At 43.6% G+C, this 134,051-nt stretch overlaps 1 protein-coding gene across 7 annotated transcripts; it reads right to left on the minus strand.

The window, feature by feature from the left end:
- Positions 1-24,581: 24,581 nt before the first annotated feature.
- LOC119218201 (axin-2-like) lies at positions 24,582-90,135 on the minus strand. Of its 7 annotated transcripts, XR_005120358.2 has the most exons (17): positions 90,001-90,132; positions 78,181-78,392; positions 67,434-67,616; positions 67,194-67,252; positions 61,051-61,131; positions 41,038-41,180; positions 38,551-39,518; positions 36,131-36,271; positions 33,332-33,434; positions 31,408-31,548; positions 30,401-30,822; positions 30,140-30,289; positions 29,826-30,059; positions 29,587-29,691; positions 28,950-29,075; positions 27,734-27,847; positions 26,306-26,429 (listed from the first exon to the last, which is right to left on the minus strand). XR_005120358.2 is itself a non-coding variant. In XM_062564447.1 (15 exons), exons 6-15 carry the CDS (start codon positions 39,405-39,407, stop codon positions 26,303-26,305), a joined length of 2,406 nt encoding a protein of 801 aa, XP_062420431.1. In that variant the 5' UTR covers positions 39,408-39,518; positions 41,038-41,180; positions 67,194-67,252; positions 67,434-67,616; positions 78,181-78,392; positions 90,001-90,131; the 3' UTR covers positions 24,582-26,302. The 7 variants fall into 7 exon arrangements, 6 of the variants coding, with proteins under 6 accessions (XP_062420431.1, XP_062420430.1, XP_037328328.2 ...); XM_062564447.1 differs by lacking the exons at positions 27,734-27,847; positions 61,051-61,131 and having other exon boundaries at positions 24,582-26,429; positions 90,001-90,131; XM_037472432.2 differs by lacking the exons at positions 26,306-26,429; positions 27,734-27,847 and having other exon boundaries at positions 28,944-29,075; positions 29,587-29,680; positions 90,001-90,135.
- Positions 90,136-134,051: the final 43,916 nt, after the last annotated feature.

Below are 134,051 nucleotides of genomic sequence, written 5' to 3' on the forward strand. Positions count from 1 at the left end.
TCCTACGTTAATCTCTCCCTCCCCTCCTTCCCTCTATCTCACCGTTACCCCCCCCCCCCCCCTCCCACTCCCCCTCTCTACCCCCATTCAGGTTTCATGAAGTCTGCTCTTGTGTAATCTTCCTGCGATCAGGCCCTCTCACCTCCCCTCTCTCACTCAGGTGTGCACTCCAACAGAGGGCCATTGTTCTCCGGATCCTCCGCTGAAGCCTGCCTGGCACAAGCACACACCTGCAACCAACAAAGATGCCTCTGTTCACCTCTCACACACACACACACACGCACCTGAACTCTCATGCGACACGCAGAGGATCGATCTCGCCGAGCAGCATCTGAATACACAGCGATCTAAATCACCTGTCGTTGTCTCTGGTGCCAGAATGAAATAAAAGAGAAGGTAGCCGGTCGAGGGAGGAAGGGGAGGGAGGGAGGGAGCGGAGGAAAATGGCACGGGTAACGCGGCCAAGTTGTTTGCACAAGCCGGTTTCCTATTCGATTGCGTCGGACAGAGGATGGGCCGGGTGGCTGCACAGAGGAGGAGGGGGAGGGGCAGCGGTGAACTCTGCCACAACGAGCTCTTGCACCACTGGCGTCTGGCGGTGAATGTTTAGTATACGTATCCGTGACCCAGACACAACTTGCGTTCTCTTGTTCATAGTTTGACTTTACACCGTCTCGGGCGATGCGTCTCGAAAAATCAAAGGTGACCTCAACGCCATGAAAGAAAGACGGGGGGGGGGGGGATTTCCGATGCACCTGCTGCAGTTTATGTTTAGGGAAATAGTGAAACTGAATCCTCTTTTTCCTGTGTCTACCACTGAAACCTGAAGTCAATGTGCACCTTAGGGCATAAGAGGGGGAAAGGGACGATGACAGCAGAGGGGACAGAATGGAAAGGTGGAGGGGGGGGGGGTTAGGGGAGGGGAGGGCACAAGACAGAGGAGCTGCGACAGCATCGAGGTAAAGTAAAGATTAATAGAAGGAGAGCAAAGGAAGGAGCCGCGTCTCTCGTTGCCGAGTTGTCACATCGACATCCCCTGTTTCCAGGTGAAGGCCTGCAGGCAGACTTTTCAAGGTCTCAGATAGCAGCCCATGTGTGCGCGCATGTGCTGGAGAAACATGGAGTCAGCTCTCATTCCGATAGAGCTTCACCTCCCCGTGTACAGTAAACACACCGGCATGCCGGAGGATGACATGCAAGACCTCGGGTTGGATGGTGAGCGTGGGAGGTGTGTTTTTCATCTTGTAACTGCACTGATGTTCACGTGTTCTCATTAATGGACCCAAAGGCAGGGAGGACGTTATTCGAGACGGGTCCCACAGCACAGGATGTGTTGGGCAGTGTGTGGCACAGTGTAGCTACAGTACACGGGAGGGTTATCACTTGTTGTGGGTTAAATTAGGAGACCCACTTTTTTTGCATCGCACCAAAGGAAGTTCACAACCTCCAGCTTTCCAGCCTCCACTTCAATTTGCGGTGGGAACACTGTATGTTGTGAAGTATTTCGAGAATAATCTAAGTGGGTTATATGCCTCTCTGACGTTGGAACCTGGGGAAAAGGGGAGGGATATGAGTGAACAGGAGGGGTACGGGTGTGGGGAGCGGAAGGGGGGGGGGGTATAGGAGGCCTTTTGTAATTTTACATGTGACAGGAGCGAAGCGAGGGATGGAAATAGAACAATGGAAGAAATGCTGAGCTTCTGAGGAGGCCCTCAAAGACATCCAACTCAGCGGCTGATAAAAGCGCTTCTACTTCATATCCCAGCACCCCTTCTTCTGTCTCTGAGACGCACACACACACACACACACACACACACGCAGCTCTCTAAAGAGAATACCTTCAAGCTTTGTGCGCGTGCAGCTGAGCGACAGATCGCCAGGGTGTGACAACGATGACGGTTTCAAGCTGAGAAGACGGCTTGAAAGAGAGTCACGGCAGTGTCACATCCTGATCGTGGCGGCATGAAAGGAGAGTAAACATGGTAAACATGCCAGGAAATTTTGGTCAAAACTCTGAAAGTAAGCAATAGAACAGGCGGATGCGAGTCTCTGGAAAGTGAAAACGTCTCTTGCTTGACGGTAGACTAAATGTAAACTGTCTCGAAGATTCGGCCATTGGTAAAATGATTCCTTTAGATTGTTACAAGGTTAAACAAAAAAAACATCTATAATTACTTGCAAAACAAAATGAACTACTACTACTTATATACACTGACACGTTATGAAAAGTAAACTTTTAGAGAAAGTAAGCTGCATTTTAAAGATTGTGTGCACAGTGGTCATTTGTCCCATCTCCAACGCAATGCATTGTAAATTTTCCCCATTACAATTACCTTAAACTATATTAATAATACTTTATCACTCTACTAATTTACCAAATTAAGAAAGTATTACTTAAAATACAACAAAGAATTAATGATTGAGCTGGGCAGTGAGTCAAAGAAACTAAAAAAATAACTTTAAATCTATAAGTCAAATATACCTGATACCTATAATAATCATATTCAGATAGGTATTAGTAGCTGTTGTGCTAACATACTCTGCTCATGTCAGCTTCACAGGTTTTGTGCAGAACAGTAACGTTTTAGACCGAGACGAACTGCAACTCAACAAATGGAGCATGAGTACGGATGAAATGAAAGGATTGTATCAGACTTTAAGGAGCAGAGACGGATAGTCTTTGGACCTCGGTTGGAGCTGTTGCTAATCTTCGATTAGAACGTTTGAAGTCGCGAGGCGGGACATAATGAAGGGTGAATTGCTTTTGTAGGCAGAGGCCAGATCTGGGGGAGAAAGACAAAGACCCAACCCTAATATAATATAACGTGTTATGTGTTATCATGTGAGTGTGTGCCTGGTGCCTGTGTCTGGATTCGCTGCCTGCACTTTGTGCTGTTTCTGAAGAAGTTTCTCGCTTCATATCTTTCTTGGTGTCGTTCTTCTGAACCATGTTGAGGAAGAGCTAATTAGAGTTGCGCGGCTTTGTAAGCCGAGGAGTAGGGGGGATAGCTGGCTGGCGGACTCATGGCGGCTCCCTGTGACATGATTGATTTGGACTGTCACAGCGCTCAGCTGGGTGTCATTGCAAGGCAACAAATAAAGGATTAAATCGTCTCGCAGTAACTCCCCCCCCCCCACTCCCCCCCCGGCCAACGCCGCCACCATTGTTCGTCCCGCATCAAAGCACAAAGAAGGGACATTAGCATTTTTAATCAAAGGGCGAGGCTGGGCGCTGTGCAGGGAGCCAGCGTTGGATTGTTACTTTAATCTCTGGGCGCCCCCACTTCTCCCCTTAAAATGATCTCACCCAAAACACTGGGTGCACACACACAGAGACCATCACTACACACTCACTTAGACAAACCCACATCCACTAAGTATAAAGGGCCGTGCCGCGGGTTACAGTGTGTACCGGTGGTAGAAAATTAACGAGACCCATCTTCAGTCAGACTTCAATTAGCACTTGAGAGTTTGCCCTTGTTTCGCTGGACAAAAGTCTGGGCCCCTTTTTCTAAATCTTTTTAGATTTCTTTTTTCCAGCTCAGCAAATGAGGGCCAGCAGAAGGGCCAGAATGCAATTGTCCTCCCCTGCCTTGTGTATGGCCTCCTTTGGAACATGCAGATGGATAATTAGGGCTATACTCCTGGTGAGAGGACAAAGATGATGCTAATTCCATTCATAAAGGGGTCTTCCGCTAATTACACACAGAGTTGCTCTCTCTACTGAGTGAACAATTGCACAGCTGAGTGGTTAAGGTTAAAGGGAGCGGCGTTCATGTTTGGAATCAAACGAGATTAGCTCTGATTGGTGTGTCTCCTTAACCCTCTCAGGAATAATTTACCTAATAAAGTACCTGAACTACCTTTTTTCAGAGTCAGTCTGATGAAAAACTGAGTAGAAGTTGACAATTTTCATGTTCAGGCACAATATATTTTTAAAGCAAATTAGCTCAAATTGAAGGATTTTTTTCTTTATTTGGTGCAAACAAAATGTCTCTTTCTTCATTGGCCGGGCCTGATTGATGTGTGACTCATTATGTTGAAAGAAACAAAAACAGAGCCTGTGTTCATTAACACTCGCTCTAATTTAATGCCAACCTTTTTCCAGTACATATCCTAACTTTGTATACTGATTTCCTCAAACATAGGGACATTAACCCAATAATGTAACTGTGTGAAAATACAATGCAAAGGCAGCTTGCTTGAGATATGTAATACATCACAAACTTTTGCTGTGTGATAACGTGACCATAAACTTCAAAATTGGTGATGCATTCAAGGACACTCGAATAATTACTAGTCTGCTAGTTCAATCACTGCATTCATGAGTGATGTCAGAAAATGAAAGCCAAACATTATGCAAAGAGGGAAAATATCCAAAGCATAAAAATAATAATTTCATCGTTTATTCTAATATAAAGGAGGCTGTATGGCTGCCGACTTTCAAATCTTCTGCTTGAAGGTTCTGATAAGGAAAATGTTCAGAAAAGACCATTGCGCAGTAAAGCTAAAATTTAATGAATTCGTGATGCATGAAAAATTAATTACATTAATTTATTTTTCAACCAGGTGGTCTTTTTAGAAGTTTTAAATGAGAGGTGGCCATATGGGCAACATCAAACAGTAACACATAGTCACACCGACATTATCACTTTTAAAAATCAAATTTAGCCGAAAAGGACATATCCATGTCGATTTGAGACAATTCCTCATGAGATATTTTTTTAGTGCATTTGAATGCATGACACAAAGGCAGCATTTAACATTGAACTTCATCTTGTTGATTATTCCCAGGGTGAACAATATAAAAAGGAAGTTTTTCTTCTAAACATTCTAAACAGACTCTGAGGACGTACATAATTATCCATCTCGATCATCTGGTGTGTAAACGGTCATTGATGACCCATCTCAAGCAAGTTTGGAAAGCCAAAGTGTCGGTTGATTTTATCTTAGAGAGAGGAAAAAGTAACCAATGGCATCCCGGAAGGAAGGGAATCTTTCTTCGAAAAATAATGATAACATTTCAAATATAATTGGTTTGCAGAGCATTAATAGAAACATTTAAAATTGTATTTAAGATAAATAATTAACAAGCGATGGTGGCAAGGTTGGTGGTTTGAATCCCAGCTCCCTAAGTGTCCCTGAGCAAGACACCCAACCTTTAATTACTCCCCAGGCAAAATGTAACACAAGGGTTAAAATGCAATGTAAAAAATGTATGTCAGCTAAATGACATGTAACAAGCAAGCTAATGTTGCTAATTGCAAAGTCATGTGTGACTGCTGAACTCTTCCAATTCACAAATTGGACTTCACAAATCATATGCAGTTTTAGATATTGATGAATTAATTAACGTATTACTACTTAATGACGAAGAGGGTCAACCTTCCATTGGAAATATATACTTATCGACGAATAACCAGATCTGGCTCATACTACACTCATAAGAAAGGTAAAAGCAAATAAAATTCCAAAAGCAAAGAAGTTCAGTGGGGCGCCTGTAAAAAAAAAAAAAGGCCTAATCTGCATGATCATCACTGTGGCAAACGCTAGTGATCAAATACGGAGGGGGCTAAATAATAGATCACAATGGTGCTGTCACTGCCTTTTGTTTTGATGTGTGCACTGTGATGAGGCAGAGAATGTGCCTTGCAGTTTAACTTACAGACTGCTGCTCATCTGCAGCAGCGTGGCACATTTGCCCCGTCACCCGCAGCACATTTGGGAAGAGAAGGGAGCGGGATAAGAGAGAGCTGTCACACCGAGAGACGACGCGATCGCTACTAAAATTAGATGGTGTTAACATTTTCTGGGGAGACTGAATGAAAGTGAACAAACCGAGTCAAAGGTTGCCCAACCCCACCGCAACTGGTGAGACGACTTTGAAACATTTCGAAAACGGCGGCTGTGATGTACGCGGAAATGAAAGAGACTAAAATACAGGAGGGAGCACAGGAGGTGCTGGTAAAATGTTGAGGAAGAAAGAGAGGAGAGGGGGAGGGGAGAAAGCAAACTCGAGTCATCACCGCTAATCGTGTTATCGCGCTTTGATGTGTCAACGGCATACACAATGTATTTCTATCATTTATGACTTTAAGTGAACGCGTGATGGCAGAGGATTACGTTCGTCGGTGGGGTGGGGCCTTTAAAAGAGATATGTTAATTTAGCCAGGGAGCAAAAGAACAACATCAAATATGTACCAGTGACTAGCCAAGTGACTTTCAAGTCTTAACATCCTTCAGAAGTGCTTTATCTTCCCCGCCACAACCTGCGTTTACAGCACAAACAGGAAAAGAGCCAGTTGTGGCTTCAAAGCGCCGCTGGTCCATGAGTTTAATTCCAGATCAGGCTCAATAAAAGGTTATCAGCTGGACCGCTGATGAAACTAAGGCGAGTGCACATAGGCAAGCGTTGCTAGCGTGTTTCGTGCCGCCCCCCTTGTTCTCTTCTTCTTTTCCTCTCTTTCATGGAAGACTTTTGTTTTCTTCTTTTTAGCCAGCATTTTGAGTTCTGCATCAAAGTGACTGGAAACAATAGCGACCCGCCTGACTCTTCTCTCTCCCCCGCAGTCAGCGTTTGGAATCGTAGCAGGGTGGTGCTTGTTCGGTGGCTTGATAGTCATTTGTTTTGATCTGCGACTCCTTTGTCTCTGTTTGGGTCTCAAACATTAAAAGATTAGAACCCTAGACCGAGGGTGCAAGCGCAAGAAAGAACAAATGCGTTGTTTGTTGTTTCGCTTATTTCTTTTTTTGCAATCTTTTTTTTTTTACCTTTTGAGTAACTTGCGGCGCTCTTAAAGCCCCCCAAAATGCTCTCTCACAGGGTTCTTATGAGCGGGAGGAATACGAATTTTAAAACTGTGGCAACTTTTTTGGCACACACGGTCACAACAGGCAAAACAGGTTCCCGGGGTTCAGTGATGGCATCCCAATTATGAAACCACGAACGCAGGCAGAGGGGACGCATGATGTGAGCCTCACACCGAGGAGAGCCGTAATCGAATAGGGACCATATTAAAAGATCTTTTTCTCCGTCTTCGCCATCAAACATCAAGGCATGAGACAAAGAAGAACAAGAAGAGAGAGAGAGAGAAAGTGCAGTCTACCAGTAGAGACCTTGACTGAAGATGAAAGCTTTCTAGGAATCAAAGAAGCCCCATCACTCATTATACCTTGGTGGGATGCCTCAGTCCCCATTCGCCACAGTCACTGTTGCACACTAGAGGTGTACAGAGGATTCAAAGTGAAGGTCAAAAGTTATCTAAATCCTTTTTTGGAATGATAGTGGTCAAATCCAAAGCCTGATCATCTCAGACATTTTTTTTTCTTCAGTTTAATACCAGGAATACCAGCCTCCACGGGACAAAAGTAGTCAAAACCGTCCTTCCAATCTACTGACAATGCAGCTGAGACTGGTCGCTGCAGTAGGGCCGAAGCGGCTCCTTCCCCCATACATGAAAGAATTTAGACATTGATATCTCTGTCTCTTTACTCAGAAAAGCCCAAAGATAAGACTGTACGGAAAGAAAGGGAGCCACAGTGTAGAGCGCTATGGCAGGGTTGGCAGGGAGGTCAGCGGTTTTAATAAGCAGGACACACAATCTGATAAGGATGTGACTCCACCTTGACACACTTTGTTTCTGCGGCAATGTGAGGCTCATCCCGGACAGTCACCTACCCTCTGCCTCATTTCCTCCCATCGTGCCTTCTTCTCCCCCCTCTGCACCTCCCCTCCCATCCCTCTGTTGTTTCGTTTTATCTCTGTGAAAAATAATGAAAGCAAGCACTTGCAACCACGTCTCCATTGATGTTCAAATACACAACCAGCAGATTCAAAAAAACATTCAGGGATCAAAGTAAAAAGGGGAGGGAAGAGGGGGGCGGGGGTCTTCTTCTTTCCAATGAAATTATGAGCACAGGAGTCTGGGGTGCAGAGCTCATTTGCTAAGACTGTGAGGCAAATAGTCTTTAAAGAATGGCCTATAAGTAGGCATTAAATGGAAATGCCTGCGATTCTTGTGGATTAGCATAAGAACCTTTTCTTGCCAGGCCAGCTAATAATATTCATTTAAAATAAATACATGGGAAACGAATCTGCTTGAAAAGTGGGCCGATTGCACATATTTACTGAACGGGGCCGTCGAAATGAAAGAATGGAGATTCACAAACTGCTCGGAGGGATGTGGACTCGCGAATCGTCAGTTCTTTGAAGTTCCATAGACTGGAAAATTAAAGTCTTTACAAAAAATTAGAGGAGGAGAAAGGTTTTTTGATTTAGTTGGCTTGTGAAGGAACACAAGTGGCTGAAGATGTCAAGTGCTTATGGCAATAATACATCAACTTATCTTCTCTACCATAACCTTGTTACAGAAGTTAACCTTTGATCTTTCACCAATACGGCTTCCAAAGTAAGAAAAACTGAACTGCCAATTGTTTTTGTCACTGACGCTAACAAGAGATGTGAAAGTTTTCTTGTGTGAGCCAAGTCTTAAATGTGTGACATGAAAAATTGAGTTCTCAGTAGTCCAAACACATCCGGCCTCTGTTGCTTGTAAGTTCGGAGGCCAAGCCAATTAAAATGCCCCCCTCCCCCTCCCCCCTAAAAACAAACACACCAGCGCATAGCCACTTCCACGAGGTCTTGTTTATATACCCTGTGTCAGCAAATGTGTCAACGTGTGTCCCGTGTGCGCTGGCTTCTAATGATGCTGGCCCCTCACGATGGCCCGGCCAGACACTGACAGCCAGGCGCTAAAGTGGAAGAACTCCAGCCGTTTCTATAGCGACTGTGGAGTTCAAAGGCGGCCATCTTTTTCTGAGCGTAACAAGAGAAGAAAGAGGCCATCACAGCGCAGGAGACCAAAGACGACCTCCAGGGTTACACGTCAGGCCTGGCCCCCCCTCGACCCTGTGGACCCTGGCAGCCCCCCCCTTACCCCATGGTGAGAAGGAGGGGTACGTGGATCTGTGGCTGGACCGTCAGAAGCCTCAGACGAGGTCAACAGAGCCAGGTGAAGATTCTCCGATCAGTTTTATATTAGCCCACTTTCTCAAAGTCAAAGCTTTTAAGTGACACCAAAGTGTGTTGCAAGTATCTCTCATCTTATGTCCTTTTTTTTTTCTAAAACACTGCAGTGTCGACATTTCAAGCTTCTTTCGGCGTTTAATGTTGAGCCTTTGATTTTTTTTTTTTAAGACACTAATTTTAACATCTTCAAGGGAGAACTGAAGTCTCTGCATTTGGGTTCTTTTGTCTGCTGTCTTCTGCCCTTTCTCTCTCTCTTTATGATGTGAAAAGATCTTAAAAGGAGAACTTGCTCAAAGGCGACTCTCCATCAAAAGTAATGCAGAATGCGCTTTTTGGTGACATTTTGCTACTTGGCCATTTTAACATGATGCCTGTCATCCTAAGGCTACTTCTTCTTAAGAGATTTTACAAAGCACATAGACAAAGACTGCATTTCAAGAGGCAAACAAACTCGGAAAGCTTTGATATTGTATCACAACACAGAAACCAGCTCAGGCTAAGGCACAGAAATGTGTTGTGAACTTTGGGATATTCAGCAAAACAATGTAAAAGCATTCGCCACACATCTGTTGGAGAAATCTTGAAATTAACTCAAGAGATGGATTTCCATAGTGAGGTTTCCATCACTTTATCCAATTACCATTTGAAGACTCGATACCTAAAATATAGGTTTAAGTTTTAGCAATAGCAAAATAAGTCAGTAAATTGAAGATTTCAACGGATGCAAATTGTGCGGTAACTCAAGGTAAAAAAATGCTTTTGATCTACAAATGAGGGACAAACAGTCTTCAAAAGTTCTAAGAAAAACGAATATAATGCATCCTTCTCAATCACTTGAGCAGTCCTGTGACGAAGGAGCAGCGTGAACCCAAAGGAAGGACTCTGACAAGAGGCAGTTTGAGTACAAGGATAATTCATCGAACCGAAGGGGATGGCGATTAAGCGCAAACCAGGAGCGATGAGGGGCCAACTACCATCAGGGCAGCAGGTGACAGTGACGTGACACTGGACGCGTGTGGAACCAGGGGTTGAAATGCGGCAGCGAGGATGTGTTGATGAATTGCAGGTGTGACGCACCTGCTCAGTGCAGCTGGGAGAGTGAACAGTGAAGCCACGCCTACAAACACAGAAAGGGGAAAAATGTTTGTATGAAAAGTACTTTACAAATCGAATGTGACGCACACACATAATTGAGTGACCTTTATAATATAAACACTCATTTCTATTTATTTGACCAACTATTGCTGAAAGTAAAATGTATATGCAGTGTATATGTGTATATGTGTAGCCTGATAATTCTAGGTCAGAAGCTTACACTTATGTCGCAATTATAGTAGTTGAATTGGATGACACCTGTAGAAAAACAAGAGTACAATCATGGGGAAGTGTCAATGAGGATTGCTGAACAGTGCCTTACGATGCACCACAGGAACGTTCAACTTAGGAAATGTTTATGGTGAATTGGATCACCTTGGATATCCCTGCCATGTTGGTGTGGCCAATCCAATACCTGCTTCTGTTTACTTCACAATGAAATGCCTTCCTAACAAATTTTACCAGATGTGTAAAATTGTGCTAAACTGCTGTGCTGTGCTTTAGCATTAATCTTATTGTCTTACCAACAGCTTAACATCAGACCTCCGCCAAAACAGACCTCTGCATTTTTTACATTGGCTATTTGTGGCATGAATGAATTCTTGGCCTGACATGCCAGCTTTCTTTTACAGTTCAAAAATCTCTCTTTTTGTTTTTTTTTTAGTTTCCTGTCTTCCTGTTTTCTTTCTCAGGGATACTTCCGGATAGTCAGATGTAGGTTTACTGCATTAAGCTACATGAGAAAGGATAACGGGACTTGTCTTGATTTGAGTCTGGGTAAAGAAGCTGTGTATATATATATATATATATATATATATATATATATATATATATGTATATATACATATATATGTTTAAGGCTGTATATTTTCTCCTGATTCTCATTGTGTCGTCAAAGTAGAAAATATTTGCAATAATTGCATTACAGAAAGAAGGACCAATCACCCCTAGCATAACAAACTCTCCGAGCTTTACCTCCACACTAACTGGTGAGATGCAGCTATGTTAACCTTTCTTTCCCCTCCCTCTCCCTTTATCACTCTTTTCCGGCCGAGGGTACCAGCTTGTATCAATGCATGGAATCATCAAACAAAAGTGGGCTTCACATCACATCAGGTAAAGAAGGCCTGCCTGGGCACTTCTGACAGTCTCCCAAAGATCCCTGTTTCAAGTCCTCCCAAGAAGGCTGCCTATCATTGAAGTTCAAATGGATAGCTCTTGGGCACAAGCTTTTCAGAGGGGAGGGAGGGAAGCTTGCTCACCTCTGTAACAAACTCACACATCCACGTGAGGGAGAAAAAACACTAAAAGTGCTGCTCATGGGCAAAGCAACTTATTCCTTCTTTTCTCCATCTCTCAAGGAGTCCCCCCCCCTCCCATTCCCTTTTATCAACCACCCACCAACCCCTTGAGCCGCTATTGCAATGTCAACAGAATTGGGGCTGAGAATGTGGCCGTCTCAATGGCTTCCTCACATGAAAAGAGCAGTGCCTCAGCACAGATTTCCGTATCTATCATTATGCGCTTCATCTATAGTGAAAAGGAACTAATCATCTAGTTATTGGTGCCTTGCTATCCACTCTATGCCCCAGCTGAATGGGCTTGTGCCATTAGAACCTGCCTTTGAATGAAGACAATTAAACTACAAAAGGCTTGATTATAACTCCAGCACTTTGATGAGGAAACAATAATTCCACCAATAGCGATCCCTATGAGTTTCTCGGGGTTTCAACATTTTAGGGAAAACAGTGTTAAGCTGAATCAAATTAAGTCAGAAGGGGGACGTTCATTTAATAGCCTGGAACTCCCCATATTAGACGAAATATCTTTTCCCATGAGCCTTTGCCTCCTGCGCCCCTCCTCCTCCCCTACAGTGAAGCCTAATTTTCCTGTTTTTTCTGAGAAGATTTCACGGTTCACAAGATCAAAAGCTTGCATATGTTTGTTCACACATGACTACATCCGGGAAAATAAAGTAATGTTGACTATCTTTCTCTTTTCTGGTTTACACATGTCCGCCATAACGCACGGCCTCTCCATGCCCATTTTCACCCTATTCTCTCCTATTAAAATTGTATTAACAGAATAATTCCTCTCCGAAGCATGGTCCATATTCATGAGACTTTACAACTCAAGGTGTCGCTAAACTTGGATCCTCTCAAAAAGCCGTCTGAATTGGTGAGTCTCCTCTGTCTCCACATGGTGAGATTTGACACAGCCCAAATGAGGTCCTTTGACATTTGAAATGCAAGTGTGACGACAGGGACAAAAACAACCACCAAATAAACACATTAATAAATAATCTGTTTGCCTTTTCAGTGTCCCATTTTGAATAACTACAGGCCATCCTTCCAACTAATTTGGTTTTGAACTGTTATGAAGGTTTTTTTGGAGTTTTGCTGAGCCCTGACATGTCATGTACTTCTATTCTTTCATAATATTCCACCGATCGGAGTCCCTCAAACAATACAATTAAACATCTTGAACAAACTTCTTGAATATAACACATTGCTTTTCAATTGTTTACATCTGTGCCTTTCTGCACATTATCGCCCTCTGCAGTGGCAAGAAGTCAACAGAAATGTGGTGGAGATGTTGTTCAAGGATGTGCGCATGCAGGCACACATACCCAGTTTGACTTTTATCATCCAAAATTAAGTAATGCCTTTTAATGCAATCAAATTGAAATTTAAAAAATATTTAGGCCATCTCAATGCCAAAAACGTATTGGTCCTGTTTAGACCTGTTTTCAACATGCGTTGATCCAACCACATGTGGATTGGTACAGATGTGAATGCCCTCTCGGCACATTGCGATCTGATCTGACCACATACAGAGTTGGTCCGGGCTGCAAATGGTTTCATTCTTTTATCAGAAGTGTGTAAATGTGTCGTAGAATGGGTGCTAGTAGGGCGTGCATGTGTTCAGATTCAGTAGGCACAATTAAAAGCTGAGGACAGCTACATCTTCCTGTTCTTGTTTTCGAAAGCTCCAGTCAGAAACCGGTGGGAGAAACTCGTTATCAAGGTCACTTGTTAAACCAAAACACCGGGTGGACACCTTATCATAGTGCTTGTTGTCCGACAGGGCTCAGATTGAAGGGACCAGACCTTCCCATGTAAATAAGTGAATGTAAATGTCCCGCTCCCAAGGAACAAACATCGTTTTTACATATTGAATTTAACAAATCTAAATTTTATTGGCTTTCCGCATTTCATTTGTCAAAGATTTAAAATTCACGTAACTTACAACAGAAATTCTTTTTTAACATTCATTTAATAACATTGAATCCAAACAAAGGACATAAAGGATCTGGGAGCATTGTTAAGGTCAAATACTGTCAGTGGGAAGCCCAAGATTCGCATTTATTCCACTGCTGGTATTACATCTGTTCCACATTCATCTGTCATCCTTCACTGGGTTTCTTTGTCCTCACTAGCATCGCTCATGCCCCACTTACCAAATGCCCAGAACCAAATTTTCATACAAAAACACTTGTCAGTCAGGGGAACGTTTTACAAATGATTTGCTAGCATTGCTGAAACATGGACGCATGTTGGGAGAGCATCGGATTTCCTGTTTGCTCCCCAGGCTGGTTTCAAATCGTCTCCAGACTCACACACAAACGGGACATAAAACTGTATTATGTCAAAACTATTGCAAAATTGAAGTTTTTGGAACTATTGGTTGTAAATTGTGAAAAAGTGTTAAATCTGTAAGCCCACACTGTAATCATGGTGTATTAGTTGATCTGACTAAAGCTTTGAAAGTTAAAATACGACTTTTATGATATTTTTAAAACCTCAGAAAGACAAGGTGTGACGGAAAACACTGACATATGCAATGTGCACCCATGCTTAGAATCACAAAGGGTTGGGGCAAACATTAAAAAAACATGAGATATTGTTCTTGAGACCGTGAGCATGTTAATGAATCTGTATCATTCTAAATAGTCCTTGTCCCGCTATTCACAATCAGCACATTACCACGCCCCCATTACTTTACATTTAAGGAAATACTACCAAGAAAGTAATCACAGAGAAAGTGATGTAGAGGCTCGGCCTCCAAATTAAATAACTACTGAAAGAATTGGGACATTTTAAAACACTTACCGCAGTTATTGGACAAATATCCATAAGTGGAATACATCCAACAAATTAGGATCAAGGTGATAACATCCAGGAAGGACATTCACCTAGAAATAATGTAGGTTAATATGCGATTTCTCACACAGCTTCTGTTCCCACATATCTAAACATTCTATAATTCTGCATAAGGTATTATACTACAAGAAGAATTTGATTTCAGTCGCAACTTGTGTGATCCAAACATTTACAATAACTAATTTAACGAAAGACAAATTTTGTATAGTAATTTCCATCCACAACCTAACAATCTAAAGTATTCTGCTTCAACCAATATTGGTCAAAAACAAGACAATGCTATGTTATCTGAGTAAAATTAAATCACTTTTTATATAAAATAAACAATATCAGATCATGATCTTTTTTTTTTCACGGTCAGGATGGTGTCATAAAATATGAGAATAAACATTCAAAGGTTTCCTTCTAAAACCTGAATAGAAATCTATTTCAAATTCCGGTCATAAAATATGGATGAATCACGTATTTCTGTGTAAAAGAAATTGAGGCATGTTGCGTTTTTCTCCACCACATCAATTGATGTATTTATGATTTATTGAGTTGTTTTTCACAAGCCCAATGACTCAATATATTATAAACTGAAAACTTTTCAGACATAAAAAAAGGTAATTTGTTCTCAATCCTTCCGGAAAAAGAAATTGTTATTTTTTTCTTGAGCTTTGTCATTTGTGCTTTGATGATTAACGTTCACACAGGGAGAAACCAGAGGACAGAGAAAAATATGTTTTTAACTAAGATGTTTGGATTGATTTACGTTTCTTGAAAGTGAAATCATTAACCAAACTTCTGCAGATGAAATTACAGTTCGAACTGCTGCTGCATCACAAAGTAACACCTGGAATTACTGATTGATAATATTTTACGGTGTATCTAAGGGCGGAGATCCTCTTAGGGCAACAGGTTCAGTGAAATCACACAAAACCTCCCACAAACTGTTGAAAATAGGAGGATTTCAGGCGACACTTCCCACAGTGCATGTGAAGTCTGGTGTTGAGCAGATTACAAGCCAAAGATGTGCCAAGGCGAATGGAATGCCCCCCCCCCCCCCCCCTCACCCGCACTGCACTGCCAGCCCTGCAAGAATTGGACAACCACCGGCTCGTGTGGGAAGGGGCTGGCACACCTCAGAGACAGAAGAGGAAGTGAAGGTGGGGGCGAAGTACCTGGTTCTGGTTCTCTCGAAGGCTCTTTAATGGCGAGGCCAGTGCTTGCAGTAGAGCTGCCCGAGGCGTGCAGGAGGGTAGGAGTCACCGCACTGAGCCTCGGCCACAACACATGCAGGAGGAAAAGTTTGAATTGCTTTTTAAAGTCAAACAGGTTTACTCTACACAATCTTGTGAATGTCCTTCTGAAGAGCAAAATCAAACCATTTCCATGTTGTTGTTGCTGCTGTTATGTACAGGTTAACAACAACAACAACAACAACCAGTTTTTTTCGGTTGCTGTCTTTCTTTCTATATGTGTTTAATGTATTTACATTTTCTAAAATCTTAGGTAGGTCCAACCACTTTTCGAGGAGTCCAATTTGAAGATAATTCCGAGAACGTATTTCCCTGCGCTCATTGCAGGAAACAAACAGGCCAACTCTGAATTAAACTCGACAAACAAGAACCATATGGCTGTCTTTTCTTTCCCGTCATCCCCTTCCATCACCCTGTTTTCCATGAGAAACATGTAAATACAAAGACCCAGAAACACATGTGGTTAGTCATAAAGCTGCAAATGTAACCCCCCTCCCTCAGTTTTTTTTCTTCTTTTCTTGTGTTACGCCCCCAGCCTCGACCTCCTCACCCAAGAAACAAACCCGCAAGAAGTAGGGAGGGCGGGAGAAGAAAAAAAAAATGGGACAGAAGACAACAAAAAACAAGAACAAAGTATGGTGGAGCAGATCACAGAATTGGGAAACTGACTTAATTGCCTGTGTGTGAAAATAAAAAGAAGAAGAGGGACAAGCTGGCGACAGGGAGGCAGTCGAACAACAACAAAAAGCTGCTGTGGGCTCCTGAAGACTGTGAAGCCATTTCCTCACAATGGTGGCCTCTTGTTGTGCCAGGGGGGCCGTGTTGGCCCATCAACACATGGCATTGGAGATGAAGAAAACCAACAAGGGAAGACAATGCTACTACAGTCCACAGACGGATGAATTGTGTGGCTGTTTGTTACGTTGTTTTGAGACTTTTGTGGGGCTGCATCTATCTACCTTCTCATCCAACTTAGTCCATTCCCATTATCAAGGTCGATTAGCCTAATGTTTGTGCTTCAGGGGTAGTTATCTTCTTGGGTGTTGGGAGAAAATAGCTTACAGCTGGGTTGTGTAGAGCTCAATCTCTAACAGGTGCTGGGCTCTGTGGGTAAGGAGTAAACAATGGTGGCTAAGCCCTGAGCTTTGCCAGGCAGAATGTCTTCGATGGGAAACAGACTTGAGGACTCACACACCCACAACCCAGGTGGTTTTATGATGTTCTTTTAGGCATGTGTAAACTCTTGGTGTGGTTTCACTTGTTTTGGGTGTTGAAAATCTGTGAGGAAAAAAAAATGAAAGAGAAGATTTAGACTGCTTTAGATACCAAGTGACGATGGTTTCCAAGCTAGATGCAAAACAAAAGACACAAGATAGAAGATGGTCCTGTTATGGGGTCACATTGTGAAGTACTGTAATGGAACCTGGATTTACTGATACATCATTATATGGACCTTTTTGATGTAAACGTTGTCCTCTGTCTTTCCTCTTCATAGAACTCCAGTTCCGCGAGAGTCAGATGACCGCGTCATATGACGGAGGCCAGTATTTATCCCTGTGGTGCCTGGGAGGCTCCCAAACCCACAGTGGCATCACCACATTTCCCACAGGCGTCTGGGGAACGGACTGCGGACCAGAAGGTATGTGTGAGGCACAACACTGAAGCATTATGGCTGTCTTAGGATAAAAGCGAAAAGAAATTCCCCAGTTTCTAAAAGAGAGCTCAGTTCAATACTGTCTGTGGCAGCCACACCCAAGCGAGACACCACGTAGGGATGACAATGTCTGGACGATGCTGCAGGTTCTTTGTGGTTCATGTTGGGTTTCTGGAAAATAAACTGCTTTTTTAGTCAGCTTGAGCTGTAATTTGCGATATATCATGTACGCTGTGGGATATGCACAAGTTATCGAGACATGCTGGTCATCGTAACCTCCAAAGCAGAATATGGTCACTTGCATCATCAGAACGTGTACTAGTGTGAAGTAGTAAAGATTAAGTAAGTAAGTGATAATATAACGACAATAAAACTAAATACGCCAGCTCAATGTTCATCCACACCCAACAATAAAAGACAGACCCGCTACTTGATGCCTGAATTAAAATGTTTTTCCGTGTTCATTCAAATTAAATATTTAAATAGCTTTTGCATTACTGAAAGCAACATATTACACTTAAAAGGAACTGCTTGGCTACACAAAAAGGAAACCAATATTACAGAAGCAGCCTTTATTTGAAGTGAATTTTAGTTTTCCCACTTGCCCATGCTTCCAACTCATGACTGGACTTCAAGGGCTTCAGTGTGGAGCTGGTTTATTGGTCTCATCTGCCCCAGATATAACTTTATGACTGGTGTATGTTTAGCTTCAAAGCCTTTTCTGACCCCAAACTCCAGACCAGTTTTCTGTTTGCATACCAAGCTGCCCGCAATATAATGTGGGCCAAGGTGTTAACAGGACTCAAAGTTGCCATATCTTTACACATGAACGTACTTGTGCATGTACAATGGCCCTGAAGGGAGTTTGGTCGCAGCATTCATGTTAAAAAACAAAACGCATTAATCATTGTATTTTTAGAAATGCCGCTCACAATAATGGATTGCATAAAAAAAAAAGACAAGAATCTGATAGATTCAAAATACACCAAAATGAGGCCACAGGCGAAGATTTTTAAGGGACTGCATTCTTTTGGGTCACTAAAGAATTTGGACCAAGTCGCTTGCCACACCAAACTTGTATTATTGGATAATTTTGCCGTCTTGTACTTCTAAACAATGGCGGTCAAAGCGGTGGTCGGCGTAGACCAACTTTGGGACGCATGGCATAACTCTATCTCTATTCCTCCTCTTGAGATCTGAGGAAGATACCGACCTGCGGTGTTCACTGACGAAAGAACACTGCTAAATGGAGCTGTGGTTCACCGATCTGTAAATATGGTCCTTGCCAGCCAAATTGTTCTCCTTGTTGACAGTGGTTTGGGCCCAAATCACTATCTTGCCCAAAGAACACAGACTTGCCTTGGGGGAGGTGGGGAGAGGTGGGGGGGGGGGGTTGGTTGAGACCCGACAGGGGGGTAGTTAGACAAAAAATATAATTCCTATCCATTGCTGACACTGAGTTGGCAGAGGTAGACAGAAGGGGAAGAAGATGGATGCTTCCCAAAATAAATGAACAATAGTGGTTAAAAAACTGTCTTCTCAAATACAAACAGAGAGAGACAGAGAGCTACGATGCATTTTTTTGTGTCTGACTTTTTGTGAACAGCAATGAAATAATAATAATGTTGCCCACAATTTCTGAAGTTTTGGTCATAAATGAATTCATTTTTTATTGTGCAATAATCAACATAAACAATTGTAACTATTCAGAGAAAGCTTTTGATGGAGGAAGTTCCATTCCTATGCCTCATAATGACACCTCGGACACCTCCATCTGCAAGAATGCCAGATGCATTAAAAGCTCAAAAACCATTTGAAAAGTATGGCCTCTCATACACTTTCATCATGTTTTGTTTTAGTTGCCTTGGGCCAGGATTCCATCTCACATCTGAAGGTGACTATTTCCTAAACAGTATTTTTTCATCAAAATATTTAGTTATTACCACAGACCAACAGTTTAAAGCAGATGGAACAGTTTAATAATCCTTCCTTATTACCTTGGAAATTAGTTTTCCCGGAGAAGCAGACGGTTACTCGATATCCAGTCATTTGGCTATAGATGGGCAATGTTTGCATCCGAAAAAAATCACCAGCAGATGAAAAAGAACCATTTAAATCTCTATTTATAATTCATATCTTGTGTACCTACACTCACAAAGACACGTTGTTTGGGGGGCAATGTCAGTGAGAGGAGCCGAGTTATGTACTTTCTCAAAAAGCACACACGCTCATCAAGGTTATGTTGGTTCTAGATATTCCCTCCAGATAACAGATACCCCCACAACACCCCTTCAACACCCACATGCACAACACCCTCACAACAGAATGACAGAGAAACACGATAGTTCAGGGAAGCTGGAAAGATAAGTAAAAATGAAACACAAGAGCAGGGGAGAGTGGGTGAGTGAGACTTCAGGAGAGAGAGAGAGAGAGAGAGAGAGAGAGAGAACTCCAGCAGTGCCAGACGAAAAGAGGATCAAGGTGATTTTGGATGAGTTTCAGAGGTAAGCTGCAGTTAAAGCCCCCAGCTTGGACTGTTCACACGCAAACGCCAAGCCCCACCGCACACACCCTGAAACAGGAGACGACGCTCAGGTGTTTGGTGACAGGAGAGAGGACAGCATCCACCGTTTAGGGTTTGTTTCAAGAACGCAAATGTCGTGTCACACGCTGGATCCTTCAGTCCTGTGGAGGAAATTCTCATAATAGCTTTTTAGTCTTTTCCAAGTAAATACTGCACACTTACTGCTGTGCATACCAACACGTTATTTCCATTGCATACATGAAGAAGTTTCCTGTGGTGACAAAACGTACCAAATGTATGTGACAAGCGTAATGTGTATGTATCAAGAGGTTGGTTGTAACTGGGAAGGCTTGAGTCCAAATTGTATTAATATCTTCAAGTACATCTGTATGTGCAATGGATGATTAAAATGGTAATAAAATAACTATGAAACAACAAATTAAACCTTGACTCTTTCGCTCTCCCTAATACACTGATACTCCATTATAGTTAAAGGCTTATTGCAGATTTTAAAGGATTAGCTTCCCATTAGCTTTTAATTTGAGACAACGGGAAGAATATATCTGAGCAACACACATTGTCGGCCATATTTTCATATGGGCAACTACTATTATGGGCAACTAATATGGGCAACTACTTGCTAACACTCCAACTGGCCAAACAAATTGACCTATTCAAGTTTGATATAGTCTAGTATATACTATGTCTTATCAGCCGTTTCTTATTCCCAATACAGAGGCTTTGTAGCTGAACAACAGCAAACCAGAAAAGAGACAAAAGTCATATAATGTTAATTTTACCCAGCGTATATGTGATCATTATTTGATCGTGTTTGAGGTGCTATGCCCATACAAACATTGAAAGGGGAGTTCTGTCCTCCTGCGGCTGCGGCTTATTTTTCCGTTATCAGGACATTTTTACGTGGATGCTTCTTTTTTTTGTTCGGTTAAGGATACAACTTGAAATTTGAAGAAGTACGCTTACAACGCATGGAGATACTACTAAAATCACAGATCTGAAAAATACCAAATAATATAGCATAATGAGTCCAATTGAGGCTGGACTGTGCTCATGTTTTAAATCGTTGATTGCATTTAAGATGCCATAGAACCTCAACAAGCCTTTAAGAGATACTCAGTGCCTGGTAATAGTTTTAATATTGAGAATGTAATACAACCGGACGCGTTGCTCTTTGATGTCCTTGTGTCTTCAGATGACTTACCAGACATTGATTGGAATCATCTGGTCTTTAAACCTAAATAGTGGCGATAGCCTGGTAATCACTGCCAGCCTCGACCCGGGCCTTTTGACCCGTCCTCTGTCTTTTACTCACCCTTCAGTCATTACAGGAAATGAAAGTGAACAATCCAACTAGCTTCTCTTGCTCTCACTTTCTTTCTCTCCGTTCAATCCCTCTATCTGGCACTGAGTTCCAATGTTTATGCATTTACTGAGATGGCTGGCGGGATTGTCAGAGAAAAAGGAGGGTTTATTATTTTTTTTTCTCTCCCTCTCTTTCTTTTTTTTCTGTGCAATCTCTTGCCTTCAGAAACCATTAATGCCCATTCAACATCAACATCAAGGCACAGCTTTGATGTCTATTCTGGCAACAGACCTCTTTCTTTCTCTGCTGCCTGCTGCTCTCTCTCTCTCTCTCTCTCTCTCTCGCGCTGTTTCCCTTCTTCTCTCAATCCCCCTTTATCCCTTCCTCTTCCTTGCGCTCACCCTTTACGGTTACTGTACAATCAAATAATTAAACGGATTGCCGACAAAATGATTTTACCTGGCAATTAAATATGCAAAGCGAGTCGGCAAGCGGTGTATGAGGAGGCGATTAAAAAGGGGGCCCACTGCAAATCTACAAAGGCTTCTCCGGCACAATAGGCAGCAGCCCCTGCCTGCCTTGCACAGTAGCTTAGCCTGGGGAGTGACTGGTGTCTCTTTTATACCAGTCTCACACAGCCGTGTTTACAATGGCCCAAACCATGCTTTGCCAATTAACACAATGCACAGGGAAAAATGCGAAGCAGAGAGATGGATGAAGGTGGCGGCATTGGGGACATAAGGGGTGGACGACGGAAGAAAAGTGTATTCTGCCAAGGAACTCAAAGTTACACCAAAGAAAAGTTCCCCCCGTTGGTGAGAAGACACAGTGAACGAACTGTGTGCTTTATATATTCCAAAATAAGTTCGAGGAGTCATGTTTCTGTGAAGGCCTGAACTTCAGAACCTGTATGTAACCTGCATTGCACTTCAACAAAGCGCCTATTACGACTGCAATGCCACAGAAAGGCTCAAAGGAGACTGTTTGAGGGGGACGAGCCCGAGCCCCTGGTGTGCATGAGAGGGGAATGCGACAGTCAATGTCCATCTATCAACGCTACGGTGGGGAAAAATGCAAGCAATTTTCCTGGATAGGTTTCCCCTTCAAGGCCGGAGTCCCAAGAGACTGTAAAAATAGAGTTGGGGGGAGGCGGGGTGGGTGGGGGAGGAACGGGTGGAGGGTTACACCTGCCCCACAGTTCAACAGAAAGTAGCTGGTTCAGCCTGATTAAACCCTCCTCATTGTCAAGTTAAAAGCATGGAGGAATTGATTTGAAGCTTTTGGGGAGAATGTAATGCATTCATCATGTGTTGGAAGTTTCACCACACTGAGCCTTTGATGAAAAGAATCCGGGAAATTAACCTGCTATTTGTGATGTTAAAAATACAAACCGTTGAGGGAGGATGCAGTACAATTTATTTTTTAGGTGGAAAGGGATATGTGTCATGCTTAAACAAAGAAAAAAATCGACGGTATCTCAGAGATGTGACCAGTATTGGCGGCTTGTCTTTTTTTATCCTCCTCTTTTTTTCCTTATTGCTAGAAACAGCAACCAGGGGAGAAAGAAACGAGAAAATCATTTTGTGGGAAGTGAAAGCTTGTCAGTAATGACTGCTGTTATCTTTGTTACGTTGCTACCTCTGCTTTTTGCCAATTGCAATTCTCTTTTCATGTCACCAATTTGAAGTGAGCGGTACGAGCGAGCGAGTCTGCACGCAGCGGACCGTGTGCCCACTGAAATAATCCCCCCCCACTGCTGAAATGAAGTCGGATAATTGAGGCAAACATGGCTCGGCTGTCTATTAGGGGATGCAGGGGGCTTCGTTAATGTTTGTGTTGACTGTCAGCGAGTACGCGCTGGTCTTCATTGCTCTTTAATAGGACCAATTAGCCGATGCCCCCATTTCCATGCTAAATGTCTCCCATTTAAGAGGCGTACACTGTGCAGAACGCACACATTTAACCACCGAGGGACTGTAACACATCAAACGGTTACAGTCTTTAAGTGATTACCCTTTACGCAACGAAGTAACAGCGTACATTCCCAAATTGAAAGTAGGTTAAGGTTGTGAAACGGACGACTGTGTGATGCAACCACAGGATTTATTCTCACAAATCGTTCAAATTGAAGATTGACCTCTCCAGCCTCATTCTGCATTGTGGTATGATCACAGCACTGTGCCACTGTACTGCTTCAATGTGATGACGGTGTCATTTTATGCTCTTCATTACTGAGAAAGACGTGAAGGTTGTACCAAAAGCCGCCATCTGTCAAGAAGAGATCTCGTAATTATTTAACAACAGGTTACTTACTGTCCTACTTAGCAAATTCAGTCATTTTTATAAGATGGGCTATTATTTCATTGAAGCATGGTGTGGAGTGTGTTGTTTTAATACGTCTTAGAATATAGCGGAATTACTGCATTTACAATTGAACAGCTGATAAATATATATATATATATATACTGTATATACTGTATATATTGGGCTACTTTTAACAATGTTTCATGGTGTTTACAGTATTCCTCGAAAGTGGAATTATACCAAGAACTAACGCTGATACTTATTAGTATTGTTGGCCAGCAGGAGAAGATATAACAAGCGACAAATTTGTCATAGAATCACACCATGAATGTTCCAATTCTATGGGCGTTGTCTAAGGCCTCATTCAGCCCGCCTGCCCAAATATTTTTTGGGTAATATCCAGATTGTATTCAGACTGCTTTAGTCTGCATTCAATCAAGTAAGTCTGGACAGTGAAGAAAATACACAACATGTGATTTATGAAAACTGGATCCAAACTCTGTTTGACTGGTTTGAAATGTGATTTCAATAGGATATTTTACGGATGCGTCTCAGACCAGCTCAAATCGGATTTTTAAGCATGGATGTGCCGTGCAGAATCCCTGCTGCTACTAGCGAAGCGCTACGGAGGATGACGAAGGAGAACAAGTCGGTGGACGGATGCCGAAATAAGTGCAAGGAATAAATGGAATGTATGGCGCCCACTTGAATAGTCTGTGTGCACCCGTCCCGCTCAAAATGTTTTTGTGTGCAATGAATGAACTTCTTTATGGTATTTCATGCAAAGTACTTTCAATAATTGCAGAATTTTGATTGTCAGTGATGAAGCAACCCACTGTAACACCCTCCCTGCAGAAAAATCCGCGACACAAATCAATTATCCTCATGTCTATGATTGTGCGCCCACTGCCTTTCGCCCCGAGACTGTGTCTACCATAAGGATTTGACACGCGACATATCGTCTTTTATGACTCCATGACTTTGTTTTGACGGTTGGCGAGGGTAAGCTAAGGTCACTTGCCAAACTAAAGAAGGATTGACGCCATATAAGTTGATTTCCATTGGCGTTGCTATCAAGAATGATCGTCTGGGGGTTTGCTAATACCATCCCATTAGGTCCGATGTTATGGAAACGCTGGTCAGTACTCTAGTAAATAGAAATCCATACTAGAAATCGTATATATCACAATGCATTAGAAGTGCTTTGAAAGGTGATTGTCGATGACAACATGAACAAATCCTGGCACAACAGCTTTCATTTGAAAAATATAAAACTTTAATAAAGGCTACATCTCTCAATAATTACAATAATTATAGGTCCATGTAAATCTTTAAATGAAACTCTTTATATAATGTATAATTTACAGTTTAGATATAATGGAAAAAAAAGGCTGTGGTGTAAAAACTAAAAAAAAAGAACATGATTACAGGATATTATTAAAAGCATAAAAATATCTTTTCAACATAAAACCCTTCTGAAAACCAAGGGATATATATTAGAACCCTGAAACAGGGTAGCACATGGTATGGCATCCATGTAGGCACAGGTGCTGTACTCGTTAAACACCAGAGATAATGTGTGTACTGTTTGTGTACAGTATGTGTGCATCACAACGTCAGTATCCATACTTCAGAATGCATAATTACAAGGTATACAGGAGCTCTGCTATATACGATGTCAATGTAACAACATTCATAGGATATTGGAGCCATAATTCTTCAATGATCAGGTTTTTTTCTTCTGTTTTTGTTTGTGTTTTTCGACACACTAGCTGACTTCCTTCGAGAAGTCCTTCTCAGTGACCCAAACTTGCTCTTGTTAGCACAATCTCCTTGTGTGCTGGCTGTAAACACTGCCGTTATTAAATGGTAAAGCTTGTGCTCCAGGTCTCTCCTCTGTGTGTGTCTGCAACTGCTTTTAACCCCCTACCCTCGTGCAATGCCTGGTTTACAAACAAAGGCACAACACAAAAGATTGAGCTCTGTCGCCTGACTGAGAGAAAAACACAGGGGGGGGGGGGGGGGGGGGATGAGTGTGACAAAAGTTAGAAATTATCAGCAGCATATAAGACTGGAATTGACCATTAGAATAAAAGAGGGAGTGCGCCTCAGACAAGACAACTGCTAAGGTTGTTAGTTTGGATCAGACAGGGCTACAAGGCTATGGGAGGTGCTAGGCTAGTGTCACATCCTTTGTGTAAAGTCAAAACAGACAGAAACAAACATCACCACAGTATTCTCCCAACATTCAAAGCAGCTTGCCCATTGGCTGGAATAGGGAGGGGAGGGGGGGGGGGGGTCACACAGGTTTTTAAAAACAGGGAGAAGAGTGGGTTTTTTTTTCAATAAATACTTAAAACAATTTCATCTCAAGACAAAAAAGCTTCTATATATATAATACATGTATATATACATATATGCATGTATGTATATGCACACGTACAGACATTTTTTGTAACAATGTTGGAGTGTAACTTTAAGAGCAGGTTGGTGGCAACGTGTCTTCAGCGCCTGCTAGTCCGTTGCACTTGAACACACCATCAGTCTTTCATCACAACAAAACGGTCACCTATATCTTCAGTGGTTATATTCAAGAAGAGGGGGGGGGGGGGGTCTCCCCCCACTGGCCTCTAATCATCTCCATCTTCATCATCCTTGTATTGGTCATGTGTAAGTCTTTTGTGTCATTCCCTTGTGTTTCTAAGGCTGATTGGTTGATAAAGTCAGGGAGGGGCGGCGCCTCCTGTGGGTTCGACATACTTCATTGGCTCGTCTTCCTTCAAACACTCCTCTTGTGCTGGATATATTAACTCTGTTTAGCTTAATATTAAGAAATAGAAAGAAAAAAATAATAATAACAGGAGTCCAGAGTATGTTTTGTTAATTACAAAGAGTCTCTAGCTCATTTTTTAGGGACAGTTTAGCTTTTGGTTGGGCGGGGAACGTGTTGGTTGGCAACAAAGTGGCTGTTAGTCCATTCTCTCCACTTTGCCCAGAACCTTGCCCTCGTACATGGGCAACACAGTGGCGTCCTCCCACACCTCCTCGAACACGGCACCACACTCAAACTCATCACTTGCTTTCTTGAAGTAGTACCTGAAGAGGAAAAACAAAGAGAGAGAGAGGCCTGTGATTAGTAAACGTTGAGTGTAGGTGCATGTGGAAAAAAAAACATTTGAACTCAAATGAAAACTGACAGCGTGGCAGCAGGAGTGCATCTGATGCATTTCCTCCTGTTTTCAACCGCTTTGAGGCACCTACACAACTATTTCCATTTACATGCTCGCGCCCAACTCCCTTCAGTCCAAATCAAACACAAACAAACACACTCTCATAGCCAGAAATGGATCCAGCGCAAAACAACTTAGTCATAGCCTTCAATGCCATCCCTGCACACTTCAAAGGCAGAGGCTGACTCCACATCACACCGCTGCACAAACAGAGCTGAACCCTCCGTTTAAACACTCCCTATGATAATTTCAGCTGCTAGAAAAAGCCTGCTTGTGTGTGTTCATCCAACTGATGGCCATTCTATAGATGCCTCTCTGTCCTGCAAGGTCTTATTTAAGCTGAAGGGTTAATTAGAGGCTGTCTTAAGGCTGCTGCGCCCCCCCCCCCCCCCTCTCTCACTCTCCTCTGTCTCTTCAGCAATGACCCCCATCCCATTCGGTGTCTGCATGGCTTCTAATTGGGTTGGCTGTCAAATGAAGGCCCTTTCTGTCACATGGGATGGCATTTCAGGTGCCTGAGAGTCTGCCTGTGACTGAAAGAACACACTCCGCTGCTTGCACAGAAACACGCCCTGTGTTTCTCTCTTATCCACACACGGCATCAAACACACACACAGACTTTGGGCAGTTTTCCGATCACCAGCAGAGAAGAGAGGGAAAAAAGGGGGGAGCGGCAAGCGAAGAAAGCAGGGGGAAGTGGTGCGCCGGCCTGTCTTTGGCTCGGCGAGTGGGTGTGATAGGTTCAATGTGGGCCGAGCCTGAGAGGCTTTACCCTGAGAGGGGGAGGGGGGGGACCGCTCAGACAGTCTCGTGGAGGTCACAGGTCACCTAGCTAGCCTACTCTTCTTCCTCTCTCAAGCATAGATAACTCCCAGGGTTAGCTTGGTCCCAGTGACTGTGAAGTCTCCTGGAGCTCCTAATGATTTCTCCTCTCTACTTTCAACCCAGCAAAGGATCAGCAGGAGGGGATTTAATGATAAGCTTTGTAATGGAAAAATGCCTCATTTTGCCCATGTGTGTCTGTGTTAGGAATACATAAAGAAAAAAAGGGAGAATAAAAAAAGCTGTTTTATGAGCGATCGCTCAGCTAAGTCATTCAACCAACACATTTAAGGAGGGGCGTAGAAAAAGTGCATAGTTTTATTTGCCATGTTGATTGTAATTACATACCAACAAAGGAGGAGGTTGCGTTACCACAGCTGCAAGAGTTTCTACTCAAGTGTGCGGCAATGTGACGAAGGGGGGGATGGCTTTGTTTAATGATACGGCATTTCAGCAAAGCTTCTACAACAGAGAAAAGTTTGGGATTTAGCCTTTTCATTTTCATTAGTAGAAACCCAATTAATGCGTTGTCCTTCAAAATTGAATTGTTTCAGGGTGCTTTATTTTCACTCAAAAATGGTTCAAAGTCATCACTTTGTTTTTAGAGAATGAGACACAGTGACAGGAAGAGTCTACTATTGGAACATGTTTTATGTGGCAGGATTTTTCTCTCTCTCTGCAACATCTGGCACTAATATTGTCTGGCAGAGCTGCAGCGTACTGTTCTCCACTGTACCGCTGCCATGTCCAAATTAACCAACTCCACACATTCTGCTGCTATTGAAGCCAGACGCTTCATCTCCACCTCCTTCTCATTCTTGCTGAAGAGTTATGGGATAGCAGCGGTGCAATGACTTGTTTGCAGGCCTTCTCTCTTGCCTAACAAGCAGATGTGGCTGTAACGTAATGCTGATGTCATGGGCATGCGGACTTTGTGTCTTTTCAGTGACATACAACCTATGCAGCACTAAAACAGTTAGTGAATAAATCCTGGAAGTTCTCATTCAAATGTTATGTAATGTTTTAAAGTGCTCAATAAGTCCTTACTTTGTTTAGAAATTTTCCCCCCATCTTCTGACGTTGACAGGAGGTATTTTTGCTGTGTAAACAGCCATTGTGGATTAACAGAAGACGGTTCTCCGGGCGTTTGATTTTAATGTCTGATGCAATAGTTTGGAGGAGGAATTTGAAGTCCTCGCGATGGTCTTTGTGCACTAAATAAAATGGCCCAGTCTTCAAAGCCATATTTATTAAGGCTGCCTTACTATGGAAATCAGTCCCAGATGTGGGGAAAAAAGTATTGCGCCAGAGCCCCTCTTCTCCCCCCTCTTTCTGTAAGCTCTGAGTATAGCGGATCAGGCCGGTTTCCTTTCAACCATCAGGCTCCAGTATTTCACACTGCCACTCAGCAGACAAGTACAATAACAAATGCACATACATGCAAAGATAACTAATCCCGCTCCAGCACCACCCTCATCCAAACAGGTGTGAACAAACATCTGTCCGAGCATGAGCCAGAACTGTGGTTTGTGTGCAGCGTGAGTTGCGAGTGGCTCATAATTACCGGTAGTGGCCTTTCTTGCTAAGCTGTTCCTTGAAGTGTCCCAGGGTGAGGCAGTGGGTCTTCATCATGCTGCGATAAGGAATCTCCTCACCACAGAAGAAGTACGTGACCATTAGCTCCTTAGACCTGAAACAATTCAAAACAAAAACTGGTTTTAAAAAGTTGAACTATTGGTCAGATTGCTAAATGTAGTCACAAAGCATCTTTGGTGTGTAATTAATCTTACACCCAAGGGTCAAACAATTGAAAATAAAAGAGGCCTCACAGTCAGGTGGCTTTGGCCTATCATCAAACACAAATGTAAAGTGGGGTAAATTAATTTGAGTTACCGGGGGCAACTTAACACACTGAGTGAGTGTGTGTGTGTGTGTGTGTGTGTGTGTGTGTTGGTTATGATTCTGTATTAAAGCATGTTTAATCCTAAATGATTAAAAAGCAAGAGAAGAGGAGTTCAAAGACATAGCGATGCTGACTCACAACATCTCCCTTTGAAAGGGAGAGCGAGGAAATCAGTGAGGAAGAGGGTGAAAACACAAGCTCAGAGAGCGGGGAAGACAAAAAAAAATGTCCATGGGTATGCGGAAGCAAAATGTGAAAAGCTTAATAGCTAGAAAGCAATTGAGAAAGATCAGCGTACTCGTCTGCTTGGAGTCCGGGGCTGGCTAGCGGGCTGCATCCAGCGGGGACAACAGCTGTTAGATGGCTCTTGTCTTTCTGAAGGCTGCTGGCTCCTGTTGAATGCCTGTTGGAATAACAGACACCAATGAGTAATCAATAACCACATTCATAGTAAGGATTGGGCTATGCAGAACCTTCATTTTATTCTAAATGTGGACCATGGGGCATATGTTGTCAGTTTTGGTTTTGTGCGTCTACCTTTGCTTCGGTGGCTTCGAGACCTCTTCCAGTCTGCGGCAGGCCTCCTCAAGCTGTGCCAGGGTGTTGGGTGGGGGCAGGGGGGGCATGGCCGGGTCCTGGATGAACGGGTGGCCTGGGTGGTGGCCACGGAGGTGAGACCCACTGCCAATGCCGCCTCCACCCCAAGAGGGTGGGGTCCGACCGGGCAGAGTCTTGGGGTCAAGCGGGCTGGACTTCTTCAGGCCTTGAGTGCTGTTAGGATAAAAATGGTCATCATCAGCCGGGAACTCGAGACACAATGAATAATGTGAAGAGTCCTGACCGAAACTTACCTGTGTGGCTTGTGCTTGCCCTGCCTCTCGCTCTCTAGGATCCACTGCCAAACATTCTGGGAGCGGTCAGTGGCATCGAAGGGAAGACGCGGTGAAGACACGCCCTCGTCTGTGGCTTTGACTGGTCGTCTGGACAAAGTGCTGCAGCGACTGGAGGAAGGAGGAGAGCCCAAGTTAGTGCCATGGAGAAGCTTTACCACGGGGAAAATGCCCAAAGTTTACTGACAACTCGTCGCAGCAGTGTTTAGAAGAGACACTCACGCAGGGATGAAGTCGGAGTAGTTGGCGCCCCCTGGAGGGCAGAGGCACTGCACCCGCTGAGCCGCCTCGGCCTCGATCTGCTCCTTGGTCTTGAGGCCAGCGTGGTGGTGGTGGACATAGTGGTGGTGGATGTGCTTAGTGGACGGCTTGCCTGTCACCAGAACCTTGGTGGCCCCGGGATAAGCGCCAAAGAAGGGCCCGTGGCCAGAGGACAACATAGCATCCGTCCGGTCTGGGGAGCGGGAGCGCGGTGAGTGCCGAACCACACCTGGGGACTGGCAGCCGGGTGTCTTCAGCACTCGGGACAGGTGCTCGTCCAGGATTGCCTGGGGGTCCTCCTCGCACTGGCTGCCAGACGGGAAGAGAGGGTGATGGAGGGAAGTGCTGCTGGTGAGGTCAACGCTCTCCTCCCTTTCCTCCTCCTGGGCAGGCAAAGAAAAAAAAAAGCAAAGAAGAAAAAAAAAAGAGTAAGACAACTGAGAAAACATTTATACACAGTCACATGTGGGAAAGGCAGCAAGCTGGGAATGTATGTCTCAACTTATACCAACTTATATCTGTCGTCCTGTGAAGTCAGTGAGAGCAAACGCCTGGGTAACTTGATTTGAGTTTCCTTTTTTGCCGCACTGTTATCTTCGCTAACAGGCTTTGGGTGCGCTTCATCTATAATGCAGAGTGTCCCTGTGCCGCACAAAGAGACTGGCACTACACATACTCAGCGAACGTGCCACTGGAGAGTATCTAAGTGCTAACTATTTGAAGGAGCTTCAAGTGTGTCTAGAAACATAAGTTTGAAAGTTCCTTCGGATGAAAGAGTGGAGGACAGGGAGGGGAAGGGATGAAGGAGCTAAACCAAGACAGACATTCAAATCCCATGGTCTTTCTCCTGTTCTTCGACATACTAAAGCTGGGCGGAAAGGCTTTTGCAGTGCAGTATAGAACTTGGATATACAAGTTAGAGTTTCCAAGTGAAGGCCATTTGAGAACAGGTTTGCGTCCATCCGTACCTCCTGGATCTGCTGCAGCCTCTCCTCCAGTGAGCTCATGGTGTCCTGCTCTCGCTTCAGCTTCTCCAGCCGCAATATCAGCTGGGCAGCAAAGTCTGAGGGCTCAATGGGGGTCATCTCCTTAGGCAGCCGATGTGTCCTCTGCATGATGAAAAACACAGGGGGGAAGGACAAACTGAGCGTGTGTCTGCGGTTTGCGGCGTTTTACAACGTTGCCATGAGCTGCATTAATCCAGCGTCCCATCTCGTTCCAAAAAGCCTGCTACTATTCCAAAAGCCCTAATCCAGATGCCCTTGCCCTCGAGCTAACCTGAACCGTCTCCCTACGCCCATCCCTCCCCAGATCTTCCCATACCCAGTGCCCTTGGCAGTGCCAGGCTGGCGGGTGAGCAGGAGAGAAGGGGGTAGCGGTGGCGGGGTTGGTAGCAGTTGGTCTCGCTCGGAGGGGAGGCCCCCTGCCTGCGCCCTCTGTAGCCCGACCAAGCCATCAGCTAGGCAGCCTCTGAAGTCAGCAAACTTCAAAGGGCCCTTGTCAAACATCAAACGCACACTAGGGGTGGGAGGGACACGCGGCTTTAAATCTCCGAATAAAAGCCAGATATCGACAGAGAAGAAAGTGAAGAGAGGGGAATAAAAAAAAAAAAAAAAATTTAAAAAGGGGGAGAGGGGGACAAAATTAACTGCATGAAAAAAAAAAAAAAGAGGAAGAGGACAGAGATGTGCGTTGGTGAAGTGGCGATGGAGGCCGAGAGAAGGAGCGAGACAGGAGTGAAAATAGGGAGGGAGTCAAATTCGGGGAAGATCTGGGGGGAAGTAGTAATTTATTTGCCGGCTGCATGCAGGGCAGCTCAGAGGTACTCTAGTCACATTATCCTCCCTTTTCTTTAACTATATGCACTGGCTTCTCTCTCTCTCTCGCGTTACTTTTTTGTTATTTGGCACACTGGCTTTCTTGATTTTGACTCTTTTTTTGTTGTTGCTCTCATCTCTTTGTAGACGCGATGAAGGGAAGAAGAAGAAAGGCAAGCAGAGCTGCTGGCAAAGGAGCGCCAGCCCTGCACGGGGCCCCTGCTGCCTGGGGCTGGTGCATCATGGGAGACAGAGCCATCTCCAAATCAGGAGGGAGACATTAAAGGAGTGCAAGTGGGAAAGGAAAAGAGAAAGAGAGAGGGGGAGAGAGAAAGAGCAAAATTGCATGCACACACAAACTTAATAGACAGATACCTGTGTTGGGATTTGAAGACAAAATTATTATTTTTTTGCCTCGAAACAGACCCACCTTCTAACCAGTGTCAATCTGCCATAACCCAGTTCCTTAAACATTCCGACAACCGCTTCAGCGGGTCTTTAAAATCATGAATTCAAAGTACATGCGCCGTATGACCTGAATATTAACGGGAACCGATCAGGTTGGGAGCAGAAGAAAAGTGGGACTGAACAGTGATTTGGATTCTTAACTCTACTGTTAGTCAGTTCAAAGGGGAATGTTGAATTTAATAATTACCACTAACAGCATATCAGTTATTTTTTTAAGCTAGCGTTGACGCATGAAAACATGAAGGTTGTACGAAGCTTTGACGCTCTGTGAATGATACTACAGTAACTGAGACAGAGCACAAAGATGACAATACAAGTTTATATTTACTGCCTCAAGACGCATCTGGGAAGGGAGGAGGGGGGGTGGGTGGGGGGGTGCAGAAGAAGTGAAGTGGTATGCAAATCTCGCCTTTCATTTACCCTGGCTTTTAAATGAAAATGAGCCAGGGAATGAAATATAGTATTCTGTCACAACATGAGCGCTGAAAAAAATAAAATAAAGCACAACTCCTCAAGGGAATCAGGACCCAGTTGTCTGTCAGCTTGTAAAAGTTTGAGCTTAGCGCATTACAAAAAAGGAAACACTGAGACAGGAAGTGGCACTTACGGGAAAGTGGGGTAGCGTTATTTGGCCATTGATTTTGACACTGCGATGGATTTCTCTCTGGAGTTGCTTCTTGGTGCCCAGCTTATACGGAGGGATTCCATCTCTGTTGAAAAACAAAAGATATTACATGACAAGACAGCCAACAACCCCTCGAAATGAATGCTACTTACAATTGATCTGCTATTATTTTTCATAATTTAATGCAACTCTCGCGAGTCACAATACCTCCACACCAACTGTCGGTGCATTAGCACCATTAGCCAGTCGTTGTGGAGAAAGAGCCCTTAGGAGATCATTGAAGTGACCGACACAACACCACTCGGTAACCACCCACTAGGCACATTACATCGAAATCAAAAGGCCACAGAGCCCTTGAAGCCAAGGCAACAAAAACACACATAACAAAACACACCAGAACAATGGTGGAGATATGCTAAACATCCCACTGTGGGCTTCAAAAGAAGAGCCTCACTGATAACATTACTTTGGTCCTTGTAAACTCTGACAGCGGTTGTTTAAAAAGCAGACAAATTAACGCCCGACTCAGTCGCCGACTGGGATTGGAAACTACAACAAGCTAGCAAAAGGCTTCTTAAGTCCTGCAGGCTTGGTAGGTCTGACAAATTAATATAAAATATAGAGATTTATCTCGGAATTCAAATAGTCTCCGGACAATTTAGCATTTATTCTCCAATTTTCATTCTGTGTCGGCTAGCTTTTGCAGTCAGCTGCCACTTAAGCTGGGCCAATTATCTTGGCCGTTTTGGCTGCTCAGAAGTGTCTGACCTAGCCCAAACGCTACTTTTTCTGCTGCCTCTTTGAAATCTCACACTCATGCACATATGCACCCACTGCCATCTTCGTTTGGCAAGCACTGTGCTGTGAGCCTCTGATCTCAGCAACATCAAAAGGCTGGTTTGTAAGATAAGGTAATGTTTGAAGTTGGTGCAGCAGCATTCCCCAGCGTCCAAGTAAATCCATAAATAAGATATAAGCAAAAAGAGAAAAAAAAAGTCCCCCCCCCCCCTTCCTTCTTCTTCCGCCCCCCTTTCCCAAATCCTGCTCTTCTTGTTCTTTATCTGGAAAATGAGATTCAAATTTGCAGTGTGCCTTTTAGCCACGGCAAAAGAACACACTAATAGAAGCTGCATTTTTTATTGATACCACTCAGCGTGCGGAGAGCTGTGGACGAGCGCAGGAGGGATCGCTGTGTCAAAGACCTCGTTGGGAACTAGTAAGAGAATATGATATTAAGACATCACGCTGTTTAGCACTAAATCCATGTGTCTTCTGTACTCCCCGAAACAAGCCTCAACTGAAATGTGACTTTCGCCAGTCACATTTCCGAGTGGCGTTATCGGGAGGAATCAGACACTGGAGCCAAGCTGCTGACATCAGCCGTGTTGCAGCAAGCTCCTTGTAGGCGGAGCCTGCAACCAAAATCAATGCTTCACAAACTGTCCCCTCGAGAGTACAAGCCACCGTCCCTGGAGGTGCGGGAAGAAACACGGGAAACTCTTCAAAAGTAAAACTCAACAGCCCAGAGGAACTTGAGCGCTAACCGAGAACCCCCGAACCTGCCGGCGAACGCCTCAAAGCTCGCGACTTCCCAACCACCGTGTTTTTTAGCCATCCAAAGCGGCCGACCACGTGACGGCCGCGGCGCTTTGTCCAGGTTGGGAAAACGAAAAACAGCCGTGGGCTCTTTGATGGTTTCATGGGCCCTTACTTTATGGGGATCTCCCATTCAGTTGTGCAAGTCATTTTCAAAGCAGCCAGCCACCCTCTTATCCCCCTAAGCTCCCCTCACCTAACAATAGGCTGAAAGCGATTCAGTTAAGCCCTTTATACTCCGTGCACTTTATTTTCTCACTCCCTTGCACTTCGAGCCCAACCACTCCTGCTATTGGCTGCGGCGGGGTGGAGGAGAGGGCCTGTGGAGGGTTGGGTTGGTGAGGTGATTTTTTTTGGTGGGGGTGGAGGGAGGGGGGGGGGGTGCCCTAGTCTGGCCAGGGGGAGTTCCTCATGCCTTGTCCCAAGGTCTAGAAATGAGTAACCCCTGTGAAAGCCTCACAGACACATGATCTCAGCACGCCGCAGAGGCCAGTGGCAGGAAACCGACCCACCATGTGAGTAAGCCTCCTTTCATTTGGTGCCAACATTTTTCAATGAGTTTGTCTTGAGGCCCGAATGGCCATTTCCCTCCCCCTCTCCTCCAGCTCTTCAAAGGGAAAAAACGATTAGATAATATGAAAAAACAAGTCTGTTGTGGCAGAAGGGTGGGTGGGATAGATACATTTCAACTTTGAGGAAAATGAGGCAACGCCCCCTCCCACATCAAGACGTTCATTTTTTTTTCACCCTTCTCTCCAGCCTGCAACTCATCAGAATAAACTTCAAAAGGTTCTCAGACATAATGACTTTCCCAGAGTTGTCTCCCTTGAGGCCACAGTAACAACTACACATTAATAGAATTACCTGGAGTCAATCATAGGGGATAATTAAAATACATTACGGATCATTATTTCGCAACAGTGCATTCCCTGGCCTCAGGAAAATCTGACTCTGTTGGACTAAAAGGCCAAATATTTTGGTTCACACCCTTAGACTTTTCCCTGGAAAGTGTTGACTGAACTGTGTTCCAGGCCTGTTCAGATGCTGTTGAAACAATCAAATTTGGAGGTGTAGCCAGGGTCAACTGATTGGAAACGAGCCCTTTGACGTTGCTACATGGGTCTGGGGTCAAATGAAACGGAGACATTTCACTTTTTTATTTCAATAACAACAAAAAGCACTTACACACTACTGTCCGTCATGGACATGGAATCGTCCGTCGTAGCATCACTGGAGATCTCGCTGTCGTTGGCACTGGTGGCGGGGGCAAAAATGTAGCCGGAGTTGACAAAGTAAGGGCTGGCGGGGTCTCCTCTGCGGAGGGACCTGTAAGAAAGACCCAAGAAAAGATTTGCCATGATTAAATGTCATGTCCCTTTGGGCAACGGTGAAGACAGAGGAGGTATCTGACAGCTACATGAAGGTTTCGGTAATTAAAATAGTTTTTCTTGCGACTTTTGGGGCCAAAGGAATGTGACAGCAATTTCTATTAATTCCGACTCTTTCCCTTCTTTGATGGCCCCCCCCCCCTCCAGCCCATACAGGGGTTATATGTTTGTTTGGGGGGAGGTTGCAGCGGCTGAAGGGTTTTGGGTGAACAGCAGCATTTCCCCTCTTGTCTCATGTGCTATCCGCACACCCTTTTGTTTGGGACAGGCCTGCACTCCTGCTCTTCTCCCATTCTGAAAACCACTCTCTCTTTCGTTGTGTTTTCTCCTCCACACTCTCCCACTTCTATCTTTCCCTCTCCCTCTCCCTCCTCTCTGTGTCTTTCTACTCTCTCCCGCTGTGTTGCATTCCTGTTTCAGTAGTGAAGGGGGTGGACGAGGAAGAGGGAGGGAAGAAGAGGAAGGGGGAACTTGAGCTTTAGAGAGGGAGGGAGAGAGGGAAAGGGGGAAGGAGGGCCCCTTTCTTTATGAGAATGCCTTCTGCCGGGAGTGCTGAGAGGAGAACCCCAGCATGACTAAAGCCGTAGGCCCCAAGCACAAACCTGACCTTTGGAAGGTCCGCGCAAAGAGTCAGGTATTTAGCACAGCTGGGCTCTCTGTACCCCCCGCTCTCTTTCTCCATCTCTTTTCTTTCATGATCCCCCCCCCACCCCCACCCCCTTCCTGTCTCTACCCCTTCCCCTCCTCTTGTCTCTCTCTGTCTCTTTCCAAAGCATGCTTAGTCTCTGTCAGACAGGTTTTTTTTTCTCTTAAAAAAAAATAGACATAAAAGTGCTGGATGGAAAAGAAAGAGGAAGAAAAACACTGAGACACCCGCACACACGGTGTATGGCAAAGTGGGGATTGGTGGTTGAAGCGGCGGAACTGAGCTGAGGATGTTTTGTTGTTGTGTTTTTCTATCACTTTGGAGTTGGGCTTTGGAGGTTTCTCAAAAAAGAGGAATCTGTGCAGTGGCAAAATTAGTTCCACATGTTTGAGATGGAAATTGGTTGACCCAAAGAGATGGTGAGGGGCAGGGGGAGAGGGGGAGTGATGGAAAGGGGAGAGAGGGGGCTCCCTCCCAATTTTCTTTCAGTAAAAAACAAGAATGTGGGGGATCACACCAGGAAACCAGGAGATGCCCACATGTCAACAAACCATGTTCTTACTGGTTCCTAACTCAACATGGGCCCTTTCAAGAAAATGAGTAACTGTGCTGTGCTGTTATCGGACATCTGCTCACATGAAGGATAAAATCCTCAAGGGAGTGTTTAGGTTGAGTTATTAGACTTAGTCAACTTGTGGTTGTTTTTTACTACGTTATTAAAATCCTTGCAACAACATTGTTTTTTTTTAATTGCCAGTCAAACTAAATGTTTCATGAACTTGTACTTTTCTACCAAACCACAGTACCGAGACATCGTTCAAACGACTGCGTCCAGATGTGCGGACGAAGCGGAGTGAAAAACTTTTTAGTGCCCTTTGATGCAGGCTCATGCGTAAAATCCAGTTCTTCAAAATGTTCCTGGCTTGACAAGATTTCAGTGGTTGGACAAAGTGTGAAACGAGCTCTCAAAACCCAGTTCTGCTTTCATCTCTGACCAAGCGAACAATATCTCCGCTTGGCAAAAGACCGCTCGCTTAAATTCTCTCTTTTCCCCCCCCCCTTTCTGTCCGTTTCTTTCTAGAAGAGATTTTGTGATAGTAAACAATAACTATGCGGCTTTGGAGTAGAGGGGGAAAAAGCAAGCATAACTTTACAATAGCATCACACTGTTTGGCGTAGCTTTAACAGACATGAGGCTTGCTGTCTGAATTTGTGCCTGAACCCGAAGGAAGGGTTTCAAAGCACAGGAAACTTGGGCAAGCCAGCAGAGGGCTGCCTGCAAGACACCATTTACTTAAAAGGAAGGCTCAGATCCATTGATGTTTCTTTTTTTTTTCTTTCTTCTTTTTACCCACCCCGCCCCTCCACACCCCCCCAAACCCTTGACTAACTGCAAGGCAGCAGGGCGCAAATACACACACACATGTTCCTCCGACACTCTTTGATCGAGAGCCTTTATCTCTTCTCTTCCGCATTTGTGAAAATACCCAACTGCCACAGTTTTAATAACTAATGAAGGAAAAAGAACACACACACCCGTAGTCACTAAAATGCAACATGCGTGCTCTTACCTGCAACTATTCTCCAGCACTTCGGCCGCGGTCCGGATGGTAGCGGTGGCCCTCAGGGCTTTCGCGGACAGTCCAACCACGGACCCTAAGGTTTTCGCCTTCAGGTCGTTACAACTCCACTCCTCTTCCTCCATGAGAGGAGGAAGGTACCCGCACATCAGCTTCAGGCTGCCGAGGCTGCCGTGGTTCATGTACGCCGCGTTCTCGCAGCCCGCGCGCACGTATTCGAGGTATATGTCAGAGGTCAAAAACATCTGGTATGCATTCTCTTCCATGTTGGACTGAATTTCCGTCTGCGCCTGGTCAAACATGGCGGAGTCTATCTGCTGTTTCTTAATACTATCCCTTATGAAGGTCTTGGTGGCGGGCTTCATCTGCTTGGCGACGATGCTGTTGTTCTCGATGTACCGCTTGAAAATAACTTTGGCGACTCGCGACGTTTTGCTATCCTTTAAGTCCATCTGCCGGAAGCCGTTGCAGGCGAACCAAAAGTCCAAAGTGTCCACGCAGTTCTCCCGCTCCAAAAAGGTCCTGAAAAGGTGAGCGCCGTCTTGGTCGCCCAGGAGGAAATGCAGAGACTTCGTCCACCGGACTAAGGGCGAGTCCGGGGACGCGCTGCCCTCCGGCTCCCCGAGTCCATCCTCGTTCCTCCGCGGCGTGGAGCCGGGAGGCGCGGAGCAGGAGGAGGAGGCGGCGGCGGAGACGGGGGGGCTATCTTTCACCTTGCTCTGGGCTCTCATTTTGGAAGATCTGCCGGGGTTGTAGCATGACGCCTCTCCCTCCTCCCCCGGTACCGGAGGACGAGGAGCATCTTCTCGGAAGCTACTGCTGATATGCTCCGTAAGCGCCCTGCTCATGGCTCCAGCTCCGGTTGCCGTGTGAGAGTGCCGTCGCGCCTCCACTGAGCTCCAGCCTAATCCTCCTCACTCTCTGGAAGCAGCGGGGGAGCTTCTCAGCTCCTCTTCACTCTGAAACACAAAGTATTGATCTAATCAAAGCCGGATCCTGCTGAACTTCAAAGAAAGACATCAAGTAAACAGTCCCTTTCAACCAAAAAAAGAAGAAAAAAAACTCGCCGAGGTTCACAGAGGAAGGAAATATGAAAGGCTCCTTTCGTTTCATTTGTCTATTTATAATCTAAATGAGAGATCAACCTACATTCTCGGCGTGCATTGATCTGTCACATCAAGAATACATTTTTACAAGAGTAATCATCTCACACGGTCGCGTTCTTCGCCCAAACCCGCATTCTTACAACTACTGTGGCTTACACGTGTTTTCCTAACGAGTCCGTGTCACAGGCTTCAACTCCAATTAATTCCCAATCTGTTTCGGACGACCGTACTCTACCCCTGTCTGCATCGCGCGCGCGCGCACACACACACACACACCGTCATTTTCACTCGGAGACCACACTTGTCTTCGCCATCTAAGACATGTACCGACGAGTGTAAATGCATCCGATCTGCACCACAACGACGTTAATCGGTTAGTTATGTGCGAAGGGCTAAAAAGCCCCGCGGGAAACGCAGTCGCTCGTGCGTAAATGTGCGCGATCAATCGTCTAAATTCTTCCCAGGATGGGCTCTTACAGGTTATTATTAAAAGCAACATACTCGTTAACGCGTATGAACCAACGCGGTAGAAAGAGACGATATAAAATAAACTCACATCTAAGCTGAAAAAAATGATATATCTTGTTAATAGGAGCCTCAGCGCCAAATTCAAAGAAACTTGTTTCCTTAACCGACACGCAGCTGATACGCCATACAGTCACATAACTAACCGAGGCTTCATTCAGTCTCCATAGCGCGTTGTACATCTACAGCGTAATAAAACCCATTCGAAAGATCCACTGGATGAAGGCACAATGAGCGTGCGTAAAACAACCTACCATCGCAGAGCATATCCAGCCACAGTAAAAAAAAAAAAACGTTGAAAAGTTGAACTATTACTCCGTTTACAGTAGTCGAATACAGTCCCAAACTCTCCGAGCAGTAATCCAGCACAACAAAACGCGAAGAAGGACTACTCAAAGCCTTCGCCGTGCCACATGTGTCCTAATGCCGCTGCAAGAAAAAAAGCACGCGCTGTAGTTTGATGTACCCTGTCCCATTCAACAACTGACCTCGGAGTAGGCAGGCTCAGTCCTATGTAGATCGTCGGGGGTGTCAAAATCTGGAGGAGGTAAAAAAGGAGGAGGTGGAGAGGGCGGGGGGCTATGGGCTCCGATTGAAGAATACATCCCACTTTTCTTTCCCAGCAAGAAGACGCACCAACCGACAAATATTCGTGTTTTTTTTAATCTGAGCTACACATTCATACAGCACACACACACACACACACATAAGCTTCTTATCTATCTCACCGTATTTCTCGCCCACAAACAAGAAACATAGCCCGCATTTCTCAACTTCAAAGCTCGGCAGCAGCACATCAAAGCGGCCAAGAGAGGGGGCCTGTGGAACAGCTTTTCCTACAACTTACCATCCATGTAGCCGGGCAGCCTCCCTGTTCCCAAACGGGCAAAGTGAAGTAGTCCCAACAACAGCCTTTTTGACTAACACCGCTTTCTGCCTTCTTCTCTGCCCCGTGCGGTCCTGTCACACTGGACGGGGAGTTTAATACAGCTGCAAATAAAGGAAGAGAAACGTTTCAGCCTCGACTTTTTTCTCTCCCCCCTCCCCGCTCCCCCCTAGATAGTGTTTCGAGAAGTCATACAGGCAGGCGGTATAAATCCTCCGGGCTGTTTCTAAACCAACTGGGCTCAAGGTTTAACTGTGGACTTCAAAGTAACGAACCGCTGGCCTGGTCCCGGAAGGTACATACAAACACGGCGCCTCGTCCTCGCAGCGGCCGATGACAGAAAACAAACACAAAGCGAACTAGTAAAATAAGAAATTAATTAGAAAAGACTACGACTTCTGTAGCCTTTGTCCACAAACTGTTCCTCGTTCGCGACACGAAGCGTTGACGCGTTTTTTTTAAAAACATGACATACACTTTTAAAGACGTGGAAAGGATTTACATGTATGCCAGGACCTTATCAAAGACAGGCACTCTGGAGCCAACATTGCGAGGCTTCGGAGCGTCAGAAGTAAGTGATCAGCCGAGCCAATAGCATTTCTCTCACAGACCCTCCGTTACCACATACAGTTTCAATACGAACACAAAGCAAACTACAGCGACAGGTTTGTTGCCTCTGGCCACATCACAGGAGAGAGTTTAGTGTGTTCACGTGGCCGAGGAGTAGCGTTTGGGCTACTTTTACATTTCATTCTGCTGTGTGTTGTACGGCGACATGTTTCTTTCTCAGTTCTTTCATTCATGATTTACCAAGCATAGGGAGTTTTATCGCATTATCGGTTTTATTCTAGAGTTATTCCCTTTCAATTACAAAAAGTATCAGAGTATGGGGAGTGACAGTCAAGAATGTGCGTTTAAATATGAATATAATATGTCCACAATGATTTTAAACATCTTTCGTTTCATTTTAGAACTTGTTTAATAATCCTACAGACAGTGTAACTGTCGAAAAACGTAAATATTAGTCACAGGCTTTTAGCCACAAAGATGTCAACCTAACACACTTGCCAGTTCCACATTCAGGGAAAATGGCACAGCATGACATTTTGATTGAAATTGGACAGAGAGCAAAGGCAAGAGCTGTTCTCTAGTCTTTTAATTCACATGACTTCCCTAATGTCATTGTGACAGAATCTTAAAGAGTGGGTTAGACAGTGATCCAATCCCATGGTACTTCAAAGGCTATATTGTCCCTTTGATGTTGAAAATCAACTTTAAAGGAGAATATAATTATATAAGTCAGACGATTCAAATTCCTAAAACTCTCATGATGGTACAGGACAAGGAAATTAACAAAATCCAACTTCTGTGAATTCCACAAGTGGTGATTAATTCATTATGAGTTATAGATATAGAAGTATGAGCATGCTACAGTATGTAGTGGTTTCTATCTACATTCATAGTTGAGCTCAATTCTTTGTACATTTGTCCAAATCTGGAAATTCGTCCCCATGGTACGGAGTACAAATACTACAGCCTTTTTCTTTTCATCTTAGATGCTCAATACTTTCTCACAGCATCATGCAGCCAACTAGTACATTTCAGTTATGACACATGTTGCTGAGGAATTTTAACACATGCCTTTCTCACATTGACATTTTGCCAACCACTTCCTGCCCGCTGTGATATAGTCTGGTGATTCATTCCATCTTATTTTAAATGTAAATCTTTTAAAAGATTTTCATTGCAATGTGTTACAACAAAGCCGCTTGATTGCGGACAACATGGTGTCTTTCTCTGTCTCTGTGTGTGCTTTATGTGTATGACAATCGATGAAGAGGTAATTCATTGCCACTGTTTGTACTGGAGGGCCGTGTAAAACAAACATCGCTGCCACAAATCCAAACAATCCAGCGACCAAAATGCACAGAAAGCTTCCAACACTTTGCAATGGGAAGTACCCGCTGTCTGCGAGATGGAGCACAGAATCCCAAAATGGGTCAGCGGAGCGACGTTCAAAGGGCACTGCACTGATCAGCGAGGATCAAATTAAAGCAATGAAATATGTAGCCGTATTGTTATCTGCGCACTAACTTCTTTAAAGTCATCTTTGAAAGGAGAGTTGTGATACAGAGGGGTTATAAAATGTAATTTTTGAAGTGCAGGACAATCTTAAAAGTAAGATATTTCCCATTCAGGATAAGACTCTATCGTCACTCAAATTAAATTAGGCCGCACATATCACTGCAAAAGAAAAAAGGAGTCCACAGACGGTTTAGTTTTTGCTGACAGGCAGGAATCTTTGATCATGCTTTGCTCCGTCCGCTTTCACTGAAAATTACGGATCACACCATTCAGCTATTGAGATGGTGTTTTTAATGCATTTCTACAAACAAAACTGTGATCAACAAATAAACCGAAAATACAAGTTGCTAGTCTTTTTTAAATTTTCAATTTGTCTGGAAAGTGTCATGAGATGCCAACCACATGTGACACCAAACCCATGGGACCACACCTGTTGACCCTTCAATGCCTACCCTTGTGTTTAGCAGTGACAAAAGAGAGAGAGGGAGCTGTAAAGTAGCCACAAGATGCCCCTTTTTGATGTTGACCCTACCCTGACCCCTTTGTTGGGGCCCTAACCATTTCACAGGAAGATCCAAACGCTCTAAAAGCACAATACAGGACGAGAGTGCCGCCACTGACTTGCTAGAAGCCGCAATAAAACAGGGTGACCTGGAGGCTAATTGAGAGCTCGTGGTTGGGACGGAATTAAAGGCATCTGCTGTGTCACCACGGATTGGAAATGAAGCTCCTCTTTAGTGAAGCCTGCATTCAGAGCGCAGAGAAAGTTTCCTTCGTGCAGTACAGGTGTCAAAACGAGATGCGTGGAAACAGACAGAGGACCTGTGTGTTGGATTGGGTCTTCTTTCTTGGTCTTAGTCCTGCTACTGACTTCTTTTGATAGTGAGTCGTTGCAAATGTCAAACAGAATACCTCTCCCTTTTCCGTTGCTTTACATTAAACAGTCATTCTGAATGGCATTACATCACACACACACACGGCATATGTTCCCACAATGTGAACAATATATTCTTTAAGGGCCGCATTGTTTTCCCCTTCCTCCGCTCAAAACCTACACACTTGCTAAAATAGCACGGAAAAACAGACCAGAGGGTGGCTAATTGCAAATAACCCAATATTTTGTAGTTCAAAGGCTGTGGTGGGTTTGAGTGATAATTTTGGCTGAAGCATCACCATAAACACTAATAAAATTAAGTGCGTTGGAGGGAGGAGGGGGCGTGGCCAGGCGTCCCTTTGAACAGACCCTGTGATCAGTTCCCCCTCTCAATTAGCGTATTGTCCACTTGTCCTTTCAGCTGGGAGGGAGGGGGCAGTCTCGCCCCTAGCTTCCCTTTGAAGTGATTATCCCTTTATCTCAAGCCTGAGCGAGGAATATCTTGGGGGACAATGGCAAATTAAAGCCCATATGGAGAGAAGCGTGAATGTCTGTTTGTAGGCTCAGAGAGAAATAGAGAAAAAAAAGAGCGGCAGAGAAATAAATAGTGTGTGTGGGGGGGGGGGGACGACGACAAATATCATAATTCTGTTTGCATGAGTTAGAGGGTGAGTGTTAGATGTCAACACTCATTCAAAAAAGTAATTTAGGGCTTGTGCCTGAGTTGACACTTGTAGCAGAGAGACTTTAGAAGAGCTAAAGGAAAGAAGAGGGTGGTGGTGAGGGGGGGGGGGGGGGGGACACTGAGACGGAGGAGTGAGGAGATAGAAGGATGAGCATGAAGAAGAGAGGAGTGCAGTTGTCAGCAGAATCAGATGGCGGTCAGGCAGACAGCCTTGAAGAAGATACAATTAAAGTGTGGAGTTAAGACGGGCTTTGAAGTTGGACATGGTGCATAACACCCTTAAAGTTTGAGAAGCCAGCCATTCATCCGCTTGTTATGGTTGTTAAGACCATTCCTTTTAAAACAGCCCAATTTGAAGAAAGAAAAATAACTTTAATTTAAACTTTGGGAAGAGTCTAAATACATCTCAGTCTCAACAAAGATCGGGTAAGGTGTTCAACAACAGTCACAAAAAAGATGAGTGGTCATCCCTGGAACTTTGAGTCAGGGATTTGCTAAAGAAGGTGTGGGGGTGCGGGGTGAGTTCTGAGGATGAATAATTACTCTCTCTTCCCACTCTCCCCCTTTTTCTTACAATCCTGTTTTTCGGTGGCTTAAAAGTTTAATAATGTATGTCTGTGATGCTCGGCCTAATCTGTTTTGGCTCGGCAAACCTTTGTGGTAACCGAGACGCTATCTGGTGTGAGCAAATGTTTGCCTTGCCAGCATGTACAGACGGACAGAATGTGCGTCTGTCTCCCCTCTGTCAAAGGTTATATGTACAGCTGAAATAGATTTCAAAAGAGAAACCTTCTCGACACTACCTCATCGCATTCATACGTACAATAGAGAGCTTTTATTACAGATAAACACATGTGTGCAATGACAAACATGCCGAACATATTCTGGTGAGCGCTGTCAGCCTGAAAGTAATTCCACCATGTTTATGATGTTTGTAAATTCATCACAACGTGATTGTTCCTCTGATTGCGACAGGGAGAGGAACGTGTGTTCACTTTGAGCTCCGTTCGGCACCCTTAATGAGTATCAGAAAAACGACGTCGAAACATGCTTGATGTGAAGAAGCGCTACGGCCTATTAGAAGCTGAAATTAACTTGTTTGGACAAACGCTAGTTTAAACTGACAACGGTTAACTGGCCGAGGCTCAGCCTGACAGCAAATCCATGCACGGATCAGGCAAATGAAATGGCCCCTGTGATCTAATTATACCTTATTTAATTGTTGTTAAACAAGACAGCAGCGAGAGACGACACTGACACCACAAAAACAAAACGCATACGTGACAGCGGCTCATTGTTTGATTTACAATTGTTAGAGCCAGCTATTCTTATGTATGTGTGAATCCGCATCCGGCCTTTCAGACACGCTATAGCACAGGCGTGTGGATGATCGCTGTGTCCACACAGTGTCAGATTCTGTGGGAAAACACAAACAATTCAGTGTGTGGTTGGCACGAACCAGTAGTGTATTTCATCACCTGTGTGAATCGAAGCACAGGAGCTGTTGTCACTGTAAAACCAGTTTTTTACCGGAGGCCGCCCATCCCGCCTTGAGCTGCTTCCCACAGTTTTTTCACAAATCATTTCACAGAGCACAACAGAAAAAAACTCCCAACCCTAAGATTTGAGGTAGACGGGAAAAAAAAGAGACTGAAAGGGTCTCAAATACGTTGCTGTAATATTGCTGCGTTTCCTGAAATGGCCACATGGTCAATCACCATAGACTCAAGTGTTAAAATGTCCAAGGTCTAGGGAGGCAACCACCGGTTGAGATCAACAATTGCTCTGCAGAAACTTATGGGAGACTTAACGGATACTACGCTCATATTTTACTGCATCCATGGACTGAACATGGCAGCATATTTGCATGTGTTTAAAATTCTGAGAAATACTTGCTGAAACAAACAAAACTTAAAACTGGAACTTTTCCAAAGTTAAAAGAAGTGTTTTTGGTATTTTCTGCTCTGGAGCATGGCAAAGCTGATAAAGCAGCAAACATTATCCATAAAGTGCTTCAGTTTTTCCCTTGGGCAAGACAACATTCACTTATCTTTCCAATTGAAAACAACATGTTATTGTATTGCTGTACAAAAGTCCTTTAGTGTAAATGCTTTAAGATTGAATGTCTTAAAATAAAATAAAAATATGGAAAAGTATATCAGAGTTCAGAAGGGTAGAAATCAATTGAGATGCAAATTGCACATATGAAACAAATGGAAGAAAATATGTTTTTCATAAAAATCCATAAAAATATAGCTCTCAATTGGATGTTTTGGCATGTGAGATGATTGCGTGCCACGCATGCATGGTGATGGCTTGTTCTGCTCCTTCAGCTTAAAACTGATTCAATTCAAGAATGGCTCTTCCATTGATTGTTTAAAACATGGTTCGTTTACAGAAAACATTTGTATTCATAAAACGTATATAAACACACTCATTTTCTCTAATGCGTTTGATGTGTTTACGCGTGTAGCATAGTATGCATGAAAGTAGCATACGCACGTCTAAGAGATGGTTCTTTGAAGAGTTCCCTGCGTAAACTCTCACAGTAAATACAGCTTAACAGACCGTATAGAAAACTCTATGTCAGTGAACACAACAACAACATTGTATTTTCCAAGGAAGTTAACTAGCCCTTATAGAGACTTTAATGACTCTGCTGTGAGTCTTCCACTTTCAAGGCTGGGCCTCACACTATGTCAGTCACAGAAACGATCTCATACTAAATTAGAAACTGCAATTACAAAGAAAAGAAATTGTGCAACATTTTGCACTAAAAAAACTCTTTTTGAAGGTCTTAGGAAGAAGCTATAAGTTACCACTCTTTAACAAACTTTGTGTGTCTTGTGCAAACACACCATGAGGTTAAAACCACCTGAATATATTGCTGTAATATGTGTGCACTGGCACTCAAATACAGGCCCACACATGTTGTTTGAATATTAATATTTTCTATTTTAAAATGATGTCTCACAAAAGTCTGTTTATTGTTATGCACCATTTACTTTGCCAAAATCCTTGTATGTGTAACATACTTGGCAATAGTAAGTGTGTGTGATTACATAACCTACTCCTGTTCGCTTTTTATCACGTTTTAAACATGCATGTGTGATCCCTTTGAATTTCTTCTCTGATATTGTAAACCCACCTACTCTGAATAAAGGAAGGCCCGGATACAGCAAAACAGAGCCATCATCTAGGACCTCAGCTCTGGCCTCCTGCATATTGTGCGTTTTTGAAAGAATTTCTAAATTCATGACTAAATCTAAAAAGATAAAAGCGTTTTGACCCCATTCTGGGATGATTCCCATTGTCATGGAGCTACTGAGGGAGGATGAGTTTGAAAGCACACAGCACAGCAGATAGAGGAACATCAACAAAAAAAATCATATACTTGAAACATTTGGAAACGCTACAAAAACTTTCCTTCTACTATTAGCCAATAGCGCCACATCCAGTTTAAAATCCAAACAGAATGACAGAGACTGTGAGAGTGAAAAGGTCAAAGGTCAGAGACCACCTATTAATGAGCAGCAAGCAGCTCGGAGTGGACCCGAAAGGGAAAGGCCGCCAATCATCAGTGCTCCTGCAGCGCTGTGGAAATGTGTCAACAAAGCAGTGTGAGAGGAGCATGCTCAACTGCTTGCCCTCCCTCACCTGAAGATGATCGGCTAGGTGGGAGAAGAAAAAAAAGAAAAAGAAGCTGAGTGTGGAAGGTGTGGGTTGACAGAAAGCCAGGAGTAATAGACCCCCTCGCCCTCCCACCGCTCCTCCTCCCTCTCCTCTCCCCCTCTCACCCTCCCCTTCCTCTCTTCCCCCTCAGAATAAAATCCAGTGCCATAAAATGTAAGCGCGGGCAAACAGCTCCTCCCCAGCTTGTCGGGGAGTTTGTTTTAAAGTGGAAATGAGGCTGATGGCGCACTTGGCGATTAGCCCCGCGGCTAACATGAAAGGCGAGGAAAAGACAGCTGCTAATTTTCTCCTTTGACCTTTGGCTCCCGCTGGTATTTCATACAAACGCTGATTTATGGAGGAGCCTAACAGCTCACTGCTACTGGAGGGATTAACGTAAGAGAAAGAGGGAGGGAAGAGAAAAAGAAATTGAACCCCAGGACTCACAGTATCTAAATTCATTGATCTCATCTTTTTGTTTCGTAGCTCTGTCCTTTTTACCCTGTATGTCCTTCTCCTTTCACCCGTATCTCTTTGTCGATTTTTACTTTGTTCCCCTGTCGGTCCGCCTTACTGGATTTTTACTCTTTATCTATTTCCATCTGTTTTTGTAGTATCTAGTTTCTGGCTGCATTTGTTCTTCATCCTGCCCATCATTCTACCCGTGCTCCTTTTATAAATTCACTGTGGTGTCACCATTTAGAGCACATCAGGCACAGGTATGGCCCTCGGCTTTTGGGGTGTCACACTCATTCCCTTCGTTTATTAGCTGTCTAAAACAAACCCAGATGCGCTGACGCCCCTCGGTGCAAAACTGAGAAAGATGACACCCTTCTCTGAGCGGAAGACCTTTCTCATCCACCGTGAGGCGTCCAGTAGTGAATATGAACACACACACACGGCGTCTGAGCACTTTAGCTGCAGGGAGATCCCATCAAAGTCAGTTTCATGCAAATTCCACATTGGGATGACTCCCATGTAAGGGGGCCCTGAAAAGCCTCCAGGCCAGCAGAGACCCAGGAAGTGTAGATCCGCCAGCACGATCCCTTCTTCCCCTCGTCTCTCTCCACTATTGCCCCTCTATTGTTCCCTCCCTTTGCCGAAGGGGAAGAGAGGAGCATGTAACAATTAAAAAAGCCAATTAGTGGATATCCCCACTTCAAAGATTTTGGCAGCATATCAGCTTGCAAATCGCAGCACACTTGTTTTCTGTCCTGCGTTTTGGTGCTTATAAGATAAACAGCTTCTTCAAACATAAACTGTGTTTACTTTAACTGCTCCAGAACCAAATAAATGGAAATTACCCCATCAAGTCACCCTGACTCACCAATGTGGGGAGGGTTGACACTTGTCTGCCAGTGTCCGGGACTTTTCCCCAAATTCCACATGTTGAACCGCCCGTCTGGAAAGGAAAGCACCCCGATTGGCCGATCAGATTAAGCGAATCGTTCAGTAAGAGAAGTGAAAATAAAGGGGTGTGTAAAGTGAGCAAAGGAGTAAAGTCACAGACGAAAGGATCTTCTCACTCCTCATCTTCATCTTATCTGATCATTCTGATACACAAGTATTTTCACAACGACATGGTTGAGCGAGAGTGCTTTGAAAGCACATATGGGCCAAACACTTCGCCCTTCAACCCCATACAGAGACATTCCTTTAACACGCAACACAAAACAAAGCCAAGTTTCCCACGACAAAACAAATGAGCTAGATAGGTCACAACAAGAGCAGCTCGCTACCTTTAAAAACTTAAAGGTAAAACCGTAAAACTTTGAGGTAGCACGTTGAACACAGCGATAACCAAGGATCTCCAAAATCAAGAGTAACTCGTCTGGCTTCTAGAAAAAGAAAACTTCTTCCTATGTTTTTGAACGGTACATTTGTTCATTTGGGCCAAGACTGTATTCGTAGCGTCCATTACTATGGGTTGTGTCTGGGTGTGTCTGGGTTTAATTACATATAGAAAGTCTTATGGTATGTTGTTTGTAAATATCAGCTTATCACAATATTTACAGTGAATTTAGTTTAAGGGTTGAACTTTTTTGAATAAAGGGAAATTGGTTGTGTTTTGACGCCCTACACAATAAATTTAACTCAAATGTATTTTAAAGAATATTTCTATTCCTAATAACATATTTCACATATCAGGGTCATAATAATTGCCCAAACTAAATAATGAACAAGGTTTGCCGCCATGTTCAACTGAATCTCTCTCTCCACCTTTTGTTCTCATCCTCTGGGTTTCATTCAGAGTTCAAGCAGGTCATTAGCAGAGTGATTACAGTGTGCATCCATTAAGGAAATTCAAGTGTGTGTGTGTGCTCGTGCACACACGCCCGTCTGTGATCACCACGTGAACGCTCGGATGCATGTGTGCGCCTAACTGTGATCACAATGTGTGTGTGTGTGTGTGTGTATCAATCACTCCAGTGTGGGTGACGACGAGGAGCTGTTTGTCTTTCTCATAAAAGGGAAAGGGATCAAAAGGGCCGGTCTACCAGCTGGACCTTCAATCACGCCGGGACAACGTGACTTTAGAGCCCTGGGCAGCTGGAGCTCTGGGGATGTGTGTGTGTGTGTGTGTTTGTGTGTGTGTTGAACCCTTTTAATCACACCCCCTGCACATTTTCCATTTCCGAGTTTACCCTACACTTTAAGTGTCATTCTGGTTTATTACAACTTGGGTCTAATACCATTACTATCAATTACTCTGCCAATGAAATTTATTAATGAATAATTGATCGTTCTATCAAAGTAGTTAAACAAGTTCATCACAAGCCCAAAGTGAAATCTAGAAATAGATCTGTAACTACAGAGTTTTCAAAAATCGGAAATGATTAATATAAAAATGACCTAAATGGTAAAAAAAAACAGCCATGTTGCAATTAACTGATAATCTTTTTTTTCTGAAATATGTTGGAGGGTCATTGGCTCGACATAAATCCTCTCAAGTGCCCAATGATCTCCAAAGTTCTTAGATGTCGCCCTCCTTGCTTTTCTACCCGGTATAAATCACCTTAACGCTTCACAAAGGAGAGGGGATTTAACCTGGCTGTGTGTAACTGCTTACATGTGCACATGTGGCAGTGTATGTATTTGTGTGTGTGTGTGTGTATGTGTGTGTGTGTGCATGCCGAGGCCTCAAGATCAAAGCCGCAGGAGAGGCAGGACTGCAGAGTTTCGAGATCTTGACACGCCTGTCGTGTGTGTATATGTTGACAGTTTATGTCTGGGAGCCATGTCCACACCTTATTCACAGAAGATCAATTTTCAGATTTGTCATTATTTTCTCTAATTATCAAATATGAACACACTGGAATGAAAGTCCATTTATTGCACATTGGCTTGTTTCTGGCAAGTCAAAGCAACAGAAAACCCAAATGTGAATGATAAAACGAGTTAAGTTACCTGCTGTTTTTGTTTGGTCACTAATCACTAATGAAAAAAGCCTCATATTTCTAAAACAGCAATATTAAATGAACTGTCTGTCCCATTTTGGACAGGAAAAGGAGACAGATGATAAACTTTCAAATAACAAGAATCATTGAGGAAAAGGCACCGTGCCCTGTCTATTTTTCTCCTGGAGACTTGAATTTTTGTTAGAGACTTGTAACGTCATCATAAATAAGTAATACAACTTTATTACAGTGATTAAATTCTAACAGCTATACCTCGAGTTAACCATCAGAGGGGCCAACGTTGTCTAAGCCCCTTACATGATTTGTGTGTTTTGCCAAAAGCTAACAAACTTGTTTCCTGCAAACAAAGAGGTTTATATTTAAAAGATCTAAGGAACAGAAACTGAGGGGTAACGTGTCCAATGACAAATCTGCTGTATTTGACATGTTATTTCAGATGGGAAGATTTTAATTTCAGTCCATTTTGATTTACTGACCCACATTTGGTCAATTAAATAAACAGAATTATACAATTCTACATACACTAATAAGAGGAGAGAAGCTCCAAAAGCATCTGTCTTTGTGTTTTTGAGCCTGTGCGATATAGGTGATAAGATACAAGATACAAGGAGTGGGAGCATTTTTCCGTTGCGTGTCATGCCGTTGCGGTGTCGTAGATTTTACATAACAGATCAAAGGCAGAAGGTGTGTTGCAAATAAGATAAAGTACAAGAAACGAAAGGGATAACCGGTTTGGTGGCTGTGCTCCTGCCAAAATAATTTCTCGTAAATTCCTTCAAAAGGAGGAAGAAATGTTGATGCAACACTTAAATATGTTCGACTGTTTCTTTATGTAAGACGCTCTGTTGTTCCCTTGCATGTCCAGTTTTAGTAAGGGATTAAATATGCCTTGTATGGATTTAGAACACTATTGAAGTCAGGAGTCAGACAAACCTTTCAAAGCCTGTTGTGTAACTTCAAAAAGGCATAGTCACCAAAGTAAAACTTAGAACAGTGAGGAGTTGGTGGAAGGTTTTTGACCCTGCGGCAGTGATAGCTAAATGCATGGAAGCAGCTTGGGAATGGTTTCAGACACATTCTTCATGCAGCCTCAAAAAAGGTTGCCTTTTTTTAGTCCCGGTGGAATCCGAATGATATTTCAGTCAAAAGGCGAGAGCAAAAGCCTGTGGTTGTGTGGGTGAAATTCGGATACCATCCAATGTTCAAAGCCTTGAAATACATATGCCACACAATGTTAACGCATTCCTTTTCACAATTTACAATGCATAAACATGATGGTTTACAGAGGCCCAGGGTGATTATTTGCACAGAGGTCTAGTTTCAGCTATTTCAGGTTTTCTTGGGGCTGCCCCACCATCCCGCCACACAAAGTGATTCTTGAAAGTGTTAAACCACAGGCCCCCCCGCCTCGGTCAACACGAAACACCGACTGTTTGGACTTCAAATACCTAACGCAGATTGTCCAGACAGCACGAGCTACAAAGGGAAAGTTACGCTTTGTGAAAAGAAAACAAACTTTTGGGGCATTTATGTTATTTTAGAACCTAAATGCTTTAGTCCATTTTTATGGCGTTACACACTTTCGGACTTTTATGAATGAGAGACGCCTGCTTTAAGGAAATACCACTTCTGTGATTTCATGAAAGCAATACATTGTATCATAAAATACATGACTTACAAATCACATCACACTGTGGAAGTTAAAATCTGACAAGTTGGAACTTAGAAATTCAACTCTGCTCTGGGTCGTGTATTCATGGCATCGTCTTTCTGCACATACAGAACATGAACTTATTGTCAGCAGCTCTGATAAAACCAGAGAGAATGCACCAATTTCTCATTTTTCAAAAGTTGAGAAAAACCTTAGCAGAGCAGCATCTCCACAAGGGCCCCACTGATGTATCTTGAAAGACTTTGACTTCTCAGTTTGCATTTGATACGGTGTCTTTTTAGCAGCCACGCGAGAAAGCCAGTTATGGGAACACTGCAAAAGGGAGAGACAGGACGAGCTCCTGGGCCCTCAGAAGTCTTGTCAAAAGCCTTCCCATCCTGTGCTTTGTCCCACTGATATTCATCTTGCCAGTTGAAAAGTGTAGATGGCAAAAAACTTTGGGCTTGAAAAGAACTTTTCAACTTCTAAGAGACACCTCGCAACAGGACTGAGTATTTGAAAAAAAAAAAAAGAAAACCCGAAACAGTAGGAATGGAAGGGACTTCCAGATTGTGAGGCGTGTCGAAGAATCTGATACCGTGTTTGGAAAAACGTAGCGACAACGATTGTGGCATTGTCCTCTGGTGAGAATAGGAAGCAGGCGCAAGAGAGTGGGTTGATTCTGGCTTGTGTTGAGGATTAAATATAATCATGCATGCTCACGCTAGACTGCAATTACACTTTAACAATAATTGAATACTAATAATGAGTGGAGGCTGTGTATGACCCGGAGCACACAAACATGTTGATAAAAAGGCTGCACGCACTCTCAGGGTCACGTCCATACATGGGAATAGGTGACCATGGCTCACACGCAAAACAGCCTTAATATGGAGTGAACCTGTTGCTAAAGAACTACACGCACTCCCAGGGTCAAATGTAGATAAAACAGAATATTGAGACTAACATGTCTCACACACAAAGTATCTCAAGTATGCAGTGAACTCATGAACAACAGGAGACGTGATGATCCGAGAACCTGAAGGGATGGACATCTCTGTGCTCCAATGGGGCTCTCCGAAAGTCATAAACAAGGAGCCGCCTCCATCATAGTGAACCAATCAAAAATGCTCTTAAAGACTATATATTCCGAGCGCACTTTGTTTTAAGGGCCCTTTCATTGCTGTTGCTAGACAGATTGAAACAGGTCCGTGCACGTATGACTGCAGGACTGAATACTCCTGTCACAAATAAACATTGTCATATTGCTTTGATTAAAGTCTCAAGTCTGGTCCTTGCTTTGCGTTCACGACAATTGTTTTAAGAAGGAAATCTCTCATATCTCAATTATACATCCTCCGTGCGTGTGTATGTGTGTGTGTACGAGACAGAGTTGTGTATATATATATATATAGGTAATATAATAGAAAAAGAGATGTGTGTGGCGGTGTGCATGTGTTTATGAATCAGTAAAACCTTGTTCGACAGAATGCTTCTCAGAACTGTCGTCCTACAGAGTGCTGATGAAAGAAAAGTTTAATGAAGTTTGATCACTATTTATTTCATCTCAATGGGGCCTTTCAAAACTTGCAGAGCTAAAACTTTCACTCCACATCATTCTACCTCAACTCTCAAAAGGAAGCTGACTTCATCACCGCACCTCGAGAGTTTGACGAAAATGAACGCTAAGCTCTTGAATCCTTTCATTCGTTCGCTCAATGGAAAAATGAATAAATGATATTCCTCCCTTTAATCGACGCACTCAGCGATAACAAAGAGACTTTGAGACACTTTGAGGACACCTAACGATCAGAAGCATCAGTAGGTGCTCTTCGTTTTCGTTGACGGACAGGCAGATCAAAAAGCAAGCCCCTTAAACGCTTCCACCCACTTTAGAATAATCTCGCCTTTTCCCTCTTTCAAGCACAAAGTGGGAAGAAAGAATAATTGTTTCATCTTCAATCTCTTCTCCAGTTTCAAAGTTATTCTTCCCGTGATAAAGCGCTCTGTATTGACGACTTCGAAGGTGCCTTGTCTCTTGAAAGACGTGACATTTTATCTATATATAGTGATAGAGTGTGCTTCAATTTAACTTTGTCTGGCGCAGAGCGTGTCTGGTGTTGATGTGGCTGACAGCTGCTGGTTGAAAGACACGGGGAAAGTACTGAAGATTCAAATGAAGTTTTGCCATGACGACAGGGGCTTGATGTATGCTAATCAATCGATGGGGTAGAAAATATGCTTGCTGATGGAGAGAGAAAAAAAAGGTTAAAAGTGTGAGTGACAGAAACTTGTCAGGCAGCCCTCACCGAGGTATCAAAAAGTCACAAAGTTTGCGTCGCCACACAAGAGCCCAAATCGCATGTGGTATATGCAACAAAAGGTTTGACTTGAAACACATTGCATTTGATATAAAGGAAAAAGAAATTGGGACAATTCTCCATATGGTGTGGCAGCAAGCAGGATTCTTCTTTTTTTTTTGACGAGGGATGGGGGGGGCGGGCTTTGTCTCTCCGACACCTACGTTTGAATTCCTGAGAAAATTCTCTGTCTAGGTCTCTGAGCCTTTTCCATCCTTCAAAGGACACGAGCTATAGGATGTTCAATTTACATCACAAAAGACCCTGAACTGTCTCGGCAAGTAAAAGTATAACAGATGATCAAGCAGGCACATCAGAACAAATATATCACACACGCATATCTGATAGAACGGATTGTGAAAGATGGACAAGATCTCTGCCCTGAAATAACGTTTTCAGTCACGGCTTAAAATATTATTTTGCTTCAGTCTATCAGAGTTGTTTAGAAGCCTTCTAATATTGCAGAGAGATGCTTACTCGTTACTACCAGCATGCAGCGACGCTCCAGGCTACCTGATTTGGGTAAAAATCACAACATGTGAGCGGCTGCTGTTCATTTCAGCCTTCAGCCCAGCGGACTGGAGCTTTCATAATTCGGTAAGAAAAAAAGAATGGAGGAATCCATTCCAGATGTGGATCCCTGAGGAATTTTGGGAAAACACAAACTGTCTCCATCCATCTGCTCATCCACATGTACAGTATGTACAACAGGTTAAGATGGCTGAGACTGCTCTTTCTATCACCAGAGAATAATGATAAGGACCCTCCTAATATCTCTTGTTCCATCACATAAACGTGATTTCACTAATATTTCTCAGTGTGGCAATTTTTTATTTAATCATACACCCCTGTGTAAACAAAAAGACCCCCAAACCGTTGAGACAAAACAAACATCGGGGTGTCAGACAAACTTAAAGCCTGCAGAGGAGGTTGCAGACGGCCTCTTTTGTTTGACGTCAGAGCCCTGAACGTTCTTCCAAACTCACTGCTGGAACAATAAATTCCCAGTTACTAACATGCTCGTGTATACTGTGGCTCATATTTACACACAGAGAAAAGATTTGTTCATGCTGGCACACACACGCACACAGGGATCTGTGTTATCGGCGAATGTGATTAACGCTGTAAAACGATTAAGATCAGGGTATTTATTCAAATCTAGACATCAAACAAAATTCTTTCTTTTTCTTTTTTTGTTATCTCCACAGATCACAGAAGTTACTGTCAGGGGAGAAAAGGCGGCGTCCAATCAGCTCGGCGGCCAGCGAGGGTCGGCCAAACAGGGCCCGCGCCTTTCCAGCGCGGCCCCTCTCGCGCTCCTTTATCATTTACAGAGGGAGCGTGCCACGCCAGCGCCGTCCTCCCGCGACAACAAGGCCGCTCACTGTCGGCCCGGAACAATGGACAGCAGGGCTGGAGGTGGCAGTGGACTCATTGTGAAGGGTGATGTCACCAACATTAGACCCCGACACGGCCAGACGCCGATCCAAGGGCCGGCGGTTCAAGAGCGAGGGCGGACGGCAAAATGGTAACAGTGATGCCGGGGGGTGGGGGGGGGGGGGGGGGGGGAGGGGGCTGCAGGGTCGAGGAGCCGGGGGATGTGAATGGAGACTGTGTTTGTAATCACGGTGCAGCTCAGAGACATACACACTCTCTGAAAAAATAAACACAGTCATGCATAGAACCAGAGGGGCCGGGCGGAGCGTTGTGAGCACTGTGAAGCACATTCTCTCTTTGAAAAGCTCTGAATACATGGCTTCTATTTCAGACACCCGGTTCAACCCTCACCACCGAGGACAAGACAGTCAGCAGCTTCAGCAACGAGCTACGGGAAATATTGACCAATATTCACTGATGTATGAGCCACATCATGGCATACTGATCAACTCACATGCCTCTTGAAAGGCAGCACATACATGTGCTTGCTCCACCATCGGGTTTTATGTCCACATTTACTGATACCAATAGTAATATCTCAATTAGGTCTGATATTAACTCCCATGGGGTTGGGTATCCATGACAACAGGCCGCAAACAGTATTTTGTAGCATTACAATCTGTACATGGATATATACATTTGCATTTATTCCAGTGCCCACACATAATAGAATGATCCCAGTCAAAGGGAGTGGGAGTTCAATAGAGTTCAATAGTTTGGGAGATACACAGGGTTCAAATAAAAGTGTCAGACGCCGTCAAACATTTGAGAACCCAAAAAGCATTTTAAATCAGACCATCAAGGGCCACGCCTAGCGCCATCTACCTGCACTTTAACGGGGTTTTGAGAGGGAGAGGAGCTGCTGACACAAAAGCATTTAACACCGGATGTTCTTTTTAAAATTACAGGAGTGATTGTGAGAGATTTCCTTCTGGTGAAGTTGCACACAACTGAAGGGAGCTATGGCTCCACACGGAATTTCAATGGAGGAAAAAACACAACTAAAGATAAATTAAGCGTGTTTATGTGTTGGGACATCAAAACGGTTTTAATCACGGCTAATCCTGGACTAAGATTATTCCTAATGGGAAATCTTCTGGGGAGATGCTCCGACTCAATTTCCATCCGGGATTATTGAACTCTTTCATTCGCAGGCTTATATCTCAGTGTTGATAATCAGACCTTAGTGCCTGGGACTGCCATTAAAGAAAAACATGGAAATATGATATATATATATATATGGTGTGCACCCCCACATTCAAAGACACATGCATGCGCTTGTTTATGTTAGTGCGGTGATACCGTTACCTTGCTGGATGTAGCCTAGTGTGAATTTGAGATGTGTTTTTTGCTTTTTTCCCTTTTCTTTTTTTTTTTTTAAGGGAACATGAGGCCTAGGACGCCCATGTAGGTCAAAAACAAATCCTGCGCCTCAAGCTGGGAAGCCAGAAACTTCTTTGAGCATCTAAAGGAAAAGGAGCAGGAGCACCGAGTTTCTTCCAGGTGCTGCTTTTCACAGTGGTAATCCTGCCACGGCGTGACTGTGATTTTTACAGAAAATCTCTCCAAACAGGGCCCAGATGGTGGGAGGCAGAGGCACACACACACACACAGAAAACACATTCATTCACAGACGCACACACACACACAAACACAGCACTGTATACAGACGCAGGCGTACACTTGTGCTTATAAAGAACAACCCTCGCGCACGCACACACTCTTTAAAAGGTGAGAACTGACTTGTTGCTCCTGGGTGGTCTCTGTGCAAAGATAAGGCCCGGGCAGGAATAAAGCCGGTTACATTGAGGCACAACTTTGGGACTGTTTTGTTACGCTCCTCTTTTGTACAAACGTGGAATGTCTGCGGCGGCGCAAAAGCCCGTTGCTCTCTAAGTTTAGCTCCGATTACAGAGGGCTTCCTTAATGACAATGAGTCAGGACTGAAGCTACATAAACCTCCTCTCCGGCTCTATTTCTACTCTCATCAGCTCTGTTTGCGGAGGAGTGATGCGTGCCCTGCTGCAGGAGACACCTCTGCTTTGTGGGGTTGTTGGTCAGGCATGGAGATCCTGACAGTTGTTAGCATGCGGAGGATGTGGATATGCAGGACGTTTGAAATGAAGAGATAAAAGAGTTAATCTTCTACCGTTTCTAAACCGATTCCCTCCATGGCTGCCTATTTATGTACGAGGAAAGAAAGGAAAAAAAAAAAAAAAAAAAAAACTTGCTCCATCTCTCCAACGCTGCCTTTCTGTTTCATGTGGTTACTGGAACAACAATGTACATTCTGAGTGCCGGGCCTTTGATGTTGTTGCATTCACCGAGCCGTCTTAAACCGGAGGAGAAAAGAGAGGGCAAAAAAGACGCCGGAGATATTCTGTGGTTTACTTTCCCTCTCTCTCTCTCTCTCTCTCTCTCACCCCCTCTTTCCAATGTCTCTCTCTCTCACTGGCAAGGCATCTGACGTCTCCCAGCAAAAGACAAATTCGGTTTCGCCTGTTAAGTCGTCAGTCAAAGCTGTGCGAGAGGGTTTTTTTCCTTTTTTTTTGCTCTCTCTCGGTCTCTTACCCCCCCCCCCTCTCTCTCTTTGCTTCATTTCCGTGGATGCGGTGTTGTGAAGGCTGCTTACACGCTTTTCAAACAATAACAGTTCACCCCCCCAACGCAAGTTTCCTCTCTGCCAGAACCCCACACATGCCAGCACATCCTTTAGAGAGCCTTGAACCGATAACAAACGCTAAGCATTTTCACCGCCGAAAGAAAAGAGGGGCCCATCCGCCAGGCCTTGTGTAATTAAACTAGATCTAATACTGTTATATGTTTCTCTTAGTGAGAGGGAGCGTTGCAGGGGCCGCTTTCTCACAGCAGTGAATAGCTGTTTCCAGGTCAACACAATGCCCGGCATAGAGCGGAATAAAGCTATGGGAGAGGGACAGTGCAGGTTTAGAAACTTGTGTGAGATGTGCTCTCTGGCGCTGAGCTCGTAGAAAAACCTCAAAGGCCTTTGAGCTTCAACTTGCTTTACTTTAACGATAAAGCTGACAATATTATTTATTCTCTCACTGTCAGGAAAACTCTGTGGTTACACCAAGGACAACGTGAAAGTCCGTCTATCAATAAGACGTGAACTCGATTAGGTCCCAGCGTTTCATCATGTGTAACTAAAGATGGATCAAATTCCAGAACGTTATAGCTATTCATCAAATGTTGGTCAAACATGAGGAGCGTTTTTTGTGAAATAGTTTCAGCCGAGTATAAGGTGCACCAGGACACTAAAGTGGACATTTTGTATTAATCAAGGGACATGTCAGGCAATGGAACAATGGGGCTCAATTATATGTCTTAATATATTTAGGAATAAAGGCATGAAGGGATACGTAATATAACCAACTTCATGTTTACTTTGTTACATGACAAATGTGTTGCTCTTTGTCTGTAAAGAAGAGAAAAAACTTCCATTCAGGTGGGGGGTGCTTATTTCCCATTTTAAAATATTTTACTTTATTGCCCAGGTACAGAATAAAATAGTGTATTTCAGGTTTTGGATATATTACTCTTTCATTTTGTCTGTAATTTCTTGAAAAAAGGGAAAATATAGAGCATCACTAAACAAATCCTTTACGGGGATTACAACAACAAACTTGTGTATAGCCAGCTCTTCTCTAACACACAGTATAATATAAATATTGTACATGCTGACATAGTTTTACCACCAGGGCCTCTCTTTTACATATAAGAGACAACCTGGAGTGTCTGAAAACCAACATTGCAGTGCCTTTGTTTATCACCTTGGCAGAAACGCATCACTTCTCCATCTCCCTCCGCGGTGATAGTCCGCTAGCCATCGCGTTACCACCTTCCCGGCCTTGCTGCTTGTTCCCGAAAGCATGAGGAAGACATGAAAGAGACAATCAAACACGAGGCATCAGAGCTGTCACTGGTGCCTGCAGAATGCAAAGCGTTATCAGAAATAGAGCTGAACCTGATCCTCGGGTGCTCCGTCCTTCCCACAGGCAAAGTTATTCTTTCAACTCCCCGTGGCTTTCAATAGCATACAAACACAAAAACAACGCTGGCGTCGTTAACTACAGCGTTGGCCGGGTATTTGAATATTCAACATGAGAACACTGCTAATGGTGTGATATCTAAAAAGTGATGCCAGTCGCTGAGGGAAAATAAAAAACAGAACACAACGTACATGATTTATTATAATTTAAACACCAGCAATACAGGCCCTGCTACATTTGAGTAAAATTCCGGTTCGATTCAACAAATAGAAGCACCCCGAGACATGGCGACGCGTCCGTGCGACAATCGGCCTAAAGTTGTTCACAGTGCAGAAGGCCAATAGGCTCTTTTGAGTCGCTGAACACAGTGGCACTGTTGTCCCAATCAAGGGAATGTGTGAGGATGTGCTGAGAGAATACCCAGAAGCCTCAAATACCCCTCTGCGGTGAAGATGAAAGGGCCCAACAAGCCAAATCACTTTATCAGCCCAAACAGCCTCTCTTATTGAGGGATGCCTTTCAGACGGTGGCTGCTGAGATGTCACGACACTAATTGAGAGTCACAACAAGGGCCCCCTGTTTGGCCTGCTCCACCGGTTGTGTACAGCAACTGTAATCACCACAATAATTTCCCTACCCGAAAAAAAAAAAGAAAAACATCAAATGACGGGGAAGCTGCAAGCATTTGGATGCACCCTTTGATGTAGGAAAATTGAAACAAAGCAAGCTCTCACTTTGCGAAGGGTGTGAAGGTTACAACGTCCTGCCCTCCTTTGTCTGCCTGTCATTCCTGCCTCTGTCTGAAGCACCTCTATTGTTGTTGTAATTATGGCTACAAAAGCAACAGACTGATAGAAATCATGCAGTGAAGACAAATACAAGCAGCGACTGATCGAGGGACTTGTTTATCTGAAAACACACAGACGGAGACAGCGACAGTCCTAAAGTCTTGGTAAAGGGCGTTTTCTGACTGAAGATACAGGTGCTTTTAATGGAATTGTGACGCCGGCATGCTAACATGCTCACAAAGACAATGCTAACATTCCGGTGAAGTAAAACATTAGTGTACAATATTTTAGTTTTTTGTGTTATGACGTTTAAGTACTGAACACAGCTCAAGCTGATAAGAGTCTCATCTTGAGGGGAACTTATATGATTTCATTTCATCATTGTGCTACGACAAAAGTTGGGAGAACACCAGAGTAAATAAACATGAAGGTCTATCCGAAATGTTTAGTAGATGTTAAAATGTTTCGCAGTTCAAGCAAAAGCTTTGACTTGGTGGTAGAAAAAGTCAGCAGATCAAAAAGCACGAGGCATTATTTCGAGGGCACCTTGAGATCTGTGGCCATTTAAATCTGGACCAAAACAGTTGGTCTACCAATAAATTAGTAAGAGTGAAACATCAGAAAATAAAAAAGATTTTGCATGTTAGACTTTTATTTGATCACATTACCTTCTTTTCTTCATGGCAATTATACTTTTCCAACCTCAATTTTGAGATAAACCCCCTAGTTTACCCACAAAAACAACTAGCGAACTGGGCCACTGTAACAGCGGATATCCTGTCCCTCATCTACTGTCCTTATCTACTTCCCAACCAGCCAAACCCGCTGAGGAGGAACACTTGACACTGATCCCACATGGTTGTGTGGGAGCGACCTCGTCCTTTCCTCTTCTCGCCCAGCGCTCCCCTCGGTGAGATCTGTGTGCTCACTCAGCCACGCGCGCCGACGTCTAATCAACAGCAATTAACCCTGGCCCTCGCTCACGGGCCGCCCAGCTATCGGAGATAATGAAGACACTGCTGTGTTTTCACCCCCCGCCCCCCCCCCCCTCCACCCTGCTTTTGTCACCCGGACGTTTCCCTCATGGCTGGCTGACGATGGAATGTGATCGGCCGACTCAGGGAACGTGTTCTCTTGATATCGCTGTGGCTGCTGGGTAAGCGCTGTGGTTTTGGAAATTAGAGACGGTACAAAGTTGGAGGCTTTTTTGATTTTCGGAGTGGATTTTTTTTTTTACACAATATGATATATATATGTTATATGAGATAGGAGCCACCGCGGCTGGTGTGTGACAGACCCAGGGCTGTCTTTTCATCCCTTTCTCGTTCCTTGTTGCTGGGATAATGGAGTTCTTGGCCAATCCCTCCGCTGCTTCTTTTCTTGCTCCATTATCAACGCAAAACTGTAGCCAGACCTCGAAAACAGAAAATAGGCATAGGACACATCCACCAAGGGATCTTTTTTCTCTTTCTTTTTGACGGACAAAAGGTGTTTTGCACAACAGACACAGTGAGCAGATCTCCGATGGGGTTTTGGAAACCACCTTGTAATCTCGAGCAGAAGGACGACTCAAGTGTCAGTCAAGCTCCCCTGCGAAAAGCCGTCAGGCGAGTTGGAGCCTTCGGTGCGAAAAATAGCACGAGCGATAGAGAACACCCCTGCTCTTCCCCCACACATGACCTTTGAAGAAACATGTCGACATCAAATACTCTGAATTATCTATTCAAATGCCTGGAAACAATCTTTAGACAATGACACATCAATCAAATGCTCCCTGAACCGGGCATGGCTGTTTATATAAATGCTGTCCATCTGGGGGAGAGATCTCAGCAATGTTACATCTCTTTTTTTCTGTTGGGAGATGGCAGAAAAAAAACAAAGAAGGAAGTTCACAGAAAAACTTAAAATTCTTCTTTTTTTCTTCCTTTTTCTCAAATCCCAGCGTGAATGTGTCGGCGAGCTCGTGGTATGCACCCAGATGAAAAGTAGAGGCCATCCCTTTGAAATCCTCCTCAAGTCAAAATTACCATTTCATTTCAACTCCAGCCAGGAAACGGAGAGCGGGGCCACTGCTAACTGCTTTGGGCATATCGTTATTTATTGTGTGTAAACTTTGGAGGAACATTGTTGCCTGGGAAAATGTGCTGTGTGGGTGGTGCAAGTGAGCAGTTGGAGCAGCCACAAAGGGAGAGATCAGGCCTATTTTCTCTGTAGGAGGAACACATAAAAGTCAAAATAATGCCCATTATTATAGAAAAACAACATGAGACTTCTTTTCTCGTAATTTTCTAATAGCCGAAGAACCACGTTCCTGTTTTTTTTTTTCAACCACAGAAGCTAATCAAACAACCAGTTGACCCTATTTAGGTAACTGTATTCTCCTTTTTCCTGCTATTTTAATTAGTGAGCTTTCAGTGTTAAATGGGCCATTATCCAGGCTGCAACTAACTGCTTTGTCCATAATGGTCACATTAAGCCTGTCTTGTTGTTTTATTTAGTTGGCTTTATCTACCTCTACTCTACTTAGCATTACCTGAACCCCATACAGTGCAGTGTAAAGTACAAACACATAATAATACTATATACAAGTGTATTTGAAAGTGTGTTTGAATAGAAAAATAGTCACTTATTTAGAGTAATTTATGTGGCCTAGTCACGAACTAAATACATGAAAAATACTTATATTCTTCTCTGGCTGAAGCCATGTATCATGAGGCAGAACGACTCTCAATCCAATACCACTCGCTCTTCTTCAGCAAGGGAGGAGGCAGTAACAGGTACTAACCCTTCAGTGAGACTGGAGCTAAAAAGTAAAGCATGCTAATGTGTTCATGATCAGAGGTGTCAAGTAACAAGTACAAATACTTAAATAAAGTGATGTAACGTTGTGTCTTAATGCGAGGCTTTTGAAATGAACACAAAGGGATTCTGTATTTGTTCAATGTTTTGATAACCGGCCGCTGCCATTTAGCTGCCACTGGAACATGGGTTATTGTTTTATTTGTTTAAGTCACATAGCATGCGGGTCGATACATGTCCTTCTGTTGTTTTAGCGTTGCCTCTCTGAATGCCTCCATGTTTCCATCATCCAAACGGCAGGTCACATGATCTGAAGGCACCGTTTGATCATATTGTAACGGACTGACATGTTCTGTGAGTTACACATTAAGAGTTTGTCCTTAATGGACATTTTATCCCCTTTTTTTCCCACTTTTACTTTTTACTTTAAGTAGTTTTGAAACCAGTACTTTTATACTTTAACTTAAGTAAAAAGCTTGAGTTGATACTTCCACTTCTACAAAAGTATTTTTAAACCCCGGTATCTATACTTCTACTTGAGTAATGAATGTGAATACTTTTGACACCTCTGTTCATGATAACATTGACAAAATTGAAGTAAAGTGAGAGAAGCGGATATCACCATGATGGACGAAAATCCCAATAGGTGCTTATATAATCAAGAGAGGGTGTCTTGTAACAAACCAAACTATAATTAATACCATCTTCATTGTCCTCAACTCTACAGACATCTTTCAGTTGGTTATGGCTTTGATATTTATATCTGATGAACTGACTGCATATCAGAAAACAGACAGAGTTACATTGTGGAGCATTTAGCAGCTTCAGAGCGAAACTGATTTGTTGTTGATGGAGACCAACAAAGAGCGATCACAAGAATGAAAATCATATGTGTCACATGGTCAGACCACAGCTTTAAATACAAACTGGCGTTACTGTGGGGCTTTTGGATTTGAAAATTGACCATTCTTTGTTAAAAGGTTAGCCGTCAACTTCAAAAGTAATGTGAAAAAATATGTTTGTAGCTTGATCTGCTGCCCACTAATGATGACATTTTTTTTTAAGGCAGACTTAAATTCATGAGGTTAAATTGTAATTACTATCCACGGAGGATTTGTAGCAAATGTTAACCACATTGCTGTTTTGCAGCTAGCATCGTGCTGCTTTAGCATTGGGTAAGAAGTTAAAACAAAGAGAGTCTCCTACAATTGCATAAAACACAAGAGCATTTTATTTGACCTCATGCTGTTCTTTCCGGGTCGTCTGCAGGTTTAACATGTATGTGTTAAGAAAGAATGTCAATAAGATGAATAACGTCAACATTCAAAAAGTGTTTTTCTTCAGTTGTGCGATGGCTGCCGTCTTGTGCTTAATAGAATTTAGATCACGTGAGAGGGTGTGGACAGAGTCCAGTTGATAACTGACCAGCAGGGAAGCAGCAGAACTTTGTTGACTGTGTTCTCTTCTAACAAAAAACGACATCTAATCTTAAACATATGGCCGAAACTGGGGATTCTTGCATGACAGCATGCAGAATGTGGAAAAGTACTGCTGATGTACGTACAGTATGCTACTTTACGTCCTGCATGTTTTGATGATTTCAGACCTTTGAAAACTACTTTTCTAAGTTGTAAATTGTCCTCCAAAACAACAACATTTCTCACTTCTGCTCAAATACTGCACTTCTCTGTAGTTTGATCAGAATAGTAAGAGTGCTTAATACGTAAACTGTGGCAAAAGTGAATGAATGGAAAAAAACTAATTGTGAGGCGCATGAGTTTGTTACAGAAAACAAGATGATGCGGATGGAGTCTCACACTTTGGAAGGACTCGCAAAGGGACAGTATGTCCAACAATATGGATCCAGAGGCTCACATTAGGCGGGACTTAGGTATGCTGTGTGCTCCTGGCTATGAACTGCTTCTTCACCAACGTTAATATGAAAGTTTTGATGTTTTTTGAGAAGGTTTTTCACATCACATCTAAGGAAGTGAATCCCTCTTGTTTCTGCAGTGCAACAGTTCCACATTCCTTTTCGGACTGGGCGACATCATGTTGACGGACCTCATAACTCAAGCAAGCGTGTCCGTTGAAAAGCAAGCTAGGTGTTGCATATATATTTGGACTCCGTGGGCTTGTTCATTTGTTTTGTACATCCCTCTCTTTGTATCCTACACTGCGATTTATTTGTACTGGCCCCAGCTACATTGTATCTGGCAGCAGCACTTATATATTTTAACAAGGACTGTTGAGGGTGGAGGGAAGTGTTTGACTAAACTCAAGTCGGGTCTTCTCAAACCTTTAAACACGGTTCTGTCCGCGGGGGGGGATGTTTACCTCAGCTGGATCTATTCCCGCTGGCTGCACAGGCCGGCGGTCTCTCTCGGATCTGCACTCTGGAACAGCGAAGAAGAAAATTCACAGTCAGAGAAGAAGTGTGCGCAATAAGTGAGGAAAGAAACAAGTAAACAAGCCCACCGAGAGAAACACAAACATAAGAAAAAATACAGATGGAGTCAAAAGTGAGTCTTGCAGATGAGATCATCTGACAGGAAAAACACTACTTTTGCCACTGACCTCTTGTACACAGGGGTTGGGGGTGGAGGGGACAACGGGTCTGCAGACCCCTATCTGCATGGCTTGTCCCTCGCTTTGTGGCCATGTGCAGCACCTGGCCCCACGCCAGCGCCCAACGCCCCTTTGTGGTGGCCAGAGTGATCGGTTGGAGTCTGCCTTTGATCCGGGGCCAAGTATTCATCTCTAAAGGAAGAGGAAGAGCAAAAAAAAAAAAAAAGATAAACAGAAAAAAAAGGAGGGGAGGTGGAGAAAAAAAAAAGTCAACCTCTGCTGCCAATTATTGGAAAAGCATCAAGGTCTTTGGAGTCGGTGTAAAGAGAAGAGAGAAGAGAAACGAGGGAAGGGGAGGGGGGAGAACAGATAGCGTTTGATGGCTTGGCTCGGTGTTAGTCGGGGGACTGTAACGAGTCAAGGTGAGGCCGAAGCTGACCTGAAAGTGGTCATAACAGGTGGAGAGATCTATTCGTCTGGCTACTAAGACTCTTAAGTTATTGGTGTTTTCTTTTTTTTATTATTCCTGTGTGCCCTTTATTTATCTGTCTCAGACTCGCTCTTGTTGTGGACATTCTTATCTGTGACTTTCTTTCCGTTACCACTGTGTGCTGTTAAACCAGCTCACAAGGACAAATAAAGGTCATATCTCTGTCTCAGCTGAGGTGTTTCTGTCCCTGTCTAGTCTAGCCCCCCACCCACCCCCCCCAACACACACACACACACACACACACACACACACACACACACACACACACATTAACTGTGTCAGCAAAGAAGGCAGCGACCGTGAACGACAGCCTGCACGCAGCAGAAGCATGTCATTCAACTGATGGGGATGTCATGACAACAAACAGACGAGAGGATTACAGTGTTGTCAGTAAGCAAGACACATTTTAAGCCTGTGAAGTGCAGAGATAATCACATAAATGATGCAGGTTACACTTCAAAAGTTAAAGGCTCAACGCTTTTTTCTTATTTCATATTAAAGCCTGTATGTGGGTCTATGTTTGTGTTTTTTCTGAGAAAATAAATCTGCTTCACATCAGCCAAAACCTGCTGAATATAACTATAAACATTTACTACTGGCTGAATAGGATCCAATTACAGGGTTAAATTAATGGTTTGGTGTAGTTTTTTGGCCAAAACAGCTGAATCTGAATTAGTTTATGTAGAAAAAATAAAAAGTCAGCGATACATCCTCATTGCACAGGAATATGTATTATGTATTACCTATTCTGACTTGTGGAAGATCACACAAGACACAGGCTGTAATACGCTAGAATGATCCTTTAAGGCTATGACATGATTAACGGCGTTTTGTCTGAGATAAAAGCAAATGCCCGCATGTTATACTATATACGTACAGTGTAATATGTCCTGTAGGATGTAAAGACACGACATGCTAACAGCAGTGCGGTTACTTTAATACCCAGCTTATGGTACTAAAAACTCTCCTCTGCCTTCGTCCTTGTGGACAAAGGAACCGAACAGACAATAGAACACGCATTGATCACCAAGGACGAGTTTCTACTGCTCTCTCTCTCTCTCTCTCTCTCTCTCCTTCGGCCTCTCCCTCTGTCGGTCTCTGTAATTCTCCTTTCATGGCTGTTTTTCCTGCTGTCTCCCGAGACCTTCTCAGCCGGCGAGAGAAAAACAAAACTGAACATTAAAACGCCCCGCAGCCCTTTAAACACTTGTCATTTGTCCTTTGTACAAATCAAGGCGAGTGTGGCTATAGACACAGTTTATTTTTTATTTGTGTGTTATTTTTTTCTTTTCCACCCATTCTCATTTGGTTAACTTTGTTGGTGGACAGAGAGGAAGACACACAGCAACCCACGGTCAATTATCAGTACGGTAGAATGATCAAAAACAAGCCGTTTAAAAATACAATTGGTCACGGGGGTGTGAGATGAGAGATGAGTGAAGGACATTTACTGCGGATCTCTGCGGGTTTATTGACCAACACACAGCTTTTCTTTCCGAGGGAAGACGGATGAAAGGAGTGAGGATTTGCTTGCATGTGTAGTCCACAGTTCAGTCATATTATTTTTCTGAAATAAGGCCTCTGCAAGATGTGGGTTTCTTTCCTGTGTCTCGTTTCTCTGTGTGTGTTTTTTTTCTCTCGTGTTGCCTTGTTTAATGATACGCACTCTGTATGAATGCCTGTGCGAGTGTGTTCATCATTACCTGCGTCCAGCCATGGCCGTTTGATTCAGCGAGCAGGGAGGGGCATTATCACACACTACCATCACTAATCCCCGTGGAATGAAACACAGACACTTTGAAGTCGGCCAAAGAACACTGTATTTGGAGAGAAGACTGTGCATCACGTATAAACCATAATTAACAATCTATAGCTGGACTCGAGCCAGGCAGAGAGGTGGAGGTGCAAAGAGGGTGGAGAATGGAGGAAAAAAGAGAAGGAAAAAAAAGGACGGAGAGAGACAGACAGTGGTGTTATAGAGCCAGAGGCATGATGGTGCAGCTTGAAAGAATGTGCAGTGTGTGTGTGTGTGTGTGTGTCAGTCGTGGAATGTTACGTGATGTAAGTACATTAGTTTGAATTTTGAGGTTCTTGTATTTTATAATTGTTTCAAAAGTAAAAGCTGTGCTTTTATATCACCATTAATTTGGCTAATTTACTTACTAGTTACAGATTATTAATACGTGATAAATGTGATACACTATGATGGTAGTACATACATTAGCTCCACCTTTACGAGCTAAAACACTAGTTACAATTACTAATTATTAATACCATCACATTAACAATGGACTTGTGTTCTAGTAGATTTTGAAGCAAATCTTGTAAGAGAGCATCTCTACTCCGCAGTAAAGCTACTTCTACTAATGTCTCAAAGGTAAACCACCAAACATGGATGAAACAATGGATGAAAGTGTTTCTTCAGTGATCAATGCTGGATTCTCTCTCTCTCTCTCTCTCACACACACACACACACACACACATGCTGTATGCTGTAACAAAAGAGTCAGTAACAACCTGCTGGGAGCTCAAAGAAAAACTGGGGTGGAGAAATAAGTACTGGACAACAAAATTTTACGGAGCAGCCGGTGGGTAGAACACATCTCTTGAACACGACGAGAAAGCAGAATGAAAAATTCAGGCCCTCCAACGCAGACTGGCGCTGAGAAAAGGCCCTCAAAACCACACAAACAGACACACAAAGCCAGATTCCTCATGACACCTACTCACATTCTGGTGAGAAAATGATATCACTGCGTGAGTGCACGCGCACGTGAGACTATAATACATACACCTTGTGTAAGAGGATAAAACACCAAAAAACCAAAGACTTTCATCAAAGCCAGTGAGAGAGGATGTCAGATTTTTTCCAAAGATGAAAGCAAGGGATATTCTCTCATTCGGCTCATCTCTGCTTCGCCCCCTTTCAAAATCCTCGAAGTATCATCCTTGTTGCTATACGACAGAGAGAGAGAGAGGGGGGGGGGGGGGGGGGTAAAAGTTATTTACATCCCACGCTGTGTTATGTGGTCTGTCACTTCTCATTTTCTCCCAGGGCTGTCCAACTGGAAGACTTCAGTCAACTCTCTTCAAGCCTGTATTTGCTGAGGTAATTACAAAGTGACAGCTTCAAATCCTCTGCCACACACGCACACACACACAAACAAACACACTCACGCACACGCACACACAACCCAACACTCAGCCAAATATGGATAAATATGGGAATATGTTGACATTCAGTCTGAGCTCAGTCAGATGCACCTCCCCGGTTTTACCTCTCGTTTCTTTCCCCAAAAAGTATTTAATGATTAAAAAGCTTGGTATTTATATAACATGGGGAGGGAATTGTTTTTCAGACAAGCAAAATTAATTCCCGACACCATATATTACATCTGAGATGCAAGCGCACACACACACGCACACACACACACACACACACACACACACACACACACACACACACACACACACACACACGCATGCATGCACACACAAAAACTCATCCACCTCCCATATTCACTTAGAGGTGATTGTAAGAACATCTTTGATCTTTTTTTTCCCCTTTCTTCTTCAAGGAGATGTATTGCCTGTACATATAATCCATGACAGACATAATGTGATTTGGTAGTATCTCTAAATGCCAGAGAAAACCAGCTGACGGAAATTAATAAGTTCGAGCGCCAATGAAGGAAGTGGAGGAGGAGGGGTTGGGAGGAGATGGTGGGCTAACCTGGCAGCGAAACATACAGATCATCACATTATCTTTTTAGGCATAGCGTCATGGTGAAAGTCACGTGCGTGTGGGGCTCAACTTGCGTCAATCTGCAGCTCCGCACAACAAGACGACAGACCAGCGACTGTCTCTTTCCATCGTTGGTCCAAAGAATGAGGGTGTTAAGCGTCGTGACTTTTGGTGTTATATAAAGACAGTGTTAGTAAAGGAGTGCGAGAGCAGTGCAGCTTGGTGACGGTGCAGGCAGCAACATCTGGTTCTGAAAATGGCAGGAGTCTTAAACTTGTATTCTATCTGCTGGCCTTGAGGAGGCGACTCCTCATTTTGCAAAAAGAAAGCAGATTGCATATGAGAAAACGTTGGTGATAGTTTCCAAAGGAGGAAAAATAAATCTACTTAATATATGATGTGAAATATTATTAAACTGAGCTGCCCTTCAGCAAAGTGATGTCACCCAAAAATGCCTCAATATAATAGTCTTGTCATCTTCTATTAACTAGACTGTGTGTGCAGGAACATCTGGAATCAAAACCACTTGTTTCAGCTACATTTCTCTGTTCCTGAACATCGTTGTAGAGCAGATAATGAATCATTTTTTCTGTGTCTTCATTTTAGTTTAAAATTTTCAGTGCTCAGTAAGTTTGCTCAAAAGATTCCTGCCTTGTCTCCTAAAGACGCTCCTCATTGCTGGTGTCAAAAAAATGCTAAAATTATCTCGAAAATGACTTTATCACAGAAAAGATGAGGAGTTTCCAAGGTGGCAGAGTTGTACATGTTCAGTGGGGGAAAGGCAGTCCAGATGTGGCTTCATGGGTTGCTGTTGGTTCGGATGTGTGTGTTTGAGAGAGCATGAAAGAGATGCAGGCCGACAAACAAAAGGCACAGTGATGCTCGCCAAACCACACTGATTTATTTGGCAAATGCTATATGGTGGTCTGAGGTAAAAGAGGCCGGCTTCACCACTGTCTGACCTCCGACACGCTTGAACTTCTGAAATGAACTCAGCTGTCTTTACTAAATCTACACCCGGACATGAGGGACGAGCTGTCATTGGGGAGAACACACACAGGCAAACATACACCACAAACACACACATACCTGCTATTAGGCCACCGCAAACACATCTAAGCACGTGTGCATGTGCCCAAACACATGGGAATGCAACACTTGATGTGATGGAGAACACAAGAGGTTAGAAGAGAAGAGGAAATGTGTCGATTGAACTTCACACTGGTGAGCGTCATGGTGCTCAAATCTGGGACTCATCGATATTTTATTAACCACAAATTCAGAACCATGTCAGATCATGACAAATGATGCAATGAAAAATGGAATCATTGTATACTTGTGACTTTTCACAGCGTGTTGGGTTTTTGTTTCCTATCTTGAAATGACCAAACAAAACATTCAAGTTTATAACAAAGGCACGTTTCACATTTCTTGCAGTGGAAATGTTCAATGCTGACGCCTACAATGGAAGTTTGCAGTCATCCCCATCATGACAAGGTGGAGGCAGAAATCTCAATGTTGGACATCTCAAAACCTCAAAAATAAGAGCAAAACTATCTGGAAGGAGAGATACAGCCAGAGGTGAACGGGAGAATATGTAAGAATTGTAAATTGGGTGAAATAACCCTTTATATAGGGTTGACAATATGTTTTTTTACCCCCCCGCCCCTTATTTTCCCCTTTCCTGATACAGATGGTTCTGGGCTGTGACCTTGGACATATGCACACACACACAGAAACACACACGCACACAATCACAAGTCCATCTGCTTGCACTTAGACTGCTGTAACTCTTGTTCTCTCTCTCTCTCTAAATCTCAGCTCTCAGTCTTTCTCCCTCCGCATGTCGTCCCTGTTTCCATGCCTTTGAAACTTAAAAATATCCCACCCCGATTGTGTTCTGTACATTTCGTTGCCATGGTGATTGCCATGTAGAGCAAGCAAAATAAGTGCCTGTGTGTGTGGATGTATAATGTGTGTGTGTGGATGTATAATGTGTGTTTGTGTGCCATTAGCAGTGCCATCAGCCAAGCACAGGGACTAAAGATGTTTTTAAAAGGAATCAAGAACAAAAGAATAAACACCCACTTTTTTTGTTTTTTCCTCCCTTTTAAAAAAAAACTTCTTCTCATATTTTTCATTCTTTGTCTGTTTTCCTGCTTCCTCCTCACTCTCCTTCATCCCCATGCTTCCACACTGCCCCATTCCTTTCTGTCTCCCACGCCCGTCCATCTCCCAGAACCTCCTCCTCTTTGCCAGCCTTCAAACGCCCTCCGTCGCCCGCCCGCCCGCCCGCACCCCATCCCAACAGTCGGGGGGAGGAGAAAGATAGAGAGAGATTGACAGGAAGTGTCTCAGCAGGTCTTGTGGGAGTTTTACTGTACGCGGTAGTGATACTGAGCGAATTGCCGGACTCATCTGGCGCGCACATTGTGGCCCACTGACGCCAGCGATCACGACTTCAAGGTGTCGGCTTATACTTCATCACAACCAGTGGTCCGAGAAACCAACACACACACACACACACACACACAACGCTGAGAATCTGGTTTTAATGAGGGGTACTCCCCTCAGCATGTGTTGGTCGCTGACGTTTTGGCCTTTTCAGTCTCTTTATTTGTGTGCTGTTTGTGTATTCGTGAAGATCGGGGTTTGATATTGGATGTTTTGATGACATCTCCCCTCGAAATATGCGCGTGTGTGATTATTTGGTAATGCGTTCGCACACATGGCTCTACAAATATTGACACACATTCAGTGCTGGATAGCATTCAGATAGCCGGATAGTTTGTTGTATCAAACCATGTGATGTTACGTCCTGTCTGTGTGCAATATACTGATGTCCATGCATAGTTATCTGCATTTGTGTGTTTTTTTTATTGCCTTGTAAGATTTCATTCCTGTGGATGAAGCGCACAATAAGGTCTTTTAATCTAGGGGTGGTCCCCGTGTGAAGCCACCACACTGAGCTGATCAAGGGCAGCGCAGTAAGGGAGGAGCAACCAAAAAGGCCTGGTGGGCTTGTTTATCTGACCGAGTCAGCTTGTAGAAAAAGAGGATCTCTGCAGCCTATTACAGTTAGGCAGGGATTACTGAAACCACAGAAAGATATCGATTGATACCTTTCTTCCTGTTTTCGGCCTGTTAAATGATAATATGCAACGTCAGGGAGTTATACGAGACAGATAACAAAGTGCTGAAACAGAGAGGGGGAGAGAGGCAAAGTACAGCAATTAATGATACTGCCCTATGTTAAAATACCAATGTAGACACCTGGGTTGGATCATAAAGGATCATTCTGGTTTTAATAACTTGAGTTTCATATTCATTTGACAATATAATAATGTGCCTTCATTTTTCCTGTGGATTGAATTAAAATGATTGTTTGTGTATTTTTCTCTGTTGAATTTTAAAATCTTTAATTCTTATCACTGACAAAAGAGTTGTTCAAATCTGTGACTATTTTACTTAAAGGATTACTTCTTAAAGGATCTCTTAGCTGTAACCCTGGCGGTGTGAAACAGACTTGGAGCTATTCCAAACAGCATGAAAAGAAAAATAATTCAAATGGTTAAGAAGGCTTACTTGCATATCTTATTATTACCCACAGTCTACATAAAAGTACTCATCGCAAAGTAATGAAATACAGACAGTCTGTCACTCTAAGGCCCAACTATGACAAACTACTACACTGATTCAGAAGCTGCCACACAGAAAATCAATAAGAAATTATCCTGATTTAGTTTTGTTGTAGTTATAAAATGTCATTTATGGGGCAGTTTGCTGGCATCACCGTTAATACAGGTGCATGTGGCATGTAGGACACAAGGCAGTTTGTTTTTCTTCAGTTTTTTAAAAGGTTAAGCACCAAGAAATGCATGAAAGCAGAACACTTTGTCAGATAAAAATATGCTGTAAATTTAAGAAAATATGACATCCATGGACTTTGACTTTACAACCCTCTGAAGCAGTTGGAAAAAACACTCTTATTATTATATCCAGCCACCCCTTGAATCTAATTCAAGCATAATATTAATGGGCCTAGCTATTTATTGTAGTTTTATATGTTTAGTTAATTATTAATTTGAAAGTCATCACTGCAAATGAAGCTTTGACTCTTTGTTACAGCACTTTAATAGGAAAGTCTAAGTACCGTTATTATGGTTTTAGATTTTTTTGTTTCCTCTTTGGGGGTTACAGCTGAAAGATTTCCATCATAACGTATAATGACCACCTTACCTGCTTCGGGGCAAGTAAGGTGGTCATTATACGTTACCATGGAAATCCACTCTGGTAAGAAGTGAACCACCGTCGTAGGAATAATTCAGGCTCAAAATCCTGCTTCCAGTTCCTTTGTTTTTTGTCATTCTATTTTCCTCGGCTCTGTACAACTGTAATCAGATTTTTCCTGATGGCTATTCCAACTAAAAATGGATCAACAAGGTGAAAATGTTTTTGTATAATAACAGTAGGGGAGGAGTATAATGTAAGTGTGTGTTTTCAGTCACATTTGGGACAGTGGAAGGTGAGTGTTACAATAAGCTTCTTGCAGAAAGTGTTCCTGTGGTTGGTAATTACCTCCCCCGGAGACTGGCCAGACTGAAATGAAGCCACGTTGGAGAGAGGGTGGCTTTAGCTACAGTGACAGAGGCGACACACACACACACACCTAAACATGCTCTCACTTGGAAATACTACTCCTCGATCTCCCAAGCAGCAATACAGGGATTTACCAGGAGCTTTCTCCTTGGCAAACTCCTGTTCGTATGTCCTACAGCAGATGTAATGTATCCTCCTTCTCAGCTTCTCGAATGCGTTCAGTCCAGTACAGACGTTGAGCTATTGGGTCTGATCGCTTCTGATACTGCCTCCCTCACCTTCACAATCCCTTCAAACAAACTTGTTTTTAATGAAAATACATTCCTGGGTTTGGGGGATTTAACAGATTTTCTTCTTTCCACTTTCATCATTCTTTCGCTGTCCAGGAGTTATTTTTCTTCGTGGGGGGGGGGGCTGAAGGAGCAGCGATGGCAGCAAGCCTTTTTAAGAAGTGCTGATGCCAGATTGTTGAACATTTCTGGTTGCATTCTAGGAATGACAACTGTATTTCCAAGGGGTTTAAGTTGGGAGTGAATGTGTAGGTAGAAAGGATGGGGGAGAGAAAAAGAGTGAGGCAGAACCGTAATGAGAGAAAATGAATACAAATGAAAGAAAGAAGACAGGTTTTTGAGTTTCAAATGATATGCACTGATATTAAGCAGAGCATAAACCAGGATTATTTGTGCGGCTTAATGGGGATGCCGGCGCTCGTCTTACTACAAGCAGGTGGAAACCTCAGGTTCTGAAGCCTATGATGCAGTTTCTCACCATTTCTCACTTGAGTTGTTGAAAAAAATGTTAAACATCAATTTTAGTCCCAATCACTAAAGTCTTATTCAACGCAGAATAACGTTCTCATTAGGTAACTATGCTTCAATTTAGAGTACGCCGTGATATGGAGAGGTCCTTTGCACGTTGTTGTATTACAACTTTCACATAGTGTAGTAATTGGTTAGAAGTTTTGTCTTCAACGATCAGTTGAATTTAGGTCCAAAAAAAACAAAGGATTGTTATAAGGTAGAGCTTTTAAAAAGTGAATTGTGGACTGTTCCAGGGAAAGGGAAAGGTATGGTAGGTCATAAACAGATTATATCATAGTTATCAAAAGGGTAACATGGGTTACATATGGTGTAAGAAAGGTGGGGGCTGGTTCAACAGACATTCCAATACTACAATATTTACTACAAGATGATGCCTGACACACACATTTGTGAGATGGGGACATTGATGGAAAGCCACCATCGTTATCTCGTGCACACTGATGTACCATCCATCCATCTGTGATCCATTCATGATCACTGATATCATAGACTGTGGGTGAACCCTTCCCTACATATGCCTTAAAACAATGCAAACGCATCTAGTGGGGATTTGGATTCAAACCAGAAAAATGAAACATTGCATCATATGCCAACTGGCATCAACCTTGTTGGATAATCTCAGGAGTGAAAGCAGCCACAGAAACAGCGACAGGTCGGGCCAGACCACATCTCTCTCACAGTACCTCTGGCCCCTGCCAGACCCTCAAAACCTAATTTGCCAGTATCGATATGTAAAAGGGATGACTTCCTACACAGCTGTGTGTAGCAGTGGAATCTCTTCCTCTGGATGGGTGAAGTAACCCTGACAGGCCCGCGGTAATCCAGCGACCACCGGCATGAGCATGGGACAGGGGAAGCGCCATTGACTAGACCACTCGCACTAATTAAAAGCAAAAGGTAGGGGAGTACTGTGGACTCAATATTAAAAATGACTTGGATATTTGGCATATTTTGAGATTACATAATATTTTGAGATTGAAAGAAATGCATGGATCAAGTGAATAGCTTCTTACTTAAAGGAAGCTCAAAACAAAAACAAATGTGCAAAGAGTCCCAAAGGATTTTTCGTATACAAATGGAGAAGAAGACACTGAACCGTACTCCTTATCCATTGTTGACTTTGGTCCTTAGTGTCTCCTCAGAGAGTGACGAGTCTTCCTCTTCTCCAGCTGTCCCCTGTCATCCTTCAGCTGCCTCGGCTCTCCATGTCAGGCCGCTCTGAGCCCCCCCGGGAGCCCTGGGCACCGCCAGCTGAGCCACTTCGTCGACAGCTCTCTCCCGTGGCTGGACGCGTCGTTCGCTCGCTTTGAGCCCTGCAACAGACAGGGAGAACACATCACCCCTGAAGATAAGCATGGGAACATTTCATCATAAGGAGCACAGGTGACAGCGGTGGTCGAAGACAGGTAGATATATTCTATTATTCACAGCCCAGCAAGGACTTCAGATCTCCATGGCGATGGCTACAGAGGCTGGTGTCAGAGGTGACATCAAGAAGACAAGGGCTCGGTGACAGCCGCCGACTATGCCACCGACGAGGTAATTCTCAGGTGCCCCGGCAAGGTTCCTTCCTCTGGAGGCACAGGTGGGATCAGGATAGGTCACCTAGCAACACAGGTCAAAGCTTTGATCCAATCAGAGAGGAAAATCCAGCCGGTAAGGGGCTTTGCTGAGCGAGAGGTACAGGGACATGATTGGCTGTCATTTTGTATTTCAGAGGCCAAGGGAAGCAGGCTGCAGGAGCCCCATCATTATTAAATAGACAGCTGGCTTTAGATGCGTCAAGACTAAAACACAGGCCCAAAACAAAAAAGGACCCATGATAATCTATATTATTAAACTGCATATTTTATGAACCAACACCTGATTAGAAAGTCAATTGCCGGTTATGTATTCACGCAGGCAGTGAGAAGACACTTAGAGAGTGACCCTCGGGCTTGACCTCGCACGCTTTGAACTTTTCTCCTCCCCACCCCCCTGTCCCAGGCCCCCCTCCTTCATTCTGCCTGCACTTGGTCCCCAGGAATGAATTCTTTGGTTCGGGCCGTCCAGCTGCATAAGTAAATCACATTACATTTTAGGAATGTAAATAGCAGAAAGTGCTCCCGTGAAAAATTCATTGGATGCTCCCGGCTCAACCACGTAATCATTTAGAGAGCATATTTAAATACGTCTTATGATTATGGAGGAATGCACGTCATTTCCCTTTCAATGTCCTAAGCATTGGTTTGATAGGAGGTCACAAAGGCAGAGTGGCAAACTATAGAAATGCAGTGCGCCATGGCAATAAACCGTTATGAGGGAGGTGATATGTTCAAGAACTGCTTTTTGAACCCAAACAGGAGCGAATGCGGAGTACTCCGTCCAAAGAGAAAGGGCTCCGGGCTGACACGGCTGCAGACATGCCATAGTATCAGTGCAATTGATGCCATTAGTCAGGGTTTTAAGCTAATTTGCCAGGACTGTTGGCAGATTGCAGCATCATCCCACCCTCCTTGGCAACACAGACACGTTAAGTTGGAAAACATACATGGGTTTGTGCATGTCAAATACACCCATTTTATGCTTGAGTGTGTATATTTCACAACCATCAAGTGTGTACTCTACAGTGCACACCACATCTGCCATGTAAAGAAACATGGCTGAGCTCAGATCAGCTGTCACCGCTCACCCCTCTCTGCAAAGTTTGAGGAGACAGGGCTGACTTCCTGTCTGCCTGGAAGATTGCCTGTCTCAGGTCGGAGGGGGACATGCCTCTGCAATGACAGGACTACTCTGACTGTGTGTGCAAGCCTTTCTACAATAAAAAATGCAATGATTATGCTTCGTCAAATACCATGACTTACTAACGGCAAGCAAAACCTCATCTTGTGACCCTCTCACGTCCTCTACTATACATTCTGTTGTTATGCAGAAAAACAAAGCTCCACACTCAAATCCCCTGCCCCCCCCCCCTTCGATCAAATACAGTGACAACCACGTTTCAACTCAGATAACAAACAAAATCCCCAAAGGTAGGCCGATATGATATAAGTGAATATGTGGAAAGCTGTAATCTCTTTCAAACATCTCCCAAGACATACGACGATTGGTGACAAGACATAAAAACATGCTCAGACAATAAAACAGTGTCATTGAGGAGGTGATTGAGGAATAATAATTAATGACGAGCATGCAGAAGGACAAAGATGCTCTCCAAAGACTAGTCCGCTGTGCCCCGAGGGACACAATGAGGCTTCAATTAACTGACAGGCGGGTGTATTAGAATTTCTATCCTGGACCTTGGCGGGCTAGTGAGATGCAGGACTACAATGCTTTGAACACCAGTGTGGTTTCCCCATCAAACACGTCCTCTAGGTCCTTTGATCTGCTGGGTGGTATGTGTCCTTGGAGATACGTGTCTACTTCCTCAAAGCTCTTTGTTGCCAGCACCTCATTTTCCTACTCTGAGTTTTAGTGCTATACAGCAACAGCGGGCTCAGCTGCATTCATTCTCAGACAACAGAATGAGCGCATCATGCAACGCCAGGTAATTTAAAACATACGTGATGAACACAACGGTGCGTGAACATCTCAGGACTGAACATGTACCATTGCTACTTGTATGTATTTTTGGAGGTATAAACTAAAAGGCAAAGTCCCATTTGAATAATAAAAATTTAAATAAAAATGCATTTTGCAATATTTCCTAGCAAGGTAAGTAGTCCTTTGGAAATACCGTTAACCTAGCTGGGTGTCAGACATTTAAAATTCCACCCACAGCTCTGATTTGAATTTTGTCATTTGTGGAGATCTGATGTTGTGCCTATTTCTGCAGGTGTACGAGCAAAACATCTGTCATCTTGCTTTATAGCTGAAAATGTGTGTGGAGGACAAATGCTGCTGTCAATCACCTGATAACACTTACCTCAACATTTTGCAAATTAAGTTAACTACAGCGCTTGTATCGACTGAAAATAAACCATACTCACTACTGGGTGTATGGTTCAAGACGTTAGACTACTTTAACACACACAACACATGTCAAAATTTGGTTAACCTTAGGACCCACCCTGAGTGTCTTTTCTGGCAGCAAAAAAACGACAAGGAAAAAGCTGACAAAGAGTTGGCAAAATGTTGTAAAACGCGTGACATCACTACTTACTTAAACAAGTAGACACTGAAGTATGGCTTCCACTATCCCTGCTTTAATAGATTGCACAAAAATAAATAAGCTTCTTGTAACAAGACGCACTACACATTTTCTTAAATACTGTGCATAACAACTACTGTTGCTCACTTTACAAAATCTGAACATAGGAATAAACGTTTGAGTGAAAGTGTTTTTGCAAGTTTAGCATGAATAAACGACACCATTTGCCTCTGTGTGTTGACATTGTTATGATCAGTTTATATATTATTTTAAGTAAATCATACAAATACTATCAACATGCACTGAATTGAGGATACATTTCCTACGAGGATTAGTTTTGAGAGTGGATTTAGAATCAAATTATGGATCCATGAATCAAAATCTTAGTGTGAGATACTGAAAGCGCCGCACACATAGCAAAGGTCACTTCCGTGTAGGATGGCCATACTTCACGCATGGTGCTTCATTGCACACTGCATGCTAACATATTTATTGTAAAACCACCCAGCTACCTACAATTGTGAAGTATCAAGAGTGATAGCTTATGGGGCAAAAGCCAAGTGGCCTCCTCTGCCCGAAACCCCCCCACATGTTCACTGACGTCAGCAGGCCACCTCACCAGCCGGCTCTCCCTTGAACTGCTGGGTCAGTTTCCTGTTAGGCCCTGACACAATATGCATGAACTCTCCATCTTGCTGCGTTGGCTCCCTGTGAAGTGGTGTTCAGGTTACATTCCTCCCAGCTAAAGCCCTTGGCCCTCCCCAGCCACAGCAGATCTGTAAACTGTTTACACTTCACTTCCCACACCTGGAAAAGGGCCAAGGCAAACCTGGAACGAGGCCCACAAGAAGGAACTAACAGACAGGCCCTTAGATTTCAGCAGGAGAGGAGGGATTGTGTCCTGGGCTGGAGTGGAGTATTGACTCACCACCAACACGAAATCCACCCCACTCTCTTTTTCTCTCTCCCAAAAGGAGCAGAAAGGAGGAAGTTTGAACTGGAAACAGGTTCACGTGTTTCCCACAGAAACTGAGATGGAGTGCAGTGCTCTCATCCCGTATGTCTTCAAGCCTTTTTATGATACTTAATGTGACTAGTTTTCTGATCTACAGTGACCAAACACAGGTTAGACGTTGATGCTGTGAACACATATGGCTCGTATTTCTAAATGGTGGTCACTTCTTCTCCATTTCTGTGTGTAATTATGTCCTTGAAATCACACCAGCCAATCTGCAACTCATAAACAGGTGCTCCGACGTGCGTCACTGCTTATGTCCCAGTGAGGATGTCGAACTTGTGCTTGAGCCATGCACCACTTCTGCCATGTACGTTATCATGAACACTATGCATTGTGGGAATACAAGTCCAATCCCTGACATATTCTTCCAGCGTGATGTAAGTCAAAGACTGAAAGAAATCCTCTGTTCCCCAGGGTGCTCACAGTGAAACCCTAATAACGAGGAAAACAGGCAAGTGAAAGAATGAGGGAGGACTCATTGAATAACCCTTTGAAAACACTGCATGCTACCGCTTACAGTTACTAGATTATGGAAAGTGTGCAATGTGAATACCAATGACTGATGATGTTTTCTATTTACATGATGCAAGAGACATACCTGTATTAAATGAAGTGAGGGAAAGGGTGGGCAATAGAAGCGAGACCTACAGCAGTGCGACAATTTACAATAAAGCTTTCAAGTAGAGACAGCTTTCTACAAAATCAACCGTGGCCGATTACCAGGCAGAGGGAATCCATCCAGATGTAGTTGACCGTCTCAAAGCCATGATACATAACATAATAGAGAGAGAAAAATAAGTCCACCGCGTTTCCAGTACAAGCCTGGCCCAGCCTATTAATTGCCTCTGTGACCAATTTGCTGTCTTCTTTGTAAGTGGCAGTGGCAAAGAAAGGCATTTCTATGATTGGAATTAGGAGAGGATGAGAAAGGGTGACACAGAGACACAGAGCAAGAGACAGATAGAGAGAGAGAGTAAGCCCATAGCCGCAAACTAGCATGTCCTGTGGTGACATGTATATTGAATACCAATCAGAGGCTTGCCAACCCCAGCGCAGCACTCATTTCCAATGCACACACTGTAGCTCAATCAGTGCGGCCCTGGCGGATAAAAAGGGATCGCTTGCCTGGCTCTCTGAATATTAGCTAATGCCACATTTGCAAGTCTTCAAGAGCAAAGGGTGAGTGGGTGTGTGTGTGGTAGGGTGGGGGAGGAGACATGTAGGGATGGAGAAAGAGAAGGCTAAGAGAAGGAGAAGGTAAAGATAGAAATCGAGTAAAAGCAAAAGAAGAAAAAAAAGCTGTGCTCTGTTAGGGACTGAAAAAAAGCTTATTTCTTGCAATAAAAAAAAAAATGCTGAATGGCTTTGTAGTGCACAAGTGATGGAAGTGATGCCTGGATGGGGATTACGCTCTTTTCATCATAAAGCCCCATCTGGTATACTAGCAAGACCACGTCTGTCCAGGCCCCTCGCCCTTTAAAGTGTCGGCTTGGGTTACACATCAATCCAGTCCAATTGCAGCTGTGCCTGGAAAAATAATGGGAGCCCAACTCAAGTCATCCATAGTGAAGCGCGCTGCTAACATGCACATACACAAATTCTCATCAATTACCAAAATGTGGATGCATGCAAAAATAGACAGATGGATGGAGACTGACGGATGAACGGACAGAGATGTCTCACACCACCGAGACATAAATACATGAACATCCCCATTGCACAAAGTCCCAGAGAAACAAGGGTAAAAGACAAAAAGGACAGTTTGGTTTTTGAAGCAGACTAGTTCTAACTTGAAAGAGCCGACCATAATTAAAACCAATGGGCAGCAATGCAAGATGAATGAATAGCAGAGCGTTCACCAGACCCCTCCTCATCTTTTAACTTAACCACTGGGCCAGTGTCTGACAGATGTTCCAGCTCTATTTGATGTGTGTCCGTGTGTGTGTGTTTTTATGGATTTCTCTGAGCCTGTGTGTTTCTGCACTGACTGGCAGAACCTTTTCATTTGGCATTCCCTTCCACACTTTCTGTGTAGATCCATCGTGGCTTACATACAATAACCCATCATGGGCTCTGGCTTCTTTTTATAAGAAGCAGATTTGCCTTTACTACACTGGCTGGATGAACAACACATGAAGCATGTGGTATATGAATTGTAATCAGTATATATTTGAACAGTTATAATATACTCAATACTTTTAAAACATATTTTCCATGGATTAAGTCCTAAAATCGGGAAGTACCGTATTTTCGCGACTATAAGGCGCACTTAAAATCCTTTTTTTTCCTCCAAAAACGAGGCTTATAAGAGGCGCCTTATAATCCTGAGTGCCATATATATGGATCAATTGGTTGATCCACACTGGTTAACGAGGATCCATTGGAAGGGAAAGTCAGGTGCCAGCAGCCGCGGTAATTTCAGCTCCAACAGCGTATATTAAAGCTGCTTTAGTTAAAAAGCTGGTAGTTGGATGTCGGGATCGAGCTGACGGTCCGCCGCGAGGCGCCACCGTCTGTCCCAGCGCTGCCTCTCGGCGCAAGATGCACGAAAGCATTAATCAAGAATGTTTTCATTAATCAAGAACGAAAGTTGGAGGTTCAGAGATATTGTTAATATCCACATTAACGTTTGAACAACGTTACCATGGGAATGAAGAGTTTTCAGAACGCTTAATAAAGTTTGATTTAGCACAGCCCGATCTAGTGGATGCATAACGCAACCCCAGTCAAACGTTTTACTGCAGTATCTTCTATTCTATGCGCCTTATAATCCGGTGCGCCCTATATAGGAAAATAGTTCTAAAATAGGCGATTCATTGAAGGTGCGCCTTGTAATCCAGTGCGCCTTATAGTCGCGAAAATACGGTAAGTTAGAATTTTGGCACTTCGAGTTCCCTGATCTCAAAGTAGATGTATTTTTAAATTAGTTTTCATTAGATACCTGAAATTAGGTTTCATTGTTGACACAAGCTTAAGAGATTTTAAGAATTGGTTCCAACATAACATAGGTCAGTAAATACACCCGCCTTAAACTTTGTCTGTAAAAAGGCGTTTGCTCAAAAGTGGCTTAAAACAACCTGCTGAATGTTGCCAACCCTTAGCTTAGTGACATCTTACTAACGACTGGGTTGGCTTAAAAAATACATGCAACTGATAGCTATTCTTCCAATGTTACTCGTCTGTGGAGTCGATGAATCGTTCCTGTCGGACGCACAATCAATTTTGCTTAGCTTTCCACCCGACGTTAACTCATGCTAACACCACACAGCAACATTAGCTGCTGCTACATTGATAGCGCGCTATACTTTAATTCTAATTAGCAACTATGGTGTAAGCACACTAAGGTCATTTCTTACTGAAGCAGTACACCATTGAACTTCACCTTATTCACCTTTTCCAGGTTCAAATGTGTCCTTTACCTTTCCGTATGTCCAGAAGGCTTTGCATAAACAAAAATAGTGGACATTATATCTCTATGGCAGGTTTTACAATGTTCACTCGGTTGGACTGTTTTTATGTGTAAAATATCCCGTGGTCTCCCTCTATGTTCCTCTACCTTTCCCATACAATACAATTATACAATACAAGTTTAATACCATGACCATTGTAACTTCATATATAATGATAAGTATCTCTATGGTCATGTATTTGTCTTTGAGTCCCTGATGGTATTTCGTATGGTCAATAACAAGGATGTAATTAAAAAGGTGCAATTCAAGTAGAAATACAACTTTTCCTGTAGTACCATTTATCATTTACCATTCATCTAGATTGTTTTGTTGCCATGTGACCATCAGCTCAAGTGGCCTAAACAAACAAAAAAAAAACATTTTAAAACCCAGCAGCCTGTCTCCTTCTAGGAAGATGATCGGGTTAATTACCAAAGCAGTCTGGACTGATAAATAGCATTACAGGTAAGGAGAAACTTGGGATGATGATTTAGGGGTGAAATATCCCTTTAAAGTACACTACACCACAAAATAATTTTGTACCCATACTAAGTTTATAAAGGAGACGATTTCTTTACTGATCGGTCACATTTACAGATGTACAAATACTCTTTTTAGAAGTGACTTCTACCTTCTAGCCGCAAATGATATTAGGTGTCACACATAGACGTGAAGGACATGATTAGTTTCTAGCGATGGTAGACCTTTATTTGTCCTGTCTAAATTGGCTGATGAGGATGGTTTTACATCTTTAGACCGTGTCATCCACACATTAGGCCTCATCTCAGAAAGAAAGGACCCACGTCATTATCTCCTGATCTGCCTTATCCTTCTCATTCTGAGACGAATAGGAAATTAACAAAGAGGATAGTATTATAACAATTTCAATTTCACTGGAATAGAAACAAGTGCCTTACTCATTTGAAAAAAGAAACAATGGTAATAAATTAAATTTGATTTTTTAATGGAACTTCTCTTTCAGTGCCTTTAAAATAATGATCTTTAGAAGAATAGAAAGAGAGATGGATAGGGAGGTGGGGAATGGCTTCATTGAAAATTGTGCTGCTCACAAATTGGTGGGTCTCATCTGTTTTCCAAGACTTCAGCCTCCAGGTATATTTGTCTGTGTGTTTGTCTGTCTCTTGCTTCATTGTAGTGTTTCTATCAATGCCCAACTTTCAGTTGTATCCGGACAGCCCAAATGACAATGCTACCGGCAAGAAAGGGGTAGTTGATGGGAGAGGAGTGAATAAAAAGGAGCCACAAATCACCGTTCCCCCGCCTCCTCTCCTTTCCCCTCCTCCCCTGTCAGCCGGGCTGGACAGCCTCGAGGAGATCAAACCTGTTTGTAATCTCGTTCTTCCTCTTCATGTCTGTGTGTTTACAACCTGACCACATTGCTGCTGTACGCTCCCTCTCAGCTCGGTCTGTGGTCCACGTCTTTCTCTATTAAATCAGTAAGGGAAGTTAGGACGAAATGGGATGTACTCATTGTCCTTGGCTGACAGCTTCTGAGAGAGACCATTTCACAGTGCTAGTTTTTCGGCACTCCACTGACAAGTGATGGGCAATTAATTTGCAACCCCCTCTCCCCATCCTCACATGGTCCTAGTGGACATTTCCGGTGTTATCCACTGTAATCACACGGTTTGTTCTGGATCTGGTTCCTTGTTAGGAGGAATGCAGGCTGACGGCTGGGAATTACGTTTTCGGCAGGAGTAGCCTGGAAGCCTTGTTTCTTTTTTGTCCATGCTCGTGTTCTTCTTTTCAATTGCAGTAATTTGCAGAAGGGGACCCCGGCCATAGATCACGGGATCTGGTACTGTGGGGTTGTCGGGGAGGGGAAACGGCCTTTGGGGTGCAACTCTGGAACTTCTTCAATGAAAAGCGCATGGCTTAATGCACAACCTCTGGGTGGTCCAATCAGCCACAAGATGACATTTAGGGACACATATGTCTCTGGCAATTGATCGCAGCTCACAAGAAATCTGCTTATTATCCCTTTTTCTTAGCATGTTTCAAATTGTGATGTATCTGCACAACAGCATAAGTTGATTACTTGATGCCATAAATGACTTCCAGGGTGTTTGGCTTCTTTGACATATCTGTATCTCATCTGTACAGCTTTTGAAGTATTTGTGAATTTATGGAAAAGGGACATGCAATGACACAGAAATAACTAACTAATAAACACTATTGACATTTGTGAGAAAACAAATTCTGCATGTAAACATGTCTTTGATTCTCTCTGAACACAATTAATTTTCAAACCGCACTATTCACTGTGGACACAACGCTCTTAATATCTTTCCAAGCCTCAAGGTCAGAAAGGAAACAGGAAGGTGTAGAGCTCACCACATCTTACTCCAGTCACCAAATGTTACTAGTCTGTATCACAAGAACAACAATCATCTCAGTTCAGCGGTTTTCCTGCTACAAACCCTCTCACTCTGGAACAATGTGACATCATTGTCCGCAAAATCTGCAGAACATTTGTGGTGTGTAATTTCACAGAAATGGGAAGTCACCGCAAAATGCAACTTTTCATCGGGAACTTCTTAAACATGCATACAACTATGTTAGCAAATTACATTTTCTACTTTACTACAAGGATACTACAGTAGCACAGGCGCTATGGCTGCCATTAGCTTGAATTGAAGGGGACTTGGGGTTGCATGAAGGTTAAACAAGTAAAGCATGTTCACTGGGCTGTGCTGATTGCCATCACAAATAACATCGTAATCAGTTTTCAGCAATGAGCTTTTTTGGCATCTTTGCCTAAATGTTACCAATACCCGGCTTAAAGGTATCTGCTGAGGCCAAATGCCTTAAGTATTTCATATCAAAGGCCTGGTAAAATATTCTTCCATGTAAGGTAAGAGTATGTTTTCTTAGTTTAGATGGAGCAAAAGTGCTGAGTTGCTGGAAAAAGTGACAGCCTGTCTTACTTTTAAGATCGGTGACTGGAGCCAACTTTCATTATCTACATTTCCCTGTTTTTCCTTCAATATGGAATCAGAAATTGGGATTTTTGCATCTCCATTCAATAAACAACTGACTTTCATTAGCAAGAAATACTGCCTGCTCTTATTCCATGAAATAGAAAGAAAATTGTAAGTAGCTGAAATAACACATAACGTCCAATACGTAAATACATAAAAACTTTTGTCAGATGTGCTCACTGTCAGTGAGGCCCAGGATAAAGATATTTCAAAGTACATTGCGTTAAAACTAGCCAAATATAGATAAAGAAAAATTCTAATTCTAATAGGAAAATGCAAATGATTTTTAAAATATTGTAAACTAGTGGTTCTCCAGTATTTGGAGACACAATGACCGCAAAGCCTTCCCGCTGGGCTGATCATCTCACTGTCAATTCGACACTGGCAGGAATGTCCAACTAAAGAACAATTTAAAGAAAAAAAAATCCTGTTGATATCCAGCCAGGAGCTAATAATGGTGGTTTTGCTATGCTGACAACCTACATTTGAATCTCAAGTTTGAAGAGTCAGACACTACCTCTATTGGGGGTCAGTCAGACAAATGGCATCCCACTGAGACCCTATGATAGACGGACTGGAGCTGAGGGAGGGGTAAGAAGAGGTCTGGTACTTAACATAAAACATTGAAAAAAATACTACTAACTGCAAATCTTGATCCTTTCATTAACACGCCAACAGTTGAAAAAAATACATATTTATTGTAGATAGCTACAACTCAATGGGCTGAAGTAATAAGCGTAAAAGAGCGATGACTATAATGGCTACCTGCAGTGTCTGAAAAAAAAAAACAGAGCGCGCCCCCACCAAGCCCTCCGTCTTTCATTGAGCTACAAACAGCCTCCGCTTTTCCTTTGGTCAGCAAAAGAAATATCCTCCCCTAGTTTTGAAATAAAGGGCCTGAATGGAGCTAACACCGGGAGAGTTTTATGCTCACTTTGCTACCTGCAGTTTCTGTATATTAGCCTCTCCCACTCCTGGTACACGTTCCGCAGTGAAACGAATACAAAATTAAATTAAAGTTAACGCTACATGACATTTCCCCCTTTCCCGCATCATTTCCATTTTCTTTTTGTTATGGTTCTTGTGGCTTTGGCACATTTGTAAGAACCACCTGCAGGAGTGATTTGCCAATTTGGTAAAGTGCACGTGAAGCTGTCCGATAGCTACGACAACATCCCAAAACAACATATAAGCCACATCATATGCAATGTTCAACAACTTCATGCCAACAGCGAAAATAAACAATTAATTTATACTTTGTATTGATAGCGGCAAAGAATCGCGGCTCAAACAGCTTTAGACTTGATGCAGACCCCCTACCTGGCAGCCCCTGTATCCACAACCCCCGCTGTTTGTGTATTGTCGAACCATGGCAGCCCATTGACAGCCTCCCCCGGATTGCCAATTTCCCGTTGGTGGTCCAGTTTTTCGCCTGTCCTTTCTCAGCATTGTGCAACTGGAATAGGTGCGTCCTCCCCTGTTCACGCTGCGGTAGTAGCTCCACGATCTGATTGGACAGCGCTGAGCGAGACTTCATCAGGAGAACATCCCTGTCGTCATGACAACTTGCCAATATCCCGACAGGGGTGTGTTTGTGAGAGGGTGGAGTTGCGGGGAGGTTGCTTTCTTGTTTCCGACTGGAACACGACAGCGATTAATTTTCATATCATCGTTACCTCCCCGCTCGCTTCCCCCTTGTCGATCCCAGCGGGCTAAGCCAGACAGCCAGTTCGCGATCTCGAAGAATGTATTGGACACTGAACGGCACAATCTGCGCGTCTACAACCAGCTGTCCCATCAGGGTTTCTCAGCCCAATGTCTCGCACCACAGGACGCCAAATCAGCTTAAACGATGGCCGTACTCGCTGTTCCGTCAGATGTTATTCAGGATGGCGACAGCAAATAGAAAGAGGGACTTCAAACTTGCGTATCCAATGGTGTGTGCCAATGCTGCAAATTATCATCTTGCCCATGAAAAATAAAGATTTTCACAAAGGGCCTTTTTTGTTTACGATCATGGTAACTTAAGAGTAACTTTGTGTCCTCAAATTGCCTTTGTCGTTTTTACCCCAACACTTTACCCTTTCCACGAAGATCCGTGGCCAATTTGTGCTAAGTCTATTCTACCAGTTTATCATTCTGCTAACTCAGCATACAATTTAGTTCAAAGAGAGACAACCAAATCCTACAGAACAGGGCCGGAACAGAGCAAAAGAGATCAACAAAAGATGGAAAAAATGGAGAAAAGAGATGAGAGGAAAGTAAAAGCATGCCATTATCATGTTGTCACCCATCGGCAGCACAAACAGTTGAATGTTTGGTGGGCAAGACACCTGCTGTGCGGTTAGCCTGCTAGCCCGTGATTAGCAAAGAGCAGACGGTTGGTTCCCAGGGTTTTTTCCCAGTTACCTCCCGCCGAGCTGGAGACGTTGACCTTGGACACTGTTGGAAGTCTCCTCCTCTGCTAGGAGTGAATAGCGGGCCGGGATGGAGGGCACTAGCCTCCGCTCTCCTTTGATCGCTAATCCCCCAAACATTGTGCAGCACCCGGCACCCTACCTGGCCTTCTAGCCGGAGGCGGCTTGGTGGTGGCCATTGAAAGCAGGTGATGAATGGGGTGTAACTGCTGGACGCCCGGCTCCCTGGGCAGCAGATGAGCCCACAAAGCTGCTTAAAACAGTCCAGTGTGGTTCTCATCTGTTTTGGTGGATTGCAGGAGAAAAAAAAGAAAAAGAAAAGCTGACAAATGAAAAAGGCAAAAATCGCTATGCATGGTTTAGGACCTCATAAAGTGATAGCATTCTTTTTTTCCGCCCTGCATGGGACAGAGCTTTAATGTATTATAGTGGTAGTGTTTAAGTGTTCAATGGTTGATTCTGTGTGTTAAGTCACTGACTGTGACCGTAGCAATCATACACTTCAATTCTGTATTGACATTCCAAATGACAAAATGAAAACGTAATTTTCTACAAAAACTTTGCAAACACAAGGCAGTGAGATGATAACATTTTTCACTGGGCAATCGTGGAAACCGTTGATTCTGCTAATTCGGCTCGGCTCCCCCCCCCGAGAGACGTGGAATCCCAACTTGTTGCCAGATATATCATAAAGGCGGCGGCCGCAGCAAAATGAAAAAGAGAAAAAATAAAAGAGCGATTCCACGGAGGGAAGAAATGAAAATTCAAACCTTCTCATTGTAACGTCAATAGCATGTTCAGGAGAGACTGTTGGATGCCAGACTCTTAAGGGGACCGGAGCTGAATTCAATGCCTCTTGTCAGGGGAGCTTGATGTGATTATTGCCCCCTGCTAGGGCAGGGAGAGTGAAGTCGTCTGGCACTAGCAGGGACGCTCAAACAGCACTGCGGGAAGCCCTTTTGCTGTCCCTGCTCCAGGAACATCGCTCTGGACGCAACAGGGGGCGGGAGGCATCCACCATCTCCACTGAAGAATCTGTGTGTATATGTGTGTGTGTGGATTTACACGGGATTGACATTATTGTTCTGCAGTTTCTCTGGGTTTTTCTGGCTGTTTCTGCTGATGCTAAAGTGGTAAATGGGGAGTGTTGGAAGAAGATGGGACCCTTTACTGCCCCCCAAAAATTCGGTTCAAGTTCAAGGTCCTGTTGACTGACCAGTAATGGACTTATTTCTTTTCAATGCATTACACCTCAGTGTGTGAAGCAATTGTAAGGTTTTCCCTAGCGTGTGTACACATTTGTGTTTACCTGTGAGTGAATAAAAATCATTCCCCTTCCCCTTCTCTCCGCTGAGGACCCGTCGCTCCTGGCTAATATTGACGGACCTTCTACTCGCTATTGATCTATGAATTTGTACAATATGATGGTAACAATATGTCTTTTTCAGTAGTGGGTTTGTGATCTGTCTGTTTAATTTCTGCAAAATCATCTCTTTTTTAGATTCTTGTGCAACAGCAGTGCAACTAATCAGCACTTCTTTACTAAAAGAGTTTCCATATGCTGCAATTATTTCTACAGCTCCACACATATACACAGCACTTCTCTAGATTTAAATCTACAAAATTGTTGCAGTGGATGAAAACAATTAGGAGTACAAAATACAAACTTCATAAATTTATGAACATAAATAACATTGTTAAATCCCTCAGGATAATCAAACTCTCTCCTTAGGACATGCTAAGGGGAACATAGCTGACATAAAAAAAGGCTGTGCAGTCTGTGACAGAGTGGCATACATATCTGACGATGTATTTCTATGTGCTTTGACCTAAGTGCTTCCGTTAGATCAAGACCGCAGTGCCTTATGGGTTATCAGGGCATTTTGGCAGTTTTCACAACATTGTACACCCCTCCCCCTTCCTTTCTGTGCTCTTCCCCTGAAGGCAAAGAGGGCAAAATAAGACTTCAAAGCAACTCTAAAATAGTCCTGACACAAACTCATTTCCTCATGTTACATCTAGGGGGCTGGCATGCTTGCTAGACTCCTCAGACTCTGGTATGTCTCCTAACTCTATGCTACCTCATAACAAGCGGTGGTGACGGGATGCCATTTTGACAGAGCGATTATGGACCGTCTGACATCGACTTAAAAGGAGCCAGATGGGGGGAATTTACAAGGGCATATCTGTGGGTCATGCTGGGCTCAGATGAGATGAGGAAATGGGAGCTCATTTAAGGGGATGCTATTAGCAGCGTAGACCACAAATGACTGCAACTCGGTAATATATTAGGAGGAGGCAGGCAAGGGTTAGATATACTGGCCAGCTGTCAAAACCTATTGACGTTTTGGCCGCGAAAATTTTGAGAAGTAGTATTTAAGGATCAGTTTATCAACGAGCAAGTGCTGTGCAGATACTTTTTTGTGGATCCGGGTTTTGAGGTATCTGCTTGTACTTTCCCTTCTTATCGTGACCACTATATTGTGTGCCTCCCTTCACCTTGCCTTGCAAATCTATCCTTTGCATTAGATCAGATAGCCGTTATTATAAATATTGGTCATTGGCATCAGATACAGGGTGAAAAAAAAGGTTTATATATTTGTGTGTGTGTTTGTATTTGTTTGTCGGTGTGTGAACACATTGGCCAAAAAGCTGCAAACATCCACATGGCCTTGAACTTGCCGTGGCTGAAATTCAATCAAGAATTTGACACACTTATTACTAACAAATTATAAACTGGCTTTTGATCTGAGGTATAATTTGGAAGGAGACTACCCTCCCTGGACCTCTTCCTATCAAAGAGATTTCTTCATTTGAAAGTTTCTAAATGATTTCACTCTTCCCTTTTTTCTGTTGGGCTGTAGCAGGCTCATGCCGTTATGAGGGATAAGTCATTTTTCGGCCGACATGCAGTATTTGATGGTTAGGAAGGAATCTGCTTCTTGTAATGGACGCTGTAATGACTATGTTTGGCGAACAGGTATCAACATGTTGCTATGGACTCACATCTGCTGCAGCGCTTTAATGATAATAGGTTATTGCAGTTTCTTGCGAGTGGGGCTTCTGTATTTTATACATATCTAACCCATACAGGCACTGAGATAATGCTTCGAATAGGATTTTAATGAGGAGAACTTGCATCAAAAGAAACAATTTAGCCCCAAACAATAGAATTGCTTTCTGCATATATTAGACGGTGTCATCTGCATGCTATATTTCAATCACAGAGCGAAATTAGGTAAGATTATTAATCAAGATAAGGTGATACTAATATTAGATAAGTCCAGGATGTAATATAGTTTGTGTAATAAGTGCATATGATAATAATTGGTACGAGCTCTCAAACTGCTTAGATATTTGATACTCTCGCATAAGCATCGGCACCACCTCCTCCACATTAACACACCTAGACTTATGTATATACATGCCTGAGTTAGATGGGGAAGAAGGCATTAAAAGAGCTTTTATTCACAAAGCGAGAATTCAAGAAATAATGAATGATGAATAAATGAATGATGAATAAATGAATGCGGAAATGTTGATATATCTCGCAAATTGCAGCAGGACAGAACTGAGAACCTCTAATTCACTTTGCACTAAGTATAGATTCTATGAAAGCTATTGACTTTTTTATTGCTTGAGGATACATTGATTTTTCTCTTCGACTGTGTTTTCCAAGGACTCAGGAAGAGCAACTTCAAACCGATACGCGGATAGCACAGACATTTCAACGTAGAAAGGATCCAGAAACAGATACCTGGTAGAACCGAACAGCCAAGGACACACAGTGCAAAGCTGCAGATTTAGAGGAGGGACCAAAACCTGTTGAACATCTCTTCCTCCCTCCTGCTCGGCTGCTGGGAGTAGGACACTTGTTTCTTGCGCAGAGGGGTTTTGATCTTTTTGCATCGGCATCCGCTTCCTCCATCTACAAAGGCCATGAAAGAGACTGAGTAATTCGTCTATCTGTGTGCATTTGTGTGTACGTGTGTGGTGTGTTGGGCTTGACCTATTTCTGCTGCTATGACATGAGGTTGGCATTTCAGCTTCACAAGTAGAACTGCAGACACAGTTGCAAAGCTGCATGAGGAACCACCCCCCCCTCATGTTGAAAAAGCTAATGTTAACCATGTCAATACAGAAAATATTTGTGCATTCCTGCTTTTCTAACTTTATTATCACCTAGGCTGTGACACACACATGAAATGCAAAAAAAGTGTGTGGAAGTTTCATAATTAAAACCTGTTTGATGATCTATTTGTCCGTAATGAAGGATCGTCAGTGGCGTGTACACAGAACTCTTTATCATGTCAGAATAGGTAAGAAGTGAAAAGAGCAGATTTAAGCTTGTCATTGCTACTGCTTGTGTGTTAAACTAATCAACCTGTTTTCATATTTTCTGACCTGAACTGCACGTATGGCATATTGGCAATGGTGATATGTTGTAGAAATGCTTAACTTTCCTTTTTTTGCTTACGGATTATGGATGAAAAATATTGCATATTGCATACAACCCTGAACTTATCAAGATATTACCGGGAAGAGCTTTATTGTGAAAATGCCCATGTCTGAATCAGTTGAACCGAAAAATGAACAATCTTCACCCCTCCAGTCCATGTGATGTCTAATTGAGCCCATGTGTGAATAGCGCTGGTTCTCGTCAACTGATCTGAGTGTGCGTGTTAATGAAGTGTCATGTGGCTAGCTCAAAATCAGAAGAATTAAAAAAATCCCTGAGTGAAGAATAAAAAGAGTCCTTTACACAACACAAATGTCTCACTGGAGGTTAGGGCATCTTTTTGCGAAATGAGTTACAGCAAGACTAACAACGCTGAAAATTAATATCACATGACCTTTTTGTGTACACTTGGCAGGTGCTGATGTAAACAGGAAGTAGTTGGTTTCTTAGTTAGAACAAAAGCCACCTGGACATTTAATTGCACGAGTGCTGATATGTAAAGATGTTGTATTTACTAACAGCTGTTGTGCAGATAAGTTACCATTGCAGGTGTCCATTTCATTTTTATTCTTTTAAAGCGATGTGTTTTCCCACCCACACCACAAAGAACCCATGGAGTCTTCAAACTCATCCGCCGTAGACGTCTGTTTACGATGTTCTCAAACTACGGCCCAGTTCAGACGCTCAGTGTAAACCTACCATAAGATGTGCATGGCCTCAGTTTTCCATACACACGCATGCACAGGAAGCCGGCTCCTCTCCTTAGATGGGGAAAGAGGAAGCCTCTTTCGAGGCTTTGATGTGGGACTGGAGACTGAGGGGGGTTCAAAGGGCATAACAAGGAAGAAAGAAACAGAGTGAATGAGCGAGAGACGGGGGTTGACATGGGAAGACTCACACCGGGCGTCTCCAGGGGATAGCAAGGAGACTCTTAATAAGGACACCAGCTAATGAGGTCCAGGGATATTCGATACATACGACGGCACTCAACAATGTTTTAACAGTTTTTCTTTGTACTGCTGATATTTTCCCATCGAGAGCAAAACGATGAGTTCTTCATGATCTTATCAATAACAGGCTCTGGATTTTATATAAAGACCCTTAATAGGAAAAGCAGGACCATTTGTTGTTTACCAGCGTGCAGTTTCCTTCGACGTTATTCAAAACAGGATGCTTTTTGAAATAATTATAAAGGGATGTTTGTAATTTCATCTGGCCATACAAAAACAATCTCTCCTCGCAACCAGATGGAACATATCATTTCAGAAAGCTTATGGGTGGAAAATTCACTGTCTTACTTTTTTTTGGTGCCTTTTACTGGAGTAAAAAGCATGGAAGATCTGCGTATGGGAACGGGAATTGATTAGGGAAGTCTGAGATATCAGTAGGAATTTGTCTCCCTTTTCACAGTTGAAAGATTTGGCTCAAAGGTACCGCGCTACATCATTTTATTTTGGTCACCGGAGTTGGGAAGTGATTTGAAGAACGCATTGATTCCTCATTATCATTCTGAAAAAGCCCACGGGGAAAAAGGTGTGGGGTGACCGACGTTCCCGCATGTAGCCCTCATTAAGCTGAACGTAGAGGGAAAGACTGGTTTAAATTCATGGCCATTCCCAACCTCTGTTCAATCGGTGCATCTGAAAAGACCTTGTGATAGAAACAGCGTGGCGCAGGAAATTAAATGCAGCTGCATCTCTGTTGCTTATTTCAGTGTTATGGGTATTTTTCGTTCTCTTCTGTTCTAGTTCATCACACTTTTGTACAGAAATTAAAGTAGAACGATCAATGCGCACCGACTCTTGACAGCCTGGTTGTGGGTTAAAGGTAAAGTAAAAGTTTTTACTGCACATCCAGCCATATTTTCTTGCATCTGATTGGATAGCAGTATCTGCCACCCACCTCCCCACCTTGAGCTCTCTGTGGGATTTTTGCAGAATGTCTTCGTCAGCCATACAAGGAAAACCAGGAATTTTGCGAATCACAGCTTGAGAGTGAATGTCAGGCTCGCAGTCAATCAGTGGGGCCTCAGTTTGATCTTTTTTTGTCTGAGACAGCTTTGGAGTGTGACTAACGTTGCTGAAACATTTCCTCGTTGCCCCCATTATATCTGATCCAAACCGCTGGAAGTCAACTTGTTTATGTCAGCTTTCACAAGTGGAAGATTTTGCGTATCAATATATCCTTTAAAGGTTCTATTTCAATGGTAGCAGATGAGGCTTGTACAATGGAGTAGAGGAAAAGGAAGAAAAGAAGACTTGGATAGGAACTCTACCGCTTTGTCATATGTATCTTTTCTACAGACGCGTGTTTTTACATTAACCTGCTGAAGGAAGCTTTTTGTGACAACACCATTAGTTTTGGAGACCACGCTCCAATATACAACTCAGACAACCTCCAGCACACATGCAAGGAGAATAGACATTTGGGGAAGTAAAAGATGAGACATGGCTGTCTATGTCCAGTGGTTGATCTTTTGAAGCACAGCATAGCCTCATGAGTATGTAGTATTTGAGATTTACTTAATCAAACTTTCTGTAAATAATAAAACATTTCAGATCCAAATGATCATTCTGAATGTCATACATCTTAAGGAGAACAAATGAAATACTATTTTTCAGTCCTCGTGCACATACATTACTTACAGTGCATACAAAGACCAAAACATTAGAACACACCGCCCCCTATTTCAGCCTTTCTACTGAGAGCTGACTTTATCAAAGGTGCACCACATGCTGTTCATCAAGACAATGAGAGCAGAATTGTTTTTGAGCATTAAACGATGACATAATGTCAGAAAATTAGCAAAATGCATTTGGAGGGGACTTTTATAGTTCATCTCCCTTTCTGTTTTAAAAACATGTTAAACACTCTGAACATAGACCTACAAACAAAGTTTATCATGAACACAGATTCAAAACTGAACACCAGCAGGACGTTGAGGATAAATATCTCCTAGCTTTGATGTGTCATTAGTCCATGGAAGGACAGAAGTGGTTGAGGTGTGAGACGTCCTGATGTTAATGTGGACTGTGCCTATCTGCAGGCCGACAGTTAGGACCTGGATCGTCTTCTTCCTCACCTGCTGCAGTGTGTCAGGCTCCCCAACCGCCCAACGCGCACACACACACACACACACACACACACGCTCCATGTGGTTTGACTGCTGCTTCTACCTGCTGAGAGAACAGCTGCCCACTCTGCCTGTAAACCTCCCTTCAACGCAGTTGTCTATAACGTCCGCCGTGCGACTGCGGCTGCCATCACATCAACCATGGCAGGAGGAATCTATGCAGGCTTTTATTTTTGTAGTTTAGTCCGTTAGAGCAGTGCGGCTGAAAGTGAGATAAGCACCAAATGAGGCAAGTGTTTGCTGAGGGCTGATTCTCTGTTTACCAAGCTTGAATGAACTTGAAACAACCACTCTGTCCTTGCCACCAAAACAGTCCCCAACATCCACCATGCCACCATTACACAACTGAGAAAGACCAGGTACCATTCTAAAGATATAACCAACTTTAAGAAAGTTATAAGGAATGTGTTCACAATTTACAAGGCTTTCTTCTAAAAGATAACAGCCTTTTTTGATGGTTGATGGATTATCGAAGCCTCGCCATCAGAACAGTAATTATGTTTTTACTGTGTTAAATTTGGTCATATCCGTTTGAACACTTGTTTCCATCTGTAAACCACTGAATTTCTGTGGGTGTTTCGTATTAAAGTCAGAGTTATATTTAACACCAAGGGTAGTGCTTGTTTAAACTCCTGGTACAGGAGAAGGAGGACAAAAGGCATTTTTAAAAAACTTCACCTCTTGGAATAACCCAAACTACCATGTTACACTTAAAAACATGACAACTATGATTCAGCACGTTCATGAACATTCGCAGCAGAGTGCTGTTTATTTGGTGCCAGTGACCCAAACTTGTTCATCCTTAACACTTCTTTTCCTCTGTTCTAGTTCAAATCTGTGATTGCATTAACTACGGAAGGGATACTGTGGTTAACAGCCCGCTCATAGTGGCTCAAATGTATGTGATATACTCTCAGTTGATTTAAAGTAATAAAATGACCGCTATGGTAAAAAGCTGAAAACACATCAGAACTGCCACAATTTCTCCAGACGGCTGTTGTGTTTTCAGCAAATACTGTACATCTGCGATGATGCGCCAGCATCCCTCGAACACGGAGCGCGCTGTCACGCTTCAAGAAGAATATGGCTTCGACGCCTCAGCTCCTGCTGTCAGGGTTAAAGAACACACTGTTACACTACCGAGTATGTTTTTTAAAGAAAAGAGAAGCCTCACCATACTGATACCTGTCACATTCCCTTCAGTGCATCCAGGATGTCTGCAGTGAACACAGCAGGTTTGACACTGGTAATGCCAACACTGAATGTATTCGGTGGACGTGATTTGGTTTGTGAATACGACCCTCTTGAAAAATATCACTCAGAAGCTGTGGATTTCATTTGTTAGTGCGCCTGGCAGAAACGATTCAAAGCTTCTGCGCCTCATGGTTTGTATGAAAGAAATTGAATAATAATAGTGAAAAAGTAATAGGTGACTACTGGCGCCCCCGAGCTCCTCTGTGCGTCCAGTGAAGCACACGCAGGCCGGAAGGCTTTCTGCCTGTTCTAAGGTCAACTTTGAAAAGGCCGGGCTGAAGGTGGCCTTTGGATCCTTGCCGAGAGCTTTACGGCTTCCCGGGCCAGGATCCCGCCTGCCGCTTACAGCGCCTCGATGAAAATTGGCTGTATTTGTAATCTTTTAAAAGGAATTTTCTTAGTGAGTTCACGTCACATCCAAACTCATTCGGTAATCAGCCATTTATTAATCAAAATGATCCGACTCTTCGATATCAACGCGTGACGTGAAAGTAACCCCGTCGCTCAATCCAGTCAAAATTCACTTTGACTGCTTGACCACGTGTAGTTCAACAATACAGTCCAGCTTTAACCCCTTCCCACCTGAAGAAGCTATGGTGTTCATGTTCAAACTGTGGGCTAATCCCTAGCGTCACATAGCCAGAGTTAACACACAGTTCACAACACCGAGGTCCCTCAGCAGGACAAGGAACTGAAAAATGGGTGCAAAACAACCCCTAAACAGGACTCAGCTACACGAGGAGGGCCAAGAAGCAGAAGAAGCACATCCCGAATAAACCCAAACTAAGGAGTGGCTTTTTTCAGAAGGGATTTTCAGAATCTCACAGGAAACATTTTTTAATTGAAGTTGCGGTTGCTTTGTTTGGGATTTGTTGATGTTCATTCAATGTCAATATTAAAGGGGATGGCAATCATCTGTGTTTGGACGGCGGCCCAAGGCCAATCATTCCGTATTATACGAGACAAAAAGAGTATTGGTTTGGGAAACTACAAAACAGGAGAGACTGTTAATTCACATTCCAATGATTCATAGCTTTGAGTTAAAGGGAGTTTCACAGTGAAGCAAAAGGAAAGCGCACCCTCAACCTTTCAATTACAGCCCATAATCATAACTCAGGGCCACATCGTCATGACTCAGGGAGCTCTCTCCTCCTATATTTGGCCCTGGTTTCTATTTATCGAATGCCTACAAACATCTCATGAGTTTATTGATGTGCCCCAACATGTAAACAGATCAAATCCTATGAAATGTTATATATAGCTCCTTCTCATCTTCAGTGTCAATGAACAGTCGCCATGGACGTCTCTCCCTTTTAAGTCTTCCTTGATGTTTGCACTGTGAAACAGTAGAAAGCAACAATAACAGGAAATACAGCAGAGACAGAAAGAAAGACCATCTTTCAAGACCTTTCCTCGTCAACTTTTTTTTCTTTGTAATTTTGGTTTCTCTCATGTTTGACATCAAAGATGTTCAAATTGTTTTCCCCGATGTTGTGTACTCTGTAATTATTAATCTGCATTGCAAGACAACTGCCTTCGGGCAAAGTCAGACACAAAAGGCCTCTCTCTTGTTGTCTGATGTGGAGCAGCACACAAGGAAGAAAAGGAAGAAATAAGAAAAATAGAGAGAAGAAAAGAATGTGCAATGCTGCTACCAAACTAAGAGTGTGAACTTTCAGACAACAGTTGTAAACTTTGAGAACCGGAAAAATAGAGCTCCAATAAAAGGCTGAAAAAGCACAACAAAAAAGGCACAAATTATTCACAAACCATCAGCCGGTGAATTGGGTGGATTTGTTACTGTAGAATGTATTTGAATGTCCAATTAAACCACAGATTGACAGGAAAGCAGCATGAACCAAAATTGCGTTGTGTATTGTGGGTTCACATATCCTTAAGGATCTTTAAGTTGTTTAATATGCATTTGTCGGCTATTAGTTCTCCAAAGAAGACATATGAATAAATTAGACCATATTTCCTTTTCTTGCTTTATAACTACTTTAACAAACTGTAATACTGTAATAAAACATTCGCTATGCTGCTTGTGAATGCTAAATTGATGTGTGAACTTAAACTGTTCTCTTGATAAATAAGTATTCAATTATAACCATTGAAAAAGTAATTACATGAATATAGTAAATGCTCAGAGAAAGTAAATACCTTCACTACTCAGAACAGGTTAGTTAAAGAGCAACTTGGAATCCATATGTATAGAAATAGAAGACAAGACAACATGTCAGTAGTGAGGGATTTACTGACCACAAACTTAGCCATGGTGACTACATGCCGCAATGAAGAGATGTAGCGTCCTCTATTGAAATGTTAGCATCTGTGATTGAATTATATCCTAATCCCTTGGTCTCCTTGCTATTGAAATAAAGGAATCTCCGACATTACCTTAGTGTGTTACTTAGAGGCGCTGCAACGCTGAACCGGTTGTAGAAACGGCGAGGTGACCTTGATAGTTCCCTCTCAGGTGTGCTCATGTCTGGGTACCTGTGTTGCCCGTGGGACACTATTTGCTCTCCAGTGTCTCATGTGTTATGTTGAACATTTCCATCCTTTCACAGTCAGTCCCCAGCAATCTGAGCCCAACAGTTTCACCTTGCTCGACTGTGTGTGTAGTGCTACGGAGGAGGAAAAGCTGACATGGTGGCTACACCGAGGTGCTGATAGCGAAATCCCATTAGCTGCCCTCCCACTGACGCCAAACTGACATCAATAGGACGAGCCAAAGCAGGTGGGTGGTCTGTCACTCTCTAAGAGCTCACTGGCATGAACAACCTGCTCGTACACACACACACACACACACACACACACACGTCGCTGCTGCTGTGCCTGTCACTGATAGCTCCGTCGTGTGCGGAGTGGCATTGACGGTGGTTGTGGTGGAGTTTTTTTTTTTTTTTTTGCACATGAAGCCCACAATTTAATATGACGGACAATAATACAGCGTGAAAAAATAAATACGCCCTCTAGTTTCAGCCAAGACGGAGGTGGAAGACAGAACGAAACGAGTCGTCAAAGGACGAGCCGCGGAAGTGAACAAACCATTAAAAGAAGAGGAAAAGGGGAATGCCAGATCCTACGTGGCCACCAATTTAGAACGGTTTCTGGTCAGGGGAAGTGGCAGGGGTGGATGCCCAAATTAGAGAGGGTCTGGTCGGACCTCATGAAACCCTGTTATCCTCAGCGAGCAGGCATTCCAGCGAGCGAGGAGCATGGGAGCGCGAGCCACCCGGGCAATGTTTGGTTCAGACAAGACGGGAGGGCCCTGCTTCGTGGCGGATTTTCCAAAACCACAAGACGCTCGAGAAGACAGCGGCCTGGAGTCTATCGATCACAGCCGGGTCGGTTTGCTGTTTGCTGTCAAACATTCTGCCTCGGAGGTCCCCATCAACAGTCAAAAGTAATTGTTGCTCACAAAGACGAATACGTCCCTCGCCCTTTGTAAGGATTTTTTGATCCGCATTTAAACAGGTTTCAAACTAAAGGCTGCAGGGTACAGATTGTTTTCTTTGGAGGAGAGCAATCTTTTGATTGAGAGTGACAGTTTTATTTGCATAGTAAAATGCGACAAGCATTCTGGAGATCTTTTCATTGTCAGTGTTTCTTGCACCATATTGTCACAATAAAAAGATGCACAGCATTAACCTCTACTTTTATTGTATCTATTTGACTGTATTAGGCTGGTATGTAGAAAGTAAAGAGCACTGCTTCATCTTTGTTAGGCCCAGTTTTTCCTGTGTGAGGTATGATGATATATATGTGGTTCTTAAGTGCAGCACATTAACTTATAAGTTTATTTTAATGTTTGTGGAGAGATTCATCCAGAGTGAACTCATCCAGATGGTATGACATCCGAACCAAAGCCAGATCAAAGGTGTTAAAAGGAAGAGAGTGGACTAAAAGGCGGACAGCCACGGCTGAGAAAAAAAAAAGAAGAAAAGTGAAAAGGAATACAAAAATTATATATTCGTTGCATCAGAACAAGCGTTTCGCTTCCACCCGAGAGACTGCTGACTACACCGCTGTCAGCTCTGCCATACTTTCACTTCAAGGCCCATTTGTATATATCTATGCATACATTAGCTGAATGACCATCAACACTATAAACAGGAGAGGAGAACAAAACCCACAACAACCGCCTCTCATTGCGCGCGTGACAGCCAAGGTCACGGAGGTCAAGATGAAATCGCAGGCATGACGCCACGAGACAGCTCGCCACAGATAGTGGAGGCAGAAAAACAACTCCTCTCGTAATGAAACACATCATCCTCCTCTTGTTTCCAGCTGAGGAGCCTTGATATACCAGTGGAAGGGGAGGCAGACTGTTAGTGGCACGAGAGGGGTTGAGGCTGGTGAGGGTGGTGAGGGTGTGGAGGGGTTGGGGAGGGGGGGGGGCAGAAGGGGGCTTATGTTATCTGCTTGGCTTTGCCTGTCCAGTGCATTACGAGTCCTGCATCGCTCATTTCATGGCAAGTGTACTGGAACAGATTATCACCGGCTGGAGAGAGCGAAAGAGCGAGAGAAAGGGGAGGGTTAGGGGAGGCCGGGTCTGGTTTTGTAGTCAGAAGATGAGCAGCGGAGTGAGCAGCCTCCAAATCCCTGATTATGCACACCCCTACAATTGCTCCGCATTATCCACAGATTTATTTACTTTATGTATTTGCTCTGGTATTCAGCAGGTTTCCCCCTCGCCACTGTCCGTGCTCCAAAATAGTTTGTCAAGCTCAGCTGCTTTGAGGAGGAAACTTTTCTTTGTCTGAGTAAGCAATCCAACTTTTCGGCCGCTGAGGTTGGTTCATTTTCTTGGATTTCGGGGTTGTACCATCACAAGGTCATGCACTCTTTCACATTACAGATAGCGCTGTGTCATCTGTTACTGGTTTTCCATAATGCATTCTTGGAAAAAGTCAAAATAATTTAGGCGTAACCTGAAAGTGCCAGAGAACATGATAACGTATTGCCTGTTGTATGTTTTACAATCACAGAAGCCACATGGCCAGCTCAGGGGGACGCCATTTTGTTGGCTTTCCTCTGCATCTGTTGATCCCCGTGGATACTTCCTGCCTCCCATGTTCTGTTCTGTTATGAAAGATGAGATGAATGCAGACCACCGGGTGAGGTAGGGATGCCTTTGCTCCGAGAGGCAACAACTGGAGTCATCTGGTGGCCTAAACTCGGCCAAAGAGCCCGGGGAGGTGATGTGCAAGGATGACCTCTTACTCCGTCTTCTCGTTAACTGTGCACGGCTGTCTTGTTTCCCAGGAAACATGTCTCTTAAGTGCTGTGTCTTAGGACGCAATGCTCAGGTAACCAGAAGAGATCCACTGCTCATGTAATAATACCATGGCAACTTGGCATCGATTAAAATGCAAGGATTCTCTATTGCTGTGACACAATAGTTTTAAGCGTTTGGGTCAATCCTTCCAGCTCCTGTGTGCTGTGATCAAACATTAAGAAAAAGAAAAGCTGCGGTGAACACTTATCTCAATGACAGCCTGTTTTACTGTCTTGTCTCTATAATATACTGTATGTAAAGTTCAATGGTTTTCTCCACATTTCCCACTGACAAATTAACTTCTCATTAGTGGATTGTCTTACAGTTAAAGGAATAGAAGGCACACTTTTTTTCGTTTAAAAAGAGCAGTGCTCAGATGACATTTAAGTCTTTTCTTTTTTTTTTGGCTCCAAAGCTGAAATGAATGATACAATTTAGAGAGTTGAGAAACAATTGTCCAGATTATGAACATTTTGAAATTTGGATCGACGCGATCTTATTTTGACTGGTGCTTCACTGGTGATTGAATTTCATCCCTGTCACGGACGGTGCCAAAATGCCCAAAGTCCAATGCTAATTATCACTAGCAAAGCGCAAAAAATTCTTGTCAAAAGGCATCAAGTTCTTCTTTATGACTCAGTAACTGAACAAACAGCTCTCATGACGATTTGGCCTCAGCTCTTGTCTCTGCTTGTGCTAAAATGTCTGTGTTTAAGCACAATGCAGCATCCAAAAAGGTGTCCTAGTGTAGAATAGCAATTACATAAAGGATTATCACTGGTCCCACGATAAGGCCTCGTCCTGGTTTGGTTCCATGCTGCTGCAGAGCTGTGTGGGGATTGTCAGTAAGCTCAACAGGAAGAGCAACACTTGTTGCAGTGTTTCATTTCATTCGGTGTTACTAGAAAAATATCCTTTAACGAAGGTTTAGATGCCCAGTGGCGTGGTTGTAAATGAAGCTCGCCTCCATAGGCTAGCATCAACCATTGTTCTCGGGCTCCTTTGTACGAGCACCCACCACATGGGTGTGCCAGTAAGACAGCTCCCCCTCTTTCTTCTCCCTTTTCCCCCTGATCTGGCCAGGAGACAAAGCATTCAAAGGAGGAAGAAAGGTTCTTATCTGAGGCGGAAAAAAAGGTTTTAACCCAAGAAGCCGGAGCAAAGAAACTCAGAGGTTGTTAAGCTTTTTCCCTCTCTCTCTCGCTCTCTCTCTTTTTCTGTTTCCCTCTGTCTCTGCCTCCTTTGGGGAACACGCAGTGGGCCGCATATTTGTGTTGCTGTGTGCCCACTTTATCCCGTGCTCCCCTGCCGAGCACGGCTACGCGGCGTGGAGTGAAAGGCCATGCTGGAATGCCTATAATGCACTGCGGAAACTGTGACTGCTTTTGATTTAAATGGTTTCAGATGTGCCTTTTGGAGGTGCACAGTGAGAAACAGCTGGTTGCTGTGGCTATTGATATGCACAAAGAGTGTGTTGAGGCTGTTAAAGTAGGCCCGTAGGCTAGCTCCAGTTGGGATGTTGGCAAAACATGGCTCTTATCCTGTATCATCTTTGGTTATGTAGATTGATATGTTTAGTAGATTAGTGCTTTTCACTAAAGCATGTCTGCTACCCGACTCACTGAGCCGTTACATATTTTACTGTTAAATTACTATATGAAAATTACAGTTGAGCTTTGAACTGCAACAATGAGCATCAGCCGATCAATTCCTTTCAAGAAAGGTCTTTGAAAAATCTTCTAAAAGACTGTAGATTGCTTTTGATTAAATGGGTTTTTAGCAGACATCCCAGAGGGAAGAATTGTCAGGGGGGGGACGTGGTCGAGGGCAAGGAGGGAGGACTCAAATGCGGAGTTGAAAAATAAAAGACTTTAATTGTCAAAAACTCAAAATCAAAATCGCTCCAACCAAAAAAGGGAGGAAGGAGGAGAAAACAAAACAGACAAAAACAGGGACCTGGACTTGAAGACTTGAAAACACGAAACAGACTTGACTTGACTTACTTGACACATGAACGCTGACATGTAATGACGCCACACCAGACAAGGGACTCACAGGGCTTAAATACACAAGGGAGGTGCAGGTGATTGAACACAGGTGGAAACGATCAAGCACGGCAGACAATCACAAGGGAAGACAGGACAAGGCAGGAAGTGAAGTTACCCAGGAACACCAGAGACATGAAAACTACAAAATAAGACAGAGCAGACCCAAACCGTGACAGAACCCCCCCCTCAAGGACCGAATTCCAGACGGTCCTAAAGGGGGGCAGAACCATGAAAATCAGACAAGGGGCGGGAGGGTGGGGACCCGACAGCTATGGTCCGGCAGCCTGCCGGGGCGGCGGCCGGGCGTGGGGTGCTCTGGGGGTCTGCCGGGTCGGCGGCCGGGCCTCAGGGTCTCGGGGGGTCTGCCGGGTCGGCGACCGGGCCTCAGGGTCTCGGGGGGTCTGCCGGGTCGGCGGCCGGGCCTCAGGGTCTCGGGGGGTCTGCCGGGTCGGCGACCGGGCCTCAGGGTGTCGGGGGGTCTGCCGGGTCGGCGGCCGGGCCTCAGGGTCTCGGGGGGTCTGCCGGGTCGGCGGCCGGGCCTCAGGGTCTCGTGGGGCGCCGAGCTGTGCGGCTCCGGCGTCGTCGTGGCGTGGGGCGCCGAGCTGTGCGGCTCCGGCGTCGTCGTGGCGTGGGGCGCCGAGCTGTGCGGCTCCGGCGTCGTCGTGGCGTGGGGCGCCGAGCTGTGCGGCTCCGGCGTCGTCGTGGCGTGGGGCGCCGAGCTGTGCGGCTCCGGCGTCGTCGTGGCGTGGGGCGCCGAGCTGTGCGGCTCCGGCGTCGTCGTGGCGTGGGGCGCCGAGCTGTGCGGCTCCGGCGTCGGCGTGGCCGGGGGCGCCGACCCAACCCCTGACCCCACCCCCCCTTCAAGGACCGACTTCCAGGCGGTCCCAAGAGGGTGGGAGGGAGGGGTCATGGTCGGGGGCCGTGGGGACGGGGCTGGAGGGGTCATGGTCGGGGGCCGTGGGGACGGACCTGGAGGGGTCATGGTCGGGGGCCGTGGGGACGGGGCTGGAGGGGTCATGGTCGGGGGCCGTGGGGACGGGCCTGGAGGGGTCATGGTCGGGGGCCGTGGGGACGGGGCTGGAGACTGGAGTCTTGGGGCCGGAACGGGCGGAGACTGGAGTCTTGGGGCCGGAACGGGCGGAGACTGGAGTCTGGGGGCCGGAACGGGCGGAGACTGGAGTCTGGGGGCCGGAACGGGCGGAGACTGGAGTCTGGGGGCCGGAACGGGCGGAGACTGGAGTCTGGGCGCCGGAACGGGAGGAGGCGAGGCTCTGGGGGCCGGAACGGGAGGGGGCGAGGCTCTGGGGGCCGGAACGGGAGGGGGCGAGGCTCTGGGGGCCGGAACGGGAGGGGGCGAGGCTCTGGGGGCCGGAACGGGAGGGGGCGAGGCTCTGGGGGCCGGAACGGGCGGGGGTCTTGGAGCTGGGGGCGGGGGTCTTGGAGCTGGGGGCGTGGGTCTTGGAGCTGGGGGCGTGGGTCTTGGAGCTGGGGGCGTGGGTCTTGGAGCTGGGGGCGTGGGTCTTGGAGCTGGGGGCGTGGGTCTTGGGGCCGGTTCGGGCGGAGACGGGCGTGGTTGGCGCCGTCGCTGAATGCGGAGGTCCAGGGCGTGGGGGTCGTACCTGGCCTGGAGGCGGGCGGCCAGCTCCAGCACCTGTTTCCAGCGTGCGCTGAGGACTGGGGGCTGGACGCTGGCCTCCATCGGCGAGGCCCAACCTGGGTCTGGAGAGCGGCGAGGGCGGTGACCGGGGCGCTGCCTGGAGCCTGCTTTCGAGCCAGGGTTGGCGTTGCGCCGGGCAGCCAGCTGCGTGCCGTGTGGGTCCCCAAACGCCAGGCGAGTTCCCAAAAATGGGTTTCTTGGGTCAAACCCTGCTGAGTCCTTAGGAGGTGGCGTCATTCTGTCAGGGGGGGGACGTGGTCGAGGGCAAGGAGGGAGGACTCAAATGCGGAGTTGAAAAATAAAAGACTTTAATTGTCAAAAACTCAAAATCAAAATCGCTCCAACCAAAAAAGGGAGGAAGGAGGAGAAAACAAAACAGACAAAAACAGGGACCTGGACTTGAAGACTTGAAAACACGAAACAGACTTGACTTGACTTACTTGACACATGAACGCTGACATGTAATGACGCCACACCAGACAAGGGACTCACAGGGCTTAAATACACAAGGGAGGTGCAGGTGATTGAACACAGGTGGAAACGATCAAGCACGGCAGACAATCACAAGGGAAGACAGGACAAGGCAGGAAGTGAAGTTACCCAGGAACACCAGAGACATGAAAACTACAAAATAAGACAGAGCAGACCCAAACCGTGACAAGAATACTGCGTAGACAGGATTCTATATTTTCAATGCACTTGAAAGCACAGTTTGATCACAAGAAAAAGTTTGTCACTGATTTTAAACTTTCTGGCAAACACGCATTCCAGGAAATAGTCTTATTATTAAGGGGATTAGTGACAAGTTCCATTTCCTTTGACTGGCCTGGTGTGATGGCTCTCACTCGGGGCTCATAAAGCCTGCCACAGGGAGCATTCAGGCACCTGCCATGGTTCCCCCGTCACATGCTGCTCTGCTCATCCACCGCATCTCAGTCGATATCAGCTCCCAGCTGAGCTGATATCGACTAAACATAGACGAAAGGCTGGACTTATCATCACCTGCTAAGCTTCTTCAGAAATGTCTTATAACGCTGGTATGAAATCTTAACACAGAGAAGTGATATTAAACTATTTGTCATCAAATGCAAGAGTATGATCACCAATTTTTAAAGAAAAATAACCTGAATTGTTACTTGTATTTACTTAGATTTTAAAACTAAATACAAATTTGGAGATTTTGCTTTGAGAACCACAGAGGCTACTCTCCGGTTCCCCCTCAGGTAAACAGCTCTGTCTTCCCCGTTGTGGATGCTTGTACTGGTAGCGCTGTCAGCTCCGTTAGCTGTTACCCGCCAGCTCAGCCTCCGCCATGTAGAGAGCAGTATGGAGGCAAAAGAAAGGCTCTGCATTTTGTATGGAGAACCTTTTACTGATATATAACAAAAAACATCGTTTTCAATGGTGGGAAAAAAACATATTTCTTCTAAAGCGAGGAGAAAATATGTCTTTGGAACATCTGAATCATCATTCGAGCACTAGAGACCAATGGATGTTAGGTGGACTTCTTTTATTTAGGGCTTTTCTACATTACAGGACAAAGAGCTTTCATACACCGATGGTTGCAGAGTGGCTATGAAAGGCACAGACCTGCCTACAGGGAGTAACTTGGCTTACAGGGTCTTGCTCAGGGACACTTCGATGTCCAGACAGGAGGATTTGAGGACTGCATCACCAACAATGGAAACTGAACTAAAACAATCCTGTGGATTTGTTTTTTATTTTAAGTCCTCGGACTCTTTTCCAAATGCTTTTCTGTGGGTTTTTTGGCAAACAAAAGTAATTCACTTCATGAAGAGAAACTATTGTTATGTTCCACACGCTGCGATAGAGCGTAAGCGCACACACATATACCCTCAGACACACACAAACCTCCCTTGCCTCTCTACCTGCAGACAGTGTGAAGAAGAGATAAGGCTGCATCAAATGCACAATGCAGTATTGATTTCCATGCCAACCAATCTCACCCAATCAAAAAAGGTCACGCTGTGTTGAAATCAAAAAGAGGCCTCTTTGTTTCAGAATTGCATGCTGGGTAGCCTTCAGGCAGACAGATTCAGTGAGTGAGACAGTTTGGAGCATTACATTTTTCATCTGCGGCTAACCGCCTCGCGCAGGAGGCAAAACTGAAAAATAATATTGATATCTGACCAATATAATTTCTCCACTATGAGAAGAGGCTTTTTTTTGCAAAAAATTGGAAGGGTGGGCTCGCTCTCAAGTGTACCCATTACTCACTGGTGTGAATCTAATTTTGGCAGCTTCATGCCATACCTTCTAAACTCAATTTGTAGCCTTTGTCTGTCTGCCCGGCTCAGTGAGACATGATGAACATGGAAGCAATTCAAATCTATTGGGCTGGTGGGCGGATTTCGCATCCTTCCTATGACTCGGTGCAACGACGATCAAGATGGGGGCTTCGGGAAGACGTTTTTTTATGTGTTTGTGTTGTTTCGTGCTGGTCAGCCTTATATGCATTAATGAGCTGACGTGTTTGATGTTGGCCTTCAAATGTCCTTTGGTGCTCTGGCCTGGGTGTCCACCTCTTTATCCTCTCAATTTCTTTGCGCTCTCATTTATATTGCTTGTAGGCGATACGTTATTAGCTCTCATGCAGCTTTCTCATAATGATAAAATGATGAAGGATGTGCACCTTTGTCCTTTTTTTGTTTGTTTGTGGGGACAGACTATGTGCAGGTTGTCTACAGGCGAATGTCTGTATGTTGATAGGACAACTGAATCACACAGTGAGATGCCATGAAACCTTCTCCTGACAAAATTCTACATTCTCCTCATGATTGTTTCCTTTTTCGGCACGTTTTTCCCACTCCTTTGCCAAGTCCCCCCGCATAAAATGCTTTTTTTTTTCTTTTTTCTTTCAGGCAGCCAGTACGGCCTTCCAAATGCAAAATTGCTTTCCTCTGTGAGCTCTCCTGTATGCCTATGCTAATTTCCTGTGATGATCAGAGGGACATAGGGATAAAAGTCTTGCGCTTTAAGCACTTTGCAGTTTTTATATTGTTGCCATAGTAACATGAAACTGAGGACCAAATCAACGTGGCTTCTCTCATTTGCATGAAGAAATAGAAACCTTAAACATAAAGAGAAGCAAAAGAGGTAGGGAAAACAAATGCCATCCCACACTGCAGAGCATCGCCCTTCTTTGAGCACAAGCTAGCTTAAAAACAACAGACACTCTTAACGCAGGACAAACAATTCTTGTTCAACGGGCCAAATGCTTTTTTTGTGCACAATTGCAAGGAAAACAGAAACTCTTTCTCCTCCCTGAGAGCCGGTCGCTACTGGACAACACCCCCCCCCCCCCCCCATGTAGCTCCCAAATCCGCACCGTCCACTTGCTATGCACTCTGCATGCTGTTCACTCTACTTTGAAGTTGCTCACGGGGTTACGGAGCTGTGAGTATATCCCACCCCTCAGAAGCCTTCCGAACTGTGTGCTGCCCACTGCAGGAGCCGCAGCGTTACAGCTGCAAGCACCGCCCAAGCTCCGACCAAGTGCAGCCCCAGACCCGCTCCCATTCAGCTCGTGACTGCTTAATTAGTCCTCAATTAGCTCAGCTTCTGCGTACGCCGCTCACTCTATCTCGTCATCTATCAGGTTGCCAGACTGGGCAGCTGTTAATGAATGGTGTAATTTATTCATTCCAAGCTGTTTGTCCTCAGAGTGCAGGGCTGCATAAAGACTGCGCGTGTGCACATGCATGGAATGATTAGGAAACATCTTACTGTGCTATCAGAGTCCTCAAAGTGTCTGCAGGTTGAACAGACCTGACCGTCTTTCTCTGGGAATTAACACCGAACACTCCAGTCTGATTACCATTAATACAGAAGGATTGGAGGTGGCACCAAATACACACCTTCTGTCAGCAGTCTCCTCCCATTCATCTATCCTTACACCTAGCTAACTCCAGGGGATGTTAGTTACACAAAACTGTCTGACTGCAGCCGCATTGGCTTCATAATTCATCATGCAACAGTTGAGGTTATAGTGACAGAAGGAGGTTGACGTCAGATCAGTGTTGGAGGAGCTCTCACCCATGAAGAGAGAAGAAGGGAGGTGAAGGGTGGGGAAGGGGAAATGAGATGGGGACGTTCTGGGTGGTATGTGTGTTGCCGAACTTCCATTAGATCTCATTATCACCATGCTGGATTTAGACATATGGTATAAAATAAATTCAAATTAAAAATCCACAACATAATCCTTTAGATATTTAAACATTAGGGATCCCACACTGTATTTCCACCATCAGGTTACAGCTAGGGGTTAAGTCAGTTCAAAGAGGAAAGCTAAAGCAGGTTTGGCTGCATCCCAAGGAAACATGGTGTCCGTAAGGCTGGCATGTAATTACCTCCCAACAGCCCTCTGATTCCACTTTTATTGGCCTGCATAATGCATGGCAGCCATTAGTCATCTTGCAGCAACATGTAACGTTCATGAAACAAAAGTGTGGTTTTTAACAAAGAGAGGGGAAAGAAGACTGGAATTCTTGCAGCAATAACAGAATTCCAGTAATCTCATGGGGGGATCTTTGGGAATTTCTCTGGTAAAAGGGTTGGAGAATGGAATTCAGAGATAAAAGCCAGACCCCTCCCCTACAGATACTTCACACAAGGGGCCAAAATACTGATGACATCATCATTGTTTTCCACGGCCAAACTGATTATCCTTAAATGAAGCTTTGGCTCGGTGTCATCGGGCCCGAGTCCACGTGGTAGCTCGGCGTGATATCTCGCAGACAGGAGTGGAGTAAACACAGCGTCAACAGTGACATCGTCTATGGTAACTCATCAACGGTGACATCAGCGGGAAACGTCCCAGAACAGTGTCTCATTTTATGGTGGACGCTGTGGTTATTCTTCACATTTTAACTGCGAGTTTAAAAGTTGAATGTAGCTGAAGGGAATTTGCATGATGTAAATTAGGAAACAAAGTCATTCATCCACTGAAGGTGTCTGCTCACATTAATACAATTAGAAATTGCTTTATTCATCATATCCATATTTCCATTTTATCTTGTTTTCTTTTACCTTTCATCATTCACAAAATGTAAGAGTAATGTGCTCACCAAGTTAATTAACCTAGTGAACATAAACAAAAATAAGTCAGACAGGGCAAAAGACTCATGGAGTCAGAGCACAAAACCATCCCTATATGATTTCCATTTGAGAGATTGACTTGCTGATCCAACTTAAACCGTTTACTTGCGTTTTAGGAGAATAATTTCATCTAGCAAAAAAAGGACAGATTACATTTTTCAAATTTGAGATTAAATGAAATCTGATCACATCCAGGGGATACTGTAAAAAAAAGCACACTGTATGAAAATATTATTAAAATCCAATGAAAATCTGACAACTTGTTTAGAAGTCCAATCAAATGTGGAGGACCTGATACAAATACCTCTTTGAACTACCTTTCACTGCCCTTCACAGTGAAATACGTTAAATAAAAAAACAATTCCTATAACACGTGGGATTTTAAACTGAATCAGCATGAAGCTCAGATTTGATATTGTTAAACATATTACCATAACCATCATAAAAAACACTAATAAAAATACATAATTAAAATCCTAGTTTAAAAAAAGGAGAAATTATACTTTAAACCAGGAATACCAAGAAGGTGAAGGGTTGTCCTCATTCAAGGGAAAAGGCAGGTGTGCAAGAAAGCAATCACACACACTCAGTCCTCAGTTACAGCTTAATTGACACTGCACCCTCAGATATTGACCAGGTGTTGCCTTGATGCTGTCCACATACCTGTCTCTCAGCCACCTGACTGGGGATAATAAAAGCCCTGATTAATTTAAGCTGCAGCTTCACTTTTCAAGCTCGCTTTGATCTGTTTGCACTGCATTTGATCTTTAGTGAGGCTGTTAACAGCACCACTGAATTAGACCGTTGGCGCTAGACGAAGTCCGTCCTAATTACCTTCCCTCTACTTAACAAAAGGCCCGGGGCCCCAGGCCTTAGCAGTACACCTTCAACCCACACACACACACACCTGCACGTTCATAAAGCTCACAGACAGCCAGGCCTCCAAACCTGAGGAGTTACTAAGCGTATGCACACAGGAAAAACACATTATAAAGTGGTCATCCACTGATAGATATCTGTATATTCTGATGTTCGTTACCTCAGAGGAGATACTTTCAATACACGCCAGCGCATATTCATTGAAGAATATTTTAGATCATTTTTGTGAATCCTGGGCTTGAAATCAACACATAAACAATGAGCCCCGACATTTAAAGTCATTACTGTAATAGACACGCTATGCACTGTATGTCTGCTGAGATGTGTTGTTATAGTTCACCAGCAATTATGACATTCAGAGGCGTTTTTTCCATTGATGAGATATATAATTCATGTGAATGCATGTATACCGCATCATAATACTGCTCTATTGAAATGTAAATCCCCCTTGGCTGTCCATAATGAAGACTTTTGGGAATTTCCATTTTGGAAATCTTGCTATTTCACCCCTAGGAACAATTGTATTTCTTTATAAGCTGATGTAAATAGAAAGATATTTCAGTTGGTTATTGAGATACGTTATCTGCTAATTGAAACCTAATGTGATCTAAGCATATACCTGTGACTTGATATTGTTTTTCTATATGGAAACCTGTATTTACACTAAATCAGCAGTCATCTTTGTTGAAACTTACAAACGTGAATCAGGAATCTTGTTCACAGATCACATGCATGCTCGGAGGGCAGTTTATCTTATTTTCTTTGTTAAACAGGGCCTTCGATGAAAGTTAGTTTGAAAGCGCTTAAGGAGCAGCAGTCACACGGCCGGGCCCACATCACGCAGTGGAAAACACGTTTCCGTGTTACTACCTGCAGGCAATGAATGTGACAGACTGTTGAGTACTAACTTACATTAACTTCCTGTTGTGCAGCGTCAGACACAGCACTGTTTTCAGATAAATTGAAGACCTCTCGCTAAGCAGCTGATCCTGGTGACTCCGAAAATACGAGAAAAACAAAGCAGCCGAGTTAGATCATATTAGATCATATTATTCATAACACCTGTCCTGCAAAATGGCATTCCCACACAACTACACTGCAAAACCAAAATAGATCTATATGAAGAAACCCTATTATCCATCACAATGTTACACGGAATCAATTAAATGTCAACTCATACTTATAGTAGTTTAGGACACTTAACAGTATCCATGTTAATGGAATGTTCAGATAACAAAATACAGCATCTACAATTTCAATCGTCCAATTCCTCTTTCCATTGTTTTGAAACCTGAAAACTATTCATGGTGTTCGAGCTCAAATTTCTAAGTGATCTAATTGGTTACAGGTGTTTTCACAGGTGCATTTCAGGGGCAGGTAATTAACAATTGAGAGTGGTGTTTCACTGTCAGAGATAAGTTTTGAGTGATGTGTCTAATGTAGATGATTGGATGCAGCAAGTTACAGCACGTTTATTTTAGGGTGGCAGGCACGCAGTGTGCTTTCGGTTCATTTCACATGTACCTCTTCTTGGGTCTTGGAAATTAGCAATTGGGGAAAAAACTGTTGTCACAAGTTTGGAAATATGACCCTCATCCGGCAAAAAATGTGTTCCCCTCAAAGTGTGATTGAGGATGCAGTTTAGTTGTATGTGAAGGTCATTTTTTTTAGGGTTGGTCTGTACCATATGTTGAAGTTGCGCTACACTTTAGCATGTGTTTGAACATTCAATAGATAGAGGTTCTTGTTATTGTTTAGCTTCGGACCGAATCAGCTTACTTAGTGTTACAATGTTTTTTTTCCCCACTTCTCTCTTGACAATTTTCCAGCAGTTGTACCTCGCTGAAGACAAACTGCCGTTGAGGTATGAGGAACAGACTTGCCCATTTTGTTCCTGTCAATCCTACTTGTGTTTTATGTTGCTGGAGCCAAAAAATGTCTGAGAGCTCTTTGTGCTGCTGCTGAGGAATGTACTGTGTGAGCATATGGATATGATAGATATACATACTGTACTGGGAACAAAGACTTTCACTCAAACACACGTCAGTACACATACAATGAAAGGTTTATTCCCCTGGTGGAGAAAGCCTTGTTTTATGAAAGGCCTTTGAGCCAGGTTGATGTTAATGGCAGGTGGTGATGGAAGGCGAGTTCTTCTCTCCGTCGTTTTACAACATGCCTCCTTCAGTCTTAGTTATGACGCTAACTAATGACCTGCTATCTGAACAGATTCCTTGAAGGCAAAGAGCATGAAAGTTCAGACAAAAACACTGTATTGTCCTATGACAGCTTCAGCGGCTACGTTAGAGCTAAAGGCAGACAATCATACCTCGAGCACCAGCAGCGTACTTCTTCCTACGTGACATCATGGGACTGCTTCAAATCGGCCAAATGCTCCACATATTTGAAGAAAAGTCTTTATTAAACATTGGTAAAGGAGACTGAAGTTAAGGTACTAGGAACAGGAATTTACCATAGAGTAGGCAGCATAATTATTTATTTCAAACTACTTGTCCAACATTTACTTACGTATCTTTGTTTGTCTCTTTGAGTCCCGTTTTTTCCAATGTTAGCAGAGTCATTTCTCAGTATTCTTTTTATTTAGAAGAGCCGCCAGACTGAACCAACAACAGTTAAGTCGTTGGCCAAACACGACGAGGTCTTTGCCTCCCAAACCCGGTCCTTGTGTAAGGGGAAGATTTTTGGTGTCTTGATTAAACAACCCTGTTAACGTGCTCTTGAGGAGCTTTCGGCACTTTGCCGCATTTACTTTCCACCCATGTGACGTGACGTGACGTGACTGGCACTCTTGCATTAGCTTTGTTGCCTTTTCCTCCGCGTTTTAATTCACAGACACAAAAGAGGAACCCACAACACAGCAGCCCGCGAGAAGAAGAGCAGCGCGAGAGCAAAATAAACAGATTTCAAAGCACTTTTGTGTCAAGACATCAAACGCACCATGCGATGAAAACAACACGCCGCGGCTCGTTTTAATTGACACATTGACAACCTCCAAACTTTTGATGGGGGGAAAAAAAAGCGGGAGGGGCGGCGGGGGGCAAGAAGGATGGAGGGAGAGCGGGGGGGGGGTGAGGAATGAAAGAAAGATCAGCCTAAACTAACAACAACGAGGGAATGATAGAAGGGTTTAATTTTGCCTGCCAGAAGGCGCTTTCATCAGATTGTGTGCCTTGAACTGCACCTTGATTAATTATTAAATAAGGCGCCCTGCTCTTTGGCACTGGCCCTCAATGGATGCTCCCGCAAATGTGTTTGTGCTGACGGACAGACGTCCACGGGCTCCTGTTTGCACACACCGCAGTGGAGCAGCAGGCCCGACGCCGCGTTACGCAGCATGACGAGCTTTGATGGCCTCTGGGAGGGCGTCGCGTTACGTTTCCAGCCTTACTCCTAGATTCTCTGCTCCCACTAAACGAATGGACAGTGTTTACGCACAATAATTTAAACCAAGTGTGAAGTTCTTCTTTGTATTTATGCAAATAGTAAACACATTTCCATCACGGTTAGTAGGAGCTGCTTCTGAAGCACTTGGGGATTTTAAGGGATGGATGGTGCATTTACTTAGTATTACTGTCCGTTTCTTATTTGCTATTTTAATGCTTCAATTCCAATGCATGTCAGAGGAAAGTATTTTCTACACTGTATTCATGTGACTCACAGAATGTGACCTTTTTATGGGATATAACATTAATACAGAGCAATATATGAAGTACTTGTGTGTGTAATATTTATTTAGATACAAAAACATGAGACAAAAGAAACAAAGAGACGTGGTCTTAGATTTAATGAAATGGGAAGTAAACAATATGAATTAAGTGTGTTACAGACAGATATACAACAAATGTCACTGTTCCAAAGGGATGCAAAATTACGCCTTTGCGAAACTGTATTATTACATTACATGTCATTTAGCTGAAGCTTTTATCCAAAGCGACTAAGAATAACTGCAGGTCAACCATAAGGATACAAACTCAGAAAAGCAAGAAAGGGCAATTTCATCAAATAAGTCAATTTACAACTTTCTATAGATAAGAGCCATTATAAGGGCAATTTGTTAGTGTTTTTTAGTCGAGGTACAGTCTGAAGATGTGAAGGCTCTCTGTGGTCCTGATGTCATCAGAGAGCTCGTTCCACCATTTAGGAGCCAGGACAGCAAAGAGTCGTGATCTTGTCGAGTGTTTTGCTCTCAATGAGGGAGGAACAAGCAGCTTGGCAGATGCAGAGCGGGATGTCTGGTTTGACCACGTCCTGGAAGTAGCCGGTGAAGCGAGAATTTAGGAAACTGTATGAATAATGAATATTTAAGATGTGTGCGGACTTTCAGTTCCTGATTTACAGCCATAAACTCATTGCATGTGATGCAAACACTTCCAGCAAAGGTTGCGATGACCCAATGCAGATATCTTCAAATGCACGCTGGGTTGTGTCTTTGCAAACCTTGAGGAAATACATGTGCTGTACCACAGACATGCAGGAGTATTTTGGGAAAACCATGAATAACATCAGACCATCTGCTTTCTGACAAGCCAATAAAATCTCCTTCCTAATCAATATGACATGGGAAGCTGTAACCCAGTCTGTCATTCAATAACTCAAAACCCCCTATATAAGGTCACAGCCTTCTTTACATGATGAAATATGAGCTCTTGGCCTCGATATGAGCAGAGATTTTGAGAAACAATGGTGAAATCTGTGTCCACCTTTGCCTTTTCCGGCCCTGAGCTGTCTGCGTGCAGATTGCATCTTTTCCGTTCCCTTTGTTTTGTAGAGCATATCTGGTGTAGCTGTGGTTCCCCCGACTCATTGCAGCTGGAGAATCTCCCTCACACCTCCTTGTGTGACAAAACCAATGTATTCAATGTATACACAGAACCTTACTGAGGTCATCATATAAACTCTCTGTTTGATTTGAGGACCGTGAGGACATCACCAGAAACACTTTTACTCAGCTGGGTAAGAAGAGGCAAAATTAGCCGATGTAAACAAGTCTTTAGCAGAGAGGTAGTAGCATTCAGCGAAGCCTTTGATCCAACTTTAACTAGATTGCTTTGACAAGTCCAATTTACAGCTGCTTCTCCCCACAATAGCTCATTGTGTGGAGAGCTGGAGATGATCTAATCACCACGGCCCTCAGAAGCCCGAGTGAGGAGATGAAGAGGGGACACAGTGGGAATATAGTCATCCATCACTTTTGATGTGAAAACACATGATGGCTCCACTTTATCTGATTTCTTATTTCAAATTAGTAAGACCAAATGAAATCAAGCAAGATGAAAGAGTCATTTAATTGCGTTACACACCCACGCCCCGTTTGTCCTCTTCGACTGCAGGAATGGACAATGTGACCAATAGAAGGAGAACAATGCTCCTGCAGATGGTGGCTTCTGAATGGTTCACGTCTTATCAGCTCCTCGCTCCCTCCCTCCTTCACACAGTCATCAAACACAACCCCAAGTTCATAGCTCACACACAAACACCAACGAAAAACCTTTACACACAAAGATTTTTCGAGCTTCAAGTAAACCTGGTCACCAAAAGACAATCCGTGCAACCTTTATCGTCAGTAATCCAGCAAAAACACTCTGGTGAGGGTGCAGATGTCAGCTACACACTCAAAGACAAAGCCGAGCGCAGATGCCATCCACTTTGTGTGGCACACACAAAAAAAACAAAAAACAAGGCAGATTCTGAAATGCCACCTCGTGACTTTTTGGAGGAGCTAATCTATTCTATTTAATGTAGTTCAGAGGGGCCCCGGCTCGGCGCTGAAGACACAAGGCAGGATTAGTCCTCATATAGCGGTGGCAAGATGAAAGGAGATAAACCACTTAGCCTGGTTCTTGGATGACTTTATATATTTATTTCCCTCAAGTCTCTTCCCAACGTTTGAAAAGGGATTTAGCAGCAAAGACACTTAAGTCTCTGGAAGTTAATCTTTTTTCCTCTTTCAAATAAGTTGCAGATTTTTTTGTGTGTGTTGTTGAGTTTTATGAAGTTAGTTCAGGGAAGGTTGATGGATAGGGTTCCCTTGCGGTATCTATGGCCTTTGTAATAAAACATTGCGTCCAATTTTTCAGTTTCAGCTTTTCAATGCAATTAATCGGTCACAGAGTGGGTTTTTTTTTCTCTCTGAACACCACCTTTAAATAAGTACACTTGAGTATCCTGGTGTGGATGCAGATTTCCTTGACCCCTGTGTGTGTCCAGTTGCCTTCGTGTCTGGCTAAGAGTCTGACCCGCCTGCTCTAAAGTCTCTTCCCACTCCTCTATTGACTCTGCAGACCCCGGGCTGCGGCCCTCGCACATCAAAGCCTCCTTATGGAGGATGTTAATATTTGCTCAGGTGCATCTCGCGGGTCCCCCTCTCTGAACAGAGATTGCTCCAAGAATATAAATATATCAGAGGCCAAAGGGACGTCTGGTCACGCTGTCCCTGTGTGTGTGAGAACAGGGGTGGGGAGTGGACGACAGTGTGTGCTGTCGCAAAATCCGCACACACACACACAGACCCAATCCCTCCTCTAGACCTCTCTCGTCTGTAGCCTGTATTTGAACCTCCTCTTTGCTTTCTTCTTGGTGGCCTTCTGACCCGCGGCTGCCCTTTGGTCGGGGGGGAGACATGGAAAGGACAGCTGGGGACAACAAGAGCCCTGTCCCTTCATGCCTCCTGCCTCTTCCGTCCCATGACCTCTGCCGCCCGATACCGAGGGGCCTCCTGAGACGCCAATGTTTCCCTCGCAATGTTAAAAATAAGAACACGGTGGCCAGATTAGAAAAATATGACTTTCCCCAACCCTTTGTTTGCGGCGCAAAGACCTCCATCTCACGCCCCGCGCCGATTCCATCTCAGAGTCACTGATTGCGGCGGCTTACAGAAAGCCAGAGCTCCATCTCCCCGACTGTGCTGACAGTCGCGTTTCTTCGGGTGTCAGGTTGACCGGCTTGTTTACGCTCAGCCCCACAAATAAAATCTAAACCCTCCGTCGGTCGGGCCAACGCAGACACAGACGGACGTGGAATCTACAGACTCCGGCGTAGCATCAAAGGGCCTGGAAGCCAGTCAGCCCCGCATCTGTGGATCTATCTGGCTGCGAGAGCGATGTGTTTCGTAACCGGTGCGCTAACAATACCCAGACTGTTGAGGAACTGTTGCTGCCACGCGGCGTACGTGGTGGGATCCCAGGCAGACACGGAGCCCTGGTCCCAGCATAGGGGCGGTTGTTTGAGCATTGATTCATTCCGAAGCCCTGAGAGGCAAGTGGGACTTTTTTACTTTTTTTTTTTTTAATCTTGATTGTGTTAGAAATGTTCTGTCTAGCGTTTCAGATGCAAGGGAGAAGTAAAGACATCTTTCAGATCTTTGAATGTATAATGTCACCATCCCCACAAGTTAAACACACATCCATATGAATGGGAGGACTGGCAATTTCACCCAAAGCCTGATTTAGTACGTTACCTTAGTCTTATTCATAACATTGATGTATGACCGAAACAACTATGACAAAACTTTCTTCCCCCCCCCCCCATTTACATATTGTTTCTTAAATTATTGATTAAAATTTGTATCTTGACCCGTCAGTAAGTCATACACACAATGGGAAAAAAAGGACAATTTTATTCTCACTTTCCCCTCATAACATGAGGAACCAATACAAACTGAGACAGTTTGAGTATTTAACTGTATTCTTTCCCATTAGAAATAAAAACAACGTAAATATGAGTGAGGTGAGACGGATTGCAGCCCAAAGTTTGGTCAGAGCAAGGTCATACACAGTCCCGACCGCAGAGAATTATGTCTGTGCAGTGTTATATAGCACAGTTACGCACATCACACGTCTGCCCGTTGCCGGTGGCAGAAAATCCATTAGAGCTGTGACATCGGTTCATCATCGATGTGGAAATGTAAGAATTGTCTTTTACAATGACTTTGTCTGCTTTTCTAAACTCAGTGCAGGGACGTGTGCGGAAAAGAGATTTCATTCTTTGATGGCATTTCGCTATGTCGCCTGCGAATGATGATAACAGAAAAAGAGGAGTGTTAAATTATATAATATTGATCATCTGTCCTTATCAGTCACAGCCAGGGCCTGCCCCTCCTGCTCACAATGTCCTCTGTGCAGGTGAGACTTTTTTCTCATTCGAATTGTTAACGTTTGGGCTAAAAAAGGGAATTTAAAATGCTTGTTCCAAATTAACGCGAAACACAATTTTTTTCCTTCATTTTCTGCAGCCGTGGCGACCAGTGACTGGTGTCCTCCCCCCCCCAGAATTTCTGTCCTGTCTGCAGCCCTGTGTAGGTTGGACTTATCACAGGAGCATTCCTTCTGCCTACCCATCGTGTTACTGACGAGCACGTACACACAAACAAGCTCACAAGTAGCGTTCATACTGTAAATAAAGCTCTGCTCAGATGGATGAGAGGCACCGTAAATCAATTAGGCAAGGAAGCAACTCACTATGAAAATAACAACTGTAAAAAAGCAGCGCGCTCGAACTGTTGTGGCTTAATCAATGATACATGATAACAGAACTATTTATGGGGTTTGTTCTCATCGAAAGATTTTACAGCTCATAAAAACAATTGTTGGACTTCAGGTCTCATGTTACTTCTTGCCGTCTATGAACTGGCCCCACTATGTTCTCGGAGATAATTAAATGCCATAATGGAAGTATGTGTCGAAATCAGTTCTTCAATTCAGTCAAATATTCTGTCAAACATACGGCATATGCCCCATGCTTCATGATAAGTGCACCGACAGTAATTGTTAAAGTGTTGATGGGAGGGAAAAACCATTACAGGAAGGTGAAGACTGACCTTGTCAGTGCTATGAGTTTGATGCGTCACCACGTGGGGACAAACATATTGAGTTGACTGGAATTGGACTCCCAGAAGGAAATTAGTAAAGTGGGGGGACCGTCTGTTCAGCAACACGAGGTAATTAAATGAAGCAGATCTCGTAATGTGGGAATCTACAGTATAATATATAATATTAGATAGAGCAATTACTCAGAAATAACAACTCAAGTGTGAAAACAGCTTCTAAAAACGGTATCTTTGCTACTTTCTTGACCTTTCCTATTTGTATAAATATGCCGATGAGAACATTTTCTATGGAGTTTGTAGCCCGATTTAAAGGAAAACTTAACCCACAAAACACACATTTTTCTACACAATCAAACAAGATTTTTGTAATTATTTTCTTTCATTTTGAAGTGTGAGTTTGTATAATACACGCCTTTATAATTATGCAGCACTCAGTGTTTGGAGTATATTCCTCTAGCGCCAGCGAAGGCGTGTCAGTATGTGCTCATCACATGGGTGCTGTCTCTTCAAAATAATCCTCCGTCCTCTCACACGGTTTAGGTTTAGGCAAAAGAAGTCGTTTATCTTCACTCGACTGATGACAAACAAACAGTGTAAAGGTGTTCTGTGAGTGATTTGGCGAGAGATGATTTATTTTAATATCTTATAGGAAAAGTGCTCCGCTGTCCCTGCAGATGCAGAAGGAGGAGGGTGGTCATGGATATCTAATAAATTCCTACTCTCTAACACCTTTTGCCGACCGTCCAGTTTTACAGCAATGATGACGGCCTTCTTAAGCAGTTCATTAAGTCGGTGCGTGGGTGTGTCCGCCTCTAAAGCTGCTGCCCCAGCAGACTACTGATGAACCATGTCCCCATGAATCAACCCTCTCGTTTCTTCATCCCGAAGTCGACCACCGATCTCTCTGGTCTTGGCCACGTTCACAAGCAGTACATGAATATTACCTGCCCACTCCACAAAAGTCATCTGTACTTCTCATGTCCACTCAACCACTGCAGCGTCATCAGAGAACTTCTGCCGATGGCAAAAGGAGTGTGTGTTGTGTTTGAGTTTCACAAAGGACACAGACAGCAATGTCCGGGCTGAACGTCCTACGTTTGTTTACGGTCAATATTTATCTTCTTAGTTTGCACAGTGGCCCACCATAATCCCAAGCTAGTCCGACTAATGTGTTGTGTATTGTGTGAGCATGGTGGTGGTTTTATTTGAAATTCCTTGGTTGCCGCTGCCTGTTGTCAAAAAGGAGACGGATGAGAGCTGTTGAGCGTAAAACAAAACCAAATTAGACCAATGAGTCACTTCTTGTTCCGTTCTGGACGCAGCTTGAGGTCCTGAATCGGCCACTACTCTGGCGAGACAAGTTTGGATTCAGTTCACCTGGTGGCCGGGATACTCTTGACTGAGTCATTGCTCCCGCTTTGGTTTATCCTCCAATGTTGATTCCTGAAGGTGAAACCAGTTATCATACAGCAAAAATAAAACTACGCTGCTTTATTTTAAAGCATTTAAAAAGCACCATCTAGCACAGTTTTATTTCCAGAACTGTCAATAGTTTTTCTTCAGTGATCGTGACAACAACAAATCGTTGCTTGTGTCTCAGCTTGCTTTGAGTATTTGGGATTGTCTCAGTCAGAAAAAAAAGACATGACGGTGATCCATAGTTATCAAAGATTATGCATCAACTTGATGGAGCCTCTCAAGTGACCAGCCATCATACAAAATAAATGCATATCAAATATTTGAACAAGGCGCAGGTCACAGAAAAGCTCAGCAGGATAAAACTGACAGTCAGGAAACCTCTCGTACATATTATACGTCACAAACGCTCCTCGTCAAATATTTACCACATTCCCTTTCCCACCCTGTTTCATTCCAGCTTCAATAGTAATAAATACATTAGTGGATAAAAAAAAAAAAATCAAACCAGCTCCCTCAGAGATCATGTGAAGCTTCACAATCTCCATGCTGTTTGTAGAATCAGAAGAAATTGAAGAATCAATTAAAAATGTACAGCTGCCAAAGATTTATTATTTATGCGCACATCTTCTTCAATTCATCAATGGGCCGACATGCATTTGTCAGGCGGTAAATACACGATCAGCAGGGGAGGAGAGAAGAACTGGGGGGCCACGTTCTCCTCTGTATTATGTTTGGAATTTTCCCCATTGTGTACCTGTGTGTGTGTCCTTCTCCTAAGATCTCCAACCTTTAGACAGTAATGAGTGTCCTTTTGCAGCATGTTTCTGGGTTTTCAATCTTTTTGTGTTTCCAGTTCTATCGAGTATCTCCTGCCTCACTTCCTCACACTCTGTTGATCTCTCTCTTTGTTCCTTCTCTGTCTGTCTCTTAAACAAACACACAGTGCTTGTTCAGGTGCTCAGGTGAAAACATGGATTATCGACCGGTGCATTCTTTTGAATTTTGACAGATTTGTATTCAAAATGATATTTTATCATTTGATCCCCTCCCATCTGCCTGCCAGTCAGGTTGCTGGTGCTATAGATCCCTTATGGCTCAGCCAAAGAAACCATTGAAGCTCTGCTATGCAACCTCTCCCCCTGCGCTTTGCTTATAGGATCCACAAGCAGACCTACAAAGATGCTATTGAAGTGAAAGAGTCAAGTCAATCTGAGCACACACTGGCACGCACGCACACAAACACATGTGGGTGTTTTTCGTCTTGTAACATCTGAGATTCTTCAAATGTGCTTTTAAAAAAAGTTTTTTCGCCAACCACATCAGTTGAGGTGAAACTTGTGAAAAAGGCTGCCAAGTAAGACACAACCACACATGAAGTAGCACACCTACCTCCAGGTTCCTCCTCCACCCGAAGAGTGTCCTTCCCTCCTCCCCCTCCTCCTCATTGCATTTTTATTAAAAGCATCAATCGGTGTGATGGTCGCCTGGCATCTGTTCAGGGGAAGGTTGTGATGCCTTAGAGTAGAAAAATTATACTCACACTCAGGTGGAGGGGTGAAGAGTATAGTTTAGCAGATGTTCACTTACAAAGACGTGTGTGTGTGTGTGTGTGTGTACGTGCATATAAGCATGTGTTTGAACATGCGTGAGTGTTGTGGTATGTGTGAGATTACAGATATAGAAGATCCCTGAGGGAACCCTCTTCCTGAGAGCTTCATCCTTCAGGCAGAAAAGCTTTGGAGGAAGCGATTCATACTTTTAGAATTACAAGCTTTGAAATGTCTACGACTGACGGACAGCAGCGGTGAGACTGGCTCTCTCCGTCGTGTCTTTGACCCAGCTCGGCGGTGGGGTGAGCGCACACATCTTTGCCCATCTGCTGTTTTAAATGTTCCCTTTTTATCTCCGAGATGTGTTGCCGTGAAGATAAGATGAGATCTGAGATCACTGTCAAAAACCCCAAACCAAAAGCATGAGGGTGGAGAGAGAGCTGAGATCTTGTGGATATGTTCATCTCCTTCCTCTGTGGTGACAACTCTCAAACCCCAGAGGGAAAATTCAGTCAGAGGGCCCGTCACTCCTGAGGATGTATTCGGGGTCAAAGATTGTTTAATTGCAGGCCAGGACCATCCGAAGATGACTACAGATGAAATGATGGTATTAATCTTCGATGAGGATGGATGGATCCCTTATGAAAAAGGTGCCCTGCTGGTTTGGGATATTTCAGCAATAGTAAAATGATTGCGAAAAGTAGAAAAAAAGAGGATTGAAAATACACAATGACCTGTTAAAGCTGCTTTCTGACACAATTCCTTCTGGCCCTTTGCCACAATTTCTCGTTGCTTCTTTTCCGCATCTGGTGGTAGAACATAAAGGGTTTTTTTGAAGGCTGGAGATACTGTGGGTTACTAGTTGTTCCTCTACCTGCAGGTTGCATCAATCACACGCACACACACACACACAGTGAAACAAGCTTTATCTGGTATGTTAAAAGCACATCCCAGACACGGGTGGAGCATCTTGGATGTTTCCAAAGGCGCTGTTTTAGAGAGACAGCAGGAAAGGTGTGAGGAGGAAAAAATAAGTGGCCTTTGACCATAAAGGAAATGATTTATCAGGACTATAAAGCAAGCCCTCAGGATGAGTGCTGGGCTGTGATTTTGGAGTAGTGGCCACAGTCAGAAGTGCAGACCAGGAGACTTACCGCAAGCCCAAAAATGCTTTTTTCAGATGCAAATTACTAATGCTTTGTATTATCACACTAAAATTGTTTTCATGTATGTGTATGTGGAAATTCTTCAGCGTCAAACAGTTAACTCATTAGATGAATGGAAATTACTTTATCAAGTTTTATTAATGACTCCAAACTGTAACGTTAGGTAAGGAAAAATGCATGATCAAGCATTTTCTACATGAAGACTACTGCACATTATGACTTGTGGAGATTAAAGTTTGGTGAACTATTGATAGACAGAAGCTTTCTTGTCATCATAGATGAATCATGCAGCTGAAAATGAGCAAATAACTAACTGGTTAAGAGTGCTTTACAAAGTCCAAAGTTTTGGACTGGCAGTGGACCCGGTCAGATCTCAATAGAGCGTTAAAAACTAGTGAGACTACATGTGACTTTTCCTTGTACATTGTAATTCACTCTCTACGTCTCACGCCAAACAGTACTTTGATTCTCCGTGACGATCACTATGAACCACATGATCAGAGCTGAAAGTCTCCTCTGATCCACCGGCATTACAAACACAGACCCAAATCAAGAAGAGAGGACTCTTACTCAACTTAATATAATCTGGATTCTGGACATTAGTGAACACTACAGTCACTCTATAAATCAACTACAACGTTTAACAGAAAAGCCGCCAAATGGGACGGTATTTTTACAGATGTATTATTCTAAATTGCTTTCACAAATGTTTGACAGGTTACATTGCCATCGGGCATGATTTACAAGTGCGCACCAAAAACACACACACACACACACACAAATGCAATTACAAAGGTATTTAGGAAAAATTGCCCTCCTTAGTTTGTTCTCTTTTCACAGCAGCAACCAAAGGAAAAGCTGAGAAGGCCTGCCTTTCTCTCTCATGTCCCCGTCTCTGCGTCCTGCCCTTGAAAAAAAAAAGGACAGGCTCAGACAGCCTGGGAACGGCTAACTACAAGAGGATCGGAGCAGCGCAACATCAAAGGCCACCCCATTTGCAGAGCAGCTTACACACACCCACACATACACAAACACCGGCTTACATATTTGGGGTTGCTTTCTCTGAAGTTCATTACGAGTGACAGAACTATTACCCTCTTTGACAGCCTGTGTGTGTGAGTCAACTACAAGAGGGGAGAGTTCAGCTCATAAATAGGCCCAAAAAAAACGGGCACGCTTTGTAAATAGTTCCCGCGTTATCGTTAGTTGTCCTGCATGCGCGTAAAAGTGTTTCTATGCATAGATGCAACCACAAATGTGTCACGTACAGTAAATAGCTTTCACATTTAATTTTCTGTGACTGTTGGTTTAAGTTAGTGTAACAAAACAGCAGGAATGGTAAGGAGATGGATTAACGGACATCTCCTCCCACATCCTCTGATCTCTCACTGCTGCCTCATGAGAGGGAAGCTCCCTTCCACAGTCATCTAGTACACTTAATCTGAAATGGCAAAATTAGAACCCTGAGACGGTGCCAACACAAATACAGCCAGCGCACACAACCGGCTGTTCTCAATAGTTCCTGGTGTACCGTGTCGAAGAGAAGGAGGTGGGGGTATCTCACATGAGCGAACGGCTGAAGGAGAGTGGAAATGAGTGAGGGAGGACCAGGGCAGATTAACGTGAGAACAGGGGAGGTGTGTATCCTGTGTGGGAGGGACAGATGATGGATACAAGATGTGTGAAGATCCTCTAGGCGGGATGAAAGAGTTTGCGGAGTCATATTGAGTTATTGGACTTGGTGCGACATGATAATAACGGCAGAGGGTGTGAGAGCGGAGGTCATGGTGACATCATCCATAAAAGGGGATTAATGTTGCAGTTTCACATCAGAAGTTAAAAGTAGAAATGGACCCTAATCTACCCGTGGCCCCTCCTTAATTAAGTATCCTGGAAAGGGTTAATTTCAAGGCCTGGCCTGGTGAAAATATGAAATTTGAGTCCAGATCAATGGGCGCTACAACCAGGACCGATAACCCAGAGGATAGGGCGGACGGGGAAACAGACTTTGATGTAAAGCTGAGCTTACATTCCCGCATCCACAGGCAGTTGGATGCAACTCATCTCAGCACATGTTGGAGCCATTACATGATGTCATGGTGGTACAATTTCCCACCAGCGTCTATGTGTGAGAGGAAGTGATGTCACGGGCCCAGGATGAGCCTTGCAGATGGCAGAAGATGCTATCTAAGCTGTGTGTGTGTGTGTGTGTGTGTGTGTGGGAGAAGGGTTAATGAGACATGTCAGCAGACTCACAGATCAGTCAGTTAATTTCCAAAATCCCACCCTGTCGTCAAGAGGAGGCATTTATTCTTTCAGCGTTGAGATCCACATGTTACACCAACAGTGGATGAAATGACAATGCTTTAGGGAAAGGCCGTCGTAGTGTTAACCTCGAAGGGAATTATCAGACAACAGGACAGTTCCCCTCAGCTCATTGTTTTGGTTTTATGGTCCTTAAACTTAAAGATGTAGATAGAAAATAGTTCCAGGAGAATGACTTATTCGTCAGGTGAACAGAAACCCGATTCTAAGCGTTAGTGTAACGACGCTCCATGTGTATATGAAGCGTCCACCTTATTTAATGTTTATTCAGAGTCTCAGTTGAGTACCATCTTTGATCGATTTGTTGAAACCTTTTTTTAATGCTGAATTAAAAAAATATGAGCACAACTCATGTCAAACACAACAGCTGAAATGCTTTTGTGTGAATTTTCTTTCCCCTCAAGAAAATTCCATCAAATTGACCATAATTGTGTGGTTGGTAGTTGACTACAGATTTCTTCAGGTCGAGGCCAGGCGCACTGCTATGAGCACTGCCCCCAAGTGGAGGAGAGTGAAACAGTTTGTTAGTAAACCTCTCATCCAGTTCCTTAGATCAACACAATAGTTAACTTTAGCTGCCACAAAACTCCATTTTGGTCACTTAACTACAGATTTATTTTTGTATTCCTACTGTAAGCAATACTTTCAAATATTACAATTCACACTACCACACCTTAGTTAATCCGGCAGGTGTAAATGACACTTCTATGAGATCTGACCAAACTGTTCTTTTTGCTGTTTTTGCTGATAATCTTTAACAGACTTTATGCAAATATCATTGAACTGATAAATTGTTAAAATGAAGCAATATATGGGAAAATACAATAATCACTGCCTAAAGCCCTTTGCATTTACATGCAGGATGAAGTCAATTGGAACTAAATGCCACCATAACTCATGAAACAATATATTAAACCTCTTAAGTCCCAGGTGTTTATTTGTTTGCATTTCAAACACATCCCTCTTTGTGTGTAAACTGGTTAAGCGCTTAATCACCAGTTACAGGGGATGGGAGAGAGCAAATGGAGTGGGACTGTTAAAGTGGATTATTTCGCAAGAGGGGAAAAATTGGGGGTAGAAGAAGGAAAAAAGGAGAGGGAGACTGTGCAGCAATCAATGTTTTTTCTCCCCCCAGAGCTCCACGGGGATTTGTGCTGAGTGATCTGAAGTGGCGCCCCGCTGTGCAAACCTGAGTGCTTTGACTCCACATAAAACCATTCAATCACTGCACCATGTTGTACTAAAAAGCCCCTTATGAGATCATTACCAAGGACGAACAAACAGACACTAATGAAAAAGACGGAGCACATTGCTTGTGTGAAGGATAAGGAAAACAGGAGGAAAGTTGGAGTCGGAGCTTCATGTGTTTGAGTTGTGCCACTTTTAAGATCAGTTCACCGATGATAGCATTCTGGACTTTATTTGTGTCAACTCAGAGAAAACAACCGTGATGATGTCAGAGTGATGTCATCAGGGTTATCGTACAATGACCTGCAAGATTACACATTCGTAAAAGAATGCAAACACTAAGGTGATGACTTTAAAACATCTTGATTCATGCACTTTAATGGATGCAAATAGCTCTGTTGTCTTATTGATTTCAATGCCACATTGTTTTAAAATAAAAGATTTTGGTGGTATTTTTGATGTTTTTAATGCCATTACAGCAGATGATGCCAAATTCATTGAAGTAATTATTTTAGCATTGCAGTCATTTGCTTGCACTGAGAATCTGCCAAACTACATACATCTACAAACCGTTAACACTTTGTTGAATATTTTAGGCTTTGGAATTGTTGTTGTATCAAAAATACATTCAGGATGTTACCTTGAGCTCAAGTAATTTGTGATGGGTATTTTTCACTTTCTGGACATTTTAGAGGCCAAATGCTTCACCTACTTATCGTGACAATAATCATCAGTTTACTGAATAAATGGTGAAACAGTGTGTTTGAATAGTACATCAATTTACCATTTGCTGTTGGCCACATGATTTTAAAATAAAAAGTTTTGGTGGTCACCATGTTAAATTCAACACTACTTGAGAGGCAGGCTGGACACTGGTAACATCAAACACACCAGCAGGACCCATTACAAATGAGCCCCAACAACAAAGTTTTTCCTTCTTAAAAGGGGAACCTCGAGACCTGAGAACATGAAACCCAAAACGGTCATATTGACGGTTCTTCCTGTTAGCACAATGTTAGTTAATGATGCGATCCATCAAACTGAACAGGTAACAAATGGCAGCCCCTATGCAAAGTGATACCACTCTGGGCCCCCACACACTCAATAACATGTCATAACATAATATGTCCCGTATTTCTAAAGCTTGCAATTGAAACTGCACTTTTTTTCAAAACAAGAATGTAGTACAACCACAACTCGTACAGAGTTGAGTATAGATGCTGCAAACGAATCAGTTTTATCAGAAAATAGAGATTATTTCTTTAGAAATTCTCCCACTCAAATTAGGGTTATTCTCAATGCAAACATTAACACATATTATTTTCCAAAATCCTAAGATTTTGATCAACCAATTGTGTATTTTTTCACTTCCACAAACTGTTTACCAACGACAGCCGCTCAGATTGATTGATTTACCAAAGCATTAAGTTCATGTTACTTTAGCAATAAAACCGTCAAGTGGGAAGTCAACTGCACAAAAATCAAAGGCCAGACAAACACTCATCCTATTTCAGTAAAGTGGCTCCTGACTTTGACTTGGTCATCACACTGACCTCCTTTTTGTGTCTGACTTCAAACGCTAAAACGACAACAATTATTCAATCTTTCCCAATAACATTATTTAACTCCAAGAATAACCTGAGAACAAAGGGGAGTAGAACTCGTCATACAGCTGGTCAGCTGCCAGTTGTCATGGACAGGTGACAAAGAATTTCTGGGTGCTTGAACAACTTCCCGTGTGTAGAACCTTGGAAGCACTATACATGTCACTGGTGGATTAAGTGGCCACGCCGTGCACAGTCCTGCTGTTGCCGACGTAAGCGGCGTGGAACCACATGAAACGGCCGGCCACAGCAGCAGGAGCCGTATCACAGGTCTGCCAGTAAAGCGCTCGCAGTCAGCGTTACAGTGTGCCCTGTTTTAGAGCCACATGCCCAGATGAAAAGCTTAGGAACATTAAAGGGGTTGACCACCTGTCCCGCTCCCCTCTCGCAGGCCTGAATGAGACCACAGGGAGATCCTCTTCCTCCAGGACACCACCTGCTCCCGCTACCTCCCTTTTAATGTTGGGCAACTCTTTAAAAGATCCCACAATGCAGGACTTTGCAAGAGGGCCCAGTTCAACATTGAGAGTGCTTGCAAATCCATGCTGCACAGTGTCATGCCTTAAAAATACAAAGCAATGAAGAGTAAACTGTTTCAGAATTGTTGTTTACTTCCCAAAATTAACTTTAGAGTGATTTTAGACTGTTCCTGCAAATACCTTACCTTAAATCAGAACTTTAAAGTTTAAGGGGCAATTTGTTTTGTGTGTTTTTCTTCAACCTGCTCTCCTTCGTACATATTATTTGTCTTAAAAAAATCATCTTCATCAAGGTCTTTTAATTTTTTTAGCAGTAACTTCATACCATCAGACAACCTATAAATAATATATACTGTGTAAAATGTTTTAGACTTGTTTAAAAAGGCCAATAAACAGTAGCAAGACAAATGATATCTTAAATTTATTGGTCATGCATTTTAGCAGATTGTATTTGGAGCCAGAAAAGAAGTAACTTGAACTCCTTGGATGTGTGGGAGGGGTCAGCCAGGACTGAGAGGGCCATCTTCAAAGGTTTGACCTTGTACT

The sequence above is a fragment of the Pungitius pungitius genome, chromosome 9, assembly GCF_949316345.1.
Source record: "Pungitius pungitius chromosome 9, fPunPun2.1, whole genome shotgun sequence".
NCBI lineage: Eukaryota > Metazoa > Chordata > Actinopteri > Perciformes > Gasterosteidae > Pungitius > Pungitius pungitius.

Bases quoted from the DNA above. Each gene is read 5' to 3' on its own strand.
- LOC119218201 (XM_062564447.1), bottom strand. From the start codon at position 39,407: ATGAGCAGGGCGCTTACGGAGCATATCAGCAGTAGCTTCCGAGAAGAT. The intron at 36,272-38,550 runs GTAAGAGCACGC...TCTTTCTTACAG, and splicing joins GTGCTGGAGAATAGTTGCAG to GTCCCTCCGCAGAGGAGACC. The intron at 30,823-31,407 runs GTACGGATGGAC...TTGCCTGCCCAG, and splicing joins GGCTGCAGCAGATCCAGGAG to GAGGAGGAAAGGGAGGAGAG.